A 144,179-nucleotide genomic window follows, 5' to 3' on the forward strand; every position below is an offset into this window, starting at 1 on the left:
ATGCGGGACTCGAACTCACAAACCGCGAGATCATGACCTGAGCCGAAGTCAGCCGCTCAACTGGCTGAGCCACCCAGGCACCCCATGAAGTTTTGGTGTTTTCTTATTCTTTGCTTTCAACCAAATTGAAGGAGAACCTAGCGGTCTGGTCATAGATGATAATGTGGTGATAGTTCACACAATGTCATTTTTGGCATTAAGAGTCCAAAGACATGACTGATACGGTTATAACAAAATCTCTTCTACATCTATTTAGTTATATGAAGAAGTTTCTTATCACATAAAAATGAAAAACTGGGATTTTATTCATGCAGAGCCCCATCACTCTGAGCAGTAAGTTATCCTCAAAAATTAAAGCCAATTGAAAAAAAAATCCACTCACTCATTAAGATAGTATTTCCAGTGAGATTTTACTTCAATGTGATTTTGATCAGTTGTATATTAGTATCATAATAAATCCACAAGACATTAACTTTTAGAAACTTCTGGTCATAGGAAAAAATTTAATTTCAAATACTTTTTTTCAGAGAAGCATGATAGGGTGATGAATAAAAGACTTTCAAGCATAAAGTATATTACATTAGGATTAAATTTTTCTGAGAGAAGTGAATTAGAATTAGGGCTTAAAGTAGAAAAAAGAATAATGTAAAACTTGTAAAAGAAGACTTTTTTAGTGGATGATGAGTATCAAATAGTATTTAGATTTATTGGATACATTTTAAAGATTGATGTGACTGTTAAAACACAACTATTTAAAATATTCTGGAAATTACAGCGTTAGCGACTATTTAACACAGTATAAAATATTTAGATGTTAACTTAAAAATGTGCAAAGAGGGGCACCGGGGTGGCTCAGTGCGTTAAGCATCTAACTCTTGACCTTGGCTCAGATCATGATCTCACAGTTGGTAAGTTCGAGCCCCACATCGGGCTCTGTGCTGATAGTGCAGAGTTGGCTTGGGATTCTGTCTCCCTCTCTCTCTGCCCTTCCCTTGCTTGTGCTGTCTCTCTCTCTCTCAAAAAAAAAAAAAAATGTGCAAAGAAAGTACATAACTTTATAAAATTCTTCTAGGAGTTTCTTGCTGGAGGAAGCAGAAAAACTTGGAAGACCAGTGCTAAGGAACTATTCTCTCAAGTTTTGCTGTGAGGGAGAACACAGAAATAGGATAGTAACTGAAAGGTAAACACAGGGTCGAGAGAGATGTTTTAAAGTATGAGATTAAGCATGTTTATATGCGGATGGGAGTGTAAGGGAGAAAAAATTCTCCTCTACTCCGTTAGCATCTCCAGCTAGGTCTAAGAATTAAACTGACATAAACAGATTAGTAGGAGGAAAAGGCATACAGGTTTTATTCTTACATGATCATGAGGACCTTCATAAGAGAATGAAGACTGGAAGAAGTGACAGGATCAGAAAGCTCTTACACCTTTTAGACAAAGAATACAAATGACAAAAGAGTTTGGGCTAGGGGCAGTAAACTGTAGCAAAGTGACTAGGAGATGTGTGGGCAGAGGGCCGGCAAAACTAGTGGAAGATAAGAGTCACTTTAGTAAATTTGTACAGATTCATGTCATCGTTGATCCCCAGTCTTTGGTGATAAGGTTGTTTTCTTCCCTCCCAGAAAGGGAGGGCACCTTTCTCATGGAAATTCTATGGCCTGTTTTTAAGTAGATAAAGGTAGGTCAGAGAGCCTTTCCTGCATCTGCTGTTTCTCAAGTGCCTTCAGCTCAAAGCAATATGCCACAGCAGCATAGTGTAGGATGATTGTTCTGAATTCCTTCAGGAATGATCTGGTAGATAGAGCTGATGTAGGAGAGGGGAGTGAAGTTCTTAGGAAGGTGAGAGACAAAGCCATCCAGGGCAGAAGCAGAGCGACTGGTCAACTTTGGTATAAGAGAAAAGGAGAAGGTAGCTGTGGGTGTAGGTAAATTATAGATAGGGTGGAAGGAGATGAAATAGTCTCTCTTTTTTTCAATAAAAAAAGGAATGAGATGGGGAATCAGCTGAGAGGGGGATGGGTTGTGGGAAGTGAGTGTTTAGGAAATGTTAAGAAGCAGAAGACAAACATATGTAAGCATAAGCTTATCTGAAATCCACATTTATAAACTAGAGAGACAACCAAATGTATTTGGTGGTCTGTGGAAAAAATTGTTTTTGCTTTACAGAAGGGAACTTCAGGGGCGCCTGGGTGGCGCAGTCGGTTAAGCGTCCGACTTCAGCCAGGTCACGATCTCGCGGTCCGTGAGTTCGAGCCCCGCGTCAGGCTCGGGCTGATGGCTCAGAGCCTGGAGCCTGTTTCCCATTCTGTGTCTCCCTCTCTCTCTGCCCCTCCCCCGTTCATGCTCTGTCTCTCTCTATCCCAAAAATAAATAAACGTTGAAAAAAAAAATTTTAAAAAAGAAGGGAACTTCAGTGATTCAAGGTGTTCTTACCTAGAGAGAAAACATTAAAATGAATTTTTTCCCTATTAACCAACCCTGTGTAAATATTATGATAGTTTTCATTTGTCTTCAATATTTTGAAATCCCCTTACAAATCTCAAAAAGTCATTAATGTTTGGGGCACGTGGGTGGCTCAGTTGGTTGAGTGACCCACTCTTGATTTCGCCTCAGGTCCTGATCCCAGGATTGTGGGATCGAGCCCCTCATCGGGCTCCATGCAGAGCAGGAAGCCTGCTTAAGATTCACTCTCTCAAGGCACCTGGGTGGCTCAGTTGGTTAAGTGTCCGACTTAGGCTCAGGTCATGCTCGCACTGTCCGTGAGTTCGAGCCCCGTGTTGTGCTGACAGCTCAGAGCCTGGAGCCTGCTTCAGATTCTGTGTCCCTCCTCTCTCCCTGCCCCTCCCCCCACTTGCACTCTGTCTCGTTCTCTCTCAAGAATAAATGTGCAGAGCCAAACCATAAGAGACTCTTAAAAAACTGAGAATAAACTGAGGGTTGATGGGGAGTGGGAGGGAGGGGAAAGTGGGTGATTGGCATTGAGGAGGGCATCTGTTGGGATGAGTACTGGGTGTTGTATGGAAACCAATTTGACAATAAATTTAATATTTAAAAAAAGAATCAATGTGCAAAAAAAAGATTAAAAAAAAAAAGATTCACTCTCTCCCTGGGAATGCAAACTGGTGCAGCCACTCTGGAAAATAGTATAGAGGTTCCTCAATATATATATATATATATATGCACACACACACACACACACACACACACACACACACACACACAATGGAATATTACTTGGTAATCAAAAAGAATGAAATCTTGCCATTTGCAACAACGTGGATGGAACTAGAGTGAAATAAGTCAGAGAAAGATAAATATGATATGATTTCACTCATATGTAGAATTTAAGAAACAAAACAGATGAACACAGGGGAAGGGAAGGAAAAATATGATAAAAGAGAGAGAGGCAAATTATCAGAGACTCTTAAATACAGAGAACAAATTGGGGGTTGCTGGAGGGGAGGTGAGTGGGTGAATGGGCTAAGTGGGTGATGGGCATTAAGGAGGGCACTTGTTGGGATGAGCACTGGGTGTTATATGTAAGTGAGGAATCAGTAAATTCTACTCCTGAAATCATTATTACACTATATGTTAACCAACTTGGATTTAGATAAAATTTAAAAATTAAAAATTAAATAAAAAAAACCGATTCTCTCCCTCTGCTCGTCTCCCCCTCTCTAAAATAAAAAATATATAAAATAAAATTTAAAAGAAGGAATTAAAAAATACAAACAGAAATGAAACAGGGTGCCTTGGTGGCTCAGTCAGTTAAGCGTCCAACTTCGGCTCATATCATGATCTCATGGTCCAGGAGTTTGAGCCCTGTGTCAGGCTCTGTGCTGACAGCTCAGAGCCTGGAGGCTGCTTCACATTCTGTGTCTCCCTCTCTCTCTCTGCCCTCCCCTGCTACTACTCTGTCTCCCTCTCATTCTCAAAAATAAACATTAAAAAAAATTTAATGATAAAATAAAAAATGAAAAACAAATACACTACAAATATTCCTACTATCTGAATCCTGAGTTTCAGATCCTAGATTTAGGTAGGAAATTAAAAAAAAAAAAAAGAACTTATCTAAATCTTTTTGTTCCTGAGTTTGAACTAGCCAAACCAGGAATTTGGATAGCAAAGAAATGATAAAAAAAATTTACTTGAGTTCCTTGTTCCTGAGTTTGGATAGCAAGGCTTGCCTTGAATATTTTTCTCCACACATATACACAATGATGTTAGAATCACTCATATCTATCAGAAATAATATGCATCATGCTCTACTTTTCTCTCTTCCTTACCCTCTAAATCCAGTCAATAAACTCCTGCAAGGTTGTATCTCCTAACTCAAATCTATTTTTCTCCATCATTCTCAATGTCTTAATGGTTTCCCTGCAAATCATGTTACTCTTCAGTCCATTCTTTACACTGTAACCAGACAAAATATTCTCAAAATTCTCATCATGGCTCTGTCCCATTTATCATCCTTCAGTGGCTCATCATTGCCCTTAGGATCATGGCTCTGTCTCCAGAGCTTCAACCCATGTCTTTTCCTGCTACTCCCACTCTATTCCAAGCACATTAAACTATTGCACTCATCTTTTCCAAAAAGAGCCGCCCTCCTCTTATCTCCAGGGCTTTGTTTATGCTGTCCCTCCTTCCTGGAACATTGTCACACCCCAGCTGTGTGAAGAGCTCCTACTTCAGCTCTCAGCCTAAAATGTTACCTTCTTTGGAGAGTCTTTTCCTGATCTCTCTTTCCACCATCCAAAGTATACATAAGAAGTTTCTTCTCTGAATTCCTATTGGACCCCATGCTCACCCTTGGATTGCAGTTTATTCTGTGATGCACCTTATCTATACCCCCTAAACTCAGTAGGAGCATGGTTACTATCACCAGCTCTTAGCACAGTGTCCAGCATGGAGGATATGCTTAATAAATGTTACTGAATAAATGAATAAACATTTTCAATAAAATTAGTATCACCTAGTCCATAAACTCAAATACAAATATATTCACAATGCTTTTATTTTTTGCAAACAATTGGTTAATTACTCATAAGTGCTTTTAGCAGAAAGCCCATTATGTCTCACTGTGGAAAAATCCCCCAAACATTGTCCAGATACCCCAAAGGATAACTTATTCAGTCAATAGTGGGCTCTGTTCTCTTCTTAATTGGAGTCTGATTATTGGCTAATGCCATAGTTTCTCATTAACTCATATCATAAATTTTGGAGACTGGTCCCACTCAATCCAAAAGACAATGCTTGCCCACTGCTTGAGGATGATGCTCTTGCTTGCCTATATCCCTGCTGGGAGGTAAAGCTCTTCCAGGGATGACAAGCTAAGCTTGCCAAGGATGTTCCATATTTGACCCCCAAGGACCCACTTGTAGCAATCAGCTACAGCAGATCACACACAGCCCTGGCAGTGGGGGGGGGGGGGCTGGGGAGGTATTGGGTCAGGATAATAACACCGTATCAAGGTTCCAGAACCCCATTTCTTCATTTCTCTCTGATGAGGACCAATTCCCCCCAAAAGAGGCACTGTTTTGTTTCATTTTGTTTTGTTTTGTTTATATCAAGACAGAGAAAGTCTTGCTATGTCTTTCTCCCAGAACATGCAGAATCCTTACCCTTCCAAGTAAGGCTTCTTTCTGCCAATCTCTATCCTAGACTGCGCTGTGAAAGAAAGGAAAAATACAAATTTGATCTTTAGCAGAGTACTTTTCTGGTGGGACACCCTGGTATGTCAAGAAGGAAGAGACTGGAATAGAAGGACACAGACCTGGTTGGAAGTTTGGAAATCTGAGTATATCCTAACTCTGCAACCAACTAATTGGTATGATGACTTTAGCCTCTCTAGGCCTCAATTTTACCATCTGAAAAAACAAGAGAATCTTTAAGACCCTTTCTAGCTCTTTAGAATTCTATAATTTCAGTATTTTTTAAAATCTATTTTGTTGAGATATAATTTATATATAATAAAATGCACCCATTTTAAGTATATGGTTGTATATGTTTTGATAATTTTATACTACAATCAAGTTATAAAACATTTCTATCAGGGCATCTGGGTGGCTCAGTCTGTTGAGCATTCAACTCCAGATTTTGGCTCAGGTCAAGATTTCATGGTTCCTGAGTTCGAGCCCCGCATTGGGCTCTGCGTAGACAGTGAGGAGCCTGCTTGGGATTCTCTCTCTCTCTCCCCCCCCTCTCTCTGCCCCTCCCCTGCTTGTGCTCTCTATCTCTCTCAATATAAATAAATAAACATTTAAATAAAATAAAATTAAATAAATAAATAAATAAATAAATAAATAAATAAATAAATAAACAAAACATTTCTATCATAGTTCCTTCATGCCCTTTTGTAGTTAATCTCCCTTCCCCTATCCTTAGCCCCAGGCAACCATTGATCTGTTGTCATTATGGTCTTGCCTATTCTAGAATTTCATGTAAATGAAATGATACAGTAAATGCTCTATTTTACTATTTTTTTAAAATTTATTTTTAAGTAATCTCTACATTCATTGTGGGACTCAAACTTACAACCCCAGCCAAGTGGCTGGCTCAGTTGGTGAAGCATGTGATTCTTGATCTTGGGATTGTAGGATCAAGCCCCATGTTGGGTGTAGAGATTACTTAAAAATGAAATCTTAAAAAAATAAAATGGGGCACCTGGTGGCTCAGTCGGTTAAGCATCCAACTTCGGCTTGGGTCGTGATCTCATGGGTCCTGAGTTCAAGCCCCATATTGAGCTGTCTGCTGTCGGCACAGAGCCTGCTTTGGATCCTCTGTCCCCCTCTCTTTCTGCCCTTCCCCTGCACTCTCTCTCTCTCAGAAATAAATAAATTAATGTTTATTAATTAAACATTAAATGTTTATTAATTAAACGCGGGGCTCAAACCCACAAACTGTGAGATCATGGCCTGAGCCGAAGTCAGATGCCCAACCGAATGAGCCACCCAGGTGCCCCCAAACAAATAAGTGTTTTTAAAAAATAAATAAAATAAAATAAAATTGTGGTAAAATATACAGAACAAAAAAAAATAGGGACTGCATCATAAAGTGTGTCATCCTTGCACAGGGGTCATGCTAATCTTCTCTATATAGTTCCAATTTTAATATAGGCACTGCCAAAGCAAGCACAATATGCAAAGACCTCTTGTGTATCTGAGGCTTTTGGGTTTTTTTTTTTTTTTTGCATGACATGTTTTTATTATTTACATCTATTATTGCATATTCGAGATATTTTAAATTGATTTTTAAAGCAAATTATGTTTCTAGACTGGATACATTTTTTAAAATATCTCCATTCATACATTAGAAAGTTAAATAGGGGCACCTGGATGGCTCAGTCAGGTAAGCGTCCAGCTTTGGCCCAGGTCATTGTCTAATGGTTTGTGAATTTGAGCCCCCCCATCAGACTCTCTGCTGTCAGCTCAGAGCCCACTCCCCCGCATGCATGTGCCTACTTTCTCACTTTCAAAAAGAAATAAACATTTTTTAAAAAGTTAAATAAACTTGAGTAATTTCTTGGTGTCTGTTGGTTAAAAAAAAATTTCTGTGTTATTACTTTCAGAATCAATTGATTTCATAAGAATGTAATGGTGATCCATATAAAGATGGTATTGGAGCAGGGCAGCAAGTAATGGCAGCCCAGGACAGCATTGGTAAGGGTGGCAGGGACAACCTGTTGGGGTCAGGAGACAGGCTCATACAGGGAATTGAACAAGTAAGTAAATATATTTCAGATAACAGCAGCCAGATTTCTCACTGACTGAGAAGGAAGATACAAAAACAAAAAAAGAGAAAGTTAGAATGAATCCAGTAGTATTGAACTGGATTTGGAATTATCAATATGAATTAATAGTTTACAATACAGGTGGATAGTGATACAGATAAATATAGAAGTAAAGGTATATACTTATACTTCCTAGCTCTGTCCACAGAGTGAGCCCAGAAGCAGAAACATCCTAATAGAAATGAGCACATCTAGAACCTGATGTTGGTTTCTAAATACTACTATCAAAAGGAACCAGTGTTCCTTGAATAAATAGCTGATTCCAGAGGGGAATAAGGAAAATAGAAGTTGAGCTTAGAACATCTTATGCTAGAAAATATGGGAGTCCTCAAAAAAACAAAACAAAACAAAACAAAACAAAACAAAACAAAACCAAATCCAAAACATGATGGGAACATGTCAAGAAGATATACGATATGGCTTGCAGGGGTTCTCACTGGCCAAATCTGAGATAATTATAATATTATAATAATACTTACACATTGTAACTTACTGAATTAAATAGAATTCATGATATAAGCAAATGAATAAAGTATGGAGAGAAGAGAGAGCTTTTTTTTTTATAGTAGAACAGAATTAGGAAAAAAACCCATTTGACAATTATCATGGTAATAATTAATTCAAGAGAGAATCATCAATGGATTCTAATACCAGTAGATAAAAATGAGATGAGGAATTAGATATTGGTATAGTTTCAAGGTATCTCCACGTGAAATATCTATTAACTTATAAAAGATGCAATGTAACTTCACAACAGAGAAAATTAGAAGACATTATCTTAAGTGATCAAATTTAATACCATCAACAATGTACAAACTGACACTGTGTGCCCCTCAATGGGATATGAGGATTCACTGAATGAATGAATCCAAATATGAAGGGCATTCTACAAAATGACTATGTCTTATAATCTTCAAAAATGTCAAAGGGATTCCTTCTCTGCAGAGGACAGACACTCTCCTTGCAGAAGTTGAGGTGGACCAGAGGGAGTGTTGAGGAGGAGTGGCAGGGTCAGTTTCAGTGCCAGCTTCAGGTAAGGACATAGGGTTGGTGGAGCATTGGGCTCTGGTTGCCCACTGAGAATCGCACCCACCTTCTCATGAAAAATAAAATTTATGTATTTATGTATGTATGTATGTATTTATGATTCAAGGATTCGTTAAGCCATACACGCAAAACATACCGCGAATTGCATTAGCAAAGATCAATGTAAAAAACACTCCACAATTCTGAAACTGTCAATTTAAAAAATTTTGTTCTAGTGGTTGAAAGGCCCACCCTTGTGTTCTTGCCCGTGGGTAAGTTGTATGGAACTTGGTTGGCAGGAGCGGGGGCTTACAGAACCTCACAGACCCAAAGGAACATGGCTAATTAGGCAGAGCAACAGGAAGCCTGTGTGTGTGTATGGGGGAGGCAGGTGGTGAGGCAAGGAGGAGGGTTAGCATTAGTCAAGGTACAGTACTGGTGATCTGGCAAGACAGTGGTGTTAAGAAAGTTCATAGTTTAGGAATATCTAAAATATTTCAAAAACTGTAAAGCTGCAACATATGATTTTTGCACCTAGTTACTAGAAAACTAAGGAAAGTGTTTATTAGCTTTGAATAATGTAACAAGCAAACAGAAATGCACTTTTACTACTCTACAAAAAAAAAAAAGTCTAATGCATTAACAGAAAGATTTTATAATACAAGGAGGCATATCGTTCATTAAGAAGGGGTTCTATAAGAAAGCACTAAGTTAGCAACTATGGGAACAACCAGTTCAAAGATGAGTTAAATACCTGGTTTCAGGAGGGATAGCACATCTAAGAAAAAAAGCTTAAAACACTTCGTGATGATACTGACCTTCCATCATTTACTGCATCTGACAGAAATTAACCTTTTAAGATTTTACCTGTGACACTTTTACTCAGTTTAATTATGACGTGCACAGTGCAGTGTAAATTAACATCCATATTTTGTAAGAATACTGCTTCGTCCTCTGATCATGTCCCGTGCCACATACGCCCACCCCGGTGTGCCCACGGCCACAGCAGACCCTTCATTGAAGGGACACGGGAGTCTGAGGGGGTTCCAAATCTCAGCAAAAGCGAATATACTAACTTAAAAAATTTGTTTTCACTACAAAATAAAAAGGATTGATCCAGAGAGCTGAGTCATTATTCTTATTCCATTAGGACACACAGTACAGTGTTAGGGGGCCGACATGGGCTGTGTTAGGTGGCAAATTTCGTGAAGGAGGCTGTGTGGCTCTCCTGTCAGAGACTAGCAGGTATCTGCATTTCCGAACTTGAGGCACTGCAGTCTCTTCGTAAAGACAAAGGTCTTAAACGGTTTCGTGCTGGGTGTTCTCAGCAAAACAATGCAACTTAGTTCACAAGATTTTGGCAACTCTTACTCTGAGCAAGAATAGGGGCTTTTGACAAATGAGGCTTTAAGAAAACTTGTCATTTTAGGGCTAAATTTTAAAGTTTTAAACTTTAAACAAAACCTAAAAATTACTGATTGGTTCAAAATGGTTTTATGGAAAAACTAACCTGTAACAAAAGTTTGGCATTGAGTGGGAAGTCTCCACCATCTTTGAGCAAAGCCTACAAAGGTTCTGAGGGAGACAGGACAGGAGAGGGGCCCCGACATCTATCCATAAGAGCAGGCATTTATCTCTTCCTCTTCTTGACAGGAGGTGGAGCAGAGAACCGCTGGAAAAGCTTCATCAAACGCTGTCTTTTTTTTTGTTTTTTTACATTTTGAGAGACAGAGTGAGACAAAGTGAGAGTGGGGGAGGGTCAGAGAGAGGGAGACACAGAATCTGAAGCAGGCTCTGAGCCATCAGCACAGAGCCCGATGCGGGGCTCAAACTCACGGACCGCGAGATCATGACCTGAGCCAAAGTCAGACGCTCAACCGACTGAGCCACCCAGGCGCCCCATTCAAACCTTGTCTTGAAGCCTAGTTGCATGAGAACCTAGCACTCCAGATATTTTACAGCATCAATCTCCTTAGCCATGGCCACACCCTGCGGGTAGGTGATGAGAATCAACTTCTTCAGTTTCTCAGTTGTGTCCTTGTTGTCCCTGAGGTCAAGTTTAGTTCCCACCAAGATGATGGCGGCGTTGGGACAGTGGTTTCACAGTTCAGGGTACCACTTTGCTCAAACGTTTTCAAATGATGCAGGATTTTACGAGAGAATACCAAATTAAGAATACATCTGTTTGCGGATAGGATAAGGGACGTCATCTGGCATAATCTTCTTGTCCAGCTGTATCCCATAAGCCCAGAGTCACCGGTTTTCCATCCACCATAACATTGGCAGAGTAGTTGTCAAAGACAGTGGGGATGGATATATTCTCCAGGAAATGCATTGGTTGTGTAACTGAGGGTAAGCACGTTTTACCTACAGCGCCGTCTCCCACCAGCACACACTTAATGGCCTGCATCTGGGCCGCTCGCTGGGACGCAGAAGGTGGGCAGGCACGGCTGCGGGCGGACAGGGAGCCGGGTGCTGGGGGGGGGGGGGGGGTGGAGGCTGCTGTCCACACCACCTGGCTCTCCGCCAACCGGAAGCCGGAGCCCAGCAGCTCCCCACCCAAAGCTGGGGAAGACTGTGGAAAGACAGGAAAATCAAAAAAGAATTTTTTTTAAATGTCAAGATCATGAAACCCAAAGACTCAGAAACCGTCCCAGATTGCAAAAACCTGGAGAGACATGACAACTAGGTGCAAGGCATGATCCCAGATCCTTTACAGGTAATATAAAGGACATAATTGGGACAGTTCACAAAACTTGAATGCGATCTGTGTGTGTGTGTGTGTGTGTGTGTGTGTGTGTATAGAGGAATTCTCTGTACTCTTGAAACTTTTCTGTAAGTTGGCAATTGTTTCAAAATAAAATATTTTTTTTAAAAGATAAAATCAATCGGTTTTAGAAATCTTTTTTTTTTAAGGTATTTACTAGCTTGGCCAGAATCCTTGGATATGTTAAGATGAATTTGCTTGCAAGTAAAAGAAAATCAACTCAACTGTCTGAAACAATAAAATGCATTTTCTCACAAATGTCCAGATAGTTTAGCCAAAGGATTAATTCACTAGCCCCAGGCTTTCATTAGGTTCTTGCCCACTTCCATTTACCAGTGCAGCAGCTTTGTCCTCTCTTGGTTCTCTTCACAATTGCAGTATGGTTTCAGCAGCTCCAAACAAAATGTTCTGACATTAAAATATCCAGTGGCTTCAAGGGAAAGAAGAGTGTATCTCTTATTCGGCCTATTTTTATTTTTTATATTTATTTGTTATTTTTAAAGTAAGCTCTATGCAGGGCTTGAACTCACAACCCTGAGATCAAGAATTCCATGCCTGGGGCGCCTGAGTGGCTCAGTTGGTTAAGTATCTGACTTCGGCTCAGGTCATGATCTCACAGTTTGTGGGTTCGAGCTCCACATCAGGCTCTGTGCTGACAGCTCAGAGCCTGGAGCCTGCTTGGGATTCTGTGTCTCATTCTCTCTCTGCCCCTCCCCTGCTTGTGCTCTGTCTCTCAAAAATAAATAAATGTAAAAGCAAAATTAAAAAAAATAAAGAATCCCATGTTGTACTGACTGAGCCAGCCAGATACCCCCATGCCTATTTTTAAACATCAGGGAAGATTTCCCAGAAGCCTTACAACAGACTTTCTCTCACCTCTCATTATCCATAACCACATGTGCATTTTTAAACCACTGCTAAAGGAGCTAAATCACCATTAGTAGTTTGGACTATTCAAAATTCATCTTATAGGGCTAGTGAAAGGCCAGCTTCCCTTAAAAACATTTGACTACTTAATATCTGAACAAAATTAGCAAAGACATTAGGGAATGGTTGCTGGGTAAGCAACCAAAATCATCTGCCATAATGCTCGTTAATTCAATTGAATAATATTTAAAGATTTCTTTAAAAATCTCTATTTTCAAGTGTACAGGAAAGTTTAAAGAGTATATATTATATATAGTGGGTTTATGGATTTATTTCATAACATTGAGGTATTTGATTTTTCTAGACCCAATTACAAACTCAAACTTCACTCAGTCCCTTCACCCCACTGATTCACATAAATCCCAGTGCTGGTGCCCCTGACACATAATCCATTTGTCTGGTCATTGACCTCCCCAACCTCACCATTCACTGAGATGTATGTATTCACACCTCCATCTTATCACCAACTATGTAGTCCAATAGAGACCAGAGTCTAGTATGAAGGGAATGGGAAAGAAGAGTGTTAAGATGAACAAAGGGATTATAGGGACAACCCCTGCCCCTTCCCCATGTATATTGACTCCCATATACATATAACGTCAGAAACTCAAAAACCCAATGTAGACATTATTAGATTGCATAAGTGTTGTTCACTGAAGAGCCAAATACTTTACTGTGATTGTACTTTTTTATCTCTGGATTTAGTGCATAACTGAAAGAAGATCCGCTTCGTGTCTCTCCTCTGTTGGGTCCCTTGTGTTTGAGGAACCACATCTTCCTTTTCCTTTATATTACATTCACAAACAACTTCTGGAGAAAGTATATGTGGGAGGTAAACTGAGTCACTGACTGACTCAAACTGACCACTCTGCTGCCACACTTGAAATTTCACTAGTTAGAGAATGCCACATTTAAAGCATTTTCTATTGTCTTCTTTGCATGGTTCCATTGTCCACAACCTTCCACTGTTGCTCTTGAGAATACAATGTCATTTCAATTCCCTATACTTTGAATATGCCCTGATTTTTTTTCTTTTGTAAAAGTATTTAGAATTTTTTCTTTATCGCTGGCAATGTGAATTTTAAAATGATATATCTTGTTTTTGTTTCTTTGGCATCACTTTTATTTTTTATTATAAAAAACACAAGAGGCGCACCTGGGTAGCTCAGTCGGTTAAGTGTCTGACTTCACCTCAGGTCGTGATGTCATGGTTCATGGGTTCGAGCCCCACATCGGGCTCTCTGATTTCAACGTGGAGCCTGCTTCGGATTCTCTGTCTCCCTCTTTCTGCCCTGCCCCTGCTCACTCTTGAGCTCTCTCACTCAAAACTAATGAAACATTAAAAAATAAATTAAAACACACGCGCAAAAGTTTTAAGAAATGATTAATATAAGACAATTCAGAACCATGATGAGTTATTAAACTCATTTTCTAGGGGCACCTGGGTGGCTCAATTGGTTAAGTATCTGACTCTTGATCTTGGCACAGCTCACGATCTCTCGGTGGGATTGAACCCTGCATCAGGCTCTGCGCTGACCGTGTGGAGCCTGCTTGGGATTCTCTCTCTCTCTCTCTCTCTCTCTCTGCCCTTTTCCTGCATGTGCACACACTTCCTTTCAAAATAAATAAATAAACTTAAAAAAAGTTTAAACTCATTTTCTATATACATATAACTAAAATTCCAAAAGCAGAATATCATTAAATGTGAAACACATGGTAGGACTGTCCATATATACATAGCACAGGCAGAAATCTGCCTGCAGTCATCTCTGAATCTTTCATGTTCATATCATTGATGCAAAAAAACCTGCAATTAAACTTCTACACCTCAGTTGTCTTAACATATATATATATATATATTATACACATATATATATACATATATATATATTTATATATAGTTTCAAGTTTTCATCTGAATTCCAGTTAGTTAACCTACAATGTAATTTTAGTTTCAGGTACAGAATCTAGTGATTCATCACTTATATACAACACCCAGTGCTCAACACAAGTGCCCTCCTTAATACCCATTGTCCATTTAACCAATCGCCACCCCCATCTACTTCCCCTCCAGTAACCCTTAGTTTGTTTTCTATCATTGAGTCTGTTTCCAGGTGTGCCTCTCTCTTTTTTTCCCCCATGTTCATTTGTTTTGTGTCTTAAATTCCACATATGAGTAAAATCATATGGTATTTGTCTTTCTTTGACTATTTGGCTTAGCATAATACTCTCCATCTGTGTCATTACAAATGACAAGATTTCATTCTTTTTAATGAATATTGAATATTGAATATTATTCAATATTCCACTGTGTGTATGTGTGTATGTATGGTATGTATGCATGTATATATACATACACCACATCTTCTTTATCCATTCATCAGTGGATGGACATTTCAGGTCTTTCCATAATTTGGTTATTGTTGATAATGCTGCTATAAACTTTTGGGTGCATGTATCCCTTTGAATCAGTATTTTTGTATCCTTTGGGTAGATACCTAGTAGTGCAATTGCTGGTAGTTCTATTTTTAACTTTTTGAGGAATCTCCATACTGTTTTCCAGAGTGGCAGCACTGGTTTGCATGCCCACCAACAGTGCAAGAGGGTTCCCCTTTTTCTACATCCTCACCAACATTTGTTGTTTCCTTTGTGGTTAATTTTAGCCATTCTGACAGGTGTGAGGTGATATCTTATTGTAGTTTTGATTTGTATTTCTCTGATAATGAGTGATGTTGAGCATCTTTTCATGTGTTAGCTATCTGTATGTCTTCTTTGGAAACATGTCTATTCATGTCTTGTGCCCATTTTTTAACTGGGTTATTTTTTAGGGGGAGGTGTTGAGTTTGATAAGTTCTTTCTATATTTTGGATACTAACCCTTTATCAAGATATGTCATTTGCAAATATCTTCTCCCATTCTGAAGGTTGCCTTTTAGTTTCATTGATTATTTCCTTCACTATGCAGGGGCTTTTTATCTTGATGAAATCCGAATAGCTTATTTCTGCTTTTGCTTCCCTTTGCTTCAGGAGACATATCTAGTAAGAAGTTGTTATGGCGGATGTCAGAGGTTACTGCCTGTGTTCTCCTCTAGGATTTTGATGGTTTCCTGTCTCATGTTTAGGTCTTTCATCCATTTTGAATTTATTTTTGTGTATTGTGTACGAAAGTGGCCCGGTTTCATTCTTTTGCATGTTGCTGTCCGGTTTTTCCAACACCATTTGTTGAAGAGACTGTATTTTTCCCATCGTATATTCTTTTCCGCGTTATTGAAAATTAGTTGACCATATAGTTGTGAGTCTAATTCTGGACTTTATATTCTGTTCCATTGATCTATGGAACAAAAATAGTCTGTTTTTGTGCCACTACCATACTGTCTTGATGACTACAGCTTTGTATTATAGCTTGAAATCTGGAATTGTGATGCCTCCAGCTTTGGTTTTCTTTTTTAAGATTGCTTTGGCTATTCAGGGTCTTTTCTGGTTCCATACAAATTTTAGGATTTTTTGTTTTAGCTCTGTGAAAAATGCTGGTGGTATTTTGATCGGGATTGCATTAAATGTGTAGATTGCTTAGACATTTTAACAACATTTGTTCCTCCAATCCATGAGCATTGAATGTTTTTCCATTTCTTTGTGTCATCTTCAATTTCTTTCATCAGTTATTTACAGTTTTCAGAATAGAGATCTTTCATCTCTTTGGTTAGATTTATTCCTAGATACCTTATGGTTTTTGGTGCAATTGTAAATGTGATCAATTCCTTGATTTCTCTTTCTACTGCTTCCTTATTAGTGCTAAGAAATGCAACAGATTTCTGTACATTGATTTTGCATCAACTTTACTGAATTTGTGTATCAGTCCTAGCAATTTTTGGGGGGAGACTTTTGGGTTTTCTATATAGAGTATCATGTCATCTGCAAATAGTGAAAACTTGACTTCTTCCTTGTCGATTCAGATGCTTTTTATTTCTTTTTGTTGTCTGGTTGCTGAGGCTAGGACTTCCAGTACTATGTTAAATAACAGTGGGACAGTGGACATCCCTGCCTTGTTACTGACTGTGGAGGGAAAACTCTCAGCTTTTCCCCATTGAGGATGGTATTAGCTGTGGGTTTTTCATATGTGGGCCTTTATGATGTTGAGGTATGTTCCTTCTATCCCTACTTTGTTGAGGGCTTTTATCAAGAATGAATGCTGTACTTTGTCAAATGCTTTTTCTGCATCTATTGAGAGGATCAAATGGGTTCTTATCCTTTCTTTTATTATTTTGGTGCATCGCATTGATTGATTTGCCAATATTGAACCATCCTTGCAACCAAGGAATAAATTCCACTTGATCATGGTGAATGATTCTGTCAAGGTACTTTTGACTTTGATTTGCTAGTATTTTGTTGAGAAGTTTTGTAGCCATGTTCATCAGGGATACTGGCCTGTAGTTCTCTTTTTTAGTGGAGACTTTGTTTGGTTTTGGAATCAGGATAATGCTGGCCTCGTAGAATTAGTTTGGAAGTTTTACTTCTATTTATGTTTTTGGAATAGTTTGAGAAGAATAGGTATTAACTCTTCTTCAAATGTTTGGTAGAATTCCCCTGGGAAACCATATGGCCCTGGACTTTTGCTTGTTGGGAGATTTTTGGTTACTGATTCAATTTCTTTGTTGGTTATTGGTCTGTTCAAGTTTTCTAGTTCCTCCTGTTTCAGTTTTAGTAGTTTATATGTTTCTAGGAATTTATCCATTTTTTCCAGATTGCCCAATTTATTGGCATATGATTTTTTTGTAATATTCTTATAATTGTCTGATATATATATATTTTAAGGAATATTAAAGATATGAACAAAATGTATTAAAGTCAGTTTCTGTTAAGGGCTTTCTGTGCTTTATTCTGAACAATTGTGCACAATATCTTGAGAAAAACTTGTACCCCATTTCTAGTTAAGATAGTAGAGAGTTTTCTAGTTCTTTCTTTAGTCAATTTTTTTCAATCATTTGAGAGCAAAGTACAAAAATAGCTCATGAACAAAATCACATTTTTATATTGTCATGTTCATTATAAAATGCCACTCAATTTTCCAATGCCTGTTAAATTCTTTCCTCATATTAACATCCCTCTTTTGAAATACCTAGTGTGGTTTCTGTTTCTCTGACATACAATCTTTTTATAGTCGCTAATTTTAAAAACACGTAAACTATAAAAAAGAAAAAAATAGAGCAAAGTGGTTGGACTTACTCAACCAGATATAAAGATCTTTATAAAGCACAGTAATAAGATAGTGTACTTTTAGCACAGGACTAGACAAAGACCAATGGAACAAAATAAGAATCCCAGAAAAACATATATACATAGAAACATGATTTATGTCAGGTAGCATTATAAATCAGTGGAAAAAGGATAAATGGGGCTGGAATCATTTTACATTTAAGTGGGGAAAAAAAAGAATCAGATCCCCACTTTATCTCACACACAAAGTCAATAACAGGTGAATTAATGTGAAAAAACAAACTTTAAAAGCTCTGAAAGCAAATATTGGTATAAATATCAGGATATGAAAAGATTTTTTAAATAAGACACAGAAACTACCAACCATTAAGGAAAAAACGGGCATATATGACTACATCAAAATTAACTTCCATGAACAAAGGCACCTTAAGCAAAGTGGAATGCCACAGTCTGAAAGAAAATACTCATAATGTATCAATCCATAAAGGATTGTATCCTTCAGAATATAAAGAAATCTTACAAAATCAATTTTAAAAAACTCAATAGAAAAATGGCCAAAGGATATAAATAGGCAATTTTCAGAACAGGAAACACAAATGGCCAATAAAAATGTGAATATATGCTTAACCTCAGTAATAATTAGAGGCATATAAATAAAAATAACAAGACAAGGGCGCTTGGGTGGCTCAGTCGGTTAAGCGTGCGACTTCAGCTCAGGTCATGATCTCACGGTCCTTGAGTTTGAGCCCCGCGTTGGGCTCTGTGCTGACGGCTCAGAGCCTGGAGCCTGTTTCGGATTCTGTGTCTCCCTCTCTCTCTGACCCTCCCCTGTTCATGCTCTGTCTCTGTGTCAAAAATAAATAAATGTAAAAAAAAAAATTAAAAAAAAACCAGCAAGACAATATTTCAGTCTCACTGGACTAGTAAATATTAGTCGATCAGTACTGTGGTAACCATTCACAAACATTCAGACCCTGAAGGAGAAATGGGAGCTCTTGAAAGTTAGATGTCGTCACATGACTTGTTTTGGCCAATTAAATATGAGCAGAAGTGATGTGTGTCACTTCTGGTCAGACACTTTTTTTGTGTGTGTGCTTATTTTTGAGAGAGAGAGAGAGAAGGATAGAACAGGGGAGGGCAGAAAGAGAAAGGGACAGAGGATAGGAAGCAGGCTCTGTGCTGACAGCAGAGAACCAGATGTGGGGCTTGAACACACGAACTGAGATCAAAGTCTTCGCTCAACTGAGCCACCCAGGCGCCCCAAGGGCAGAAACTTTAAAAACCAGAGTGCAACCCTTTTTTAGTTTTTCCCTGCCTCACAGAAGCTTGTGTCAGGTCGGAGCCCCTGTCAGCGCAGGGCCCTGAGTGACTCTGATGAACAGAACTTCAATGCTGACCCACACTGTACTTGCAGCATGAGCAAGAAATAAGACTGAGTGAGGCCATTGAGATTTTGTGGTTGTTGGTTATTGTGGCATGATTTAGTTATCCTGACTGATATAATCTTAATTCTTGGTGAGGAAACTGAACAACAAGGACTCTGATATCGTGCTGGTAGGAGTCTAAGCAGGCACAACAACTGTGGGGAAAAGTTTAGAAATGTTTGATCAAGCTGACAATATCTTCAACTCATGTGTATACATGGATAATGATCAAAAGTTTTAACTGCAGCATTATTTTGAGACAAAGACTGAAAACTACCTCAATGTCCATTGACAGGAAATGGATAAGTACACTTTGGTAGATTCATAGAATAGATTACTATAGAATAGCTAAAATAAATACAATACCTATCTCTCTCAAAATGTATGAGTCTCAAAAACATAATTTAGATTCTAAAAAATGATGTAAGGAGATGCACAGTATGATTTCATCATGTATAAAGGTTATATAGTATATTATGCTGTGGATGCATAATATATGTAGTAAAAGTACAACAATATGCATGGGCATAATAAACATTAAATTCAGGGAAGTGTTTACTTTGAGGTAAGTAAAAGTTAGAAGGATCATCTATAAAAGGGTGAAGGTATTTGGAATATTTCATTTCTTATAAAAATATATATCATGTTATTATGTAAAAATGCTGAACTGAGGGTACCTAGATGTTTGTTGTATTACCCTCTATGCTTTTCTGTCTACTTGAAATATTTAATAATAATTAAAAAGAGAATAAAGGCAGGCATAAATGAAAAAGAAAGAGCATCTATAATTCTACCTCCTCTGACCTATCCCTGAAATAAACTCTAGTAACGTATTGGTGTAAATCTGTCCGGTTGTCTCTGTCCAGCTGGAGAGGAGGAACAGGGTGGCAGGTCTTCAGACAACTACAGTGAGGACAGAGCACAGAGTTCAGCTGGGTAGGTAATCTGGACCTTAACTTACTCATTTAAAGGATGTTGTTTGTGGGGCACCTGGGTGACTCAGTCAGTTAAGTGTCCAACCCTTGATTTTGGCTCAGGTCATGATCTCAGGGTTTGTGAGATCAAGCCCCACAATGGGATCTATGCTGACAGCAGAGAGCCTGGTGCGGGGCTCAAATTTACAAACTGTGAGATCATGACCTGAGTTAAAGTCAGACACTCAACTGACTAAGCCACTCAGGCTATTTAAACATTTTTCCCTCTTAATTTTTCAGAACCATTATAGACGTCTAAATACCTAGAAGTATACTTCTTATGCTAGAACATTCCTTTGAGAATTGACAATTCTGGCATTGAAGAAGGGCATCGACTTTAAACTTTATCTGAAAAGTGGTATTCCTTGTTCTTTTTCTGTTTTGTTTTTTTCTCATTTGCATTCTAGGATTCCTTAGGTATTTTAGCTATAATTTCCCTTGTTAGTTATTTTTTCAATATTCTGTTTTCGTCTCCAAACAAGATGCACATGCACACTTGGTAAGGAGGCTAAGTTTCACGTGTGATTTAATTTAAGCTATGGTTTCCTTGCACTTTTAGTGCCACCTTGTGGCAGTGCTCTGGTGTCAGAATCTATACTTTCCTGATTTTTTTTTTTTTTTTTAATGCTCCTGAACACATTTCCATCTGAGGTTTACAGTGTTAGTCATTTAAAGATATGTCACAAAGCAGTGTGGTTCTCAATCCATCTGCATAAGAGTGTCACGTGGCGACTCTAGGCCCACTCTAGAACCACTGTCCAAAAGTCATCAGCCAAAGCTAGATGTCATTTAACAAATACTTCCACCACTTACTACTTACTGGGAAAGAAGTCTGCTTTCTTCTCTGAATATATGACTACTTATGGTTAGAAATGAATACACTTCAGAGATCCCCTCAAGTATTTGTTCCTGATGTAAAATAATTGATAGTTGCCTACATTTATGGTTCAAGCTTTCTCTTAATTTTAAAATTCTCATAATTTTAATGACCAATAGCTTCTGGTTGGCTTATTTTTTTTTTTAATTTGGGAAAATATATTACCCATAGATAAGCATAGAGTCTAAAACAACCAACAGCTGTACCCCCCATTCAAACTTAACAAATGTGGAGAGGCTGGGAAGATGGCAGATAGGAGGACCCTGAACTCAACTCATCCCTTGGATACAAGTAGATAGTACTCATATCAGTGTAAATAACCCAGAAAACAATCAAAAGACTGGCAGAACAGATTTCACAACTAAAGTCAGAGAAGAGGCCACATCAAGAGGGTAGGAAGGGAGGAGATGCGGTGGGGATCCAAATGAACCACAGGAGGGAGCTACAGGCATGAAGAAGGGGAAGAAACAGACCCTCACTCTGGGGAGCCTGCACAGGGAAGAAAAATCCCCAAAACATTTGGCTGTTCTTTTTTTAACTTTTTTTTTTAATGTTTATTTATTTTTGAGAGAGAGACACACACACAGAGTATAAGCAGGGGAGAGGTAGAGAGAGAGGGAGACACAGAATCTGAGTCAGGCTTCAGGCTCTGAGCTGTCAGCACAGAGCCCAGTGTGGGTCTCGAACTCATGAACCATGAGGTCATGACCTGGGCTGAAGTCAGCTGCTTAACCGATTGAGTCACCCAGGTGCCCCAATTTTTTTTTTAATGTTTTTTCTTGAGAGAGAGGGTGGAGGGAGAGATTGAGAGAGACAGATCATGAGCAAGGGAAGGGCAGAGTGAGAGAAGGACACAGAATTCGAAACAGGCTTCAGGCTCTGAGCTGTCTGAGCCCGATGCAGGGCTCAAACTCATGAACCGTGAGATCATGACCTGAGGCCAAGTCAGACGCTTAACCAACTGAGCTGCTCAGGTGCCCCCAAAACATTTGGCTTTTAAAACTAGAGGGAATGAATTTCTTGAGTTCTTACAATAAGTGAGTGGGACATAAGTCTGGAATTTTAAGTCAGCAGGCTTGGCTCTGAAAGAGCCCAGAGGAAGCTGAGTCCCCCTGCTTAAAGACACAGCACAACAAACAGCTCATGGAGATACAGCATAGAAGCAGCACTTTGAAAAACACACGGTGCATATGGGAGTTATTTACTAATATCAGAGTGTGTCCCAGAAGGATGGGTTCACTGAAGGACTTCTACAGAAACAAAGGAGCTCACAGGTACCATTTCCCTCCCCTGTCCCCCAGCATAAACACACAGTTACCTACAGGAACCAGCCCACTGACATTCACTAACTAACTTGCTTACACAAAGCCTCGCCCTCTCACTCATTTCTCAAGTCCAATGAATATCTTTATGATCAGTACTTCATTTATTTAAAAAAAAAATTATTTACTGAAGTAATCTCTACACACAATGTGGGGCTCAAACTCATGACTCTGAGATCAAGAGTTGCATACTCTATTTACTGAGCCAGTCAGGTGCCCTGGTGATCTTACTTTAGCTTCTCTGTCAGGCATATTATTTACATTCATTTTGCTTAGATCTCTTGCTATGGTTTTGTCTTGTTTCATTTAGGACATATTCCTATACCCCCTCATTTTGTCTAATTCTTTGTGTCTGTTTCTCTGTGTTAGGAAAGTCAGCTATATCTTTTGCTCTTGAAAGTAATGGCCTTATGAGGAAGAGGTCCTGTAGTGCCCTCCACGGCAGTTGGTGGTCACCTTGACTTGAGTTTAGTCAGACCAGGCATTTGCCAGAGATGTAGTAGTACCAAACTGCTTGGTACACCCCCTCTCTGGCTTCAGCAGATCTACCCTTTTCAGTCACCCCTCAATCCCTATACTGTGGGTCCCTCCCCCCAGAAGACTGGTGTAAACCATGTTTCCTGACCTGAGCACTTTGCACTTTACAGATCCCATGGAAGCCCCCCACACACCTTGTTAAAACTGCATACCATACATGCCCATGCATGCTTTGTGTGTCCACCCAGGCTGGTCCCTGCAAGGCAACAGGTCTCATTTCACATGTGGATCAGTGCATACCTTGTTAAAACTGCATGTTCCACCCCAGCTGGCCCACTCCCCTCTAACATGCTCTTTGTCAAGCCCATTCAAACCAGGGCCATAAGTCTGGCAGTGTGCAAACAGCTCTGACAGGGGCCAGTACCATCCCAAAGTTTCTCCTGCCCTGGGATGAGGGGAAGAAAACCACACAGACAAGTTATATGGTGGCCCCAACAGTGAGCTAGGGGCAGAAATTTCACCTTCCTTTAGAGACCTAAAGGAAACAGATCTAAGTAATATGCTTGATAGAGAATTTAAAATAATGATCATAAAGATACTCACTGGACTTGAGCAAAGAGTGGAGTGAGACCCTTAACAGAGAAATAAAAAAGGACCAACCAGAGATGAAGAACACAATAAAGGAAGTAAAAAATATACTAGATGGAATAAATAGCATGCTAGAGGAAGCAGAAGAACAAATTAGTGACTTGGAGGATGGAATAATGGAAGGTAATCAAGCTGAACAGAAAGAAAAAAAAATATGCAAAATGATAATAGACTTAAGGAACTTAGTGACTCCATCAAGCATTATAACATTCACATTATAAGGAAGAAAGAGAAAGGGGGCACAAAATTTATTTGAAGAAATAATAGCTGAAAACTTCCCTAATCTGGGGAAGGAAACATATCTAGATCCACAAGGCACAAAAGGCAAAATCAACCCAAGGAGGTCCACACCTAGACAAATAGTAATTAAAATGGCAAAAGTAGTGATCAAGAGAGATTTTTTAAACTTTTTTAAAGTGTTTATTTGAGAGAGAGAGAGAGAGAGAGAGAGAGAGAGAGAGAGACAGCGAGAGAGAGAGCTAGCAGGAAAAGGGACAGAGAGACAGGGAGAGAGAGAATCCCAAGCAGGCTCCTCACTGTCCTACAGAGCCTGATACAGGGCTTGAACTCACGAATTGTGAGATCATGACCTGGGCCAAAACCAAGAGTAAGATGCTTAACTGACTGAGCCACCTAGGCACCCCACCTTTTTTTTTTGAGAGAGAGAGAGAGAGAGACCAAGCAGAAGGGGCAGAGAGAGAGGGCCAGAGAGGATAAAGAGAATTTTTAAAGCAACAAGAAAAAATAAGATAGTTACATTCAAGAGAAACCCATAAGACTATCAGTGGATTTTTCAGCAGAAACTTTGCAGGCCAGTAAGAAGTACCATCCTGTATTCCAAGAGCTGAAAGGACAAAAAATCTGCAGCTATGAATATTCTATTAGCAAGGTTATCTTTCAGTATAGAAGGAGAGATAGAGTTTCCCAGACAGACAAAAGCTAAAGGAGTTCATGACCACTAAACAAGCACTGCAAGAAACATTAAAGGGAATTCTTGGAATGGAAAGATAAGACCATAAGTAAGAGTAAGAAAAGTAGGAAGCACAGAAGCAGTAAAAATATATATAAAAAATCAGTCAAGGAACTCACAAAATAAAAGAATGTAAATATGACACCATATGGGGTGGGAAGGAGTAAAGAATGGGTTCAAACTTAAGCGACCATCAACTTCATACAGACTGCTATATGCAGATGATGTTATACACAAACCTAACGGTAGCCATAAATCAAAAACCAGGCATAGATATGCAATAAGTAAAAAGAAAAGAATCCAAGTATATCACTAAAGAGAGCCAGAAAATTGTGAGAGAAGAAAGTAAGAGAATAAAAAAATCAGAGAAGAACTACAAAAACAACCACAAAACAAGTAACAAAATGGCAATAAATACATACCTATTAATAACGTTGAATGTAAATGGACTAAACATTCCAATCAAAATACACAGGGTGACAGAATGGATAAAAAACCAAAACCCATCTGTATGCTGCCTACAAGAGACTCATTTCAAACCTAAATATACATGCAGATTGAAAGTGAGGGGATGGAGAAACATTTATTGTGCAAATGGATGCATGCAAAAGTAGCAATACTTATATTGGACAAAACAGACTTTAAAACAGTTTGCAACAAGAGATAAAGAAGGATGCTATTTAATAATAAGAGGGACAATCCAACAAGAAGATATAACAATTGTAACTATTTATGCACTCAACATGGGAGTACCCAAATACATAAAAAAAGTTAATAACAAACGTAAGAACTGACAGTAATACAATATTAGTATAGGAATTTAACACCCTATTGATATCAATGAATAAGTCATTCAAACAGATAATCAACAAGGAATCAGTGGCTTTGAATGACACATGAACCAGATGGATTTACCAAGTATATTCAGAACAGTCTACCCTAAAACAGCAGATTCACATCTTTTTGAGTGCACATGGAACATCCTACAGAATAGACCACATGTGAGACCACAAAACACATCTCAACAAATTAAAAAATGATGAAAGTCATACCATGCATCATTTCCAACGACAATACCATGGAACCAGAAATCAACCGCAAGGAAAAATCTGGAAAAAGCACAAAAACATGGAGGTTGAATAACATGCTACTAAACAATGAATGGGTCAACCAAGAAATCAAAGAAGAATTTAAAAATTACATGTAGAGAAATAAAAATGAAAATACAATAGTCCAAATCATTTGGGATTTAGCAAAAGCTATTCTAAGAGGGAAGGTTATAGCAATACAGGCCTACATCAAGAAGCAAGAAAAATCTCAAGTAAATAACCTAAACTTTACACCCTACTTATACCCAAAGGAACTAGAAAAAGAAGAACAAACAAAACCCTAAACCAGCAGAAATAAGATTACAGCATAAATATTATAGTAGAAATAAGTGACATAGAAACTAAAAAACAGGGCGCCTCGGTGGCTCAGTCGGTTAAGCGTCCGACTTCAGCTCAGGTCACGATCTCGCGGTCCGTGAGTTCCAGCCCGACGCGGGGCTCTGGGATGATGGCTCAGAGCCTGGAGCTTCCTTCCGATTCTGTGTCTCCCTCTCTCTCTCTGCCCCTCCCCCGTTCATGCTCTGTCTCTGTCTCAAAAATAAATAAAAAACGTTAAAAAAAAAAAAAAGAAACTAAAAAACAATAGAACAGATCAATGAAACCAGGAGCTGGCTCTTTGAAAAGATCAACAAAATTGGTAAACCTCCAGCCAGGCTCATGAAGAGAAATAGATAGAGAGATGGCAGGGGCGGAGGAGTGGGAGAAAGGTTCAAACACAATCAGAGATGAACGGGGAAATTAAAACTGATACCTTTTAAATACAAAGGATTATAAGAGAATATTATAAAAAATTATATGCCAACATATTGGACAATATAGAAACATATAAACTACCAAAACTGAAACATGAAGAAATAAAATTTGAACAGACTGATTACCAACAATGAAATTAAATCAGGAGTGAAAAAACTCCCAACAAACTAAAGTCCAGGACCAAATGGCTTCACAAGTGAATTCTACCAAACGTTTAAAGAAGGGTTAATATCTATTCTTCTCAAACTATTCCAAAAAATAGAAGAGAAATGAAAACTTCCAAATTCATTCAGGAAGCCAGTATTACTCTGATATGAAAACCAGATAAAGGCACCACAAAGAAAGAGAACTATAGACCAATATCTCTGGTGAACATAGATGCAAAAATTCTCAAAAAATATTGGTGAACTGAATCCAACAATACATTAAAAAAATCATTCACCACAATCAAGTGAGATTTATACCCCGATGCAAGGGTGGTTCAATATTTGCAAATCAATCAACATGATACATCACAGGAATAAGAGAAAGGATAAAAACCATGTGATAATTTCAATAGATTCAGAAAAAGCATTTGACAAACTATAACATCTATTCATGATAACACCCTCAACAAAGTAGGTTTAGAGGGAACATAATAATAATAATAATAATAATAATAATAATAATAATTAAAGCCTTTTATGAAAAAACCATAGTTAACATCAGACTCAATGGGGAAAAACTGAAAGCTTTCCCCTAAGCTCAGGAACAAGACAAGCATGTTCACTCTCATCACTTTTATTCAACACAGTACTGGAAGTCCTAGAGATAGCAATCAGACAACAAAAAGAAATAAAAGCCATCCAAATTGGTAAGGAAGAAGTAAAACTTTACTATTTGCAGATGGCATGATACTATATGTAGAAAACCCTGAAGACTCCACCAAAAAACTACTAGAACTGATAAATGAATTTGGTAAGGTTGCAGGATACAAATCAACATACAGAAATCCATTGTATTTCTATGCACTAATAATGAAGCAGGAGAAAGTGGAATTAAGGAAACAATCTCATTTACAATTGCACCAAAAATAATAAAATACCTAGGAATAAGCTTAACCAAAGAGGTGAAAGACCCGTACTCTGAAAACTAAAATATTGATGAAAGAAGTTGAAGATAATACAAATGGAAAAACACTCTATGCTCATGGATTGGAAGAACAAATATTGTTAAAATGTCTATACTACCCAAAGCAATCTATAGATTTAATGCAATCCCTACCAAAGTATCAACAGCATTTTTAACAGAACTAGAACAAACAATCCTAAAATTTGTATGGAACCACAAAAGACCCCAAATAGTCAAAGCAGTCTTGAAAAAGAAAAACAAATCTGGAGGTATCACAATTCCAGACTTCAAGTTATACTACAGAGCTGTAGTAATCAAAACAGTATGGTATTGGCACAACAATAGACACATAGATGAATGGAAGAAAATAGAGAGTCCAGAAATAAACCCATAATTATATAGTCAATTAAACTTCAACAAAGGAGGCAAGAATATGCAATGGGAAAAAGACGGTCTCTTCAACAAATGATGTTGGGAAAACTGAACAGCTACATACAGGCAAAAGAATGAAACTGGACAACTTTCTTACATCATACACAAAAATTAAATCAAAATGGAGTAAGGACCTAAATGTGAGACCTGAAATCATAAAAATCCTACAGGAGAGCACAGGCAGTAATTTCTCTGACACAGGTTGTAACGTTTTTCTAGGCAAAAGAAACGAAAGCAAAAACAAACTATTGGGACTACATTAAAATAAGAAATCTCTGCATAAAAGGAAACAATCAAAAAAACACAAAACCTACTGAATGGGAGAAGATATTTGGAAATGACATAACCAATAAAGGCATAGTATCCAAAATATATAAAGAACTTATAAAACTCGACACCAAGGAAACCCAAATAATGGGCAGAAGACATGAATAGACATTTCCCCAAAGAAGACATACATATGGCCAACAGACACACGAAATGATGGTCAACATCACTCATCATCAGGGAAATGCAAATCAAAATCATAATGAGATATTACCTCACACCTGTCAGATTGGCTAAAACCAAAGCAGAAAAAACAACATGTGTTGGCAAGGAGATGCAGAAATAGGAACCCTCTTGTACTGCTGGTGGGAATGCAAACTGGTACAGCTACTGTGGGAGACAGTATAGAAATTCCACAAAAAATTAAAAATAGAACTACCCTAAAATTTAGTAATCACACTACTGGCTATTTACCCTAAAAATATAAAAACACTAATTTGAAAGGATATATACACACCTATGTTCATTGCAGCATTATTTATGATAGCCAAATTATGGAAACAGCCCAAGTGTCCATTGATAGATGAAGAGATAAGGTAGATGTGGTGTACATGCGCACGTGCGTGCACACACACACACACACACACACACACACACAAGAATATTATTCAGCCATAAAAAAGAATGAAATCTTGTCATTTGCAACAACATGGATGGATCTAGAAAGTACAATGCTAAGTGAAATAAATCAGTCAGAGAAAGACAAATATCAAATGATTTCACTCATATTTGGAATTTAAGAAACAAAACAAATGAACAAAGGAGAGAGAAGGACGCAAACCAAAAAACAGGCTTTAACTGTAGAGAACAAACAGATGGTTTAACATCTGACTGCTAAACTGTGGCAGTGCGGTGAGTATAACACAATTCGAAGAGAGAGTTCAGCAGGTTCATGGAGGAGGTGAGATCTGAGCAGGGACTTGAAGCAAGGGGAAAATTCCAGTGGGAAGCAAAACACAAGAAGAGCAATCCAGGGGAACAACACAAGGCAAAGCCAAAAATGGGAGCAAGCACAATATACTTATTTCTAAAAGACTTTCATGTATCTTTCAAGCACTTACTATATATCAGGCACTATTCTAAGTGCTTTACCTGTATGTATTACCTCAATGAACACAGCAATACTGTCATTACGAGCACCCTGTTCAGATCATTTGTTTCTGTTGCTCCTAGACAAGTTGCCATCTCTGGGTCTCAGTTTCTTCATCTGTAAGAAAAAGCAGAAAACATACTGTTCTGTACATAAATACATGCATGGGGGTAAACACAAGAAGAGACTAAATAAAAAATTATATGCCTATTAGGATAAGTTGGAGGATAAATGATAAGTGCTTTTTGTTTTTGTTTTAGAGAGAGAGAGAGAGAGTATGAGTCGGGATGGAGCAGAGGGAGGGAAGGTGAGAGAGAGAGAAAGAGAGAGAGAGAGAGAGAGAGAGAGAGAGAGAGAGAGAGAATGAGTCTTAAGCAGGTTCCATGCTCAGCGTGGAGCCTGAAACAGGGCTTGATCCCATGACCTTGGGATCATGACCTGAGCCAAGATCAAGAGTTAGATGCTGTACTGACTGAGCCCCTGTTTCTGTTTTTGTTTTTTGAGCAACTGCCAGACCGCTTTCCAAAGTGGCTACACCATTTTGAATTCTCACTGACAGTCTATGAGCATTCCAATTTCACCACATTCTTTGCAACATGTTACTTGGCTCCTTTTTGGTGATAGCCATTCTACTGGGTGTCAAGTGGTATCTCATTGTGGTTTTGATTTGCCTTTCCCTGATGACTAATGATATTGAGCATCCTTTTAAGTGCTATTGGCTATTTGTAGGTCTTCCTTGGAGAAATGTCTACTCAAACCACTTACCATTTTAAAAACTGGTTGATTTTCTAATGTTGACTTGTAAGTGTTCTTTAAATATTCTGGATATAAGTCCCTTATCAGACATGCGGTTTGTAAACATTTTCTCCCATTCTGTCGTCTCACTTTCTTGTGTCCAATGAATCACAAATGCTTTTAATTTTGATAAAGGGCAATTCATTTTTTCTTTTGTTGTTTGTGCTTTTAGTGTCATATCTAAGTATCCATTGCCAAATCCAAGGTTATGAAGATGTGCTTGTTTTATAGTTTTATAGTTTCAGTTGTTACATTTAGGTTTTTGATCCATTTGAATCAACTTTTTGTACATGGAAGGAAGTAAGGGTCCAACTTTATTCTTTTGCAGGAGGCTATCCAGTTGTCTCAGCACTATTTATAGAAAAGATTATTCTTTCCCAACTGAATGGTTTTAAAACGCTCTATTGTTGCAAATCAATTGTCCATAGACACATGTTGTTTATTTCTTGACTCTCAATTCAGTTCCATTGTTCTATGTATCTCTCCTTATGCTAGTACTACATGTCTTGATTACTGTACCTTTGTGTAAGATTTAAAATCAGAAAGTGTGGATCCTCTTTGTTCTTTTTAAAAATTGTTTTGGCTGTTCTGGGTCCCTTGAGTTTCCACATGAATTTTAGGATTCGCATGTCAATTTCTACAAAAAGTCAGCTGAGATCCTGATACAAATTGTGGTAAATCTGTAGATCAAGTTGATGTATTAACATCTTAATAGTATTAAGTCTTCTGATCCATGGGCATGGATAACTTTCCACTTATTTAGCTTTTTTTTTTTAAATTTCTTTCAATGATATTTCATAGTTTTCAGAGTATACTTTTCTTCAAAAAATTTTCACATTTCTTTTTGTGTTTTATAAACTTACTTTTATTTTGCTGGAAAGGGAATTGTTTTCTTAATTTCATTTTCAGATTTTTCATTGCTAGTGTATAGAAATTGATTTTTGTATATTGATTTTATGTCCTAAAATCTTGCTGAACTCAATTATATGCTCTATTGATTTTTTAGTGGATTTCTTAGGATTTTCTACATATAAGATCATTTTTTCTGTGAATAGATGGGGAGTTTTACTTCCAACTTAGATGCAATTAATTTCATTTTCTGGCATGGCAGATTGCAAACCACCAAAAAATTTAAAATATCAAGTAATAATGTCAGATATGTACAGAAATAAACTATGATGATGTGATGAGAGTGACCTCGGTAACTAGTTTAGATTGAGCACATGGGAAATGTCTCCTGTGAGGAAATGACATGTAACCTAACATCTGAATTATTAGGAAGAGCTTTCTACCTAGTGGGAACAGCTAACTGAAGAAACTGAAAGGTGAGAATGATCTTACTTTTTGGAGGAACAGGTAGGTTAATGTGAGGGGAATGCAGCAAGCAGGAGGGAAAAAGAGGTCAAGAGGCAACTAGGGGTTTGGTCATGTAAGACTTTGGAAACCCGAGCAGTGGAGGTTGCATTTTAATCTAGGTTGGATGGCGTGTTACTGGAGTGTTAAGCAGGGAGTAATGTGATCTAATTCACATTTCAAAATCACCATAGTTGCTTTGTAACAGGTTGGAGTGGAAGTCAGAGAATTACTTAGGGGGCTATTGTGACACTTCGTGTAAAAGAGGTTAATGACTTGGCGTGGGGATAATGGAGATGGAGAGAAGCAAATGGATGTAGGGTATGTTTGGGACCTGTTGACGAATTGGATGTGAAGAAGTGAAGGAAAGAGAGGAAGAGGAATAATTGCTGAGTAGCTGGTTTGCGCCCTTGGGTGGGTGGTAGTGCCATTTACTGAACTGGGATGATTGGGCTTGAACAAGCAGGGAGTTGGGGGGTTGGTGTTGGGGAGATACAGCACATGTTCTCTTCTACGTTCAATTGGAGATACCTCTTGGTATTCCAAATACGAAGCCAAGTAGGCAGTTCGATAAATATGACTGGAATGATAGGCAGTGAGCTGTTTTCAGCCTGAAGGAGCTGCCATGAGGCAGGAGGCACTCCAGGAATGTTTTAAGAAATCCAAGGTAAAATTGTTTTAAGAAAGTGTTGGAATTTGCTGATAGGCCCGGATTCCAATCCGGTTTGTGGGTTATTTCACTTCTCTGAACTTCCTTCCCCACCTATAAAGTGGGATAACATTTGATTTGGGGGGTTTGCTGTGAGGCTAATGGAGATATGACATATCAGAGAGCTAGCACCATCCTCAGTATATATATTCAACAAATAGCAACTACTCTTCTATACCACCTACAGTTTGGTAAGAATTGGCCTTGTCATAGACAAATAATAAGAGTCAAACTAGCTACATTTTCTCAAGGAAAAATGCATTTTGGAAAGACGGATGTTATAACACCATGCTGTAGTTCTCACTCTCTATTCTTCAGTAAACCTCTTTGAAAACAGCATAGGTCCCTACCAACATCAGGAAATAGTTTTCCTACATAGCTCTTCCTTCAAATGCTCTTTGTCTAAGTAACGCCAAGACCTTTAATATAATAAAGTAACACAAAATGCCATAACCACCACCAAAATATTAGGTGTCCCTTTTCTTTCTTGCACTAAATACACACACACACACACACACACACACACACACACACACACACACCCTTAGTAATTCAAATTATAGGAAGAAGGATATAAAACTCCCATCTTAAAGAATTTAAGGCTACTTTCCAAATATTAAAATAACAACGCAACAATAGTTAACATTTGTGGAGGGTTTACTATAAGTCAGAAAGTAGTGCTAATTTTTTTAGATAAAGCCATTTAATCCTCCAACAATCCCATATGGGTGGGATTAATACTATCCCATCACCTTCCCCAACAGATTAGCTTTAAATCAGAGGGGGAGAGCTAGCCTATTTGAACTGAACTGGCTAGGTCCCAGTACCTCTTAACTAGGCAGTACAAAAAGGTGAGATTCATAACAGTTGGCTCAATGAATAGCTGAAGGAGAGCTGAAGACTTAATTCCAGATATTAGATGTGAAACGTATTCTTTTTGTTTTTATATTAAATTTGCCCTTAGCAGATTAGCATAATAGGGCTTCAGCCTCAGCTTCCAAAGCAATTTAGCGTATCTCACAATATCTGGCTGAATGTTCTGAAAAGGGAGAATTACAAACATGGTGCAAGAGTGTGGAATAAGCACCCCTAACAGATAATCTTTCCTGAAATATTTTAGCCCCTAAATATTTTGCTGAATCTTTACCAGGATAAACTCACTCGAAACAATCTTAAAATTTATAAAATACACCTTGTAACAGAGCTAATTTTTCATGAAAAACTGTGCTATAGGAGCCCATCCAGACTTTTCCTGAGAAGATGGAATGATTCAGATCAAGGGACTTTTCAAACCATTTTTGTCATTAACATTTACTTCAATTAAAGGAATGTAAATTCAGAATTAATGTAAGATAAAACCTTTTCAAAGTATTTGGTAAAGAAATACTATTAACAGTTTGATTAAAATGTTTGTGGTACCTGTGCTATGTATTACAGATGTTTATAAAATAAAAAGCCTATTCTGAAGAAAATCAAATTCTGATAAATTCTGGTTTGTAAAAAATCAATCCACTGGTACAGTCCTCCCAGGGGAAAAGCAACTTGCCTTTTTATCATCAGATAAAAATCTAAAGAGCATACTTCTTTCAGTTGTGACCATCACAGCACTATATAACCTGTACAGGCCTAAATCCTTTTAATCAGAGAATACAGTAAAAGAAACAAGACTGTGGTATTGAACAGAGCTTATAGACCATGTACTATAAAACATTTTCTTTTGAAAATAAAAATTTTATAATCTATTTCAAAAACATCAAACAATTGAAAGATACATAAACTGGAACAAAATTTCCAAACATAAATTCAAAAACCTTGGAAAAGCCATACCTATAGCATCAAATAACATCTAGCTGCATTTACTAACTAAAATAGTCCCTAAAAATGATTTCTGTATGTGTTAACGGAGTTTAACACTTCAACATTTCAATGGAAACTGCCATTCTGTCACACATTATCAAAATCTGTTCTCTAAATAATTTGAAGAAATTCCAATTATAAGACAATGGAGACTACAAATAGAAACAGTGAATTTTATAAGTTTTTCAAATGCCTATATGTGATTTCCAAACACATAATTTTTTATGCTTATAGTTTGGAACAAATTTTCCCTGAGCACTCTTTCTGCTTGGTTAGAAAAATTAAAACATGATCTATATAATAGAATTTAGCTTGATTTCTACTGAATGCACAGCATTTTTCACCCATCAAATGTATTTGGGAATGTTTCCTTCTAGACACTGCTAAAGTAGTAAGTAATTGTAACTGTTTAATGGGGCTATTCGAATGGCTTTAGAAACATGGCTGGGTTTTAGAGCCCTGAGAACTGCACACTGGGTGTATTATACAACTAAAATGATTTACTATCCTAAAACTATCAAGTTATTTTAATAAATTCAGAATGGCACTGGCTTCACAGAGGAAAAGGAATAATCAGTAATTCCAGCTCAGATAACCAATAGATAAGCATTAAAAACTGAAAGAAAAACAAGTTGGATGAACATTGTGCTTTCCATGGATTAATGCTGAAAAAAATTAACCCTCTTGCCCAACACAGGGAATACATCACACCTTGAAACTTTATTTAATATAGGCTTGAGACCTGTCACTCCTTAATATTCATGCAAACTTAAAATTAGCATCCCTGGGAGTTTCATTACACAGATTGCAGTTCTCAATGCTATCCCAAGAGTTACAGCTCAAAAGGCATACTATAATCAGTGCACATGCACAGTACCATCACCAGCTGTGTTCCCTTAATTTATTAAGGTCTTAAAAAGTCTTAGCTACTTGAGAGTTGAGGCCTCCTCTCTTTCAAATAAATAAAGGATAACAAATATTAGAAGTCTTAACTATGCAAATCTGTAAATACTATTTTTCTACATAGCATCACATTAAAAGAAAGTCAGATTTAAGAAGTTTCATATTTACAATTAGGTTTCAAAAGACCTAACTATACATTTCCCTTAGCATTATGACTTATGTGGTTTGCAAGAATAATAAATAAAACATTTAGAAGTCATCGTTCTGAAGATCTTCAAGAAGTGAGCAATCTCAGATGTCCAGAGGTGTGTCTTCTTTTTAGTTGTAGTTAAGATGCTTTATGCAGGACGCCCTGGACCAAAACGGCTTTTAGACCTAGATTTTTTAAACAGAAAAGAAGGTCAGAGGTGCTTCTAAAACAGGAGGAAGTTGCTGCTGCTTTAGGTTATGTTTGCTTGACAGTATCAGAGTTAAATGAAACTTCATGTAGCCCCACAATCCATTTTTAAAAACCTTTGGAGTGAGACATATTTTGGAATTCAGATTTTTGTGGATGTGGGGGACAGAATATGGTACATATATTGTATATTATGGATTGGAGCAATGCCCTTTAACCAAACACATTAATACTTTTTCAGTGTAACAAATGAACATTTAAATTAAGTGTGATAAATAAAAACTATAAATAGCATCATAGTAGTTCAGCCAGGTTTGAGTTGCCACAAATGTACAAAAAAGTCTTTTGGTTTTCTGAGTTTTCTGGATTTCAGAATTGCTGATAAGGCATTTGGATCTGTAGTATTAATGATCCAATCTCAATAAGTGTTATAATTTAAAAGAAATTTTGTGATGTAAAATGACAGAGGACCCACAAGTTACTTTTTATTAAGAGAAATAAAATAAGGAACAGGAAAGACTTTAATGATTTATATAAAATAATAATATATAACCCATAAATAGTATAAAATTCTACTAATTCACAGTAGCAGTATAGTTTACATTCTTATCAGCAGGTGGCTCAGAACAGAAGTAATTCAGTAAACAGAAAACTTAAAAAAAAACCCAAAACTATACTTTCATTAAGTTTTGTGCTTATGAGCTTTTTAAGTCTTAACTTGATGTTAAATTCTGGTTCTGACTAATGTCTTGATGATCTAATCTTTGAAACAAAACAAACCAAACTCCAATTATGTGCCTCTATTGTTCATGTTATTTTCCCTATAAAAAGAAAATCACGTCAAAGCCAGTCGCATTCTGAATCTGTTTATGCTGCTTTACCTTGTGTTTTTTTCTGAGCTGCTTTGCCGGGCAGTGACTGGCACTGAGGCCTTAATTTGCGCTTCAAGTCTGGAATAAATACCTCCTGCAAACTGCAGAGTAAAGGGGCAAAATGAAGTTATTATTTTTATGGAATCAACAGAAGCTCTGCTTTATTAAAATGGCATTACTTTTTAGCTTAGAAGTAATTTTATTTTGATCTTTAAAATTCAGGCTCTTTGAATTATAATTTATGTGAATAATTTTACATATAGTAAAAATTCACCCTTTTTAGCGTACAGTTCTGAGTTCTGAAAATGCATACAGTAGTGTAACCATTGTTACAAGGGAGAAATACATTTCCATCACCTCAAGAAAATCCCCTTGTGCCTCTCATAAGTCAACCCACGATCAGTTCCCGGCAACTACTTATCTGTTTTATGTCCCTACAGTTTTGTATTTTTGAAAATATTACCTAAATTGAATCACACAGTCTGTGTAGCCTTTGAAATCTGGTTTCTTTCACTTAGCGTAATGTGTAGGAGATTCATTTATGTTACTGATGTATTAGTTCTTTCTTTTTTGTATGCACCACAGTTGGTTTATTCATTTACCAGGTGAAGGACATTTGGATTGTTTCTAATTTTTGGCAGTTCTGAATAAAGCCAGTATAAACATGTATGAACTGATCTCTATGGTGAGTAAATGTTTAACTTTATAAGAAACTGACACACTGTTTTCCAAAGTGACCATTCCTTTTTGCATCCCTACCAGCTATAAATGAGTTTCAGTTGCTCTCCATCCTGACCAGCACTTTTTTCCCCTTCATTGTAGATATTTTAGTTGTTATATAGCAGTTATCTCACTGAGGTTTTAATTTACATTTCCCTAATGACTAAAGATGCTGAATCTTTTTATGTGCTTATTTACCATCTGTATCCCTTCTTTCATGAAGGGTCTGGTTAATCTTTTGCCCATTTAGTTTTATTGGATTATTTGATTATTGAGTTTTGAAAGTTCTTTATATATTTTGGACACATCCTTTACCAGATAAGTGTTTTTACACATATTTTCTCATAGATTATGGCTTATCTTTTCATTTTCTTAGTAGTGTCTTTCAAAAAGACCATTGATATTCAAAAAGACCATTTTCTTAGTAGTGTCTTTCAAAAAGACCATTGACAAAGTCTGATTTGTCAATTTTTTCTTTCACAGATCATGCTTTTGGTGTCACAGCTAAGAAATATTTGCCTAACCAAGGTCACAATGATTTTAGAATTTTTGACACTGTATGTTAATGATATTGAAATTAAAATTAAAAAAGAAAGATTTTATAAGTTTTATAGGGAAGTAAATTTTTAAATAAAAGAATTAGGGCAAGAGTTTTTGTGAATACATAATACCAATACTAATGTTAATATACAGTGTTATGACTAATACATAGTTTTAGTAAGAACACAGGTATTTCCAGGCATCATTTTCAGCAAGATTACATCTTATTTTAGAAATAACATCTAAGCACTGCCTACAGAGTTGACTGAAATCAGCAACTTCCAAAAAGTCACCCTCTGGATAGTCAGCAATGCACAGCTAATCTACTCGTGGTGTGACATTACACTTTCAGCAATAACCTACCTTATTATGTGTGTTATAGAGGACTTATGGACCACGGGTGATACGAAGGTGGACAACGTTTATGTGAGTGAACTGGTACAGAATATAAAAATATATTAAAATATTTACATTAGTTTTTAGAAATTCTGCCTAAAACATCTTTCTATTACTCATGATGAAAATAAAGTAGGAAGGCATATCTATGCAAGCACAGTGCCCTAGCACATAATTCTTACTTCTTTTGCTTCCTTTGACTTGACACGGTCCAGATCACCCAATCTCATCTTTATTAGGTGCCCTGTAATTTCGGACATCCGCCGCTGATCTGGAGGTAAAATATAATAAACCTAACTTTTTATGGGGATGATTTATAACTTCTGTTTCTTAAAGAACACACACTTCAATTATCATGAATTTATGAAAATACCATTAGATACTATTTTACAGACATCTACACATATTTATCTTTGAAGAACTTTAGGCAGCAAGTGGCAAAATGGCTTATACATAGGTAATTGTGCTGCTTTTAAAAACAATTTGACAATAAATTTCATATATTAAAAAAATTAAAAAAATAAAAAATAAAAAAAGATTAAAAACAGACCTATTGGTTACATGTTATAATAAATAGTGAAGAACAAAAAAAAACCCACTTGTAAATGAACCTAAAATATGATGCGCAAGTAATGGGCAAAAGTCAGTCTGAGACCTCCAAACCACAGGTGCATAAAACAACACATTATCTGCTGGGGTTGTCTACTAATACAACTCTGGTTGATTCCTAAGGGAATGTGCAAATTCTGGGCTTTATTCCAGTTGGAACTTTTAACGCTATTCAGCATACTGCATAAAATGAAAGATTCCTGGGGCACCTGGGTGTCTCAGTCGGTTGAGAGTCCGACTTAGGCTCAGGTCATGATCTCACAGCTCGTGAGTTTGAGTTCCGTGTCAGGCTCTGTGCTGACAGCTCGGAGCCTGGAGCCTGCTTCAGATTCTGTGCCTCCCTCTCTCTCTGCCCCAACCCACTCGCATTCTGTCTCTGTCTCAAAAATAAATAAACATTAAAAAAAAAAATTAAAAAAAAAATGAAAGATTCCTATCACTGTTATTTATACCTAATCTGTACGTTACCTAAATATTAAAACTTACCATCTTCCCTTTGTGCATCCTGGTTGAATCTCAAGGATCTTGTGGCATCCCATTTATTCTTCTGCATACTCACGCTATTAGAAAATTTAAACAAAAATCAGCACTGATGCTTTAAGAGTGAATATCTGATGGATTAAGGAGCAATACTCACATGAAAGGAGACACATCTCTAGAAGTTGACTAAAAAAAAGTAGATAACATTAAGGTCCAATTAGAACATATTTACTGATTAGTGTTACAGTTTAAAATAAAAAGCAGCCTAATTTATTGAGTTCAAGACACCGTACCAAAAGCATCACAAGTATTATTTCATTTAAATCTTGCAACAACCACACGAGACAGCAGCCGTAATTATCTCTATAATAAAACAGGCTCAGAGAAGTTAAAGAACTTGTCCAAAGAGATATAGACCTAAATTTGAACCCAGCTTTATCTGTCTGACCTGGAAGCCCCAGCTTATGCAATCTTTTAGATTTCACCCATTTGTGTGCTTGCAGCACTTGGCACGCAGATGAACGTACAACCTGCCCAATATAATTGTGTGGAACTTGTCTCAACCCAGCCTTCCATACATTTTTGGAATCTATGATTTCTCTTTTAGTCAAATATGGTTATTATTGTCCTCTTAATCCTACCTGGCTTTCAAAGGCATGTGAAATAAGAATTATTTTAAAAGCTCATAAAATACAATTTATTTAAAAATTATAAAGTCTACTTATTTATCTCATTTCAAAGTTTTTTGAACAAGTACTACTGGTTCCAGATTCAAAAGTTACAAACAGCACATATAGTGAAAAGTCTCTGTCTCCCATTCACTTCCCTTTAGAGGCAACATTTTATGCATATATAAGGAAAGATATATAGATTCCTCTATCTATTCTATACTATGCATACTTTTTCTCACCTATCAATATATCTTAGAGATCTTTAATCTGTTTATGTGGAACTTCTTTGTTCGTTGCTATATCTCTAGCATTCCACTGTATGTTCTTAACTCTTCTTCAGATTTTTCTTGGCTATATTTGCCTGCTTATTTCTCAATATGAACTTTAGAACAGTAATAGATAATTTAGAGTTACCTTCTCTAACACCTTTTCTTTCTTCTGACCACAAGGTGAAGACATCTGCTTTTTTGGTTGTTTTGTGAACTTCTTTGGCTTTTCCTTTTTCCCTGACAAAAGAAAGTCAATGTTATGAGCATAAGTTTCACATACTTCTCCAATGCACTTATTACTTACTTCCAAACAATAAAACCATTTTGTAAAAAAGACATGTTTCTTAAAACTAACAAATTACCTCTAAATAAAATATAAATATATTGAGAAGTTGAATGTACTTTATAGGGGTTAGTTTTAATTACTTTTCTTCTTTCTACTTGGTGAAAACCTTAAGGAGAAAAAAAATCAGGGCAATAATTTCAAAATCCCAGTGAAATTAAATGTTGAAAATGTCGGGGGCTGGGGCGCCTGGGTGGCTCAGTCAGTTGAGCGTCCAACTTCGGCTCAGGTCATGATCTCGCAGTCTGTGAGTGTGAGTTCAAGCCCCGCGTCGGGCTCTGTGCTGACAGCTCAGAGCCTGGAGCCTGTTTCAGATTCTGTGTCTCCCTCTCTCTCTGCCTCTCCCCTGCTCATGCTCTGTCTCTCTGTCAAATAAACATTAAAAAATTAAAAAAAAAAAAAAAGAAAATGTTGGGGGAAACTATATGTATTTCTCTGAATCTAATTTGATAGTGGTTTTAACACCTAATTCCATATTTTTATATACCAAAACAACAACAACAACAACAACAACAACAACACCATAACCCAAAAAAACACAGTTTGGGAATGGGAGGAATGAAGAACTCACAAAAAGGCTTTAAAATGTCTTTGCTTGGGTGGGTGGGAAGGGGCTATTTGGGTAAAAATGGAGGTAGGACAGAAATGATTTTGGGAGGAAGCAGATTTGGGACAAATTGTATTCTGAACTAGTGCTTTGCTACAATCAATATTCTGAATTTATTCTGGCTGACAGTGTAGAGGACAAAGGAAAGGAAAAGAAAAGAAGGAGGGGAAAGATGCGTTTCTCTAAAATCAATGTTGGAAGGCAAGGCGAGTACATCAGATCACTGTTTCCCAAACATCAAAAAGACACGATAGGGTGAGATTAGAGTGTGACGACAAGTTCCTTCTAAAGAAAAGAATGGTAGAAACAGAGCGAAAATACTATAAACAACCAAATGTAGGTACTGGCAAATAATCAAAGGGAGGTAGAAAGTTGAGTGTTTACATTTAAAGGATGCATGAGGTGGGGAGGTAGGGGAGGGATTGAATGAAACAGGTGATCAGGTTAAAAGAGTACACTTATCATGATGATATGCTTATCACAATGAGCACTGAGTAATCTATAGAATTGTTGAATCGCTGTATTGTACACCTGAAACTAATAAAACACTCTATGTTAACTATATTGGAATTAAAATTAAAAACTTAAAAAAAAAGATGCATGAGGTAAGAATTGTGAGTTTATTTATGGCTTTCTGCCCGAGGACACTTTTCTCAATATCCCCAGCTAAGGTAGGAAAATTACAGCCTTATGAGCTCCAGGGAAAAGATGATACAATTGAAAGAAAGAGAAGCTGGAAATTTAAAGGTGAAATTTTAGAAGAAAGTCACAGAAGACTGGAGATCTAAAATGTGACTATAAACTCTGCCCAAATGATTGTTAAACTATGAAAGTGTACAGGAGACCCTAGGAGATCCAGCTAAGCAGGCAAGCAGAAAGACACTTGCAAGACAGAATTGCTCTTGAAGAGAAGTGAGACTTTCTTGTGCCTTTGACTTGACGATTTCCCAAACTTCATTGAGCTCAAGCTTCTGAAAGCAGGAGCCCTACTTAGGACTAGAAAACAACTAGCAATCGAGAGGGAACCCATAAAGCAAGGTGAAGCTAAGCAGGTAAGCCCCCAAATCTGAATATAAAGTCTGTCCAAAATCTTGCCTGAATACTAAACTACACAGGCTGGTATGACCCTGGGGGTCAGGCTAAAACAGTAGCTTAGCAGCCAAGAAAAACCCATGCAGAGACAGCATTTACTACATACCATGAGGCAGACAGATTTTGCAGTTTGGGTCAGGCAAGTTAACTGCCTACTAGAACAAAAAAACCCAACAATTCTAAGAACAAAAACATTTCAGAACTGCACAAAGATAACCTACCAAAAGTTACAAGATGAAGAAACTAAAAAATATGAACTACTCAGAAAAGAAACAGTAAACAGAAACTGATTCTGAGAGAACCTACATACTGGATTAAAGCAGACAATGTGATTTTGGGATGCCTGGGTGGCTCAGTTGATTAAGCATCCAACTTCGGCTCAGGTCATGATCTCACGGTTGGTGGGTTCCAGCACCGTTTTGGGCTCTGTGCTGATAGCTCGAAGCCTGGAAACTGCTTCAGATTCTGTGTCCTCCTCTCTCTTGCCCCTCCCCCACTCACTCTGTCTCACTTTCTCAAGAATAAACGTTAAAAAAAAAAGCAATGATTTCAAAGCAACTAGTATAAGTATGTTCAAAGGGAAAATGGTGTTACTGAATAAACACATAGGAAATCTCAACAAAGATATGGAAACTATAAAGAAGAACCACGTGGAAATTCTAGAACTAAAAGCACAATAATTGAAATATTTAGTAGATGGGCTCAAGAAAAAGACTGAAATGGTAGAAGAATATACCGGTGAAATGGAAGTTAAGCATTAGAAATAATCCAATCCAGGGGCGCCTGGGTGGCTCAGTCAGTTAAGCATCTGACGATTTCCACTCAGGACATGATCTCACAGTTTGCAGGTTTGAGCCACATGTCAGGCTCTATGCTGGCAGTGCAGAGCCTGCTTGAGATTTTCTCTCTCTCCATCCCTCTCTCTCTCCGCCCCTCCCGTGCTCTCTCTTTCTGAAAATAAATAAAACTAAAAAAAAAAAAAAAAAAGAAAGGAAAAGAAAAGAAATTATTCCATCCAAAAAATAAAGAGTGAAGACAAAGAAACAAAACTTCAGAAGCCTGTGGGGCAATATCAAAAGGTCCAACATACATGTACTGGAGTTCCGGAAGGTAAGTGAGAGAAAGGGACAGAAGAGACACTTAAAAGAATAATGATTGCAAGCTCCCCAAATTTTGTTTAAAACATTAATTTACAGATCCCAGAAGCTCAACAAATACCAAGTAAGATAACCACACCTAGGCATATCATAGTCAGGCTTCTGAAAGTAAAAAATAAAATCGTGAAAGAAGCAAGATAAAAAGGGCGCATTACATTCCAGGGGAATAATTATATCAATGGCTAACTTCTCATCAGAAATAATGGAGGCTAGAAGACACTGGAATGGGAGATACAAACCGTTAAAAGAAAAAAATAATTGTTAAATAAGAATTCTATATTGGAGAAACTGTACTTAGAAATCAAAGTGAGGGGCACCTGGATGGCTCAGTTGGTAGAAAGTGTGACTCTTGATCTCGGGGTTGTGGTTGGGGCCCCACGGTGGGTGTAGAAATTACTTAAGAATACAATCTTTAGGGGCGCCTGGGTGGCGCAGTCGGTTAAGCGTCCGACTTCAGCCAGGTCACGATCTCGCGGTCTGTGAGTTCGAGCCCCGCGTCAGGCTCTGGGCTGATGGCTCAGAGCCTGGAGCCTGTTTCCGATTCTGTGTCTCCCTCTCTCTCTGCCCCTCGCCTGTTCATGCTCTGTCTCTCTCTGTCCCAAAAATAAATAAACGTTGAAAAAAAAAAAAAGAATACAATCTTTAAAAAAAAGGGAAATAAAGAGATTTTCAGATAAGTAAAAATGAAAGAATTTATTGCTAGTATGCCTACACTATAGGAAATAATGAAAGTTCTTCAGAATGAAAGAAAACAACATTGCATGGCAATTACTCAGATATAAAAAAGTAGTAAAGATGTAAATATAAAAGACTAAATGTATATATATTTTATTTTGCCCCTCTACATTCTTTGAATGACATAGAACTGTTTAAAGCAAAAATTGTAACGCATAATATAATTCTGTATAATTTATAAAGATAAGTAACAATGGCACAAAGAAGGAAAAACTAAGGAAACTATCTTACTTTAGAGTTATATTTTACCTAAAGTGATTCTTATTAGCTTTAAGTAGACTGTGATAGGTTAAAGATGGTGTTGTAATCTTTAGAACAATAAAATGCAAAGAAATACAACTAAAAAGCCAGTAAAATAATTAGAATGATATACTAAATTTATTTTCTTAGCACAAAAAAAGCAAGAAAGGCGAAATAAGAGAAACAAAACATCTGAAATAATTAGAAAATGAATAGCAAAATGGCAGAACTAATGCAACCACATCATTAAACACATTAAATATAAATAGAATACATACTCCAATCAAAAGGCAAACTGTCAAACTGGATAAAAAAGCAGTTTTCAACAACATGCTATCTACAAGATATACACTTTAAGTCAGAAACACAAAGAGGTTAAAAATAAAAGGATAGCAAGAAGATATGCCATTCAAACAGTAAACAAATCTAGAGTGATAATATGAGTACCAAACAGACTTCAAGACAGTTTTACTACAGACAAAGAGGAATATATCATCATGATAAAAGAGTCAATACACTACATATGTACGCCTAATCATAAAGCTGTAATGTACACAAAATAAAAACTAGTAGACTTAAAAGGAAAAATACATATATTAACAATTATAGCTGGAGATTTCAACACCTTCTTTTACTAATCAGTGGAACAAGAAGTTAGAAATAAGCAGTCAGAAAAAGAGCACAACTATAGAAGCTTTGCAACTGATAACCAAAACAACTTAACATTTATAGACTACACCAACAACAGATTTCACATTCTTTTCATGCACAAGTGGAACATGTATCAATAAAATTTAAGGAATGAAACAACATAGAGTATGTTCTCTGACCATGATGGGATTAAGTTAGAAACCTGTAACTGAAAATACCCAGATAATCTGAAAATATTTGGAAATTAAACAACATACTACCAAATAACACATGTGTCAAACAAAAACAAAATCATAATGGGAATTAGAAAATATTCTGTACTGATTATAAATGGAAACAAGACATAACAAAGCCTGTGGGAAATAGTTAAAGTGGTGTTTAGAGCAAATCTTACAGCTTTAAATGCTTGTATTAGAAAAGAAGAAAAGTAAAAAAACCAGTAAGTTTCTACCTTAAGAAGTTAAAAAAGAAATAAAGGAAATTAAGTTCAAAATAATTACAAGGTGGCACAAAAACAGACACATAGACCAATGGAATAGAATAGAAACCCCAGAACTAGACCCACAAACGTATGGCCAACTCATCTTTGACAAAGCAGGAAAGAATATCCAATGGAAAAAAGACAGTCTCTTTAACAAATGGTGCTGGGAGAACTGGACAGCAACATGCAGAAGACTGAAACTAGACCACTTTCTCACACCATTCACAAAAATAAACTCAAAATGGATAAAGGACCTGAATGTGAGACAGGAAACCATCAAAACCCTAGAGGAGAAAGCAGGAAAAGACCTCTCTGACCTCAGCCGTAGCAATTTCTTACTTGACACATCTCCAAAGGCAAGGGAATTAAAAGCAAAAATGAACTACTGGGACCTTATGAAGATAAAAAGCTTCTGCACAGCAAAACTAAAAGGCAACCAACGGAATGGGAAAAGATATTTGCAAATGACATATCGGACAAAGGGCTAGTATCCAAAATCTATAAAGAGCTCACCAAACCCCACACCCGAAAAACAAATAACCCAGTGAAGAAATGGGCAGAAAACATGAACAGACACTTCTCTAAAGAAGACATCCAGATGGCCAACAGGCACATGAAAAGATGTTCAACGTCGCTCCTCATCAGGGAAATACAAATCAAAACCACACTTAGATATCACCTCACGCCAGTCAGAGTGGCCAAAATGAACAAATCAGGAGACTATAGATGCTGGAGAGGATGTGGAGAAATGGGAACCCTCTTGCACTTTTGGTGGGAATGCAAATTGGTGCAGCCACTCTGGAAAACAGTGTGGAGGTTCCTCAAAAAATTAAAAATAGACCTACCCTATGACCCAGCAATAGCACTGCTAGGAATTTACCCAAGGGATACAGGAGTGCTGATGCATAGGGGCACATGTACCCCAATGTTTATAGCAGCCCTCTCAACAATAGCCAAATTATGGAAAGAGCCTAAATGTCCATCAACTGATGAATGAATAAAGAAATTGTGGTTTATATACACAATGGAGGACTACGTGGCAATGAGAAAGAATGAAATATGGCCCTTTGTAGCAATGTGGATGAAACTGGAGAGTGTGATGCTAAGTGAAATAAGCCATACAGAGAAAGACAGATACCATATGTTTTCACTCTTATGTGGATCCTAAGAAACTTAACAGAAACCCATGGGGGAGGGGAAGGAAAAAAAAAAAAAAAGAGGTTAGAGTGGGAGACAGAGCCAAAGCATAAGAGACTTAAAAACTGAGAACAAACTGAGGGTTGATGGGGGGTGGGAGGGAGGGGAGGGTGGGTGATGGGTATTGAGGAGGGCACCTTTTGGGATGAGCACTGGGTGTTGTATGGAAACCAATTTGACAATAAACTTCATATACTGAAACAAAACAAAACAAAACAAAACAATTACAAGGAAGGAAATGCTAAATATAAGAGTGACAACCAATGAAATACAAAATTGACAAACCATAGAGAAAAATCAATAAAATCAAAAGGTGATTCCTTGAAAAGATCAGTAAAATAAACCTCTAGCTAAACTGTTCAAGAAAAAAGTGATAAAACACAAATTACCAATTATCAGGATTGAAAGAGGGACATCACTACAGATCTTTTAGACAGAAAAGGATAAGAAAATATTGTAAGCAACTTTATGCCAATAAATTTGACAACCTGGATAAAAATGGAGAAATTCCTTGAAAGACACAAGTTATCAGATTCAAGAAGAAATAGAAAACCTGAATAGCACTACACTGAAGGTAATAAATTCATAATTAATTAAAAACCTTCCCCAAAAGAAAACTGTAGGCCCAGATGACTCCACTGATGAATTTTATCATACATTTCAGGGACAAATCATACAAACAGTACACAAGTTCTTTCAGAAAAGTGAGGAGAACACTTTCCAACTCATTTTATAAGATTAGTATTATCCTAATAACCAAACTTAAAGACGATGTTACAGGAAACTAAAAACAAAAAACTAATATCACTCATAAACACAAACAATCCTTAACAAAATATTAGCAAGTCAAATACATTAATATATAAAAAGAAAAATACTTCATGACTAAGTGGAGTTTACCCTAGAAGATTGGCATAACACTTGAAAAACCGATTTCAGGGGCTCCTGGGTGGCGCAGTCGGTTGAGCATCCGACTTCAGCCAGGTCACGATCTCGCGGCCCGGGAGTTCGAGCCCCGCATCAGGCTCTGGGCTGATGGCTCAGAGCCTGGAGCCTGTTTCCGATTCTGTGTCTCCCTCTCTCTCTGCCCCTCCCCCGTTCATGCTCTGTCTCTCTCTGTCCCAAAAATAAATAAACGTTGAAAAAAAAAATTAAAAAAAAAAAACCGATTTCAATTTCTCATACTGATAATATGGAGAAAACCTGTATCATCATCTCAATAGATGGGGAAAAAACATTTAACAAAATTCAACACCCATTCACCATAATAATTCAACAACTTAGAAACAGAAAAGAACTTCCTCAACCTGAGAAAGGGCATTTATGAGAAACCAACCACTAACATTTTATACTTAATGGTTAAAGAATGAATGCTTTCCCCTTAAGATAGGGAGCAAGGTAAGGACATGTGTTCTTACCACTTCTAGTCAATATGAGGCCCTAATGAGTGCAAAAAAGCAAGACAAAGAAATAAAAAGCATACACACTGGAAAGGAATCTAATAAGCAAAGAAAAATTATGTGAAATTAGCAAGGGCACAAGAAACAAGGTCAACTGTAACAACTGAAAAGTTGGAAAAATTTAAAAAACCTACTTCCATTTATAACAGCATTTAAAAAAGCACTTAGGAATAAATTGAACAAAAGATGTTCAATATCTGCATACTAAAACTATAAAACATTGTTGAGAGACATTAGAGAACTAAATAAATGGAAAGATATTTTGTATTCATGGATTGGAAGACTTGCCATTGTAAAAAAAAAAAAAAAAAAAAGCAATTCTCTCCAAATTGATATATGATTCAACACAATCCTAATGAAAGTTCCAGCAGTTTTTTTGTAGAAGTAGTTACCTTTGTTGTAAAATGGACAGGAAATGCAAAGCACCTAGAAATACAAAAATAATCTAAAAATAAAAGAACAATTTTGAAGAACTCACATCACCAGATTTCAGGAATCACTAAAAGCTACAAAAATTAAGACCATGTGGTACTCATACACTAATGTAAATAAAGGATACATAAAAATCAATGGAAGAAAACAAAGAGTTTAAAAATAGATCCACATGTAAATGATCAGTTGATTTTTTAACAAAAGTGTCAAGGTAATCCAATGGGGAAAGAACATTCTTTTCAACAAATGGTTCTGGAAAAATTGGCTATGCCTATAGGAAAACAAAGGGAAGCTCGACCCTTAACTTATACGATACACAAAAATTAACCTGGAAGAGATCATAGAATTAAATACAAAAGCTAAAATCATACAATTTCTAGAAGAAAACAGCAGAAAATCTTTGTGACCTTGGGGTAAACAAAGATTTCTTAGTTATTAAAGTATGAAACATAAAAGGGACACAAAAACATTAGAGTTCATGAAATTAAAACCTTTTACTCTTCAAAAGACATCATTTTTTAAAAATTTATTTGAGAGACAGAGTGTGTGCACACGCGCAGGACAGGAATAGAAGAAAAGGGAGAGAGAGCGCCTGGGTGGCTCAGTTGGTTAAGTGTCTGACTTCAGCTCAGGTCCTGATCTCACAGTTCGTGGGTTCAAGCCCCATGTCGGGCTCTGTGCTGACAGCTCAGAGCATGGAGCCTGCTCTCTGCCCCTCCCCTACTTGTACTCTCTCTCAAAAATGAATAAACATGTTTTAAAAAATTAAAAAAAAAAAAAAAGAAAAGAACTGCTTGAAAATTCCCAAGCAGGCTCCATGCTGTTCTATTCCATGACTGTGAGATCATCCCATGATCTCACGTTGGGCTCCCAGAATCCTGAGATCAGGACTTAAGCCAATACCAACAGTTGGACACTTAACCAACTAAGTGCCCCAGGTGCCCCCAAAAGACATCATTAATAAAATTAAAAGGCAAGCCACAAACTAGGGGCAAATATTTGCAAAACATATGAACTTGTATCCTAAAATATATACGGAATGCTTGTAATTCAATAATGAGGCAAACAATCCAACTGAAAAACAGGTAAAAGATCATTTAAACAGATACTTCATGAAAAAGATATATAAATGGCCAGGGAGCACATGAGAAGATGCCCAGAATTATATACCTACACTAGAATGGCTAAAGTTAAAAAAAAAAAAGTAACAATAATACCAAATACTGGTAGAAACATATAGCAACGGAACTCATACATTGCTGGTAGAACGCAAAATGGTAGTCACTTTGCAAAACAGTCTGGCAGTTTCTTTCAAAGTTAAACGTTAACACTTACCATATGACCCAGCAATTCCACTCCTAGGTATCTACCCAAGAAAAATGAAAACATATGTCCACACGGTCTTGTATGCAAACGTTCACGGCAGCATTATTTGTTAATAGCCAAGAACGGAATCAACCCAAATGTCCATGAAATGGTGAATGGATACACAAATTATGATATACTCACACAATGGAATACTTCTGTGAAATAAAAAGAAACAAACTACTGATACACACAACAGTATGGACGAATCTCAAAAACATCATACTAAGTGAAAGAAGGTACACACACAAAACACTACTCAGGATGCCACTCACATGAGACCTTAGAGGAGTGTAAACGGGCAGGAGATAACTTTTTGGAGTGATGTTCTAGGTCTTGATTTTGGTGGTGATTACCCAATTGTATGCTAAAACTCAATATATACACTTAAAAATGGGTGAATTTTATTACATATAAATTCTACCTCAATCAACTGTAGGTAAAAAAGCCCACACAAAACACAGCAGCATTTTCTTCTTGACTAATTATAATTTAAAAGTAATTGATAAAGGACTAGTTTTTAATAAGAGGATTGAACACATAAAGAAAAATTACGTAAAAGTTGGAAAAAAGACAAAGGGAGGGTTGCATGTCCTTTTAGTGCCATATTGGAGGACTGTTTAAAAGACCTGTGTAAAATCAAAGCCACACTGAGATACCACCTCACACCTGTCAGAGTGGCTAAAATGAACAACTCAGGAAACTACAGATGCTGGTGAGGATGCGGAGAAACAGGAACCCTCTTGCACTGTTTGTGGGAATGCAAACTGGTGCAGCTGCTCTGGAAAACAGTGTGGAGGTTCCTCAAAAAATTAAAAATAGATCTACCCTATGTCTCAGCAATAGCACTACTAGGAATTTACCCAAGGGATACAGGAGTGCTGATGCATAGGGGCACATGTACCCCAATGTTTGCAGCGGCACTTTCAACAACAGCCAAATTATGGAAAGAGCCTAAATGTCCATCAACTGACAAATGAATAAAGAAGATGTGGTTTATATATACAATGGAATACTACTTGGCAATGAGAAAGAATGAAATCATGCCATTTGCAGCAACATGGATGGAACTGGAAGGTATTATGCTGAGTGAAATAAGTCAGTCAGAGGACAGATATCAATGTTTTCACTCATATGTGGATCTTGAGAAACTTAACAGAAGACCATAGAGGAAGGGAAGGGGAAAAAAACAGTTACAGAGAGGGAAGGAGGCAAACCACAAGAGACTCTTAAATACAGAGAAGAAACTGAGGGTGGAGGGGGTGGAGGGGGTGGAGGGGAGGGAAAATGGGTGACGGCCATTGAGGAGGTGATATACTCACACAATGGGTGATACACTCACACAATGGAATATTGTAATATTGCAATAGTGTAATATTGCACTTGTTGGGATGAGCACTGGGTGTTGTATGTAAGCTAATTTGACAATAATTATATTAAAAAAAAAAGGCCCATGTAAGAATTACTTAATTCTCAAAGAAAATGTCCTTGTGTCTTTCCTATTTACTGTTATTGAAGGCCCAGAGGACATGAAGTCTTAGGTTAACTTGCAGATTTTTGTGTCTAATAGAAATGCAAATGATTCTTTTTTAGAAGAAAAGATAACCTCAAAGGTTATCAGTTACTGCCTAGTAGAACATCAATCAGTTTTGCCGCTAACTTGCAATCCTTTTTAACATTCTTTTTCAAGTGTCTATAAATACCCAAGCCTTCAAATGTTCTCTGAACCAACTTCGGCTGTTTCTCTCACTAATGAGTTGAAAAATGTTGACACAAGTTCATTCTGTAGTTGTATAAAATCATGTTTTTAGTTTTTTAAAAATCATACTCTGGTGCTTCATTTGAGGTCACTTCAAAAAAATTTTTTTTGTTATTATGTTTATTTTTTGAGAGAGAAAGAGACAGACAGAGCGTGAATGGGGGAGGGGCAGAGAGGGAGACACAGATTCTGAAGCAGGCTCCAGGCTCTGAGCTGTCAGCACAAAGCCTGATGTGGGGCTCGAACAGTGTCACTTCAAATCATCTCTGGTACACTGATATAAGTCATACATTTTGAGAAACCCCTTAGGTTACACTTGAAATGAAAACTTGGAGGATTCTCAGTACACTGCACTTTTTAAATAACTTTGTGATTATTCTGTGTTAGTGCCAGGGTTAGAGAATCTTGATGAAGCCTCCTTTATTTATTTTTTTTCCATGTTGTAACCTACCATGTAGACTTACAAAGCTAATTCATCATCCCTTGCATTAGAGCCTTTAGAATGCAACCCCTTCATAAAAGTGAGACTTGATTTTATCTTAGAAATCAGTACTTTGTTTCTTGGATATTTCTTCTTCATCTCCAACTTCATCTTCAGTGACCTCAGATCCAGTGGTATATTCTTCTTCTTCCGAAAATAATGATTGTTGTTTCTGAATTAAAAAAAAACACACACACACACACACCCTTTTAAAAACATATTAATATATCTCTAATGGACGCTTTCAAATTTATCTAAATTTAATGAGTCAAACAAGAGGTAATAAAATGACCAATACCTAATACAACATTCAGGAAATGGCCATAAGAAGTTCTACATTTAGGAGAGGATCACATTACATTAAATATCTTTTATTTATTTCCTTCGCATATTCTAGTAGAGTGTTGGGCCCATAATAGGTCATCAGCATTTGTCAAACTATACCTCTATCACCTAACTGAATGCATGTTCCTTGATATTAGGATTACATTAAAAATATAATAATTGCTAGTATTAAAGTAGTCCCATAAGCAACCATATGTACACATTCCCTGGATAAACGTGGCCTTGGATTACTCAACCATATCTGCATCAGCTTCCTGCATCTACCCACCCTGCTTTCTGTCATCACTGATCCAAATTCCATTTCCATTCTTCTGAATATTGGTGGCACATGGCGGGGTGATGGCAAAGAGGTAAAAAAAAAAAAAAAATCAACCAACGTGTCAATCAAACCACCAAATACCTGGAATTTAATACATTTGTTGCTTTGTTCTATGGCCTAATGTGACTTAAAAGTGACTTCAAAAAAGCCATTAAAGAGACTTATGGAGTATATGTCTGTTTTAAACAATGGCATTTTTAGTAAGTACAAAATTACAGAAGCTGAAAAAGGTAACTGCATTGAACTAAAGTCTGTAAAATAAGATACTGGTAAGATTCTATTAAACTAAACTTTAGTTTTGGAAGAAAGAGATCTATGAAAGTATAGTTGCTTACTTACCAGTTGCAGAGTCCAGTTTTTCAGTGACAAAAACTATAAGACAAAGGAATGAGAGATTAATAAATTTGTATCTACCCAGATTGCAGCTCCTTATTTTCATGTGGATACTGTAAGAGTTGAAAAAAGCTGCAAGTATAGTTCCTTTCCAGGTTGAAACAACTTAAAGCTCAGGCTGAAAATGATGTTTTACAAGGTTTTTATAACGGCTGTCTAGAAAAAGATGTATATGTTTATAAAAAGAAAAGAAAGAAAAAGAAAATCGGGGCACCTGGGTTTGCTCAGTCTTAAGTGTTTGAGTTTTGATTTCGGCTTAGGTCATGATCTCACAGTTTGTGAGATCAAGCCCTGCATTGGGCTCTGTGCTGACAGCATGGAGCCTGCTTGGGATTCTCTCTTCCCCTCTCTTTCTGTTCACTCTCCCTCTACTCCCTCTCTCTGCTCATGCTCACTCACTCGCTCAAAATAAACAAACATTAAAAAAAAAGAAAGAAAGAAAAAGAAAGTCAACACTTCTGGGGCACCTGGGTGGCTCAGCTGGTTAAACATCCAACTTTAGCTGGGGTTGTGATATCTCACGGTTCGTGAGTTCAAGCCCTGCAATGGGCTCTCTACTGTCAGTGCAGAGCCCACTTTGGATACTCTGTCTCTCACTGTCTCTGCCCTGTCTCCGAACCCTTTCTTACTCACTCTCTCTCAAAATAAATAAGCATTAAAAACAAAACAAAAAAACAAAAAGGAAAATCAACACTTCCCAGTATCATTTCCAAAGGATAAGTAAACCACAGGCAGAGATAATATGATTTAATTTTTGAACTATTTCAATCACTTTTTAATGTTTACATTTTATTATAGATTCAAGAACCAAATTATATATGGATATTCAAAAAACCTCATTTGCTATATTGTACATAATTAAAGAATGATAATGATTGAATATTTGTAGCCATTTGGAGTTGACAATACATTTTACATAGAATATTTCACTTTGTCAAGTAAATGATACCTCAGCCAATACAAAGCGAGGAAGTTCATGGGCAAATAGAGATTCCCTGGTTGTCAGTAATAAGAATCAAAGGAATTAAAGCTATCTGGCCACCTGAAAAATATTTCAGTTTTGAAACCCTGCAAAAACTAAATGCATTCCTGATTTCAATTAAAAAAAAATTTCATACCAAAAACGTTTACAGAATTAGGAGGGGACAAAATATCCCATTCACACTATCTTCAATCCTCAAATCATTACTTGTTCATAATAAAACCTCTGAAGAACATGTTATATTTTTTTCCCCAAACTGAAGTTGATTAATTATTAGTTGAGGGCAAGGAACATGTCCTATTACCCTTACAGTCCTACTAACTCAGCATTTGTTATGATCAGATAGTCAGTAAATGTTTATTAATTGAAAATGTCAATTTCAGTTTAAACCCATCACATTTCTGTCAAAGATTAAATGTCACCAATTGTTCCTATCAAAAAAGAATAAGTGAAACAAGCTACTCACAGCATTGAGCTCCCCACTTTTGGGGCCCCATGGTGTATTTGGCTCCAATAAAACATCACAGTCTAGACCCTTTTCATCACAGGGACCAACCCCAGAATCACTTGAAAGAAAAAGAGATTTTAGGGAGAAAAGTTCAATTTCAGAAGAAGTTAAATGCAAATGATGTCTATTTTTATTGCAAATGTTTTATAAATGTTCTTTAGAAATATAGTTCTTGAATATAAGGCATGCCACTTCAACATTTCCATTTCTTAATTCCTCCAGTGATTTCCCCTAGCAGAAAGCACTCCATACAGGGGAGGCACTACTGCATTCCAAGCATCCTACTTGCCAGGTAGTCAAATGGGCTGCTAAGACTGGTACTTTTATGAGAATAGCCTTCAGGAAAGGGTCCCCCTACCCCCAACCTGACAGCTTACTGCAATTGCAAAATGATAGAAGTGACTTCAGAAATTATTAAATCAAGGAGTTCAAATTTATGCAAAGAAAACCTTAATCATTTTTTTTTCTGGTTGTATCAATCAAGGATTTAAAAAGGGCTTAAGTGACTTCGAAAAAGAAAAAAAAAACCCTCAAAAACTGAATTGCAGGTCCCAACCTTTCAATCACCAAAGACTCTTTTTATTAGTTTTTCTTTCCCTTGGACCTCCCATATTTTTTCTATCAAATAAACACCTGCTTGCTCTTACTGCAAGCTGACATATAATTTCAGTAAGCTTTCTGGAATAACGTAAGCTATGTGGGGACTGCCATTATTGGTTTGGGGAGGCACGAGGATTCTGAGATTGGAAGCACTGAATAAAGCGCTGCAGCGCGTCCCCCCACCCCCACCTCACCTAACTGTATCTTTAGAAAAAGGCACAACAATGACATCTTTGTGTTTGTGCAGATCGTCCAGTATTCTAGTGGTTGGACACGACAGCAAATCTCCGCCTTCACTTTGATCATGAAGAGCAACTATGTGGTCCTTCACTTTACAACCCTGTCATGTAAGAGATACTACATTAGAGAGGTTGGTTTGTAATAGAAATATTCCTTTAAAGATGATTGTATGTTTTTGTTTTTCTTTGCTCAGCCATATTGTCATATTAACCATTTTATAACTCTTTCTCAAGAAAAGAATAAGGCAATTGATTCCTGTATAATGCAGGGTTAGGGGTGCATAGTCAAAAATCCACGTAACTTTTGGCTCCCCAAAACTTAACTACTAAGACTACTGTTGACTGGAAACCTTACTGATAAACAGCTGATCAACACATATTGTGTGTTATATGTATTATATACTGTATTCTTAAAATAAGGCAAGCTAAGGAAAGAAAATCAAAAGGAAGAAAAAATATTTATGGTACTATACTGTACTTACCAAAAAAAAAAATCAACGTATAAGTGGATCCATGCTATTCACCCATGTTGTTCAAGGGTTAACTGTGCTCATACAGAAAAGAGCATGAAATATAAATGTACACCTTAACAAACAGTCAGGAATATTCATGTAACCAACATTCATTCACATTAAGAAACAGAATATTGCTGGGGTGCCTGGGTGGCTCAGTTGGTTGAGCATCTGACTCTTGATTTTGGCTCAAGTCATGATCTCACAGTTCCTGAGTTCAAGTCCCACATGGGAGCCTGCTAGGGATTCTCTCTCTCTCTCTCTCTCCCTCTCTCTCTCTCTCTCTCTCTCTCAAAATAAATAAACTTATATGTGTATACACACACACACACACACATATATTAAAAAAAACTAGAATATTACCAACACTTTTGGAATTCCTATGGGCTCATTCCTGACTGTAACTGCCTCCTTTCTCCCAAAAGATAATCTTTATCCTGACTTTTATGGTACTCACTTCCTTGTTTTTATCCTTTTACTACTAAAGGATGCATCCCGAAACTTAGCTATACTTTTACCTCACTTGTTTTATTTAACATTATGTCTTTATGAGTCAACCACATTATTGTATGTAACAATAACATTTGTTTTAACGTATACTATTCCATTGTATACAAATTCACAATTTGCATATCTATTCTACAGTTGATGGATGGGTTGTTTCCAGTTTGGAGCTATTACAAATAAAACTGTTATGAACAATCTTTTACATTTCCTGGTGTAAAAGTGCTCATGTGTACCAAATTATATTACTCTCAGAAGTATATGAGTGTTATTACTCTATATACTAACACTTGGTAAGGCATTTTAAATTTTTTTTTTTTCAACGTTTATTTATTTTGGGGACAGAGAGAGACAGAGCATGAACAGGCGAGGGGCAGAGAGAGAGGGAGACACAGAATCGGAAACAGGCTCCGGGCTCTGAGCCATCAGCCCAGAGCCCGACGCGGGGCTCGAACTCACGGACCGTGAGATCGCGACCTGGTTGAAGTCGGACGCTTAACCGACTGCGCCACCCAGGCGCCCCAAGGCATTTTAATCTTAGTCATTCTGGTGAGCATGTAGTAGTATCTCATTGTGGTTTTAATTTGCATTTCCTCAATTACAAATGAGGTTGAACTCCTTTTCGTGGTTACAAGACAGCTAAATGTCTTTTTTTCCCCAGCAAAATGCCTTCTTGTGTGACATTCCTATTATTGTTTTCTTATTGTGGGGTGCCTGGGTGGCTCAGTCGGTTAAGTGTCCGACTTCAGCTCAGGTCATGATCTCACAGCTTGTGAGTTTGAGCCTCATGTTGGGCTCTGTGCTGACAGCTCAGAGCCTAGAGTCTACTTCTGATTCTGTGTCTCCCTCTCTCTCTGCCCCTCCCCTGCTCACGCTCTGTCTCAAAAATAAATAAACATAAAAAGGTTAAAACACTTTTCTTATTGATTTGTATGAGCTAAAAACATCTTAATATGAACCTTTTATGGATATGTTGCTAATATCTGGTCCTACCTATGACTTTGTCTATTGAAGTTTATTTAATGTAGGTGATGTACTGGAATTTAAAAATCTCTTTCTTGGGACTCCTGGCTGGCTCATTCATTAGAGCATGCAACTCTTGATCTTGGATTTGTGAGTTTGCGCTCCATATTGGGGGGTAGAGTTTACTTAAAAAAACTAAATAATGGATGTGTGGGTGACTCAGTTGGTTGAGCATCCACCTCTTGATTTCAGCTCAGGTCATGATCCCAGGGTCATGGGATCGACCCCTGTCTTGGGCTCCATACACTGAGCATGGAGCCTGCTTAAGACTTTCTCTCTCTCTGCCCCTCTCCCCTGCTCACTCTAAAATAAAAAATAAGATTTTTTATGGTATTATCTTTTAATAGCTTTATTAGTTCTCCTTTCACATATAGATCTTTTTTTGTGAGTAGTTTGGGATAGATTCCATTTCCATTTTTTTCCCCAAATGGATATACCAATGTTCCAGAACCTCTTACTAAAAAGTCTACCCTTTGCCTACTGCTCTATACTGCCACCTCTGTCATAGTCAAGTATCCAAGTGGCTGTGAGTACTCTCTTCTACTGGTCTGTCTACTCTTTGCCAGTATCACCCTAATGGCTTTGTAATAAATCTTCATGTTGGGCAGAGCAAGCACTTCTACCTTTGGTTCTTTGAGAGTATCTTGGTTATCCTTGGCCCTCTTCATTTCCACAGACATTACAATCAGTTTAGCAAAGTTCCCAATAAAAATCTGTTAGTATTTTTATTGAGATTACATTGATCTAAATAGACCAGTTTGGGGAACATTTACATCTTTACAATACTGAGTTTTCCAATCTATGAATGTGGTATGACAATCCATTTTTTAGTTTCATTTTCTCTCATTAGTGTTTTATGTTTTCTGTATAGAGTTCTTGCACATATTCTATTAGATTTAATCCTAGGTACCTGATTTTTTGAGACTACTGTAAATGGTTTCTTTTTATAAATTTGATCTTCTAACATTGCTTGGTTTATAGAAATAAAATTGGTTTTTGTAAATGATGTTTAACAGATCAATCTTAAATTCCTATTAATTCTAATAATTTATCTGAAGATTCTTCAGGATTTTCTATGTTCACAATGTGATCTGCAAATTATGACAGTTCCTTTTTGATCCTTACACTTTTTTTTTTTCTTGCATTACTATACTGTCTAGGACCTCCAGTTCAATTTGAATAGAACTGTTGTAACAATGCGCACCCTTATCTTACTCCTAATTTCAAAGGAAAACTTTTCTACATTTCACTATTAAGTGTGACATTTGTTTTAAGTTGTGTATTATCTATTCTTTATTGGATTGTGTTATTTCCCTTTTATTTCTAAATTTGCTAAGATTTTTTTTTAAATCATTCCTCTCATTCCCTTTATATACATTAATTTGGAAGTTATACATTCTTTTATCCTTTTAGTGGTTATCCTAGAACTTATAACACGTATCCTTGACTTATCAAAGTCTAATTTGTTAATACCTCCTGTTTTTTTTAAATTTTTCTTTTAATGTTTATTATTTTTGAGAGACAAAGAGACAGAGCATGAGCAGAGGAGGGGCAGAGAGAGAGAGAGAGAGACAGAATCTGAAGCAGGCTCCAGGCTCTGAGCTGTCAGCACAGAGCCTGACACGGGGCTCGAACTCACAAGCTATGAGATCATGACCTGAGTCGAAGTCGGATGCTCAACTGACTAAGCCACCCAGGCACTCCATTAATACCTCTTCTCTTAAACAATGCAAGGCCTTTTAAACTGTCAGACCTCCACTTTAACATCCTTCTAATCTACAGGCTATTGTTGTGGGTTTTAAAATTATACATTAAAATCTAGAGTATGTGTCGATTATTTTAAATTTTCTATTTTACTTATATAATCCTATATTTATTACAAACATACACACACACACATAAAGTGTTACCATCAATGCTTAATATAGTCAATGTTCATTTAGATTTACCAATATACCAATTTTTTTCTTTGGTCTTCATTCCTACCTGTATCTTGAGAACATCATTAGTATCTCCTTTAAAGCAATTCGTTGGTTGAAAATTCCTTCAATTTTTCTTTGCCTAAAAATGTTTTTATTTTGTCTTCACTCTCGAAGGATATTTAAGGAAGGCACAGATTTCTAGAATGTTAACTATTTCTTTTGGTATACCAAAGACTGAAGGAACTATACTCTGGCTTCCACTGACACCATTTTGAGATGTGAACTGTCATTATTGATGTTTTGAAGGGATTCTACTTTTTCCATCTGGCTGCTTTTAAATGTTTTCTTTTGTTGTCTGCAGTTTCACTCTGATATGTGCAGGTTTGGATTTCCTACTATTTTTACTGGAAGTCACTGGAATTTTTTTTTTTTTTTTAATTCCAGTTAGTTAACACACAGTGTTATATTAGTTTTAAGTGTACAACATAGTGCTTCAACAATTCCATTAAAGGGAATCACCGGAATTCTTTTCATTTTTTAATTTATTTTACTTTTTAAAGAGAGAGAGCAGGGGAGAAGGGCAGAGGGAGAGAGAGAGAATCTTAAGCACACTCCATGCTCAATGTGAAGCCCAATGTGGGGTTCAATCCCACAACCCTGGGCCAAAATCAAGAGTCCAACACTCAACCAACTGAGCCACCCAGGCACCCCTGGAATTCTTGAATCTATAAATTAAAATCTTCCAATAATTCTGAAGTATCTCAGCCGTTATCTCTTCAAATTTTGCCTCTAATACATTCTCTTTTTATTTCTATTGGGAACCCCATTAAGAAATTAGTGCTTCTTACATAAAAAGATAAATAGTGTAGAATACTACTATATGAGGTACTTAGAGAATTCAAATTTGTAGAGACAAAAAACAGAATGGGAGTTGCCAGGCACTGAGGGGAGGGGGAATGGAGAATGTTGATTGGCTATAGAATGTCAGTTTTTGCAAGACGAAAGAGTTCTGGAGACTGGTTGTACAACAGTGTGAATATACTTAATACTACTGGGCCGTACACTTGAAAAACAGTTTAGATGGAAATTTTTATGTTTATTTTACCACAATTTAAAAAATGACATGCACTCTCTAGGTTTCTTACTTTTAGATTTCTCATCATTTTGTCTCTCTGTGCTTCATTCTGGATAGTTTCTTCTGACTTTTATCTTCCAGTTGTATCTAATCTCCTGTTAAATTTAAATTTGCCACTGAGCTTAAATTTGCCAATAACCCAAATTCCTTGGCAGTAAATCTAATCATACCCATCCGGCAAAACCCCAATTCTGGACGAACTCAACTACCCATTTTGTCCATGTTTGCACTCAACCAGCTTAGGGGTGCTAGAGAGAGTGACATAAAAGACATGTTGGGTTTCATTGTAAATTTATGATTACCAATCTCCCATGGGCTCTCAAACTGCTTACTAACCTACAACCTTTCTCTGGAAAATTCACTCTCATGTTTTCCAAAAAGACTACTTCAAACCTTCCCTTTTCCCTTATTATTAGCAGATGGCTTTACCCCCTACTAGATAGAGAACAGGAAAGGCATTAGATTGGAAAAATTTATCTAAATGACAAAAACACAATTTTACTAATATCTGCAACCATTCTACTCTACTGTTACAACAGAGGAACTGCCCTTCCTCCTGTCTAAATTGAGATTGCCACATGTGCTTATGATCCCACCCTACCCTGTGTCCTCATGGCCTTATACTTACCAACCTCTCTTCCTCAACTGGATCCTTCCCACTGCCTTTTAAAAAGGTGTCTCCTGGGGCACCTGGGTGGCTCAGTCAGTTAAGCGTCCGACTTCAGCTCAAGTCACGATCTCACAGTCTGTGAGTTCAAGCCCCGCATCGGGCTCTGGGCTGATGGCTCAGAGCCTGGAGCCTGCTTCAGATTCTGTGTCTCCCTCTCTCTCTCTGCCCCTCCCCCATTCATGCTCTGTCTCTCTCTCTCAGAAATAAACGTTTAAAAAAATAAATAAATAAAAATTAAAAAATAAAAAGGTCTCTCCTATCAAAACAAAATAAAGCAGAAACAATAAACAAATATCTATAACATAATACTGACTTACTTTCTACCTTTTTCAAATTTCCCAAAAGAGTTGCTATTCACATTGTGCACATTTGTTCTTCTTCCACTCACTCACTCTGCAACCCTTACCAATCTGGCTTTGGGATCTAGCACTTTGACAAAACAGATTGTCACACTTATGAATTCCAGGTTACCAAAGCCAAAGGACACATATCTTTCATCATTCTATCAGTATTTGGCAGTATTTGGCATCCTGGTCCACTTTTTCTTTCTTTAAATACTACTCCCTTGACTTTCACGACAACCTCCTTGGTTTTCCTCCTATTATTCCAGCTGCTCCTGATCACTTTCGTTTGCAGGCTCACACTTCTCTATCCAGCCATTAAACTCTGGGAGTTTCTCTGGGCTCTGCCTTAGGCTATCTGCTCTTCTTATGCTTATCCATACCTGCTGGTTTCAATTCTTACTTATTTGCAAAGAGACTTAAAATTATCACCTCCAGGTAGCCAATTCTCTGAGCCCTAAGACCCATGCATCTAACACTCTTTGTTAGACACCTCAATCTCAGACTGTCCAAAGCAGAACTCATGAGCTTCTCTCCAAACCAGATTCCCTTCTTGTTTCCTCGTCAGTAGACAGCACTACCACCACCCAGGAGCACAAGCAAGAAACTGAGTTATCCTCGACTCCTTCTTCCTCTGTGGTATAATCCACCAGGCCATTTCAGTTTTACTTCCTAAATACTGAATTCATCTCTACGACCCTAGGCCAAACTATCATCTCTCTCTAAGACTACCACGGTAACTTCCTCTTGTACCTGACTGCACTTACTATTCCCAAGCCACTCTCCATCCACACTGTAAGTGATTTTCAAAATACAAAATAAAGAAAAAACTGTAACATGGCCTACAAGGTCCTGGCCCTGCAGGGCCTATTTACACCCTGCCAACTTTTTCTCAAACTATATGTTTTCTACAAAAGGCAGTTTCTTTCAGTCTCTCTCATTCACTGTGTTCCTTTTGGCTTTGGTATTCAGATTAGAATGCTCTTTCTTTTCCTCTTTGCCTCATATACTCCTATCCATTCTTCAGATCTCAACTGAATGCCAACTCCTTGACTTGAATGCCCACATCAGACCAGCCTATTATAGATATTTACGGCCCTGTGTACTTCTTCAAACATTTCCTTGCATGCTTTTTTTTTTCCTTTTGATAGTACTGTATGAACTAAAAGCTCCACGAAAGCGGAAACAATCTAATTTTACAGAAATTAGATTATTCTCTGACTTGCACGGTGTGTGAAACAGCTTTGGTGCTTTATAAATAACTGCTGTATGGATGAGGAAGAGAAGGAGGAGGAAGAGCTTTAGATTCTTTCCCCCCCATTTATGAAATCTAATTATATAACCTTTTCAAAAGTGTTACGGATCAAGGACTCTAACCTACAGCAACACTCACATATTGTACCAAGATATATGTGCAAGGATGTTCATTACAACACTGTAATACCATCAATCTGGAAATAATCTAAATGTTGATTGACAGGAGGATGGTTAAATAAATTGTGATATATGCACGGCTTAGGATATTAAACTGCAGTAAAAGAAAATGAAAGATAACCTAAGTATACTGTTGATCTAAAAGGGTAGAATAGTATGAATAGTATGATCAGATTTCCAATACTAAAACATTGCATATAATTTGTGTCTGAAATGTATAAAATGTCTGAAAGGAAACTATTAACTGGTTACCTCTAAGACAAGATGCAGAACAAGGGAGTGGTGTAAAGAGGGTCTCCTACTTTTTACTATACTTATTTTTTGTATTCTTTAAAGTCTTTCCTACAGGAATGTATCACCTTTATAACTTTGTACTTTATACTACACTTTTGGGTCATGATCTCAGTTCATGGGTTCAAGCCCTGTATCAGGCTCTGGGCTGATAGCGCAGAGCCTGCTTGGGATTCTCTCTCCCTCTCTCCCTGCTCCTCCCACGCACTCTCTCCATCCCTCTCTCTCAAAATAAATAAATAAACTTAAAAATTAAAATAAATAAATAAATAGATAAAATCTAAAAAACCCCAAAATAACAAAAAACAAAATTTACCTTTGTTAGCTGAGTGGGATCAAACCGAAGAACCTTTTGGTTACAACAGGGATAAATACCAGTGCCAACAGTACTCAGTGAACTTGCTGCAGTTGGATAAACCACTGTTTCTGAGTGATACTGACAATGTGAAAATTCTATACAGAGAAAAGCCTGAAAAAAGAAATATATAAAAGCAATGATTACTCCCACAATGAAATTATACATCTCAAAAAATTTATACTTAAGACACATAATGTATATTCCATTTACATAATATGTACAGAAAAACAAATCTTTAGAGATACAAAGTAGATTAGATGTTGCCTAGGGTTGGAGATAGACTGGGAAATGGCAGCAAATGGACACAAGGGACCTTTTTGGAATGACGGAAATGTACTAAAATTGGATGGTGGTAATGGTTACACAACTCTGTAAATTTACTAAAAATCATTGAATTGTACATTTAAAATGAATTAATTTTATGGCAGGTAATTATACCTCAGTAAAGCTATTAAAAAGCAAGAATAAAAATACTTTATTCAAAATTCAGGTGCATTAAGTTGATCTCGATGTACATCTAATTTTATAAATGGCTAATCACATAAAAAGTTTTCCAAGGAAAAAAATGAAATAAAATTTGCCTCACTTGATTATTCCTAGACATATTTTTTAAGATAAATATTTAGCACCAATATTAGTGAAAACTATGGAACAATTCTGAATCACTGGTCAAAAACTGACCAAGGTTTAATTATAAAATTAATAGTTTTCAGATGTGTTTTAAGTTCGTAAAATAATTTAAAGAAAATCTAAAAATTAACAATTTTAAGCACTGATGTTGAACCTAAGAGCAGTAAAAGATAGTCTATGATAAGGGAGCACAGGGCAAGCTGACAACAAAGTACAGGCTAACAGCACACTCCCTCAAGGTGGGCCATGTATGATATCTCCTGGACACTTCCAAAAACAGGAAAGGAAAAAAAAAACAAAGCCTCCAAATGGTTAAACTAATAAGAGTCTCCATCAGTTCACAAGAAAAAGGCAATCTCCTCAACAGCCTAAAGTCCAGGAACTCCCCTACTGTCTTAATGTTAACGCTTTGCTAGAGGGAAAAACAACCTTAGCTTGACAATAGTTAGGTCTCCAGTAAGTCTTTAGCATATGAAAGTCTCTTTGGAAACTTCTCTTTGACTTTACCTATCCCAAGTCCATGGTATATAACCAGCCATTCTACACAACCCCAATGCAGCTCTTCCTGCCCATGGGTCCTGTCCCTGTGCTTTAATAAAGTCACCTTTTTTGCACCAAAGACATCTTCAAGAATTCTTTCTTGGCCATCAGCTCCAAGCCCCATGATCCCCACCATCACCCCAAAACTTCATCAGTCTATATTCAAAAGTCTTTGCTGTTAGTTCCCGTTATGATTTTCAAATGGTTTTTAATTTAAAAATATGGAGTCTGATTAAAGCTATAGGGTGCACATACACAAAATATTTTACATATGAACTATTTTATGGGTTTATAAACTCTCCGTAATATATATATATATTTTTAAGTGTTTATTTATTTATTTTGAGAGAGAGAATACCAAGCAGGCTCCATCACAGCCCACAGCCTGACGCAGGGCTTGATCTAAAGACCCTGAGATTGCGACCTGAGCCAAAATCAAGAGTCGGACACTTAACTGACTGAACCACCCAGGCACCCCTAATTGGATTTATTGAAGTGTAATATTCATATAGTAAAATTTATCCTTATACAGCAAACTTCATCCTTTTTATGAGGTGTGACAAATGCATTTAGTCACATAACTACCACCACAGTCAAAGCCTAAGCCACTTCCATCAGCCTAGAAACTCCCCTAGGCCCCTTTTGAGTTCCTTCTTCCACCCTAGCCTCACACAACACTAATCTGTTTACTGTTTCTATAGTTTTGGCTCTTCCGGAATGTCATGTAACTAGAATCATACTGTATTTAGCTTTTTGAGTCTGGCTTCTTTTACTTAGAAAATGGATTTGAAATTTATGCACACTGTTTTATGTGTCAGTTTATTCCTTTTTAGTGATGTATAAATGCATCACAGTATGTTTATCCACCCACCCATGAAGGACTTTATAGTGTCCTACTTTGGGTCCATTATGAAAAAAAAAGCCACCATAATAAACATTTCCATACAGGTTTTCATGTGAACATAGGTTTTTATTTCTCTTGGGTAATTACCTACAAGTAGGATTGCTGGATTGTGTGGCTAATGTAAGTTTAACATTTACCATGCCTAACAGTTTCCCAAAGTCCTTGAGTCATTTTGCATTCCTACCAGCTATGTATAAGAGTTCTAGTTGCTCCACACCCTCACCAGCACTATTTACTGTCAGGCTGGTGTATGTAGTAGTCTTCACTACAATGGAGTATCACTAATAATCAAAGGCTATCAGGCTTCTAAAACCTAACTTATTTAGCATTTAGAACACAGAAAATGTGAGGGATTTTTTTCACTTTTTTATAGCATATTGAAGAGTGAGTTATAATATTTAATATTTATTATGGGGCGCCTGGTTGGCTCAGTTGGTTAAGCATCCAACTCTTGATTTTGGCTCAGGTCATGATATTGAGGTTGATCCCTGTTCAGGATTCTCTCTTCCTCTTCCTCTGCCCCTCCCCCTTTTCTCATGCTGTCTCTTAAAAAAAATCCAATTAAAAAATTGTGGGGACTAGAGTTCACTGGGTGGAAACTTACACAGTTTGAAAAAACTCACTCTGATGGTTCTGATAAGCTGCTCTTCTTTCTATCTACCAAAAATCATTACTCAAGTGAGAGAGGAAAATTAGTGAGGAAAGGAGATATTAGGGATTTGTAAAAAATTTTATGTAGAACACTCTAGATTTATACCTAACACTAATTAGGAATGACTGTGACCTATTAAAATCTATTTATTTTATAAAATTATTTATTACAGGTACCTTCATATAGTAAGCTTCTTGTGGTTTTATTACAGACTTCATTTATTTTTAAAAAATGAACAAAATCTTTTAACCTTTTTGGGAACACAACTACAATAAGCTACAATAAAAAGAGCACATATCAATAGTACCATATCTACAAAGTGTTTCTGAATTTTTTAAGAAATTAATGGGCTAACAGAGAAAGTCTGGCTTAAAATAACTAAAGGTAGTAAGGATTTTGTTGGTTTTTTTTCCCACTGAAAAAACAGATTAGGTCACTTAAAACCTGTTGGTTTTCTAAAAATTAGGCAAGGTGTTGATTGTTTCAGCAATGAAAGTAAAAAGGAAGACAACGATACACAGTAAGAGAGATGAAACCAGATGGAAGGAATGTTTAATAGTGTTACCGTTTTTGCCACTAGTTTCTTTAAAAAGATGTCAGATATTGTCAAAACACATCCAAACATACTACTAGTTAAACATCCTGTATTAAAAGAGCCTACTATGCGGGGTGCCTGGTTGGCTCAGTCAGTAAAGTATGCAATGCCTGATCCTGGGGTTGTGAATTCAAGCCCCATGTTGGATGTAGAGATTACTTACAAACAAAATCTTTAAAAAAAAAAAAAAAAAAAGGGAGAGCCTGCTATGAATATTTACAGAACAAGATATTAAAAAGAAAAAAAAAAACAACAAAAAACCTCACCTGATAACATCTTGAACAAGTTAGCCAGTTGACTGTTCCCCACAAGCGCCAATATACATCTCTCCAAGATTTTAATTCTTCAAAAAGACTATTCAAATACTCATGAACATCCCAAGTCTTATCCCTGGGGAAAAGAGCCTCAATTATTATCTTATTTTACAAGCAAGTAATATAAACAATTTGTTTTCAGTACATGTTTTCAAATTTGTGGCTTATTTCCAGTAACATTCCCCAAATGTTGGTTGTGGGATGGACTATACTGACAGTAGATAAAATTTCATTTGGAGTTTGTTTATTCTCTTTTTCTGTGGACACAAGAAAAAGATATAAAAGATTGAACGCCAAATTATTTTGCTAAACTATACAAATTATTTTGCTAAGCTATGTTAAATGTAGTTTGAGCAGACTAACAGTTGAGACTTAGGCACATGTTGCTAAATAGAACCTTTATTCTAATTGTACATATTATAGAATAAGTTGTTATTAATTATTGGTGATTCTAAACATTTCATTAATATATTATTTATATTATTTTCAAAAGGAATTCTCCAATAATTCAATAATATAGTAATATATAATCAGGTCTTAGTAACATACATTTTTAAGTTATAAACTTAAAAAATAGCAAAGGCTTAAAACCCTATTGGCTATGTCCATATGTAACTCATGTTCCTATTTTTCCCAAATCCCTTAATCTTTTGAACTTTTGCTATTTTTGTCCTTAGTTCAACAAATAACAAGATGTCATGATGTTATTACAAATTACATAGGCACATCTGTTTTAATTAAAGACAACTGAAAAAATATCAACAGCTAACTTGCACGGAAATGCTTTAAATAAATCAAAAATGGATGTTGAAGTCAATATCAATTTTTTTCAAATAGTATTAATAGTTATTGCTGTCAGAATGAAAGTGCTTTCCAAAAGGTGAAATCAAGTCTTAAGACAAAGAAGTATAACATCCTAGGTGCTTACAATAACTAATGAAGATTTCCCTGATTATCATATGAAGACAAAAATGAAACATTTTAGGGGCGCCTGGGTGGCGCAGTCGGTTAAGCGTCCGACTTCAGCCAGGTCACGATCTCACGGTCCGTGAGTTCGAGCCCCGCGTTGGGCTCTGGGCTGATGGCTCGGAGCCTGGAGCCTGTTTCCGATTCTGTGTCTCCCTCTCTCTCTGCCCATCCCCCATTCATGCTCTGTGTCTCTCTGTCCAAAAATAAATAAAAAACGTTGAAAAAAAAATTAAAAAAAAAAAAAGAAACATTTTAAAGATGACTGTAAAGGGTGCCTGTCTGGCTCAGTTGGAGGTGCATGGAACTCTTCATCTCAGGGCCATGAGTTCAAGCCCTATGTTGGGTGTAGAAATTACTAAAAAAATAAACTTAAAAAAATAAAAATAAAATAAACATGACTATGCTATTAATACTAGGGTCACATGTGTTTATTTATATTTGTTTTAATGTTTAAAATATGCAATTTAACATTTATAGTGAACAAAATGCTATACATTTTTATCATAGAAGAAAAAAACAAACAAAATTAAAAGCATCCATAATATTATTACTTAAAGGTAACACCACAGTTTACACTTTGGCGAAATGTTTCTAGTTGTATGAACTTTCTTCCTCCCACTTAATTCACGACTAACAACTTGCTACGTAAGTACACATTCTTTTACAACATTATTCTCAAAGGTTGCACATTGAGATTGGATTAGATATGTTACATATAGATATACTACTACATGGATATATTTTAATTCACTTAATCATTTGGATGTTTCCCTTTTTTTCTATTTAAACAATATAGCGATAAATGTTCTTGTTGAGTGCTTTCACAAATCTAACATTACCTCTTTGGAGAAATTCCTAGCAGGAAGATATTTTTAGAAAATACATACATTTCAGAATTTTTGCTTTTCTGAGATATTATACCAATTTGCAACACTCTCCCCCCAACTGATAATGAGAACTAGTTTTGAACCTAAAGGGGAATAAGAAAAGACTATGTAACTAATGAAATACTGACAAAGTATGAAGAATAAATAGATTATGGAAAATTCAATTTTAAAGACAATTTCCTCATTCACCAAAATTTACCTGAAAGTAAATTTGGTTCTCTGTCAAAATCAATATAACATTTGTATAAATAAAATCTGTTAGGGAAATAATTTTTAATGACAGTGACCAGAATATCTTTCAAGATTAATGTGGAATAATTTTTACTATTTTAAAGTTTAAAAAATCATGAAATTTACTTAGTAAATAAAATAAAACTTTTGCAAAACTTTGTTTTGAAAGTAGCATCTTTTTTTAAATTTTTAAAAAATGTTTATGTATTTTTTTTTTTGTTGTTAACATTTACTCACTTTTTGAGAGACAGAGCATGAACAGGGGAGGGGCAGACAGAGAGGGAGACACAGAATCGGAAGCAGGCTCCAGGCTCTGAGCTGTCAGCACAGAGCCCGACATGGGGCTCCAACTCATGAACTGTGAGATCACGACCTGAGTTGAAGTCGGACACTGAACCGACTGAGCCACCCAGGCGCCCCAAATGTTTATGTATTTTTGATAGACAGAGACAGAGTGCAAGCAGGGGAGGGACAGAGAGACACAATTTGAAGCAGGATCCAGGCTCTGAGCTGTCAGCACACAGCCCAATGTGGGGTTCAAATTCACGAATCGTGAGATCATGACCTGAGCCAAAGTTGGATGCTTAACCAACTGAGCCACCAAGGCACCCCGAAAGTAGCATCTTTCTAAGTCAAAGTTGGATTACATTCAGAGAAAAATGTTATCCTATGCCTTATAATACTAGTTAATGTTTTTAGACAAACACTAGTAATTCACATTTAAAAGCTATATTTTATTGTTACTGCACCTTATGTGAATGTAGATAATATTTCCATGTTGATCCACATTGATTTTTCCAGGAATGCAAGGAATTCTTCTTTCTGTTTCTTTCGTTAAAAGTTTCTTACACAAACAGCATCTATAACACAAAGAACATACAAAAATATCCAAGGAGAAAAATTTTAAATATAGTAAAATTAAAGAATTTAGCTGCACTGTACAGAATATCAAGGAAAAACACATCACCATACCTGTATAATGTCGCTGCATTATTCCGAGAATCTGGGTTCAAGTACTCAGGATCAAAAAGTCTTTCAATCTTCTTACAAAAAAGTTTACTATTAACAACAAATGACGGACAAATTAATTTTCTATGTTTACATTATGAAAATTACTTGATAGTGATGAAAATAAATACTGATCTACCTGCATATGTAGAAAATAAAATTAATAAATCCTTAGAGAGCCACTCCGGGGATTTACGATATATTTATAGTGTTCTAAGTAAATAAACCTATTAATGAGAACTGCTTAATTAAGAATGTATTTTCAGGGGCGCCTGAATGGCTCAACTGGTTATATGTCTGACTTCAGCTTAGGTCATGATCTCACACTTCGTGGGTCTGAGTTCTGGGTTGGGCTCTGCGCTGACAGCTCTGTGTTTCCTCCCCTCTCTGTCCCTTCCCCACTTTTGCGCACACTCTCTCTCTCAAAAATAAATAAACATAAAAAAAAAAAGAATGTATTTTCACAAGAATATTTGGTAAAAATATTCAAGATTGAGGAACTTGAAAACTTAAGAATCCTGGGTCTACCAATAATAACTTGGCATATTTGAACGTTGTTTTCTCATCTATAAAATGGGGTTAATATGGGGTGCCTGGGTGGCTCAGGTTAAGTGTCCAACTTCAGCTCAGGTCATGATCTCGTGGTTCGTGAGTTCAAGCCCTGTATCAGCCTCTATGCTGATAGCTCAGAGCCTGGAGCCTGCTTTGGATTCTGCATCTCCCTCTCTCAGTTCCTCCCCCACTCACACTCTGTCTCTCTCTCTCAAAAATAAATAAAGATTAAAAAATAAAATAAAATAAAATGGGATTAATAATCCCAAATTCACAAGGTTTTATGAGCGTTAAATGAATAGTGTTTTTAAAGAGTGCCAGATATAACATTAAGCAATTGATATATATTAACAAAAACTTATTGATTATACATACTATAAGCAAACTTTAAGTCTTATGTCATTAATTCGAAGTGTATGTCCTGAGGCTAGGTCTGGATTTAGGATATTAATCCCATTTTTAAGTATTTAGCTCTCAGATAATTGCCCTCTGTCTCATCCCCCCTAAGGACTAAACTTTTGTATAATCCCCTGCATTAGCGATTTCCCCCTCTGGAATGAATCATTTTGATTAGCATATAAACATTATCTAGTATCTACCTTAAAAAAAAATGGTCTCCTGGGCCTACCTATCCCTAATGGCTAACTGCTAAAATTTTTAGTATTCATTTAGAGCAAAACATTGGGAAAAAAGTTTGTCTAAATCTAATTGGTCATATTTCTGTCCTCATTTTACTCTACATGGTAGCTGCATTCTACACATTTGATCACTTAATCACTTCCCTACTTCTTTTTTTTTAAGATTTTATTTTTAAATAATCTCTGTACCCAGTGTAGGGCTTGAACTCACAACCCTGAGATCAAGAGTTGCATGCTCTATTGACTGAGCCAGCCAGCGCCCCAATCACTTCCCCACTTTTGAAACTATCTTTCCTTTTATCTTCCCTTTGACTCACTGGCTCCTCCTTCTCAGGCCACTAAATGGCCACTCCTCTGTTGAACCTCTAAATATTGGATAGTCTTTATCAATATTCTCTTGCTAACAATTGGAAAATTAAATGAATAAATAGCATTTAAAATAGCACCAAAAAATTTTTACCTAGGAATTAAAAAAAAAAAAAGAAAGAAAAGTATCTCTACACTGAAAACTATAAAACATTGCTAAGATAAATGGAGGGTTATACCATGTTCATGGACTGAAAGAGCCAGTACAATTGAGATCTCAAATCTTTTCAAATATAATCAATGTTAACATCAAATTCCAGCAAGTGTGTGTGTGTGTGTGTGTGTGTGTGTGTGTGTGTGTGTGTCTATGAGAGAGAGACAGAAAGAGAAAATGAGCAGGCTGATTCCATATAAATTATGCAAAAATGGAAAGGACTTAACATGGCCAAAATGGCAATCTTGAAAAAAGGCTAAGCTGGAGAATTTAGATTACTACATAGCAAAAAATATTATAAAGCCACTGTAATTAAGGCAGTGGTCTACTGATACCAATACAGACAAAAAAATCAATGAGACTAGACAGCTACATGCAAAGTAATGAAATCGGATCACTTTCTCACACCATACACAAAAAAAACCCCTCAAAACAGATTAAAAACCTAAGCTAGAGACTTGACACCATAAAATTCATAGAAGAAAGCACAGTCAATTTCTTTGACATTGACTTTTCCAACTTTTTTCTAGATATGTCTCCTTAGGCAAGGAAAACAAAAGCAAAAATAAACTATCGTGACTACACCAAAATAAACTTTTGCATGGCAAAGGAGATCATCAACAAAACAAAAAGGCAACCTATTGAATGGGAGAAGATATTTGAAATGATACATCCAATAAGAGGTTAATATCCAAAATATATAAAAAACTTATACAACTCAACACCCCAAAAAACAATCCAATTAAAAAATGATTGGAAAAGTAAATAGACACACACACATAGACATACACATGGCCAACAGACATGAAAAGATGTCAACATCATTAATCATGAGGGGGAAATGTGAATCCAAACCAAAATGAGATATCATCTTACATGTGTCAGAATGGTTAGAATAAAAAGACAAGAAATAACAAGTGATGGCAAGGATGTGGAGAAAAAGGAACCCTTGTGCACTGTTGATGGGAATGTAACTTGGTGCAACCACTATGGAAAACAGAAGGGAGTTCCTCAAAAGACTGAAAACAGAACTACCATATGGTCCAGTAATTCCAATACTGGGTATTTACTTGAAGAAAAAAAAAAAACACACTAATTTGAAAACATATATGTACCTGTATATTTATTATAGCATTATTTACAAAAGCCAACATATGGAAGCAATCCAAGTGTGCATCGATATATGAATGGATAAAAAAGATATGGTATATGTGTATATACAGTGGAATATTACTTGGCCATAAAAAGGATGAGATCTTGCCATTTGTGACAACATGGATGGACCTAGAGGGTATAATGCTAAGTGAAATAAGTCAGAGAAAAATCCCATATGATTTCACTTATATGTGGAATCTAAAGAACAAATGAATAAATGAAAAAACAAAAAGCAGAATCATACCTATAAATGCAAAAAACAAACTGCTGGAGGGGAGGGAGGTAAGGGAATGGACAAAACGGGTGAAGGAGAGGGTGAAATACAGGCTTCCAGTTACAAAATGAGTAAGTCATAGGATTGTATTGGCATTGTAAGGTGACAGATGGTAGCTACATTCGTGGTAAGCACAGCTTAATGCATTAGAGTTTTTAAATCACTATGTTATAACCTGAAACTAATGTAACATTATGTGTCAACTGTATTTCAATTTAAAAAAAAAGAAGAGATCAACAGAACAAAATGGAGAGTTTGGAAACACATGTGCCACTGCAATTCAGTGGAGAAAGAATGGTCTTGCTAAGAAACCTCAGCCAGTTCCATGGTTTCAAATCTATCTACTCTTGTATTTCTTTTTTTTTATTTTTAATTTTTAAAATTTTTTTTTCAACGTTTTTTATTTATTTTTGGGACAGAGAGAGACAGAGCATGAACAGGGGAGGGGCAGAGAGAGAGGGAGATACAGAATCGGAAACAGGCTCCAGGCTCTGAGCCATCAGCCCAGAGCCCGACGCGGGGCTCGAACTCACGGACCGCGAAATCGTGACCTGGCTGAAGTCGGACGCTTAACCGACTGCACCACCCAGGCGCCCCTACTCTTGTATTTCTATTTTAAGCTCTGATCTCTGACCTAAGCTTCAAACTTATATATCCACCTACCTCTGCTATCTTGCCTGGATGTCCAAAAAGTGTATTAAATACATTAAGTAATCTCAATAAGATCCAAATCCACCTCTTGAACCCCTTACCCCAATCTCTCCTCTATTAATGGTATTACCATCTACTTAGTTGCTCAACCTTAAACCTCAACCTAGTAATTATCCTAGGATACACTCTTTTCCCACATTATTCCATTTGCAATCTGTCAATATTCCTAATAATACACTCTGCATCCATCTACTTCTTTCCAGCTCCACTGCTCCAACTCTAGTCCAAACTCTTTCATCTCTCACCAGATTATCACACTAGCCTCTCCTCATCAGTCTCCTTATTTCTCACATCCGTATAGTCTATTCTCCACAGAGCAACAGGATGGTCTCTTCAAAAACAGATCATGCCACTCCTCTGTTCCCATTCACATTTAGAATAAAGTATACTATCTTTGCTGTGACTCAAACAGCGCCTAAACTGCCGACCTTATCCCATACTACTCTTCCTCTTTATAATAAAGCCAGTTTTAATCATTTTGAACATAATTCACTAACACGATATGCTCATATGTACATTGTAAAAAATAAGTACTAATTTTTATCTAGAGTCATTGGCTCTGGATAAATTTTACTTCATTTAAAATAAAATAGAGGGTCAATTGGGTGGCTCAGTCAAGCAGCTGACTCCTGATTTTGGCTCAGGTCATGATCTCGCAGTTCATGGGACTGAGCCCCACGTTGGACTCCACGCTGACAGTGTAAAGCCTACTTGGGATTCTCTCTTTCCCCCTCTCTCTGCCCCTCCCCTGCTCATGCTCTCTCTCTTCTTCTCTCAAAATAAATGAATAAACTTTAAAAAAATAGAAATATTTCTAAATATATTCTAAAAATAGAGTATTTCACTAAAATGAAATAGAAATGTATTTCTTCTAACAGGAACATTAGGTTAAAAATTAAATTAAAAAAATTACCTCCTAAACTTATCTTTCTTGTCCTTTAAATCATCAACTTCATTATGTGTGAACAGGTCAGCTATACGTGTGAGAAGATTTGCATTAATACAGTTCATGTTGCATGGGGTAGCAACTATGGCATTCATATTCTTGTGGCAATACTGAATACATTGCTCAACCTGAAAAAAAGAATAGAAAATGAATGTTGAAAAGAGTAGCATGAAGGACAATGTCATTTCAATACCTTTCAAAGATAAAATTCATTAAAAGCTCAATCCATGGATTAGGCACTAACTGCATTCAGGTTAATCTATACTGGGCTAATCTACACTGTTCCAAAGTGAGCCAGCAGGCCATAGTTGTACAAACCCATACAAAGCTAGAAAAATAATCTTCAATTTTCCTGGCACACTTTAAACAATAATGCAATGAGCATCTTTCATGATTGTGGCAGGAATGTATCTTAGTCCACAAACTCAAGTATACAAGATATGTAATTTCCTAAAACTAGACTTAGTGGCAATTTTAAGCCTCTACTTTCTGAGTGGCAGAAATATAGTCACTTCAGGGTTTTCTCAGTTGTGTTGTGCTTGCTTTCTGACTTTCTTCCCCTTTCTCCAACCTGAGGTATATTTATTTACTTTTTGAGGTGGCTTTGGGGTTTGGGGAAAAGTAGCTCTGGCTAATCATGTATTCTTCCAAATATTTTGTTATGGGAAAAAAAAATATGCTTTAGGGCTTAGATTTCAAAACTCAAACATTAAGGATTCTTTCCATCTCTGCTTTTTTTCTATAACCCTTCCCTGGAACAATTAATACCAGCAACTATATAGGGAGCAACTAAAGAATAGAAAGAATACAGAGAACTAAGCAAAACCTTAAACACTCAAATAAACAAACTTCAGGGGCACCTGGGTGGCTCAGTTGGTTGAGCAACCGACTTTGGCTCAGGTCATGATCTCACGGTCTGTGAGTTAGAGCCCCGCGTTGGTCTCTGTGCTGACAGCTCGGAGTCTGGAGCCTGCTTCAGATTCTGTGTCTCCCTCTCTCTCTGCCCCTTCCCTGCTCATGCTCTGTCTCTGTCTCAGAAATGAATAAACATAAAAAAAATTTTTATTTTTATTTTTTTTATTTTTTTTTAATTTTTTTTTTCAACATTTATTTATTTTTGGGACAGAGAGAGACAGAGCATGAATGGGGGAGGGGCAGAGAGAGAGGGAGACACAGAATTTGAAACAGGCTCCAGGCTCCGAGCCATCAGCCCAGAGCCTGACGCGGGGCTCGAACTCACGGACCGCGACATCGTGACCTGGCTGAAGTCGGACGCTTAACCGACTGCGCCACCCAGGCGCCCCAAAAAAAAATTTTAAACAAACTTCACATCTGTTAATACAGCAAAGGAGTACTCTGCCCTAACACAAACATATATAAACATGTGAATGATTAAGAAATTGATTAAATAAAAAGAAACAAATACATTTAAAAAACTTTTTTTTAACATTTATTCATTTTTGAGAGTGAGAGAGACAGAGCATGAGTAGGGGAGGGGCAGAGAGAGAGGGAAACACAGAATCCGAAGCAGGCTCCAGGCTCCCGAGCTGTCAGCACAGGGCCTGACGTGGGGCTCGAACTCACGGACTATGAGATCATGACCTGAGTTGAAATTGGACGCTTAACCGACTGAGCCACCCAGGCGCCCCAAGAAACAAATATATTTAATGTTAGAGTCTGATACGTATTTGTATATACTGTGCTTTTCTGTTTTATCAACTACTCCTTAACAACAGACATTAGCATTGGGTTTATACATATACAATTATATTAGTATTTGGGTATTTGTTTTTAATTCACGGATTTGTAAATGAAAGACACAAATAACCAAACATGCTTAAAGAAATTACTTAAATAATGAACAAATATATTCAAATTAATTTTCATTTAATTTGGTTTTACAGCAAAATCCATCTTGGAGTAAAGCTAATTCTGCTTAGTTTCATCTAATACACCAGTAAGCTATTCCTTGAAGATAAATTGTTTGCTGTATAGACGTAATATACAAATGATACATGCTAGTTTAACCCCTTCCCAACAGAACAAGAGCAGTTTATTCTAATGGAATTGTAAGTAAGAAGAGTTAGGAATCCCTAGAAAAAGAAAGATGAGACAAAGCTTTCCTGACACAAGAGAAGTCATTTTAGGCCCCCAGATATTTTCTGTGATCTGTGCCCCACTTGCCCAAGCACCACTTCTTACAGAAGTGCCTTTAGGAGGTGTCAGAATTACAAAGAAATACAAAGACCTTAACAGTTAAGAATTTTAAGAGAATAAAGGGAACACAAAAACTAACAGTCTCCACCAGGCCTGGAAATAGCCTGACCAAAGTGGTGGTAAAAACTCTCATCGCTGTTTCCAAAGTAAGCAAGGCCCTGCACTCCTCACCCAAGATAACAAACCCAAGACCTCATCCAGTTTAAACCCATAGAACCTTGCCCTCTTCCAGTTACCTCTGTTTCATTATAAAATTGAAGTTTCCATCCTAGGTGGAGCACAAGCTTCATTAACATAGCACAGGATGCCTGTGCTACGTCATACCTTAACTTGGTATGACAGAGCTCCCCTTTATGAATGTTCATCCTAAACCCTAAATAAAAGAAAATGCTCACCCCTCCTTGGTGAGTCAAAGTTCTGGAAGTTATTCCCCATGATCTCCTTATTTGCTGCAAATAGTTTCCTTTGTGTGACAACTCTACCTGATGCAGGCTCTTAGCTTAACTCACCGCGAAGCAAATTCCTATTACTTCAGTTACAGAATCACACTCTTGAATTAACAACTACTTTAGTAAGATGTCTTAGAAATTTCTAGGCACTTGAAGGAAAAATCAAGTTGTATGTTAAATTAAGCATAGGTGAATAAAAGAACTTGGATCTTTTATTAATACTTACCAATGAATCCATTTTCAGAAACTCTGAAGAAATAAGAATTGAAATGACATTTCCTGGCTCTAAAAAAAAGAAAAAAATTTAATTCTCCTTTTGATTTGTACCTCAATCTCCTCAGGACAAGGTCCTTCTCACCTTAAAAGAGGATGTTACATTATAAGAGCAGTTTATTGTAACATTACTATGTCATATGGCTTAGATACACGAAAGAAAGAAAATGCAATGTTAAAATATGGGGTATAGAGAAAGCACATAGTAAATCTGCCCGGGAATTAGATTTATATCTAAGTAAAAAGACTCCAGCTAAAGATACGACACATGCAAACTTCTGCTTAACTAAATCAGAGAAAAAGATAATTAAAATTGAGACTCTAATTTATCACATAAAAAAAATCGTAGTGAGAAAATCTTTTAAATGATTAATGAAAGCACTTGTTATTAGTCAAGTTATTTCAAAGGCAGTACAATACCTGTCATGAACAATTATTTATTTAAAAGACTCTAAAAGGTAACATAAAATTTACTACTGCAGAAGCGCTAAAGTTACTTCCTAAAGGCAAACTGAGGCGAGGCATAACCAGAGAAAGGGGAATGCTGGTTGACACTACTATTTTGGTAAACCTAAGTCATCTCCTGTGAGGTATATTTAAGGAAAAAAAATTGTGATTTTTCCCATTATAGTTCTGAGATAATCCTTCCAAATAAAGGACTATGCAATGATTAAAATAAGCAATTCCAATCTTTGTTTAAACAATAATTCTAGGTTAAAGGCTCTCAAACAGAAAGAAATGGTGAAGGGGACTGGTGAAAAATTCCTCATGAAAAATTCCTCAGGGAAGAGTAATATAGCTCATTCCAGCTAAGACCACTTGTTTGCATTATTAGAGATTTAAGTAAGCATTCTGGTGGTTTTCCTGGTTAGAATAAAGATTGCTTTTATAAAAGTTTATGTTTGTAGCTACTGATATAAGGTCAAAGATTACAGAGTGACTAGTTTTGGTCCACTTCTTTTACCTTGACTATATGCATAAATATGCTGGATAAAACATTTTTTTTTCTCCCTGCATAATTTAATTTTATTTCACATATACATAACCATATCTGAGTGATCTGGAATCTCTGGACTCCAACTGGCTGAAAATGTTTATTTAGCAAGCTTGTAATTTTTATTTAAGAACCACCAAAATCTCTTTTCATTAATTTGATCCTTAAAATCTATTAATAATAAGTTTCTTCAGAAAATGTTTATACTATCCCTATAGATTTATTTACTAATAAGAATTTAAAAATATTTTGGGACTGCTACAAATAGCAAATTCTAAGGCACAGACTTTATTAAACTACAAGTGTGATTTCCTATACAATGCTATACCCGACTAAAGATTACTCATTATTCTTCCTTTCATCTAGAACACCAGTTCTCAAACTTTTACTTTTTTTAAGATTGTATTTTTAAGTAATCTCCACACCCAACATGGAGCTTGAACTCATAACCCTGAGACCAAGAGTTGCAAGCTCCAATGACTGAACCAGCCAGGCATCCCTGGTTCCCAAACTTTTGATCTTAAGACTCCTTTTTTGTTGAGATGGGTTAGAACTATCAGTATAAATTAAAACAGGAAAAATTTAAAATATTTAATTCCTTTTAAAAGAATAAACTCATTATATACTAACATATCTTTATGAAAAATAACTGTATTTTCCAAAATACAAATTAGCAAGAAGAGTAACACTGACATTTTTTACAAATTTCTTCGATATCCAACTTAATAGAAGATAGCTGGATTCTATATCTGTTTCTACATTCAGTTTGTGGATAGTCTTCTCTGATGTTCCATCAAAACTCAACAACTGATAGTTTCTTTTAAAGGTTAGGTGTTATGGAATCTGAAGTCATATCAATGAACTTTTCCTATTCTGTTATCTCAAAGTCAAATGATTTATCTTGCACTTTGAATGGATCTTTGCTTAACCCATGCATGGTTTTAATATCACGCACTGTCATTTGGAAAATATTGGTTCACTGAGTTATGCAGATCTTCTAAATGTTGAAACATTTCATTGTACAATATATATAAAGGACACCTGTGTGGCTCAGTCGGTTGAGAGTCTCACTCCTGATTTTGGCTCAGGTCATAATGTCAGAGTCATGACATTGAGCCCTGTGTTGGGCTCTGCACTGAACATGGAGCCTACTTAAGATTCTCATTCTCTCTCTCTCCCTCCCCCCACTACCACTTCCTCACACACACTCTCTAATATATATATGTATATATATCTCTCTCACATTTGTTAATATCACCACCAGTCTCATCAGAAAAGTCTTTTAAATATGGAGAAACTGTCAAGCATGTGGAAGCAGATACAAGTTTTCCATACTCTCTCACTTGAAACCTTGAATTTTATTATTGACAACAAATACTGTCAGTTGTTTCCCTTCAGTTGATCAGCTTAATTCATTTTCAAGAAAATATCTTGCCTAAGTCTGAATAACCATAATTTGCCTCTCAATCTTTCAAGTAAAAATGGTTTTCTCTTTTTCAAAAAGCAGCTGGTTTAGCTTGCAACTCAAACAACTGCACAAGTGCTTTTCCTCTAGACAACCATCACACTCTAGTGTGCAGAAGTGCACCTCCCATGCTATCACACAGAACATGGAAAAGATGCATGCTCAAGGGTCAAGGTTAATCAAATTACTCATCTTTACTGTTTCATCAAGGACATTCTTAAAGTGAGACTGAATTTATTCTTTTCTTTTTTATCTTTTTAACTATGAGCACATGTTATTCAAGAATATGATGACCACTAGTACAGTTTGGTGCCCCTGCCCAGATGTGTGCCCTCCATTACTTCTATACCATGTGAACAAATGGCAACAAAGAAGAAGACCGTAAGATATTAGTATTATTATGTATATTGTCTTCACTTGGTGAACCTTCTAAAAGATGTCCAGGACTCTGGGGCACCTGGGTGGCTCAGCTGGTTGAGTGTCTGACTCTTGATTTTGGTTCAGGTCATGATCTCACGGTTGTGAGATTGAGACCTACATTGGGCTCTGCGCTGCGCATGAAGCCTGCTTAGGATTCTCTCAATTTCTCTCTCTCCCCTCCTCTGCACCTCCCCCACTCATTCTCTATCTCTCTCTCTCTTTCTCAAAATAAAAAAAAACAACAAAATATCTCCAGGACTCCAGAGGTCCATGTACCATACAATGAGAACTGCTGATCTAGAGACCTGTCCACTTGCCATACATTCACTATAATCTACTAAAAATGATGAGGTATCAGTTTCCTAAAAGGTGATTACTAAATCTAGGCACAAATACTAATGTCCAAGTAATTTTCCACATTGCATGCTTGGTGTGAAGCAACTACCAGGTGACACATAAATTTCACTACAAAATAAGCAATAGATGGTCTTTTACCTAAAGTGGGCATCTCACAATCTTTATTCTCCTTAGTGTTCCTTTTAACATATCTTATCAACCAGTTGAAAATGTGAACGTCACAATGAACTGAAATGTCCACCTCTTCCCAGCGCTGGGCATCCATAGATAAATATTCAGCAAAGTACTTCATTTCTGCTATCAAAAGATCTCGTGGGCAAATAAAATCTTCTTTCAAGTTTTTTGCTTCATCACATACATGGATCACCATGTTTGGCCTTCATAAAAAATGTTACACAGAAATGAAATTATTAGAGTTTTAGAAGAGGAGCCAAGAATACTGACATTTATTGGAAGTACAAGAACAAGATGTTTTTGGAAGTTTTGACCATAAATAAATTTGAAAGGGTTTGACATTCAGAATTTTTCATAAAAGTATCTTGCTAACCTGATCTATATCTTAGATTTTGACTAAATTTAGTTAGGTTACTGACCTAACAGCTTAAGCTGTTAAGCGTATTAAGCCTAATAACTTAAGAACTTAGAAAAACAAAAATATTTTTATTACAGGACTCATAATTTACATGGTTTAAAGTTTAGTTTTCAAGTTATAAGTTAATAACAAAGTTTTTAAAATACCAATTCATACACACAAAAATTAAATAACACATTCTAATTCTTGTGAGGAACGTAAAACAGTACTTTTACATGGTTATGGGTATGAGGAGATAAATATTAAATATTAAAATTTTATTACTATTAATAAATAAGAAAAACATTTAAAATCATTCATTGAAGAATCAAAAAATTAGCATGGCTACTTAGTTATTTTTAACAGCAAGAAAGTTTATTTCTATGCATTCATCAAATATAAATTAGTAAATGTAGTTAAAAGAATTAAGACTACAATGTGTTTATTAACATATTTTAAAAATAATTTAAGAATAAGTTTAGATGATGCATCAGAAAGACTGCTTAAAAAATACATAGTCCTTGAATTTACTTTCCCTTGAAAATTAGATCACCTCAAAAAGAAATATCAGCATGATCCACAACTACTTTCATGTCATTACAAAAGAGAATAAATCAAAAGAGACACACTGTCCTACAATATGAATTTAATGTGTTTAATGGAACTTCATAACTTTCTAATACAAAAAAATCCTATTTGAAACAAAACTGGGCTCCCAGATAAAGGATTATTAACCAACACTATTGTCAAAGTCAAAGGAATTTAAATAACTCTTCACAAATTGTTCTTCCAAAGAAATTATGGTCAAAATATAAACAGGTGCTGGTAAGGTATGCTTGTATAATGAAGCATAATGTTTCTATGGATTTTAGATCCACAGTATGAAATACTAGACAATCCCAGCAAGAAAATTATCTGATAAATTTTGTGATACACAAACAAAACTATCAGTTAAAAATCTATGTGAGTAAATTAAAAATCCCTGAACTATACACTTCAAAAGGGTAAATTTTTGTTTATTGTAGTAAAATACACATAACATATAATCTGTCATATTAGCTCTTTTTAAGTGTACAGTCCAATGGCATTAAGTACATTCACACTGTCATGCAATCATCACCACCATCCATCTCCAGAACTATTTCAAAAGGGTAAATTTTATGGTATATGAATTATATATGAATAAAGCTGTTACAAAAAAGAAAAAAAAAACCTATCAGAGCTGAAAATACAGAAATGAACTCTCAGATATGATGAAAATGTTCTGTATCTTCATTTGTGTGATGGTTACATGGTGTATCCACTTGCCAAAACTCATCAAGGTGAATACTTAAAATATATGTTAATTTATTTTATGTAAAATATACAAAACAATCAAAACTTGCAATATACTGAAAGGTATATTCTAATTTTTAATGTTTCCATAATCAGAATTATATTCCAATGGTTCTAAAATACACATCTAGTTTCTTTACCAAAATTGGAGAATTAATGGCAGAGATTTTTCTTTGGGTTTTAAAATTTGCTTTTCAAAGTTTTATATTAGTAGAGGCTATTCTTAATATTTACAATATGAAAATGAATTTTTTATGTGGAAAACTGTAGTCCAATTTAATTATAACAGGAATAAGCCACGTTTTGCTATCAAGCAACTGTTATAGTTCAACACATGAACTGTTCTGATTCCAACAGTTTCAACAATTGTGTAATGTGAAATTCCTAAATTATGGTAACTGATGTATACAATCACCAATCGTATATTTTATAATTTAAAGTTGATATTCATATTAAATCTTATCTAGCAAAGAACCAGCCTCCTACCCTTCAGATTCTTCAGTCTTTTCTCCACCATTACGAGTAGTACAATTTTCACTTTCGGAAGAACAATTCCTTGTGGAAGCTATACTATGTCTTCCTTAAATACAGAAACAAACACATACAAAAACAAAGGGGGAGGTTAGCGTTTCTAGCTGAGAAAGGGTTTTTACTTACTGAATGGTTATACTGTAAATGCATGGTTTCCAAGGCTAAAGATGGCACTTTGTTAGGTGGCATTTCCCTTAATATTTCTAAAGGTATATGGAAAAAACAGTACAAAAATAGGATCACACATTGCTAATGTTACACTGAAGATTTAAAAAATGATATGGTGTGAATGGGCAGGGATCAAATGTTCAAAAGCCAACAATATAGTTCTCTCTTCCTGAAGCAAGTTTTTATATCGGTACTTTGCTGTTGCTGAGGTTCAAATTATTTACTACACTCAGGATTTCTAAAATCAGTAAATATTTCTAACATAATTGCAGAAAAGATCTTTTCTACACTGCCACTGTGGTATTCGAAGCTACTGTTGACTACAATAAAAGATAGCTGTAAAAAAAGATAACATGAGGAACAAGCAACATTTCCTCAGTAAAAAAAATTAAGTAGAAGGTATAGGTCAACAAATCTCTGAAATTATGACATAACTAGGCCAACAGACTGGAGTAGTAAATTTTGATATAGTAAATAGCTTTTTTTGGTAATAGAGTTTGACCTGTATGGTAATACTAAAACATTTTTCAAATATAGCAAAGATAATTTTCTAAAATTCAGGAAGATACAAATACTAATAGGTTTTTTCAGTAATGTTTATATTAGCCTCTAAGTAAATAAAGTTGATTGAAATGTGTATGTTGCAAAATTATCATAAGGATAAACACTATATTTTGTTTTCAAACCTTACCTGTTTTGGAAACTGCATCTTGACCAACTGGAGTTTCCTGAAATTCTCCCTGCATGTCAAGAAGTGACGATTTGATATATGTGGCTAAGGTTTCCACAGGACTCTCTCCAGCAGCCATTAGGGGATTATATTGGTTGTCAACAGGTGAGCTGCCACTGCTCCTCAGTTCATCAAACCTTTTTGCACACTGTAATGACATCAAGGAAGGAAATGTAGGTCTTTCGTAACTAAAAAATAAGATTATTTTCTTGCCTTCTATTTGACAATACTCTTCTATAATCATTTTTTACGAGTGAATACTAATCTGCTGGGTAATACCTAGAAAATTAGCACACATTTCAATACACAAAAGCTTCTGACTTTTTTTTTTTAAGAATTCAGGGTAGAACTTTTTTTTAATACACTTTAACCCAATGGCATAATATGTTTATGCTGTTATAGGAAAATGAAGAATGTCTTTATAAACCATATTTCCCTGTGGTCTGTTTTTATTATCAGTTGACAATTTTAATAATTTAGTTAAAAACTTGGTTATTATTTTTACATTAACTGAGTTCCCGCCAGGAATCAGACCAAATTTTAAACTTCAATGGAAAGCAAACCAAAAAGAATCTAATTAGTGACACTAGATTTTCTTTATTAAAATAATGAAGACTTTGTTCTTACCAACACTGAGGTTCACCTTGCACAAAATACAGTAGTAATACGTCATGGCCACATATTTGGGCATAGTTTGTTCTAGCACAGTGTTTTCCCCTTAACCCATCAGTTACTCAAGAAATCAACTTAGAAGGTCCAGATCAGCAATTGAAGAGGAAAAAAAAATAAAAAAAGAAGTAAAATATAATAGATTAGAAAATATCGGAAGTGCATTAAGCATACTAGGCTAAGTACTCCTTCGTGGAAATGTCATTTCTATGTGTGTCTTAGGTCACAGCATAAAATGCCTTCCTTAATGCGGATCTTGGTCAAACAACACTGCCATAGCATCCATTTTTAAATCTGCACCAACATCAACACGGATGACAAATTCCATAGCAGACCAAGTAATCTGGGAGGTGCAAAAGGAGAAAAATATATACAATGTATATGTCTATATATTAAATGAATAAAGCACTGGGCATGGCATCACTCATTTATTACACAAATATTATCAAATACCCACTAGATATTAAGCACTATTTTCAGTAAAGATTGTTTATACGGTTACTATTACATGAAACGCCTGTTCAAGGCTTAGTCTTTTGAAAAGTAAAATATTTTTTTAAAAAACACACTTAAAAAATATGTATGCATAGATGGACATATGCAATCAATATGCTATGTCTTTAAACAAAGTCTTAAATAAAAATAATTAATATGATATATGAAAAACCAAATATTTTTTTATATGAAGACTGAAAAAAGTTGTGATGAATGTCTGGACAAATAAAGGAAAACAAATAACATCATTAGAAAAATGTACAGATTCATATACATGTATAGGATAAAAAAGATAAATGGTTTTACTGAATTCATTTCTCCTACAAAATGAATTTAGTTTTTGTAACACAGAGAAGGTGATAGGTAGGCTTTTATTTTTTGTAAATTAAAAAAAAATTTTTTTTTTAACATTTATTTACTTTTGAGACAGACAGAGACAGAGCATGAACGGGGCAGGGTCAGAGAGAGAGAGAGGGAGACACAGAATCTGAAACAGGCTCCAGGCTCTGAGCTGTCAGCACAGAGCCTGACGCGGGGCTCGAACTCACGAGCCCTGAGATCATGACCTGAGCCAAAGTCAGACGCTTAACCGACTGAGCCACCCAGGCGCCCCATAGGTTTTTAAATAAAACACAAGTTCCTGGGGCACATGGCTGGCTCAGTCAGAGGAGGATGCAACTCTTGATCTCAGGGTTGTGAGTTCAAGCCCCACGTTGGGTGTAGAGATTACTTGAAAATAAAATCTTAAAAAAAAAAAAAACCACACAGGTTTTTTGGATATCCTTTAGGTAAAGTTCACAGCTATAATGTAGATTTATCTTATTTAATAAAGTTTACAGCAATTTCTAATACTTAATAAGAATATTATGAATTCTGAATATCTGAAATAAACACATGATTGCTTAAACAAAGAAGTAAACCATAAATAATTTAAGTTATATTGTTAAATATTCTTTGTGTTTAAGCAAAAAATTACATGATATCTATATACAAAAGAATGAGACTGAACCCCTTACCTAACCACACACAAAAATTAGCTCAAAATAGATCAAAGACTAAATATAATGCAAAGACTAAATATAAGCGCTAACACTATAAAACTCTTATGAGAAAATAACCTTGGACTAAGTGATGGTTTCTTAGCTATGACACTAAAAGCACAAGCAACAAAGAAATAGCAGAAAAACCAGACCTCCTCAAAATTTAAACTTTGTGTTTCAAAGGACACCATCAAGAAAATGAAAAGGCAACATAGACAATAGCAGAAAATATTTGCAAATCATATTATTTGACAACGGACTTGCATCTAGAATATATTAAGAACTCTTACTACTCAATAATAAAAAGATAAATAACCTAATTTAAAAAATGGGCAAAGGATCTAAATAGACATTCCTCAAAGAAAAAAAAAAATTAAAAAAAAAAAATTAAAAAAAAAAAAATAGACATTCCTCTAGAGAAGATCTATAAATGGCCCATAAGCACATGACAGGATACTGATCATCATTAGCCATCAGGAAAATGAAAATCAAAATCATAATAAAAGAAAAAAGAAAAAAACCGTAATGAATTATTACTTCATACCCATAAGGGGCTGTATTCAAAAAGACAGATAATAAAAGTGTTGACAAGGATATGAAGAAATTGGAACTGACATTACTGGTGGGAATGTAAAATGGTGCACTTTGGAAAAATTAGACGCATTATTTCATCTTTAAAAACATAAAAACTTTTTTTCTTTTTTTTTTTGAGAGAGAGTGTACAAGTGAGTGAGGGGCAGAGAGAGAGAGAGAGAGAGAGAAAAGCAGGGCTCACCAGCTCATGTTCCACCCAAGGTGGGGCTTGTGTTCACCCGAAGTGGGGCTCAAGCTCACCAGTAGCAAAAGGGGGCTCATGCTCACCCAAGTGGGGCATAAGCTCACCTGATGGGGGACTCAAACTCACAAACTGTTAGATCGTGACTTGAGCTGAAGTCAGATGCTTAACGACTGAGCCACCCAGGCACCTGATACATAAAAACTCTTAATTTATCCTTTCTCCACTTTCAAAATACCAACACGATCATTGTCAAAATGGAAAAAAAAAAAACACGATAATCCAGGAAATTAAATAACAGAATATTAAGGAAAGGTAAAAAATATTTTTTGTCTACCATATATTAAAAAAATATTGAAAATAAATGAACATAGAACTGTCAGTAGGATTAGATAGAGATCAACAGATTAGAATAGTAAATCCAGAGATTTGAAGGTGGAATTTCAAATCAGTAATAAAGAATGAAATATTCAATAAATGTGGAGGCAATTAACTATTCATTAGAAAAAAAACGTTAAAACTAAAATAAACTCCATGTGGAGTCAAGATTTAAAAGTAGAAAATAAAAGTAGTCAGGAAAATGTAGGTGACTACGTATTTATTATATGGCTTCAGGTGAGGATTTTCTTTTTTTTTTTCCTCTTTTATTTATTTTAAGAGATAGAGAAAGTGTATGTCCGTGAGCTGGGGAGAGAAAGAAAGAAAGAGAGAGAGAGAGAAAGAATCCCAAGCAGGCTCCATGCTGTCAGTGCCAGAGCCCAACAGGGGGCAACAATCCCATGAACCATGAGATCATGACTTGAGCTGAAACCAACAGTAGGATGCTTAACTGACTAATCCACCCAGATGCCCCCAAGAAGGATTTTCTAAACAGGACAAAAAAGGCAGATATTAAAGTAAAAGATTCACAGATTTTACATTAAACATTTTAAACTTGTAAACATTTGTATATGAGACTACCATTAATAACCTAATAGGCTGGTAACAAACAAAAAAAATAACTAGATCAAGGGTTAATATATTTAATACATAGAAAATCATTATTTAAAACTACTAACAAAACAAATTCACAAATAGAAAAAGGACATAGAATTAAATATAAAATGTTCAACCTCTTTAGGATTTAAAGTAAATTAAAACTGAAACAAGTTAACATTTATTAAAAACATATATAATTGATGGAGCACCTGGGTGGTTCAGTCAGTTGGGTGTCCAAATCTTGATTTCTGCTCAGGAAATCTTGTGGTTCGTGGGTCTGAGCCTCACCTTGGGCTCTGCACTGACAGCACAGAGCCTGCTTGGGATTCTCATTCTCCCTCTCTCTGCCCCTCCCCCACTTGCATATGAATGTGCTCTCTCTCAAAATAAATAAATAAACTTAAAAAAATATATATATATGTATTATATAAATGAGAATTTTGGGGGTGCCTGGGTGGCTCAGTCACTTAAGCATCCAACTTCAGCTCAGGTCATGATCTCATGGTTCGTGGGTTCAAGCCCTGTGTCTGGCTCTGTGCTGACAGCTCAGAGCCTAGAGCCTGCTTCAGATGCTGTGTCTACGTCTCTTTCTTTGCCCTTCCCTCACTTGTGCTCTCTCTCTCTCAAAAATAAATAAACAGGGGCGCCTGGGTGGCTTGGTCGGTTAAGCGTCCAACTTTAGCTCAGGTCATGATCTCACAGTCCATGAGTTCGAGCCCTGCGTCGGGCTCTGTGCTGACAGCTCAGAGCCTGGAGCCTGTTTCAGATTCTGTGTCTCCCTCTCTCTCTGCCCCTCCCCTGTTCATGCTCTGTCTCTGTCTCAAAAATAAATAAACATTAAAATAAATAAATAAATAAATAAATAAATACACATTTTTTTTAAAATGAGAATTTTGAGGGGCGCCTGAGTGGCTCAGTTGTTTAAGCATCCAACTTCGGCTTAGGTCATGATCTCATGTTTCATGAGTTTGAGCCCGGCGTCAGGCTCTGTGCTGACAGCTCTGAGCCTGGAGCCTGCTTCAGATTCTGTGTCTCCCTCTGTCTGCCCCTCCACTGCTTGCACTCTGTCCCTCGCTCTGTCTCAAAAATAAACATCTAAAAAATTTTTTTTTAAAATGGGAATTTTGAAAAGACATATACACATAAATAATATGTGACATAGAAAGTGCAGGGATCAAGTATTCAGCTATGTTGATTAGAATATAACACGGATGGCCCTTCTAGAGGGCAATATGTAACAAAAGCCTTAAGAAAAGAATAACATATTTCTAACTATGTTAGATAGCCTAGGGACTAAAGGGACAAAAGGGACTGGTTTAATAAATTATTATAGCTCATAGCTCAAATGCTGCAGAAGTCTATTAACTGATATATAAAGATGATTACGATATGCTGAATGAAAAAGCAAGCAGCCAAACAATACATTTGTTGTATATCCACCTGAAGAATTTTTCTGTATATAGAAAAGTATCTGGAAGGATATAATCAAGGTGTTAACAACTTACTTTAGATAGGGCCAGATTTATCATTCTGATTTTTCACTTATTTCCTTTGTGCCTGTGTGTGTTCTTTAAGGACGTGTTTTGTTTAGTAATAAAAAAGTTACTAAAAAATTAACACTACTGGGGCACCTGGGTGGCTCAGTTGGTTAAGTGGCTGACTTCGGCTCAGGTTATGATCTCACAGCTCGTGAGTTCGAGCCTCATGTCGGGCTCTGTGCTGAGAGCTCAGAGCCTAGAGCCTGCTTCTGATTCTGTGTCTCCCTCTCTCTCTGCCCCTCCCCTGCCTGCACGCTCTATCTCTCAAAAATAAATAAACATTAAACAAAAATTTAAAAACACATTAACACTACTTAGGTGTGCCTGGGTGGCTCAGTCAGTTGAGTGTCTGACTCTGGATTTCAGCTCAGGTCATTATCTCATGGTTTGTGGGTTTAAACCCTGCATGGGGCTCTGTGCTGGCAGCGGGGAGCCTGCTTCGGATTCTGTTTCCCTATCTCTCTACCCCTTCCTTGCCCTCTCTCTTTCTCTCTCTCAAAAATAAGCAAATATTAAAATAACACTACTTAAAAATAATCTGATTCACGTTTAGTTGTATTTTAGTTAAAATAATTCAACAATTCAGTGAATTTGAATACACAGTGAATATTAGGTGATATCACAGAGTTATTGTTAATTTTCTTGGGTTTGACCATGGTACCACGGTTATAAAATAATGTCATTTTTTTTTAATGTTTCTTTCAGAGGCAGAGAGCATAAGCGTAGAAGGGGCAGAGAGAGAGGGACAGAGAATTCCAAATAAGATCTATGCTGCTAGTGCAGAGCCCGAGGTGGGGCTGGATGCAATGAACCATGAGACATGATCCGAGCGGAAATCAAAAGTGGGATGCTGAGGGGCGCCTGGGTGGCGCAGTCGGTTAAGCGTCCGACTTCAGCCAGGTCACGATCTCGCGGTCCGTGAGTTCGAGCCCCGCGTCAGGCTCTGGGCTGATGGCTCAGAGCCTGGAGCCTGTTTCCAATTCTGAGTCTCCCTCTCTCTCTGACCCTCTCCCGTTCATGCTCTGTCTCTCTCTGTCCCAAAAATAAATAAACGTTGAAAAAAAAAAAAAACTTTAAAAATAAAAAAAAAAGTGGGATGCTGAACAGATTGAGCCACCCAGGTGTCCCATGTCTATTTTTAAGGAGATGTACACTGTAGTCTATGGGGTAAAGTGTCACAGTGCCTGAAGCTTACTATTAAATACCACAGGAAAAAAATTACATAAAGGGATCAAGCAATTAGGGCATATATATTAGAATAGAGGGGTGTAGTACTATTCTTTCAACTTTTCTATACGTTTGAAGATATTCACAATAAAAAGTTAGAACAGTAGTTGACTTCACAGGTTTGTCCCATTTTAAAAGTTAACATGTTTCAAAACTTAACCAGAAGGTTTGAAAAGTATAAATTAGGGAATGGTACTATGCACTAAAAAATAAATTCCTGGGTGCCTGGTGGCTCAGTTGATTGTCTGACTTCAGGTCAGGTCATGATCTCACAGTGCATGAGTTCAAGCCCCGCATCGGGCTCTCTGTTGTCAGCACAGAGCCCACTTCAGATCCTCTGTCCCCCTCTCCCTCTGCCCTTCCTCCACTGATTCTCTCTCTCAATCTCTCTTAGAATAAAGAAACGTAAAAAATAAATAAACTCCCTTATCATTTCACAAAGACCTATAACATAACTGAGGGCAAGTAATTTCTTGTGGGTACTGGTTTTCTCAGCTGCAAAAGAAGATGGTGGAACTTGGTTCATTCACTGATTCCACAAGTATTTACTGAGTGTATATGACAGAGCAGGGCAATGGTGAATACGCTTAAAATTTATTGGGGAAAATCACTAATGTCATTTCTACTTTTAGAAAACTCTGAGATGATTCACCTACTTTAGGATTCCTATTAACAGCAGAAATTCCGAGGTCAATGTTCTCAAACTAGGGTTCATGGATAAATTACTAGAAATCAAAGAGTTCTCTATAAGAATGTTAAAATTAGATTTTAAGTTTTGATTCTCAGCATAAAATAAAATCATCTAAATCATCAGGATAACAGAGTATTTCAGTGCCTATTTGCTTTTCTGTTTATAATTAAGTTGTACTAAGAAATACTTCAATTGTCTAAGGTAAATTTTTTTTAAGTTTATTTATTTATTTTGAGAGAGACAGAGAGAGAGTGTGAGTGGGGGAGGGGCAGCAGGAGAGGGAGAGAGAGAGAATCCCTGGCAGGCTCTGCAGTATCAGTGCAGAGCCCGATGTGGGGCTTGTACTCACGAACCATGAGAATCATCAAGTCAGATGCTTAACCAACTGAGCCACCCAGGCACCCCAACTAAGGTTAATTTTTAAAAGGATAAGATAGGGAAGGGACTTGATAGAGGAGGGAGGCAGTGGTGTCAGGGGAAGGCTAGTAATGTCATGGTGCAATGTAAGTCTTCATAGGAGGTTAAAGAGAGAAAAGTGGAGGAAGGATGAAGTCTTTGAAAGGTACAAGGCAATATAAGCTAAATGCAAAATATTTTGTGCCATGACAGATCACACAATATTTGCCTTGTAATCAGCAATTCAATTTCAGCAAAACACTATTACTTTACCACATTAGGTAACCATTATTATTTTTATTTTTTTAATTTTTTTAAAGGTTTCTTTACTTATTTTGAGAGAGAGAGAGAGAGAGAGAGAGAGAGAGACCACAAGCGTGAGAGGGGAAGGGGCAGAGGGAGGAGAATCCCAAGAAGGCTCAGCGCTGGATACAGGGCTTGAACCCACATACTGTGAGATCATGACCTGAGCTGAAGTCGGGAGTCTACAAACTGAGCCACCCAGGGGACCCCATTTTTTTTTATTTTTAGAGACAAAGAGCATGAGCAGGGGAGAGGGGCAGAGGGAGAGAGAGAAAATACCAAGCACGCTCCATGCTCAGGGTGGAGCCTGATGAGGGGTTGGATCCACAACCCTGGAATCACGACCTGAGCCAAAATCAAGCTGGATGCTCAACCAGCTGGGCCACCAAGGCACCCCTAGCTAACCATTTTAGTTTGAATTGTGTTGTTTTTAGTTCTCACTTGTGTCTATAATATGCAAATTTGGTTTATGGGTGTATAGGTGTGTTTACAACTCCCCTGCTCATGCTCTCTCAGAATAAAGAAAATAAACATTAAAAAAATACTTTAAGTCAACATTGGGAGTTCTCAAGGTTTTCCTTTAAAAAGATCTGTCCATCACTCAAATTTGAGAAGCATAGCATTAGGGATTTAATAACATATGACTTGATTTACAAAAATTTTATCTACCCATAATTTTCCTGTAACAGTTTTGTTACTTAAATTTATGTATTAGTGAACTTTCAGTTGTTACATAAACAATTGGTTGAATTTAAACATACCAGGTGGGTTAATGTACCAGGTGTTTGGGTAATGTACATAAATAATAATTTATGCAGTTTGTATCTAGTCAAATCATATCATATGCACATTCAGTATTCACACATATGTAAATTTCAAATGTAAAATTCAAATGTTTTTCTCTTAGTAGCCATTTCTTTCTTTTTTTAAATTTTTGTTTGTTTTTTTAATTTACACCCAAGTTAGCATATAGTACAACAATGATTTCAGGAGTAGCGTTTCTTCTTTTTTTAAGTTTACGTATTTATTTATGTATGTATTTATTTATTTAAAGGCTTTAATGTTTATTTATTTTGAGAGACAGAGCTTGTGCATGAGTGGGGGAGGAGCAGAGAGAGGAAAACACAGAATCAGAAGCAGGCTCCAGGCTCCGAGCTGTCTGCACAGAGCCTGACGCGGAGCTCGAACTAACGAACTGTGAGATCATGACCCAAGCTGAAGTCAGACACTTAACCGACTGAGCCATCCAGGCACCCCGAGTTTATTTATTTTTGAGAGTGAGAGAGAGTGAGCGAGCAAGCTGATGTGTGAGCAGGGGAGGGGCAGAAAGAGGGGGACAGAGGATATGAAGCAAGCTCTGCACTGTCAGTGCTGTGGAGCCCCATGAACCAGGCTCCAACTCACAAACCAGGCTCAAACTCACCAACCGTGAGATCATGACCTGAGCCAAAATCAAGAGTCAGATGCTTAACTGACTGTGCCCCACTAGCTGTTTCTTTAAATTGGTCACTTTTTCTGATTTTTCCAGGAGCTATCTAGAGGATGGTTATTTACCTCTTTGGGTGTTAACCCAGGTACAAGCCTTGCCACAGTTTCCCAGTTGATGGTCTGATGGATTCCAATTAATGGATACAGGATCATGTCCAACACCATTTGGTTGTTATTGTTCAAGAAATTGTTGTTCTCTGAATATCCACGACTCATCTTTTGGAACTAGAAATAAAGACAAATAGATTTATTTACATATGAAATCCAAGTGTTTTTAGGACATTATAAATCAGTTACAATTTATTCCTAAGAATTATATGCTACCTATAAAGGAAGAATAAAAGTGACCTAAAATACACATGGAATATACGGCTCAAATCTCTTCAAATATTATAGCATTTCAATATTATGGATTGGTGGATGGACAGATGGATAGATTATGTGATTAAAAAAGTATAATAAAATATTAATGGTAGTAGAAGTGGTGGGTGTACAGGTGTTCACTATAACATTCTTTTGACTTTGCTATATGTTTAAAATTTTTCATAATAAAACACTGGGGGAGAAAGTTGAATACAATATATCTTCCTTAAAAAAAATCCATAAGTGTGCCTTATTTGTACATTGATTGGCAATTCACAGATGGTGGAGTTTAACTGTAAAAAAAAAAAAACAAATAAAACACAAACACACAAACAAAAAAATAAAGCTCATTAAAAGAATTATAATTTCATTCTAGTCCTAAGCAATATTTCCTTTATTCTTTTGTGAGTGAATGTCCATCCTACAAACAATGAAGACTGAGTATATTTAAATTTTACTAATGTAATCAAATGAAATTTAAAAACAAGTTAATCTGACACGATAGGATAAGCATAATCATTGTTATTATGCTATGTGATTATTAGCTATAAATTGTGGGAAGATTATAGCAACAATTGTAACTAGTATTATTTCTAGAAATTTGAGTTTTTGGAGTGTTCTTTTCTTCAGGAAAAACATGACAATTGGCCTGATAAGGCTTAATCCTTACACACATCCAAACACACCCTGCCACTCAAATACAAAAAGCACCTACACGCACGTACGCAGTCACTCCTGCCCCGTGGAGGCTTCCCTTGCTTCTTCACCTGGCTCCCCACCCATCTGTCCTCCCATCGCATCCTCTAATTCAGTCCAGGAGCCCTTGAGTGACATGTCCAGTGACCAAGGGAGTCCAAGATCTTCAAGCAATAGAATCACCAAGAAAAAGGGCTCTAGAAAGCTTCCCAAATAAATGTAGTTCAATAAACATTTAGTGAGATTCAACTATGTGCCAAGCATTGTGGATACAAAAATAAATATGGCATGGTCCCTATCCTCAAGGAATTTATGGTCTGGTGAGGGATATTAGCAGACAAACAGGTAATTTTAATATCATTTGCTGAGAACCAAAGCACAGGGGAGCCATGGAGGAGCAGAGGAAGAACACACATATTAATTGTTATTTATTGAGTACAACTGGCCCTTGAACAGTACAGGTTTGAGTGTACTGATCCACTTACACTCAGACTTCCTTCAGTACAATACTGGAATATAAATGTATTTGCTCTTCCTTACGATTTTCTTTTTTTAAATATTTATTTTTGCAACAGAGAGAGACAGAGCGTGAGCACAGAGAGAGAGGGAGACACAGAATCAAGAGCAGGCTCCAGGCTCCAAGCTATCAGCACAGAGCCTGACGCAGGGCCTGAACTCACAAACTGCAAGATCATGACCTGAGCTGAAGTCACTTAACCAACTGAGCCACCCAAACGTCCCAGCTGACCTTATGATTTTCTTAATAACATTTTCTTCTCTTTAGTTTTCTTTATTGTGAGAATACAGTATATTATATACAAAATACGTGTTAATAGACTATGTTATCAGTAAGGTTTGTGGTCAACAGTATGCTATTAGTGCTTAAGTTGTGAGGGAGTTGAAAGTTAACATGAGTATTTTCGACTGAAGGTGGTCAACACTCCAACCCCTGCATTTTCAAGGGCTAACTGCAGTTTAATAATTGTAAAACACTTCTTTGAGCCCAGGTGAACATAGATTTTACAAAGCTTTATTGTTCTCCGCTTGTATGCCTAGCACATCGTCACTTTTCATACCACACAATTTGAAATGTATGTTAGAACATAGAGTATTTCATTATAATTTGTTTGGACCTCAGTAGAAAACAGTCTAATCCACAATTCAGGGCAAGGATTTGGGTGCTTTTTTTTTTCCTTCACTTTCAAAAATATTCATTTGAAAGTTCTAAAATATTTGTTGTGGCCTGCAAAGTGCTGGCACTTGTTAGCTAATTAAAAATACTGTCCATATCAAATACTTAAAATTTTTTGTATATATTTCACATGTAATATTCATTTATAATATACACGATATTCTCATAAATTCTCTTGGAATAGCTGTCATAGTGCACTACATTCTGGAAAGAAAAGTACAGACTTATCAAAAACTGGCAATAAGAAAAAACTTGAAGTTCAAATTACACTACTACTAAATCTAGTCCCATTCATGATAAATTATTTTTTTTTAATTTTTTTAACGTTTATTTATTTTTGAGACAGCGAGAGACAGAGCATGAACAGGGGAGGGTCAGAGAGAGGGAGACACAAAATATGAAGCAGGCTCCAGGCTCTGAGCTGTCAGCACAGAGCCCGACGCGGGGCTAGAATTCACGGACCGCAAGATCATGACCTGAGCCGAAGTCGGCCGCCTAACCGACTGAGCCACCCAGGCGCCCCAATAAATTATTTTTTTAATGTTAATTAATGCTTAAGGTCAAACGTGTTATTTACCAGAAATAAACATTCTATTTAATGCACTACACTTTTTAAGAACTCTTCGTGTCCTACTCCCACCACCCCATTCCCACAATCTTGGTTTATTTAAATGTTTTAATAAAACTAATCTAATTAATTAAGACCAAATGGAAGTCCACCACTGGCATCTGATTTTTTTTTTTTTCCGAATAGAAAAAGGCTTTTGTAGACAAAGCCTTTTTCCTTAGGTAGAGGAAAGACGCTAAACGAAGGGGCCGGTAGGGTAGGTAGGTCAAAGGCCTTTGACGTAACTGAGATCGGGAGAGAACAGAGTCATCCTGCTCCAGGGGAGAAGCCTTGTGTCCACGCTTCCTGACCACAAACGAGAACCGAGGCAGTTGGCTTTCACCGTGAACGAAAAAATCACATCTGCAACCCAGGATAAATAGATCAAAGCCGTGCAAACCTTGGGCGCAGACCTCACTGCGAGGAGCGTCCTCAGAGTTCCCCAGCCTTTGGTGTCCCCGCCTTTCCCGTAGGGGAAACTCCCCGGGCGTGGAGCGGGTTGGGGACTGACAAAGGCGCCGGGCAGGGGGGCAAGGCTGAGGGAAGATGCTGGCAGACACAGGGCGCGGCCCGGCGGACGGACACCGGGGTTCCCTCTGCTGGTGGTGCAGCAGGGACAGGCAGCAGGGACCTAGGGCTGGGAAGGCCGGCGGGCTGCAGGCTGGGCGTGGGGACGGACGTTCGGGGGCGCTTGGGCGAACGGGACCCCGGCCCCGCCGGGCGGAGGAGGAGGCCGCGGCGTGAAGCCGCTGACTGCCAACGGTACCGCCCCTTGCCGCACTTCCCGCCCCCCCTCCCCACCCCCGCGGGCACCCCAGGCCCCTCGACGTCTCGCTCACCTGCTCGGGGCCGTGGTGGCCCTCACTACGCCTTTGTCACCTGCAGCGGCCGGCACAGACTGTCCTCGCGCCATTAAGCTCCAGCTACCCGGCCCGCAAGCATGGCCACGGTACTCACACGCATCGCTCCTCCTGCTCGCAGGGTACCGCCGGCCCCCACGCCGTCCAACCAATCACAGGCCAGCGCTACAGCGGCGGAACCAATGAACAACTAGCTCCTGCAGGGCTGGGACGGGTGGCCAGAGAAGCGGCTGCAGCTAGCGGCCGCAGCCCAGTGCCTTTGCCTTTCCCTTCCCCCTCTCGCTTTCACTCCTGGGCTTGTCGCAGTGCAGCGTCTTCACCCCCTAGCGTCTTGTTTCTTAGCAACCAGATCCTCCCGACCGGATCTTAAGTGACCAACTCTTGACTCTAGAGGAAATAGGAACAAGGGAGATAAAAGAACTCGGATCAACCATGGATGAAATAGTTGGCGGTATAGGTCACTTTGGTATAGGTGCTTAGGTTAGGTAGAATGGTAAAGTTGTATCATTTAGAAGGACACAAGAAGTATCTTGGGTGAAGGGTTGTCATTATTATCAGGAGGAATCTCTTGAAAAACGTAAATAGCTCTGGGTTAGAAATTCAGTGTTCATTCACATTGATAGGTTCCACATGTGTTACTGTGGTAACTACTATTACTGGGAAACAAGTAAGATATAAAAGTCTCAGTCTTGTAGGGTAAATACTACTATGTGTCAATTACTTTTTTTAATTTTATTTTTTAAATTTCAATCCAAATTAGCATATAGTGCAACAATGATTTCAGGAGCAGATTCCTGAATGCCCCTTACCCATTTAGCCCACCCCCCCTCCCATAACCCCTCCAGTAACCCTGTTTGTTCTCCATATTTAAGAGTCTCTTAATGTTTTGTCCCCCTCCCTGTTTTTTATTATTTTTGCTTCCCTTCCCTTATGTTCATCTGTTCTGTGTCTTAAAGTCCTCATATGAGTGAAGTCATATGATATTTGTCTTTCTCTGACTAATTTCGCTTAGCATAATACCCTCTAGTTCCATCCACGTAGTTACAAATGACAAGATTTCATTCTTTTTGCTTGCTGAGTAATACTCCATTGTATATATATACCACCTCTTCTTTATCCATTCATCCATTGATGGACAGTTGGGGTCTTTCCATACCCTGGCTATTGTTGATACTGCTGCTATGAACATCGGGGTGCATGTGTCCCTGTAAAACAGCATTTCTGTATCCCTTGGATAAATATCTGGTAGTGCAATTGCTGGGTTGTGGGATAGTTCTATTTTTAATTTTTGAGGAACCTCCATACTGTTTTCCAGAGTGGCTGCATCAGCTTGCATTCCCACCAGCAATGCAAAAGAGATCCTCTTTCTCCTCATCCTCGCCAACATCTGTTGTTGCCTGAGCTGTTCCTGTTAGCCATTCTGACAGGTGGGAGGTGGTATCTCATTGTGGTTTTGATTGGTATTTCCCTGATGATGAGTGATGTTGAACATTTTTCATGTTTGGTTGGCTACCTGGATGTCTTCTTTGGAGAAGTGTCTATTCACGTCTTTTGCCCATTTCTTCACTGAATTATTTGTTTTTTTGGTGTTGAGTTTGATAAGTTCCTTATAGATTTTGGATACTAACCCTTTATCTGGTATGTCATTTGCAAATATCTTCTCCCATTCTGTCGGATGCCTTTTAGTTTTGTTGATTGTTTCCTTCGTTGTGCAGAAGCTTTTTATTTTGATGAGGTCCCAATAGTTCATGTTTCCTTTTGTTTCCCTTGCCTCTGAAGACGTGTTGAGTAAGAAGTTGTTGCGGCCAAGATCAAAGAGGTTTTTGCCTGCTTTCTCCTTGAGGATTTTGATGGCTTCCTGTCTTACATTTATGTCTTTCATCCATTTTGAGTTTATTTTTTGTGTATGGTGTAAGAAAGTGGTCCAGGTTCATTCTTCTGCATGTCGCTGTCCAGTTTTCCCAGCACCACTTGCTGAAGAGACTGTCTTTATTCCATTGGATATTCTTTCCTGCTTTGTCAAAGATTAGTTGGCCATATGTTTGTGGGTCCATTTCTGGGTTCTCTATTCTGTTCCATTGATCTGGGTGTCTGTTTTTGTGCCATCAATTACTTTTTTTAAAATTTATTTTGAGAGAGAGAGAGAGAGAGAGAGAGAGAATCCCAAGCAGGCTCTGCATTGTCAGGGAAGAGCCCATTATGGGGCTAGAACTCATGAACCAAATGGTGAGATCACAACCTGAGAGGAAATCAAGAGAGGAAATCAAGAGTCGGATGCTTAATGGTCTGAGCCACCCAGGTGCCCCCCCATGTCAATTACTTTTTTAATTTTTATTTTTTATAAATATGTTTTAATGTTTGGGGGGGCAGGAGGGCAGAAAGGGAGACAGAGGATCTAAAGCTGGCTCTGTGCTGACAGCAGAGAGCCCAATGTGGGGCTTGAACCCACTAACTGTGAGATCATGACCTGAGCCCAAGCCAGAGGCCTAACCAACGAAGCCACTCAGGTGCTTCCATGTCAATTACTTTTAATTTTCACTCGCAATGTGTCTAGTCTGAGGACTAAAACTAAATGTTAGAAAGGACAGAAAAAATAAAGCTCTATTCAAATGGGTAAATTACTATAATGAGATCTGATGATTGAGTGGCTGTCAGTTTTTTCTAATTGTATCAACTCTGACTTTTTGCTATTTTTACTATCAAATCTTTTACTATATTTATTCCACAGAGACACGGAAGTTAGGCAAGCTCTGTATTTAATTAGGTAAATACTTTTTTTAATGTTTATTTTTGAGAGAGAGAGAGAGAGAGAGACAGCGCGTCTGAGCGGGGAAGAGGCAGAGAGAGAGGGAGACACGGAATCCAAATCCGAAGCAGGCTCCAGTCTCTGAGTAGCCAGCACAGATCCTGACACGGGGCTCAAACTCAGGAACTGTGAGATCATGACCTGATCCGAAGTGGGACGCTTAACCGACTGAGCCACCCAGGTGCACCTAGTTAGGTAAATTCTTAAAGAGAAGCTGTTTGCTTCTCTTACTTGCCCTTGACTTTCTTTCTCCTAGTCCTGAACTCAGTTGTGATGGTGGTGAGCCAGTTTAAACCATGAGGATTAGAAAACCATGAGAGGGGCGCCTGGGTGGCTCAGTCAGTTGTGTCTGACTCTTGATTTCAGCTCAGGTCATGATCTCATGGTTTGTGGGTTTAGGCCCGCATCAGGCTCAGCACTGAGTGTGGAGCTTGCTTGGGATTTTCTCTCTCCCTCCCTGTCTCTCTGCCCCTCATGCAAGCGTGCTCTCTCTCTCTCAAAATAAATAAACTTTAAAAAGTAAATGTTACTTTAAAAATAAAAAAAGGACTCGAGATTTTTTAGAGCAGTAACATAGAAGGCACCTTGGCCTTGAATTTAATTACCTTGTGAAGAGAAGCTGCCTAACAGGCCCTAGACTGTTATATGAGAAAAAGTATTTATCTTTCTTTAGCTACTGTTGTTTTTTTGGTCTGTTACAGAAGCTTAGAGTAGTCCCTAAAAGGGAAAACTTGGTCCCTGAAAGGGGTGTGCTATAATTACAAAGATCTAAGCTATGTATGGCATTGGCAGGTAGAAGCATATTGCAGGCTGGAAGGCTGGTGACTCCGAGTGTATTGGGAAGTGTCACTTGTGTTAACTTGAAAGGTAGATTATCAAGCCTACAGCTCTGAGGAAAGGAGTTTAGAAAAGGTCAAAATCTAAGTTTATATTGGCTGACAATCTTTGCTTTTAGTAAGGTTCGATAAAAAGGAATGAAGTCAGTTAAGAATCAACCAGTTTGCAAGCGGAGATAGAATAGAGCTCTATTCCTGGACCCCATTCACAACATTTGCTCTTGCTGTAGATCCACATACTACTATACCATCTCTAAATGATCAATTCAGGAACTTAATGTTTGAAGCTTTCCTCATCACTCTCTAGTCTTTTCGAGAACAATATCCCTTTACAGAATGACAGAGCAAGAAAGAATCCTTGATAGATGGGCTTCTTCAATCTTTTTATTCCAAGGTTAGAGAAAGTTCAAGTGACTTGCCCAAGGTCAACTCATTCGGTTCAATGACCTTTGCCCAAGGAAGAATCTTTGGCATTGTTCCTTTCTAAGGCCTTTTATGCAGAACGGGTAATTGTATCTAAAACTTTCATCTACTTCCCCTTCCTCACCAAGTCTAACACTTTTATGTTCAGAAGCTCATCCCTCTATCAGTTTTAGTACAGACTAAGTTGCTTTAACAAAGACACCCTAAATACAGTGGCTTAAACACAATAAAAGTTTATTTCTCTCTCAAATTACAGTACAGGTGGGTGCTCCAGAACTGGTGTGGCTGCTTTGCCAATCTTGACACAAAACTTCCATCTCTGAGTCTGAAATGGCTGCAGAGAAAATGTGGAATAGTAGTGCAAAGCAGTTAAATTCTCCATGGGGGGTGAGGAGGAGACAACCTCTAAAATTGTAAGAAATACAGGATGAGCACATTATTTAGAAATAAGGTAAAAACAGAGTAGCAGAAAAGCTAAATGTGTTTGCTTCTGGGAACCTGGAGTGAGGTAGGGGACTACTTTATTTCCTTTTTTTTTTTAAATCACAATTTGATTTTCTAAAACCATGCGATTTTACTAGTTTCATAGTTAAAAATATAAGTGAATGGATAAAACATATATATGAAGGGAAAATAGTAACTTCCAACAAGTTATTTCTTCAACTAGGCAAATATTAAATATGAAAAATTAACCATAACAATCTGGAATAAAACTTCAAGGGATACTGACATTGGTGAAGGAATAGGGGCAGGGGACCAGTAGGGAGAAGTGTCTGGAGGAGAAAGCAGGGAGGATGATAGTGTGCCAACATTCTTGTGTGGTTGTAAGACTTCAATATTGATAACTTTAAACACTGGTAGAGAAACAAACATAATTAGGGGTTAAAAAGTAACCACAACAAGAATAAAAATAGAAATGTATAGGTTTCAAACCTGAAGAGACAACGCATCTGGCGGTTTCCAAGGATCTGTCTCTTGCTTCAACAGTGGCTGGATGGAATGGATGCAGGGACGCCCCTTCTACCAGCCTCCCGACCACCCTCCAACCCTTTTTCCAGTCACAACCTTTGGAGCCATCTTCTCAGCCATCCTTTGCCTCTGGGACTGGCCAACACCCTATTTTGAGCTTAGCTCTTTATTACTCATTAACTGTGAGCTCCCCGGATTCCTCAGAATTATTTCACCAAGGTGGAGGGGGCTGTCAACCTCCTGGTCAACATGCATCTGCAGGCCTCCTACACCTACCTCTCTGGTCTTCTATTTCAACTGTGACAGTGGGGCTCTGGAGGGCGTGGGCCACTTCCGAGTGTTGACTGAGAAGTGCGAGGGTGCGGAGTGTCCCCAGAAGATGCAAAGTCAACGAGGCAGCTGTACCCTCTTCCAGGACCAGGACCAGGTAGAAGCTGTTCCAGGAAGAGTGTAATGAAACCCTGGACACCAAGGAAGCCGCCCCGGTTCTGGAGAAGAACTTGAACCAGGCCCTTTTGGCTTTGCATGCCCTCGGTTCTGTGCACGCAGACCCCCATCTCTGTGACTTCCTGGAGGACCAAGTTGAGAAGGGGATCAAGAAGATGGGCAACCACCTGACTCACCCCTGCAGGCGGGATGGCCCCCAGGCTGGGCTGGGTGAGTATCTCTTCTAAAGGCTGGCCCTCAAGCGCGACTAGGAGCCTTTGAAGCCTGGCAGCCTTTAAAGGACCTCTCTGGCCTGCAACCCCCGGACCAGGGCTTGTGCCTGAGCCTCTCCCTGCAGCCACCAGGTAGCTTTTTAACCACCCTGGAGCCCTGTCCCAAGCCATGGACCAACAATAAAGCTTTTTGCAGCAAAAATTAAAAAGAAAAAACAACAAAACAAAAAACCTGAAGAAAAAAATGTGATCTATAAAAAAAGAAATTTTAAGTACAACACTTGTAGTAAGGTAGTGGAAATATGTGAAAAACTGATAAAACCATGAAAAGTTATCAAATGGAGATTTTAAACATAGGCCACTTAGAAAGAGCAAAGAGACAAAAAAAAAAAAAAAGCAAATGTAAAGACAAATTTAAAATCTAAGTTCAGGGGCACCTCGCTGGCTTAGTTGGTGGAGCATGTGACTCTTGATCTCTGGATTATAGGTTCAAGCCCCACCTTGGGTGCAGAGATTACTTAAAAATAAAAAATAAAATAAAAATACAAGTTCAATCTAATGTACTTTTCAGTCTAACATAATTCCCTAATCCACGTTTCCACATGGAAGTATTTCTCAAGAGTAACCCTCTGGTGCTTATTTTTTCCCACCTTCCCTTCCTCTCTTACTGCTTCTCAGGGAAGGAGTGTTAGCTGATTAGTGATTTTATAAGAAAAAATTATACACATGTAGTTTTCCAGCCCCTCTCCACTCTCACTGGATTGCTTACCTACAGTGAAGGTGATTTCTGGTGTTTTTCTGAACATTCTCTAAGTTTGGTAGTTTACTTTGTCTGAGACTGGATGGATAGTTGAATTCAGGTAAATATTAGCAAATCCTATGCATGCCCTCCAAACTAGCTTTAACATAGTTCGCAAACCAGCCCGACCTGCCTGTTCAAGATCTTCAATTAGCTGTTTACTCTCTTATTATTTTTTAGTAAGCTCTATGTCCAATGTGGGGCTTGAACTCAGGATCTTGAGATCAAGAGTTGCATGCTCTACCAACTGAGGCAGTCAGATGCCCCTGGTCTCTTATTCTTAAACATAAGCAAACAACCAAAATTCAGCAGAAACCTGAGGAAAAGATTTGTCATGAAAGACCAAAGATATACAACAGGGGGAAAAAGACCATGTAGGAAAATGGAAACCTCGAAACAGAACCACCAGTTCTCTTATGTGGAATGACTCAAGAGAAACATAATGTTGCTTTCTGTTACAGCTTATTAAAAAAAATTTTTTTTAATGCTTATTTATTTTTGAGAGAGAGAGAGTGCAAGCAAGGATGGGGCACAGAGAGAGGGAGACACAGACTCCAAAGCAGGCTCCAGGCTCTGAGCTGCCAGCCCAGACAGAGCCCGATGTGGGGCTCGAACTCACAAACAGTGAGATCATGACCTGAGCCGAAGTCAGGCATTCAACCAACTGAGCCACCCAGGCACCCCATGTTACAGCTTATTTTTAATGTGAGAGAGCCTGGGTAAGCCTGGCCCAGATTATTAGCTGTATGTGATTAGCTAAACCGCATGGTGATGAAGTCCTTGCCCTTTTCCTTCAAGTCCTGTTCCCTGGATCATTTGAGAACACACAAGTGATCTACTCCTGATTGAAGGATGGCCACAGGGAACTTAAAAGCAGAAAAGCCTAAGCACCCCACTCCCCTGGACTGTGTTACAGGCAGATATTCAGTTCTAGTAGTTGGTACTTTCCAAAATACACTAACTGTGGATAACCCTGGGTTTCCTAAAATTTGCTCAGGACCTTGCCCAATGATTTCTCCAGAAATGGTTCTTGTAAATTCTCAGAGAAACTGAAGCCAGACTATGATCCAGTGCGTCTTTTCAGCTTATCTTCTCCCGGGACACCTTATCAAACAGCAGCAATAGTACCTTCTGTATACAGCTAGATTTCTGCATGCTAGTACTTTTTTTTTTTTTTTAAGTAGGCTTCATGCCCAGCACAGAGCCCAATGTGGGGCTTGAATGCACGACCCTGAGATCAAGACCTGAGCTGAGATCAAGAGTCGGACACTTAACCCACTGAGCAACCCAGGTGCCCTGCTAATACCTCACTTTTATATTAATCATCTTACACACACACACACACACACACACACACACACACACATATATATGTATATGTGTATATGTATATATGTATACATACATATATAAATGTATTTTTTTTGGTAAAACAAATTATTTCATCGAAAAAAAATAGTACCCAGAAGGAATGCAAGAATGGTTTGATATCAGAAAATCAATATTATTCATCAATTACTATTACTAGAGGTGAAAAGTCAAAAGACAATCTAAACAAATTCAGATTTAAAACAGCAATAAAAGGGAACTTCTTTGGATAAAAGACTAGCATAAGTCTCACAGTAAACATCACATTTAATAGAGCAACTTTAGAATCTGAGGTAGAAAAAAATAAAAATGCCTGCTACCACAGCCACTGTCAAAAACAGATGGGCAATAAAGAGAATGCTAAGCACAAAGACTAAAAAGGAAGAGATAAGACTGTCATCATTTCATTTACATAGACAATCCAAGAGAATCAATATTAGAACTAATAAGCATTCTTCAAAGCTGCAAATACAAGATCAACATACCCAGTTCAGTACATTTCTCTGTACCAGAAATAATAGGACACCATTGTCAATGGCAACATAATTTATAAAATCCCTAGGAACAGCCAAAACAACAAACAAAAACCCAACAAGCACACATACACATAATGTCCTGAATAAATGGGGAAATTATGTTCATGAATGGGATGATTTAACCGTATGCCAATTTTTTCTAAATTAACCTCTATATTCAATGTAATTCCAACCAAAATCTCAGCAGCTTTTTTAAAAAAGGGAACTTGATAAACTGATACTATAACTTAAGCTGAATAAAAACTCACAAATGGCTAATGTAATTTTCACAAAGTAGGGCAAAATAGATTCACCTATCATATATTAGGACATATTACTAAGTAACGTTAAGTAAGACAGTGTTGTACTGGGAAAGAAAGGAACTGATATATATCAATAGAAGATAGCCTCAAAGTTTCATGTTTATAGGAACTTGGTATGTAATGAAATGGAGGAAAATGTGGATTATTTGGTAATGGTTAGAAAAATGGACTACCATCCTACCCTGCATGCCCAGCAGACATTCACAAGACCCAAAAGGATATAGCTCAGCACAAAGGTCACTTAGCTTGGCAGGATATACCATAGTAAATAGATCATGTAGAGAAGGGCATTCTCCTTAGGTAAGCCTCATGTGCCACAGGAACCACTATCTTGTAAAAATCCCTGATGGTAGGTTCCAAGTCTCTGCAATGAGCAACAAGCTCAGTTACAGTCTTCCCTTTCTCTGAGAATTCTCAAAGCCTGTGTTGTTTTTTTTTGTTTTTGGTACAACACAAAAATCTTGCTGGGTAAGTAGTTGGCATTCCATATTTATCTTAATAGATTTCCAAGGAAATTGTGCTAAGGAGAAGGTAAAACCAAAATAATTTCCCCATACATAGAGAGAAGGGATTTTGTTAACCCATTCCCTTTTATGACTAGCCGGAGAAAAAGTTGGATTCATACCACATGCTACATCCAAAGATAAATTCCAATTAAACTAAAGGCCTAAATGTAAATGGTGAAACTACAAAGCTGAGAAGAACAAGACCTAAAAAGCACAATTGGGAAAATTGAGGATTTCTATTCCATGAAGGACACCAAACACAAGAATTAACAAATGACAAGACCAAGTTATTTCCAATGTCTGAACCTGACAATAACACGTCTAGACTCTATAAAAAGTCTCTTGTACTATATAATCAGCAAGAAAGATAAAAACTTAATAGGAAAAAAAGGGCAAATTATAAGTACAATATAGTATTTTCCAAAGAACAGAAAACCAAAAAAGTATATGCCTACCCTCATTAGTAATCAGACAATGCAGATTAAGACAAAAACACAGTTTCACATATCAGCTTCACAAAAAATCAAATATATCAAGTGCTGCTGAAGAGGCAGATAAAATGTAATCCTCATGTTTTGCTGGTCCAAGTGTAAAATGGTGCAACCATTGCTGAAAACAATGCAGCATTACTTAACTGAAATTAAATATGCATATACCCCCAACCCGAGGCATTCTACTCTAGGACATATATCCCATACAGATGACAGGGCAGTTTCATAGGAAGACACGTACAAGTTTGTAGAAGGGGAAACAGCTGAGAGCTTAAGTATCTGTGGCTAGAGGAAAAGATCAGCTGTGGTATGTGAATGCAGTATAATAATATGCACCAGTCAGAAGCACGTCATATAAGGTAACATGAGTAGGTCATAAAACTTAATATTTTAAGAAAGTTAGAAGCAAAATAGATTCATACCACATTATCATTTATATAGAACACATAATAGTTTTAAAAAACATAGTTTTTTAAGGAAATATATACAAAATTTGGAAAATGGCTTGGAAGGATAAACATTTAGTAGGGAACAAGGAGTACGGAATAGCAGGTAGGAGAGGAAGAAAATAAAGGTGAAATAAAACAGAACAAAAGTGTAGCCTTTCTAGACCAATGATATTGGTGTCATTAATAAAGAGTATGATCAATGACTGACTCAATTCTGAACACCTGAGATCCTCAGAAACCAAAACACTCATTTTACATGAGCAGAAACATTAAGCCTTAAGTTAAACATTATTTCTTTAAATGTGAAAAACTATTCATGAAGCATAAGTATCCCAAAGGATTCATGCATTTGCTGAGTTTAAAAGAAACAGTTCATTCTTCCAAATAAGATAAGCTCAATAAAAAACTAATACGAAAGAACATGTCAAGGCAATGCTGAAAAAACAAAACTTCTTGTGTTGACTAAATATTCCAATGTGTTTTTCTAAGTTAGGCAGTTCTAGTATTCAGCAAAATAATTTTAAATTGCATTTTAGGCAAAGTTATAAGTACAAGCAAATTTTGATTTTTTTTAAATAATTTTTTTTAAGTTTATTTTTGAGACAGAGAGAGACAGAGCATGAACGGGGGAGGGGCAGAGAGAGAGGGAGACACAGAATCGGAAGCAGGCTCCAGGCTCTGAGCCATCAGCCCAGAGCCTGATGCGGGGCTCGAACTCACGGACCGCGAGATCGTGACCTGAGCTGAAGTCGGACGCTTAACCGACTGAGGCACCCAGGGGCCCCACAAATTTTGATTTTTAATTAAGTATATGTGATTCTGAAATTCTAGATGGATATAAATCCTTTGTGACATTTTTACAGAATGTAAAAAGTTTCAATATACACAGAAAAATTTACAAAAGATACACTTGCTGTAACATTGTACTTTTAATTTTGCTTTACATTTTTTAAAATGTTTATTTATTTTTGAGAGCGAGAGATAGAGTGTGAGCGGGGTAGGGGCAGAGAGAGAGAGAGAGAGAGAGAGAGAGAGAGAGAGAGAGAGAGAGAATATCCAAAGCAGGCTCCAGACTTTTAGTCAGCACAGAGCCCAACGTGGGACTCAAACCCACAAACTGGGAGATCATGACCTGAGCCAAAATTGGATGCTTAACTGACTGAGCCACCGAGGCGCCCCTGCTTTACATTTTTTAAGGAGTACTCTCACGTGAGACAGATGTAGCAGCTATGCTCCATGTTATTAGTGAGGAAACTGAAAAATACTGTGAGCTAAATCTTGCAGAAAGTTCATAGTGGTAACCAGACTAGCAAATAGATCTCCCAAAACCTAGATTTGTGGTCTTGTATTTATAACCTTTTAGGTTTTTATTTTTATATAAATGTAAATCTGATATTTTTCTTTACATCACAAGGAAATAGAACAAATTGGTTTGCAGTAGTTAATATATACAATGATATGAAGAAAAATAGAGACTTTTTATATTAATTTCAACCTGCAAAGAGCTAACAGTTTATCTTCAAAAAATGTCAACCAAGTTTAATATACTTTTATTTGTCCAGTAAAAGTAACTTCACAATCTATTCAAAATGAAATTTTAACTGAAGAACAATTTCTGTTCTTTTTTCCATCAAAGAAAGCAGAAGATAAAAGACAGCTATATTCAAGTAAACATATAATTATGACATAAAGATAGACTGAATCAAGTACCTACATAAAATGTTAAAACATGAAAATTTATAGTCCTCTTACCTTTTCCTTTCTAAACTGATAAAATACAAGCAGAAAATTTTTTTAAATGAAATCTGTTTTCTTACTGTAACTTGTGATTTATTGTTCTGTTTAATTGAAAATGTTTTGGTTTCAGTTAGTAATTTCTGTAAAGTAGTACTCCTTAAGTAAGTTTCTAAAAACAATAATAGATCTGTGAACATTACATTTAATCTCAACTAAAAAATTACACTAAAACTATCATGATAAAAAAGGCTACAAAATTTCTCTGCTTATTTTCCTAAATTCCTTTTACAAAATTCTAATCGAAAAGGAATTTTCAGAAACAAATAGTTACCAGATAACATATATTGCAATTTAGCATACTTAACCAAAAAACAAATACCCTAAGAAAAGTGAAATTGTAAATATCTTTTCCCATTCCGTTGGTTGCCTTTTAGTTTTGTTGGTTGTTTCCTTTGCTGTGCAGAAGCTTTTTATCTTCATAAGGTCCCAGTAATTCACTTTTGCTTTTAATTCCCTTGCCTTTGGGGATGTGTCGAGTAAGAGATTGCTACGGCTGAGGTCAGAGAGGTCTTTTCCTGCTTTCTCCTCTAAGGTTTTGATGGTTTCCTGTCTCACATTCAGGTCCTTTATCCATTTTGAGTTTATTTTTGTGAATGGTGTGAGAAAGTGGTCTAGTTTCAACCTTCTGCATGTTGCTGGAAACCAATTTGACAATAAATTTCATATATAAATAAAAAAAAAGATTTATAAAACAGAAAAAAAAAAGTGAAATTGTTTTTGTCATTCATTCTGTGCTATACTCTTCTCCCTAGGCACCTTTAATAGTCACAAATTCTATCCTTAATGCCTCAGCATTTCACCCCTACTTGACTTGACTTCTAGCAATCAATTTAGATGTTTCTTTAAAAAAATTTTTTTTAAATGTTTATTTTTGAGAGAGACAGAGAGAGCAGGGGTGGGGGGCAGAGAGAGAGGGGGATGGAGGATCTGAAGCAGGCTCTGCGCTGACAGCACAGAGACTGATGCAGGGCTTGAACTCATGAACTGTAAGATCATGACCTGAGCCAAAGCTGGACGCTTAACACACTGAGCAACCCAAGCACCCCCAATTTACATGTTTGAACACCAAATTTAATAATTTGCTTTATCAAAAATTGTTTCAAGGACAAAATCTCCATAAATTACTCTAACAAAACCAGAACCTCTAATTGTAGAACACAAATGGAAAATAATATGCAAGGAACTTTATCTCAACTTGAAGACTAAGTATCTCGGTGTTCGAAAAATAGGCTTAAGATAAATAAATTTTACTATCTTATTATTTTTTTCTGCACAGGGTCAATATTTGTATTTTAAATTATATGTTTAAATTATATGTTACTTATTATATTGTCATTTCAAAGGAGAGGCTCCCAAAAAGACTTTAGTAAAGTTCCATGCTATATATTTGTATATACGTATATATCTGGATCTTCTATGTTTTAGTGTGAACTGTTCTAGAATTATTTACAACATAAAGTCTGTAAGAAGATGAAAATACTAAATCAAAATCTTTATCAAATAGTCCCAGGCTTTCAGCAAGTATCTGTAAATGTATTTTTGTACACCTATATTCCTGAAAGTATTATTTTGTACTATGATCACAACGTTTAGGTTTTCCAGTTTTGTATGATTTTCCAATTTTATGGCTAAATATTCAGTGAAGTTTAACTGCATTTAAAGTCATTATTAAATATAAAACAAGTTGTATAGTATTATCATATGCTAAATGGCATTGCGTTTATAGTCTCAGTAGTAAAAACTAAACCCAACAGAATGTGTATCCAATGTGACACGTTTTCAATGTTTACAGAACAGCCTGAATATGGAATTTAAAAAGTAATTATACGAGGGAAAAGCAGAGAATCCATGAAAAGATATAAATCATTACCGCTGGAAATGATTATACTGTAATGTGTAAATTTGAAGGATTTGAGTCTTGGCTGGAGAAAAAGAAAGTAAATCCTTCATATATTCTGATTTATCCAGGATGAAAACTAGTCATATTGTAAAGGGATAAAACATTCCATGATCATCAGAAGAAATGGAAATAATCTGTAAGAAAGAGAATTTTCAGCTTTTTTTACTAGCAGGAAAAACTATAAGGGCTAAATATCACTCTAGAACCATGCTTCTAGTGACCTTTTCAAGACCTTTTCAAGATGAATTTTTAAAAATACAATAAAAGTTAAAAGTATTAATTGTTAGTAGATAAAAATATATTACTGCCTAAAGCAAACCCAAGACTGCATATAACACAGATCAGAAAATTTTTATTATTCAGTTTAAAGTTGTTAAAAAAAAATTAGCCTTTTGCCTGTTCTCATATTTGTGTGTTATCACTCGTTATCTGAGGATTCCAAATCAATTCCAAATCTCTAACTTTAAAAAGCATTAATGACCCCTACTGTAGCAAACAGTGTATTCTATAGTTCATCAAACTTACTCTTTCAATAAACACAGGATTTTATATAAGATGAAAATGACAGCAGTCTTCATAATCTTAAAATCTAGGTGAAACAAATACCCTCATGGTCTAAGAACTCGTAAAATGTAACCAGGTCACTAGACCAACATACTAGTGTACAACTTTAATAATTTCTAGCAGCAAAACACCTGGAATAGCCATTAACAAATGTGTTCATTGGATTGTAGATTAATTTCTTTGTAAGAAGTAATTTTTAAAAAGTATAGTTCAATTGCAGGCAAACATGAAAGATATCAAAGATCTTGTTTATCTCCACCTTTCCCAGTGGAATCAGGTGCAACTGGAACCTTATTAGTCTCAACAAAAACAGATTCAAAGGCAGCTTCCTGTTCATCCAAAGAATCAGCAGCCGTGGCTCCTTTAATTAGTGTTGTGTTGGTAAAAGATTGTTGCTGCTTGGAAATTTTACTGGATTCCATTGCTTTTCTACCTCTTCTTTTACCAAGAATTTTGACATAATTAGCAGGTATAAGTCCTGTTGTTTGACCATCAAGACTAGCCAGAAGCCAACCACGCACTTTGGGTTGCTGTTCTGATGGAAGAAAAGACAGCCTTGTAATTATAACACATTTTGGAGTCCAACAAAATATTAATAATAAAATATTAAGATCTGTTACACTTACACAATAAAATACATAAACAAATACATATATTCAAAATCAAATGAGTAGGCTTAACAGTTCTAGAGTCCCTTCTTACAATTTATACTTTTTATTTTATACTTACTATATTTTCAGCCTTGAAGAACATGAAGTTTATTATTAGTTGGTCCATTCATAGAGTAAGGAGATTCAATTCTCCTAAAAGCTAAAACTAACATCACTGTCTTTCATATTTTTTTTCAATATATGAAATTTATCGTCAAATTGGTTTCCATACAACACCCAGTGCTCATCCCAAAAGATGCCCTCTTCAATATCCATCACCCACCCTCCCCTCCCTCCCACCCCCCGTCAACCTTCTGTTTGTTCTCAGTTTTTAAGAGTCTCTTATGCTTTGGCTCTCTCCCATGTCTTTCATATTTTAAACTGAAATTTAAGAAATGAATTTCTCAGTCCTTCTCAATAGAAGTTACAGGGAAGTATAGAAAATACATACTTTTATACAAGCCAAATTTCTTTAAGTAACTTTTGGCCAAAATACAAAATTCATTCCATGTGATTGTGATGAATAATTCTGAAGATACTGAATGCTAACTTTAATCCAAGATAGGCAAAAATAAAGACCTCAGTTATCTCTAGGCACATGACAAAAAGGTAAGGCAGTACTCTAAGCTTAAAGTAGGAAAGATTTATTTAATATATTCAATTTTGTTTTTTGGTATTTTAAAGATTACTCATATCTTTAAAAAGCTGTTTAACTGTTAGGGTTTTAGGTCAACACTATAAGTTAGGCACAATATAACATTTTTATGTTTAATACTCTACAATAGAGAATAAATAAAACACTTAAAATCAACCATGTCTGTGACTGATTTTGTTCTAAATGCTCAAATGTATTTTGGGCAAAGGAAGAAAACAAAGAAGCAAAGCTAAAGTGTTAAGAGGTGTCATTAGTGGAAGAATAATATGAGATATAAAATTTTCCTGAAATACTATAATTGAAAGAAACCACACTTGATCTTCTTTATACTTTATTTAGATTAAAACTAATTATTTGTATGGGTCTAACAATAAATCTTAAAAAGAAATCACTCTTTTGTAATCCAAAATAGGAAAGTGCTATTTTCACTAGAAGAAAAATATGAATCTAATACTTAGAAGCCTAGGTTTTGTGTATGAGGGATGAGGCAGAGATTTAGCAAATTTGATCCAAAATTTTCAATTATTTATACAATAAATTATGTGAACATGGAAGATATTTTTTCCCTATGTAATGACTAGAACTAATTAAAGGCTCAAGTTTCCATTAATAGATCACACGGAAAACAGCCAAAGTGGTTACACGTACAGGTTCTGAAGTCAGACAAACCTAGGTTCATAGTCCAGCTCCATCACACCTTAGCTTTGTGATCCCATTTAGTTATTCTGAGTCTCAGTTTTCTCATAAGTAAAACAAGGTCAGGATGATAATAGTACCTACATCACAGCATTATTATAAGAGTTAAATGAAAGATATATAGTGCCTTATCCTATAAAGGATAGCTGTTACTATTGTCACTAGTATTTTTACCAACAAAATGTTACTCTTCCTAGCAAACCTGAATCCCCACAAACACACAGAAATCTTTTTTTTTTTTTGCAAATCCATAAAAATTCTGATCATCCTTACTGAGGAAAGCTAAGGGAAAAGGCCATTTTACCTGGAACCATTAAAAACTATTAGTGACCTGGTTCAAAAATAAACCTGTGATGTGTATAAATTCCTTGCTGAAGTTCTTTAATACTTCATGACAGTAATTCCTAAAATATTCATGTTGGGAGTTTCTGAAGTAAACTAGTCAAATAAAAAAGAAAGCAATACCAGTCCGAGCAATTAAAGACTGACAGGGATACTTATGTCACAGGAGAATTTCTTCGGGTTGTTAGATTTGTTACATGTAGTGTTAATCTCATGTTTTTGTGTGGGGATTAACAGAGTTTGGAATTCAAGTTTTGAGTTTATCTTTCCTTATCTCAGTGAAATACTATTGGAACAACCCTGTTGGGCATTTTTCTTCCACATCCCTGGATCTGGAAGGTCTAAACTGACACAAAAGAGAAATACTAGCAACTACTTCTGAGTTAACGAACAAGGACCAAGATCTTTTGTTGCAGTTTTTAATAGTACATTTACAAATTCAAAAAATTCATGGGTAATTCCAATTTATTCATGTTTTGTTACCTTTGAGAGCTAAGTTTAGCATATCACCAGCACGGAAAGAAATTTCTTCTTCGGACACAGCAGCAAAATCATATTCTGCTCTAGCAACTACATGGTCATCCTCACCACTTGCCCAGTTGGTGTTGTCTACAAACCAAATTAAGAATTAAAGTTAGGGTTAGTGTTAACTGGCTATGGTGTAAACTGTATAAATCTATTTGCCAAGAGAAAAGCACCACCCTCTGCCAAAGTAAATTCTATAATTAACACTATGCAAAATCCAAAAATATGCTCACTAGGATATATATTATGAACTTCCTCCTTTTTTCAAGGTCAAAATTACAATTACCTGTATATTGTCTTATCCATCCCTGCCAGTAAGTTTTAGAAAGATAAGGGAATTATGTCCTATGCATACCTGTAGCCTCTACAGCATCAAGTTCAGTACCCTGTAAACAGTAGTCAGGCAATGTGTACTCTTACATTAAACAAACAATAAACTAATCAGTAAGCCTGTTTTTGCTATATATTCATTTTCCAGTTTTCAAGTTCTTAACTGAAAATATAATTGGATCAAAATATTAAATACAAATGAACACAAAGAACGTTAATTTAACAAATCTATTCTTGAATTTCGAGATTGTTATGTGGTTTTTGAACCTATTCTATTACTCTTACCTGTGACTTCATCATTATGGGTAGACAGAAGTTTCCAGATGAGGTAAGGACCACCAAGGATAACAGCAAAGAACAAGAATATTGGCCAAGATTTGGCTGAATTAGCTGCTTTGTCCTCGGCACCAAGGCAAGCCACAGTTCCTTCACTTTCTGCCCACAGGTCCTCATTCTCAGAGCCTCTTCTTAAACCTATCATCCACTGTAACCGTCTGTAGAGATACCTTATAGTCCTAACTAATGCAAAAGCTGAAAAAACCTTTGTGAAATGTATTTTTAATCGGGAAAAGTGATTTGCTACATCCAATACAGCCCTGAAACTGTTATAGACAGCTGAAAAGGTAGCATCCATCATCATACTGACAGAGGCAAATGCATGCACAATACTTTCAATGGACTGAAATGCACCTCTGCTGCTTTCTTCAGCTTGCTGAACAAATCTGCTGGGTGGCAGATCATCTACACGGAGGCGGTTATAGCCCAACCCATTATATCCATAACTATAAGGGCTATAGCTTCCATAAAATGAATTTCCATAGGCACCATATCCTGAAGAAAATGAACTGTAAGCAGGTCTGAAAGTATTCACATTGCTGCTTCCTGTCTGCTGTGATGGCCTTGGAAGAATAGGTGGGGGCACTCTGGTAAGTGTTGGTTGTCCAGGTCTTGTCAATAAACTAGGACCCAAATCAGCAGATCTTAAAAAAAAAAAAAAAAAAGATTCAAAATAGTATCTTAAGCACATAATAAATTCAATTCAAAGTAACTATTAAACACCTCTTACATACCCAGTGTTAATGACAGATCTACTGAAGAGGTGGTAAGAATAAGGATTAGTCTCTAATACCTACATGCTTAGAATCTCAGTGTTAAAATGAACAAGATAAAAGAGCTGACTAAACTCTGCTATTTTGTTTACTTGCTAGCATTATTAGCAGTATCTTCAACCCATTTTCTCAGAGTTAGTTACAACTAGGTATTTGTCCATCCTTGCCCCTAAATGGCACTATCTTAATCACTATAGTTTTATAATAGGTCTTAGCAGTATTCAATAAAACACGTCCTCCTTCAATGTTCTTCATCTTCAAGAGTGTTTTAGCTTTTTTGACCCTTTGAATTTCCATATACATTTTAGAATCAGAGCTTTAAGTTCCACACCCTCTCCCTCAAAAAAACCCTATTGAGGGGTGCCTGGGTGGCTCAGTTAAATGGCTGATTCTTAGTTTCGGCTCAGTTCATGATCTCATGGTCTGTGAGTTCAAGCCACACTGACAGCGCAGAGCCTGCTTGGGATTCTCCCTCTTTCTCTGCCCCAAGTGCGTGTACTCTCTTTCTCTCTCTCTCTCTCAAAATAAATAAACATTTAAAAAAATACTTACAAAAAAACCCTATTGAGATTGTTTGGGATTACAATGAATCTGTAGGTTAATTTGAAATAAACCATATCTTTATAATATTTAGAGTTTCAACCCACATTTATTAGGTTTTTGTTTTGTTTTGAGAGAGACACAGAGAGAGCACAAGTGTGCAGGAGAGGGAGAGGGGAGAAAGAAATTCTCAAGCAGGCTCTATGGAGGCCCAGATGTAGGGCTGGATCTCACAACCTCAGCTGAAATCAAGAAATCAAGAGTCAGACACTAAACCAACTGAACCAATCAGGTGGCCCTATTAGATCTTTTAAAGATTTTTCTGAATAATCGTTTTTAAAAATAACTTTAAGTTTCCATACTGTTTTATAGTTTCCTTGTGTAGTTTTTGATGCTACTATAAACGGTGTCTTCTAAAATTTCACTTTGATACTATTATGTAGAAATAATGGATTTTTTTTTAATATGGTGCTTGTATCCAACAAACTTGTTTTTGATTCTTCTGGATTTTCAATTAAGGATTTGCAGTCATATTGTATGTGAATGATGGGTATATTTCCAATTCTTAGAGTTTTGATTATTAAGGAAGGTATTGCACCTAAGACATGTGTCCAATCTTGAATAGAAGTGATTAATAGGCATTCTTGTCTCATTTCTGATCTCAAAGGGAAATTTCTCAACATGTAACCATTATTATGTTTACTGTAGAGTTATTGTAAATTTAGTAACTTGTTTTCTATTTCTATTTGCTAAGAGTTTTTACTATGAACATTGAATTTATCAAATGATTTCTCAACATGTATCAAGATGATTATGATTTTAATTACAAATTCAATTTCTTTAGTATCATGCTACTTAAAATATGGTTTGTCGATCAGTGCTAATTTATGAGTCATATGCACTGACCTATAATGAGAAAAGTACAACAAATAAGACTGTTTAAGCAATCTGACATTGTTATATTTTTACTGTATTTTATAAAGGTATTAGGTATCAGCACAAATATTTTGAGAAGCATTGTTGTATAAGACTACTCCTTTTCTCTATTTAAAAACATTTTTTTTAATGTTTACTTTTGAAAGAGAGAGAGAGACTGGGAGACACAGAATCTGAAGCAGGCTCCAGACTCAGCGCTATCAGCACAGAGCTTGACATGGGGCTCGAACCCACAAACCATCAGATCATGACCTGAGCTGTCAGACGCTTAACTGACTGAGCCACCCAGGCACCCCTCATTTTCTCTATTTAAAAAAAAATTTTTTTTCAACGTTTATTTATTTTTGGGACAGAGAGAGACAGAGCATGAATGGGGGAGGGGCAGAGAGAGAGGGAGACACAGAATCGGAAACAGGCTCCAGGCTCTGAGCCATCAGCCCAGAGCCTGACGCGGGGCTCGAACTCCTGGACCGCAAGACGGTGACCTGGCTGAAGTCGGACGCTTAACCGACTGCGCCACCCAGGCGCCCCTCTATTTTTAAATTATACCTTGCTTAATCCTCTAAATCTCTTCCCATCCTTTCTGCATTTTCTGCCCTTTTGTCTCTTTGTGCAAAAATATGTTGGATATTTTCTTCCTAATTATCCTTTAGGTCCTGCTATTCAAAAGGGCCAATACATCACAAAATAAGTATCTTGTACCATAATGTGAATTAATGAACTCTTTTTAAAAAAATTTTTTTAAGCTTATTTATTTATTTTTAAGACAGTGTGTGTGAGTGGGGCAGGGGCAGATAGAGAGGGGGACAGAGGACCTGAAGCAGGCTCTGTACTGACAGCAGAGAGCCTGATGTGGGGCTCAAACTCACAAACTGTGAGATCATGATCTGAGCCAAAGGCAGATGCTTAACCAACTGAGCCACCCAGGTGCCTCTTTATCAATGAATTCTTAATGCCAACTGAACTAAATAGTGTGCTTAGTATTAATGTTGCTTTACATTCTGGCCAAAGTTTCATTATCTTTTTGTGGGCTGCTAATTTATAGTTTGAAAACAGCAGCCAGTCTTGGTAGCTACAGAACACACTTAGAACGTTGCTCTAAGTCACTATCTCTGTAGCAGTGTCTAAACTGTTGCTAAACCCAATGAGTTACTAAGTTTGGTTACTGCATTTTTGTTGTACATATTCCTTTTCCTTTTGATACTTTCCAATTATCTGCCAAAATTCCTTGTTTTCTTCTATTGCCTTCAACATATTAAACATTTTAAATTTATGTTAAAGTCTGTTCAGTAACTCCAATTTCTAGAGTCCCTTTGAAATCTGTTTTCTCATCTGTTGTTTCACTTAGTTTCAATTTATGTTATCTAATATCCTTCTGAGTCCTGCTACTTGATTTTGCTTATGCATGAGACATACATGAAGAATTGTGGCAAGAATTTGAGACTCTGGATGATGCTCTCTTCCTCTAGGTGTATTTCATTCTGGATACTATTTTCTGAACTATCCTCTAGTTTGCTTCAGGCAAACTAGCCTGTTAAAGCTATTATCAATCCATGATTGTCCCTAATCTAATTTCAGGGATTGAGATGATCTGAAGCTGGGTTCATGCTCCTGTAAGGGAGTGTCTGCTTCTTTTATACTCTCATATCTAGATAGATGTATCTTTTTAGGGTCATAACACAAGGTATGGGTAATTTATCAGCACTCTGTCTTGGAGGACTACTAGACTCTAACCATACTCCAAGAATCTGTCGAAGGTGCTCTTCAACTAGCTTCCCATCATCTAAACTGCTTCTTTTGGAATCAGCAGCAGCTTCTATGAGAATCTACTCTCACCTTTGTGGATTTCCATCTTTCTCTTTTTCCATCTTTTGGATCTGGGCTCCATAAATCTTTACCTTATTTATTCTATAATGCATTCAAGCAGATGTTTTTAAGCAGATGTTTTTATATTCTGCCTAGTTTTTCTATTTGTCCTTAATAGCGTTGTTTTTTTTCCCTTAAATTATTCTACTGTCATCAGAAGTCCTTCCCACAATTCTTTGTCCATCATCGTACAGTATCTTACATTTGTATACCTGTCTGCCTCTTCTACCAGGTGAGCTCCTCATAGGTGCAGGAGTTATCCTTGTTTCTCCATCACCTACTACAGTGCTTAGCATATAAAAGGTACTGATACAACCACTATGCTGAAGTCTCTTTTTAGTGAATATTTAAAACACATATATCACACAGATCATTAATACAGATTATTTTTTCTTTATATATCCTTCTTTTATAAGTTTTGATGAATATGTTAGTTTAAAAATTGTAAGGAATTAAATGTAAATACTTAATAAAAAAAAGAAAGTTTCTTCCAACTCTTCTCTGTTTTTTTTTTTTAATTTTTTTTCAACGTTTATTTATTTTTGGGACAGAGAGAGACAGAGCATGAACAGGGGAGGGGCAGAGAGAGAGGGAGACACAGAATCGGAAACAGGCTCCAGGCTCTGAGCCATCAGCCCAGAGCCCGACGCGGGGCTCGAACTCACGGACCGCGAGATCGTGACCTGGCTGAAGTCGGACGCTTAACCGACTGCGCCACCCAGGCGCCCCTCTTCTCTGGTTTTAATGCTATTTTTGGCATATACAAGTACATTCAGTGTCCACATTCCATCTGGCCTTCTGTTACAACCAGCAAAATTAGAAATCAACACACCTACAACTTATAACAAAAGATGTATATTCTGTGCTGAACGTGCCAAAAATCTCACCAACCCAACTTTTTATTTTGAAAAATTTCAAACAGAAAAAAAAGTTGAAAGTACAATGAATACCCTCATTCCTTCTATCTAGATTCAACAACTATTATTGTTTTGCCACATGAACTTTCTTTCTCTCACTGTCTAGTCTTTTAAAAATTCTTGAACCATTTGAAATTAACTTGCAGACTTGATACATTACTCCTAAATACCTCAACATGTTATTTCCTAAGAGCAAAGATATTTCAGACAAAACATAATGCCATTTTCACATCTCTAAAAATTAACAATTCCATATCATTATCCAATTAAAATTCAACACATATCCATTACCCTCAAGTGTCTTCAAACAGTTTTATTGAGATACCAGAGGTGTACAACTACCTACCTAAGTAATTCCAGAACATTTTTAGCATCCCAGTAAGAAATCCCACATTCATTAGCAGTCACTACCTATTTCCTGCTCTATTCCCTATCCTAGGCAATGACTAATCTAATTTCTGTTTCTATAGGTTTGTCTATTCTGGTGATTTCACATACAGTTAATTCTTGTTATTTGCGATAGTCATAGTCTATAAATTTGCTATGAACATCTAATTAACAGATAGAATCATTGTTCCTGGGGGAAACAATGCACTTCAGTATTATACTTAGAGGCCGTTTTAAAATAGCAAAATCACCAACAAAAATATGAAAAATGTGGCATCCATTTGGTTGTTAAAAGGACACCTGCTTTAAGCTTAAAGCTAAAACAAGAAGCAGGAGTGTTGCTTTGTTCAATCTCAGCTCATCTCGTCTGAGATGACTCAAATCTTTTGCTACCCTATCCATGTCTGTGAATGATCATGAAAGTGTCATGAGCATTGATTTGGGGGTTACAATAAATTTTAGTGAGGAGAATTAGGAAATTTGGCATCTGCAAATAATGAGAATCTACTGTACATGAATCATACAACATATAGTATTTTGTGACTGGCTACTTTTACTTAATGTAATGTTTTGAAGTTTCATCCATATTGTAGCATTTATCAGTGCTTTATTCCTGTTTCCTGCTGAGTTATATTTGTTTATGCATCAGTTGATAGATATAGTGTTGTTTCCACTTTTTGGCTTTTGTGACTAATGTTATCATAAACATTTATGTACAAATTTTTGTGTGGACATACGCTTTCATATCTCTTGGGTATATATACCTAGGCATGGAATTGGTGGATCATAGAGTAACTATGCTTAACCTTCTCTGGCACTGCCAGATTGTCTTCCAAAGCAACTGTACCATTTTATATTCCTATCAGTAGTGCATGAGGGTTCCAATTTCTCCACATCTTTGCCAATACTTGTTATTATCTTTTTCATTATAGCCAACCTAGTGGGTATGAAGTGGTATCTCATTGTGATTTTGTTTTGCATGTCCCTGACAGTTAATGATGTTGAGTATCTTTTCATGTGCTTATTTGCCAGTTTTATTATTATTTTTTTAATGTTTATTTCTGAGACAGAGATAGAGGATGAGTGGGGGAGGGGCAGAGAGAGAGGGAGACACAGAATCCGAAGCAGGCTCCAGGCTCCAAGCTGTCAGCACAGAGCCTGACGCAGGGCTCAAACTCACAAACCATGAGATCATGACCTGAGCCGAAGTCGGTCGCTCAACCGACTGAGCCACCCAGGTTGCCCCTTATTTGCCAGTTTTAAATCTTCTCTGGAGAAATGTGTATTTAGATATTTTGCCCATTTGAAAAATTACGGTACTTGCCTTTTTATCATTGAGTTTTAAGAGTCAAATGTCTTTTAGGTTGTTGTGGGTTTTTTTTAACAAAAATTCAATTAAGGTTCACACACTGAATTTGGTTGTTTGTCTCCTCATTTCTTCTAAATTAGAATCATTCCATTTTTTGGAATGCCCTGGACTTTTTGAAGAGTCCAGCCAGTTTTCTTATAGAATGTCTTACATTCTAAATCTGTTTTTTCCCAAAATGTTGTTTAAATATATCTCTATCCTCTACATTTCCAGTTAAATTAAACATTGCATCTAAAGGTTTAATTAGAATCATGTTAACATTTTTGGCAAGAATAATTCATGGGTTATGTTTACTTCATATTGTATCACATCACAAAAAGTAGAACCAAACTTTAAAAAGGGTCAGGTGACTAACAGTGTAGTTATTTCCTGGTTTTCATAAAGCAGCTCTGCTCTAAAGTAAGAGCAATAATAGATAAAACAAAAAGAATAGGCATATCTAGATTTACATAACAGAAACCAAACAGAAATGTAAAATGATTGGAAGGGTGATGCTACAGGCCTACTCAATTCTGGGTTTGAAATCAGGTAGTGACAACCAGGACTTAGCCTTCTAGGAAGTAACAAGAACTAACAGTGCTCCTTTCTAATGGAAATAATTCACTGCTTGAAGCTGTGGCCTGGGATGCATCACTTTGGCTTCTAAAAAGAGATTATGAAACTTGCTGACAGTAGTTTTAAGATTTTTAGAAAGTTACAGAACTAAGAAGGGTAGGACTCTGACTAGGCCTCAAGACCAGGAAATGAAACAACTACTGACTCAGTGACTTCATCTTTGATATCCTTAATCTAAGCCACCATTTTTACACCTGATTCTTACATGGGAGGGTGCATGCTGAAGGAGCAGGGAGAGCCAATAGAAAACCTACTAGACACAGAGAGATAAATGGAAGGGAAAGGAGAGGAAACAACTCAAAAATGCCTATTCAAAACAAACATATCAAAAATGCCGTACACAAGAAGAAATAAAAACACTAAGAAACCAAACTAACAAAAATCAACAATTAGAATGAAAATTCATTCAGGGAAAAATAAGTTTCATGTAACAGCTCAACAAGGATTGCAAATATGTTTAAAAAATTTTTTTTTAACATTTATTTTTGAGACAGAGAGAGACAGAGCATGAATGGGGGAAGGTCAGAGAGAGAGGGAGACACAGAATCCGAAACAGGCTCCAGGCTCTGAGCTGTCAGCACAGAGCCTGATGCGGGGCTTGAACTCACAGACCGCGAGATCATGACGTGAGCCAAAGTTGGACGTTTAACCGACTGAGCCACCCAGGCGCCCTGCAAATATGTTTAAAATAGACATCAGTGAAGCAATGACATCTGTGAAATAAAAATTGAAATGAACTAAAAACATGTAAATATGAAGAAAACTCCATTACAAAGCTCATTACATGATGCTCACAGCCACAGGGATTATCTTGCAACTATGAGGCAAAAAGAAAAAAGAAAATTAGTTGTAGACTAAGGAACACAGTGAAAATATAGACAGAACTTGGGGAATTCCACTTCAAGCAATGGCATTCTAGGTAATCAGACTAATCCTGCCACTAAAAAAAAAAAAGTAGAAAAGCTAAAAACATACAACATTACCTGTTTAAAACATGAAAGAACAAGGTACTGAAGAATTTAAAATAACTGAAACTATGAACTTAATGATTGGTTCAGTACCAGATTGGACATTTTGAAAGAAAAACATCAGTGAACTACAAGAGAATTCCGAAGAAAATACCCAGAATGAAGTATGAGTAACAAAAGAATATATACAGAAAGGAGTATAAGGTATGGGCTGTACAGTGAAATACAGAGCATATATGCTGTTGGAGTCAAAGGGGTGAAAAGATGATGGGCCGAAGGAATATTTGAAGAGATAATGGCTGAAACTTTTCTGAAATTAATGAAAGACATCAAATCAGATTCAAGTATCTCTATGAATCCCACCCAAAATAACACAAACGAAACCGTTTACCTTGAGGCCCAACAAAGTATAATCGCCGAAAACCAAAAACAAAGAGGAAAATCTTTAAAGCACTGGAGGAAAAAAAGAGATTCCTTTCAAAGAAGAAAGACTAATACAGAAATGGCCCAAACTCTCAGAAAGCTTACAGAAAAAAATTTAAAAAGGGAGCCAGGAAAAACATAGGTTCCTAATGACAATGTTGAGTTAGGAGATCTCTAGACTTTTTGTTAACAAAACAAGAAATGTCTTTATAGTCCAAAACTCAGTAAGTCACATATTATTACTTGTAGTGGAAACTATTCCTGATACAACGTTTAATAGGAGTCCCCTAGAAGAAGAGATGGGAAAGAATATTTCTTCAACAATAGAGATATAATTAGTGAAAAATTTCCTGAATTAAAAGAAAGATTGATGGCACAAAAACAGACCCATAGACCAATGGAATAGAATAGAAACCCCAGAACTAGACCCACAAACGTATGGCCAACTAAAAGGCAGGAAAGAATATCCAATGGAAAAAAGACAGTCTCTTTAACAAATGGTGCTGGGAGAACTGGACAGCAACATGCAGAAGGATGAAACTAGACCATTTTCTCACACCATTCACAAAAACAAACTCAAAATGGATAAAGGACCTGAATGTGAGACAGGAAACCATCAAAAACCCTAGAGGAAAAAGCAGGAAAAAACCTCTCTGACCTCAGCTGCAGTAATCTCTTACTTGACACATCCCCAAAGGCAAGGGAATTAAAAGCAAAAATGAACTACTGGGACCTCACGAAGATAAAAAGCTTCTGCACAGCAAAGGAAACAATCAACAAAACTAAAAGGCAACCTACAGAATGGGAAAAGGTATTTGCAAATGACATATTGGACAAAGGGCTAGTATCCAAAATCTATAAAGAGCTCACCAAACTCCACACCCGAAAAACAAATAACCCAGTGAAGAAATGGACAGAAAACATGAATAGATACTTCTCTAAAGAAGACATCCGGATGGCCAACAGGCACATGAAAAGATGCTCAATGTCGGTCCTCATCAGGGAAATACAAATCAAAACCACACTCAGATATCACCTCACGCCAGTCAGAGTGGCCAAAATGAACAAATCAGGAGACTATGATGCTGGAGAGGATGTGGAGAAACAGGAACCCTCTTGCACTGTTGGTGGGAATGCAAACTGGTGCAGCTGCTCTGGAAAACAATGTGGAGGTTCCTCAAAAAATTAAAAATAGACCTACTCTATGACCCAGCAGTATCACTGTTAGGAATTTACCCAAGGGATATAGGAGTACTGATGCATAGGGGCACTTGTACCCCAATGTTTACAGCAGCACTTTCAACAATAGCCAAATTATGGAAAGAGCCTAAATGTCCATCAACTGACGAATGGATAAAGAAATTGTGGTTTATATACACAATGGAATACTACATGGCAATGAGAAAGAATGAAATATGGCCTTTTGTAGCAACATGGATGAAAGTGGAGAGTGTTATGCTAAGTGAAATAAGTCATACAGACAAAGACAGATACCATATGTTTTCACTCTTATGTGGATCCTGAGAAACTTAACAGAAGTCCATGGGGGAGGGGAAGAAAAAAAAAAAGAGGTTAGAGAGGGAGAGAGCCAAAGCGTAAGAGACTCTTAAAAACTGAGAACTGAGGGTTGATGGGGGGAGGGAGGGTGGGTGATGGGTATTGAGGAGGGCACCTTTTGGGATGAGCACTGGGTGTTGTATGGAAACCAATTTGACAATAAACTTCATATATTGAAAAAAAAATAAAATAAAAAGAAAGAAAAGAAAAAAATAAAAAGATTGAATCCTTACGGTGAAGGATTATGAGTGAGCATGAACACTGTAGCTACTGAGCAGGAGGAAAAAATATACGTCTGTATATTCATACCTGAACAGAGCATAATAAAGTTGCAGAGGACCAAGGTATCAGGTAAAATCTTAAAGACTACTAAGGAAAAAATAATCTACCTATAAAGGAATAAAAATAAGACTCAAAAGAAAAATTTCTGTACCTATGCAACCTGGAAATAAAGCTAAAAAAGGATAGTGCAAAGAAAGAAAATTACAGGCTAATTTCACCTAGAAATATACATGCAAATATCTTAAAATATTAGAACACAATTCAGCATTGTATTTTACAAACAATCACAATTAAGCAGTTCATCCAGAAATTTAAGGATTGACTAAATTAGAAAGTTAATTGATGTAAATAAATCACATTTCAAATTTTAAAAAATACATACGATTATCTCAAATTCTTAGAAGTCATTCATAATATTTAATACTCCTTCATAATAAAAATTTGAGCAAGGAGATGGAAGTTCAAAAGGAGAACTATCAAAACCAAAAAGCAAATATCAAACTTAATAGTGAGACTTGAGAAGCATTCCAAAGAAAGTCAAGAGCAATACAAGATTGTTGGTTATCTATGCTGGCTTATTTGTAAATGACAGGACTGCAACATGGAACAAAGAGAATTTCAACCAAACCACCAGAACCAATTAAGTCTGAATTATGCTGGATATAAAAGATGGAAAAGTACTTCATGGAGACAGTCACAAAACACAACTGGAGGCAAAAAGTCCATATTTTCATAAAATATAAAGCTTCAATAAAAATCACAGTAAGTCTTTTTATAATGGCTAAATGTAACAAAGGCAATTATGAAGAACAGCAATGTGGAGAGGTAACTGACATACCGGATATCAAAACTTATTAAAAACTGTGGTGGTTAGAAAGACCAGTAGAATCCCAAACAGAACCACGCATTTAGGAAAACTGAATGTGATGACATTATAAACTAGCACAGAATATATAAATTAATGGTACTGGGACAGTTATCCACATGGAAAAAAAAAAACTAGATTACCTATTTCGCATTGATTTTGTACAACAAAGTCAGTTCTAGGTGGATTAAAAATATGAATGTGAAATGCAGAACATGTAAAAAAATATATACAGAGGGGGTGCCTGGGTGGCTAAATCAGTTAAGGGTCAGTCTCTTGATTTTGGCTCACATCATCATCTTGTTGTCTGTGAGATCCACGCCCCCACCTCCAGACACCCTCCCCCAGTGCTCTGTGTTGACAGTGTGGAGCCTGCGTGGGATTCTCTGGCTGTGTTTCTCTCCCTCTCAAAATGAATAAGCTTAAAAAAAAAAGAGAAAAAAAGAAAAAGAAAATAGAGAAAAATTTTCTTGATCTAAGACAGGAAGGGTTTCTTAGCCAAGACACAAAAAACACAAACAATAAAAAATGAAAATTTTGGCTATATTGAAATTAAAAAGTATCTGTACAACAAAAATGAACACAAATATAAAGCAAAAACACAAGCCACAGCCTGAAAGATATTAAAAACAAACAGAATTAGTATAGAATTAGAATAAAGGACTCTTAACAAGTTAAGAAGCAAACATATAGCCAATTAAAAAGTGAGCCAAAGTTATCAACAGAAAAATCTCAAATGTCTAATTAACTTTCAAAAAGACAATCTTATTACTAATCAGAGAAGTGCAAATTAAAGATGAAAATATCATTTCACATCCATTAGATTAGCAAATACAGAACTAAAAAATAACATCATCAAGTGTTTGAAAGAATGTAGAGAAACAGAATACCCTGCTAGTGAAAATGTAAAATCTGGTATAAAACCACTTTGGGAAGCAACTTGGCAACAGTTAGTACTTAAACATAAGCATACCCTCTACCAAGCAATTCTATTCCCAATAACATTATTAGAAAGCCTCTTGGAAATGTGGACAAGGAGAAAGGCACACGAATGGTCACTGCAGTTTTTAATATATAATACTTTAATACAACAGAATAGTCTGTTTTTATATAATAGAATATCCTATGGCAATTAAAATGGACTACAGCTATACGTATGAACAAGATAAATCTCAAAATCAATAATATTTAAGGGGAAAACATTTTGCAAAATGATACACACACATATGATTTGAAGTTTAAAAACATAGTGAATACTGTACACACACATATATATAACATATAAACCTAGGTACTAAAGTATCAAATAAAGTATGAAAACACAATTGGGTACATTAAACACCAAATAGGGACAGTAGTTACAGGAGGAAAGAAGAAAGAGAGGCTTAACCATTTCTGTAATTTTTATTTTTTAAAAAATATGAAAAAATGAGGCAAATCTGGAAAAATGTTAACATTTCTTAAAGCTAGGAGTGAATACACAAGTATTCATTATCTTACTCTCTACTGGTCTTTACGTGTTTAAAATTCACAATGAGAAAAAGTGGGAAAATGGTTAATTTTACATAAACAGAACTTTAACAGGATGTCAGGTATAAAATCTGTCTTCCAAATAGCTGTCCAAACTTTTTAAAAAAGTCAAATCGCTCATAAAAAAGGTAGCAGAAAGTGTCGCCTCATCTTAACAGTATAATTACGGCTCATTATTTGTTATGTATCTGTCATTATTAAATTAAGTTACTAATATGTTCAAGCATCGTGACGTTTAAATAAGGATTACAAGATTTTAGAACACAGTAGAAATACATTCCACTATACTGGGGATTTTTAGGTGTTAGGTAAACCTACTGTATGATAGGTGATGACATCCGAATGTCACCACTTAAATTTGGATGTCCAGATCCACCCAACACGAAACAGACAAGGCTGTGAAACTCTTCTCTCGTTCTATTTTAACTTTTTATCCATTTAACACTGATTAAAAACAAATACAAAACACACAGGGCTTAGAAAAATGACACACTATTTTGCACACAAAGGCCATCCATAGGCCTTGGATTTAGAACTCCGCTTAGAAGTTGCTTCTCCAAACCTTTATCCAAAACGTTGCTGAGTTATGCTAGAAAACAACTCAAAGTTGTATAGGCTTGGGTTCCAGTTGCGTAAAAGCGACCTTTTGGGCTTTCACCAACTTATCGAGAGGTTGTTAAAAGCTTTGGAGAGACTTTGTTCCCAGTCGAGCCGGGGCTGGGCAAGTGCCAGCCACTCTCATCTGCGGAAGACCGAAAAGTCTAACGCTTTAAAGGGGGGTCTAGCAGTTTTGTCACGGCGTCCCGCTAACAGCAAGGGGCTGGAAGCCGCCCCCTTTCTTCCAAGCACCGGGACCCACTGAGGCGCCCAGAGGCTCCCTGGACAGTGTCCCTACCAAGAGCCGTCAAGTCAGAAACAGCTGTTTGACATCGAAATTCCCCACACTGGCGCCCTGTCCCCACCTTGATACCCTCACCGTTGGGGTTTGGTTGAGGGGGGGGAGGGGACAACTCAGCCCAACAACGGCCTCAACCGTCTCCTGCCAAGTTCCCGCTCCAGCCCGCCAAACCCGCGGTCTGAAGAATCCCACACTTACTGGAAAGTGGGGCCGGGTCCTGGTCCTGGCCCGGCCCCCGGAATTCGGCGGGTCTCCCAGGGTTTCGGGGGAGGCGGCGGCTGGGAAGCCATCTCCTCCGCCTCCGCTCACTCCTGGTCCGCGCTGGGACGCTCCAGGCCTGGGTACACTAGTACCTCGCGCGCCAGGCGCAACGGGCAGAATACCGAGCCCTCCACCCCGCCCACCCCTGCAGTCAGGACGTCGCTTGTGGTGCTTTGCTGGCTGGGACTTGAGGATAGGAAGATGCGGCTAATCCACGGGGGTGGGGAACACTCTCTTTATTTGCTTAAGCAAGAATTTCCATTCTAAACCTGAGGCTAAGGGCTCATCGATATTTCTAACAGCGACTACAACTTCCTAGACGTCGGAGTCCACGGAGGCTTCTCTGGGACTAGTCTGGCTCTGGCGGGGTGTTGGGTCCCACCGACTCCTACCACAGAAGGGGTGGGGATGGGGTGAAGGGTTGGGGCGGTGCACCAGGCAATTTTTCTGGTTTCCCTACAAACGAGAAGGGGAGAGAGTTCATCCAGGCCCTGCGAGAGGACCTGGTACTTTCGTTCTAAAGCTCTCGTTTCCTCGGGGAACAGAATTGCTACACGCAGTAGGTGCGTTGTCTTTAGTCTTCCCCGTTCCCTCTGGGAGCCGGAAGGGGTTAAACCTTAGGCTCCGGCGTCGCGGGAGAAGGTGAGGCTGGAAGGTCCGAGGGGTGGGAGTGCGGCTTGGGCGCTGGAGAGGTTTAGATGGAGGGGGTCGTTTCCTTTCTGCTGGAGCGACCTTGTTAGCAAGGAGGGGTGAGTGGGAAGTTTCTTGGACCTGACTGAAGGGGGTAAGGGCTTGCTTGGCCGAAGGAGAGACTCGAGGTTAGATCTTGGATGAATTTCCGAGACTAGAGTACATTCTGCAGCTGAGTGTAACGGTAGCGCAATGAAGTTCTGAAAATCCACTTCTTCCCACCCCCATGAGACGAATGACACCCTTCTCTGTGGAAATGAGTATTAAAAGATCACGGGATGTGAGACTCAGTCTGGCCATTTTGGTGTTTTTTCACTCGCCCTTGCCCCTTCTCTGTTTGCAACGAATGGTTGCAGTTGTCGTCCAAGAGGTGAAAATAAAGTCCATCGTCCTCTCCAGGTATCATTGTTTTGTGGAGAAGGGACCCGAAACCCGTAGGGACGCTGACACGTGGGAGGAAGTTCTGTTGCAATGACTTGTTCCGATTCTGTCTGTAAAACAAGCGAAAAGAAAAAAAAAAAAAAAAAAAAAAAAAAATCTTAAAGGCAACCAACAATGAAAACCTTACAGTATAGGATACATTTCTCAGGGCTTGCTTTCAAAGATAATAAACCTTATATGAAACAACTTATTTCTGATGTCTTATGAAATCCTTTCAGTGCTGTACATCAAAATAAAACAACCAACCTTAAGGCATAACGCATTTCCTCCTTTTAATGTTAACATGCCAACTTGCTTGAGAAGTTGCTAGATTGTTGCTAAATGAAAATCATCTTGAGAGGGTTTGGAAGACTGCTCCATTAGTAACACATAAACGCCAAAGAGAGGGTTTTGTTTTCTCTTTTAAGACCTTCAAATTACGTGGGGCAGGAGGTTTCCTAATTCTGGAACAGGTTTGGGAACTTCTCAGAGCCAAAAGATTGTAATGTGTTATGTATTGACTTTGCATGCTACTTTTAAGTGTGCTTATTGGAGAAATAAACAGTCTTTGAGCCAAAGGAAAGAAAGCATCCCCCCCCTTTTTTTTTTCCAATTAAAAAGTTGTTTTTACTTTAGTGTACTTGACAGTGTTACATTAGTTTCAGGTGTAAAACATTGTGATTCAACTTCTCTATGTTGATATTCCGTGCTCACAAGTGTAGCTACCATCTGTCAGCCTACAACCTATTATAATATCATTGCCTTTTATTCCCGTGACTTATTTCATAGACTTATTCCATAACCGGAGGAAGCCTGTATTTCTCACTCCCCTTCCCTCTGGCAACCATCAATTTGTTCTTTTCTCATTTTGTTTTTGTTAAAAAAATTTTTTTTAATTTCACTTATAGGTGAAATCATATGGTATTTATCTTTCTTAGTTGGAGTTATTTCAGTTAGCATAATAAACTGTTAGGTCTGTCCATGTTGTTGCAAATGGAACGATCTTATCCTTAGAATGCATCCATTTGTTTTTAAGTTTATTTATTTTATTTTGAGAGAGAGAGAGAGAAAGAGAATCAATCCCAAGCAGGCTCCTCGTTGTCAGCAAGAAGCCCACGTGGGGTTTGATCCACAAACTGTGAGATCATGACCTGGGCAGAAATCAAGAGTTAGATTAACGGAATGAGCCACCCATGTGCCCCTAAGAAAGCATCCATTTTAATAAAAATATTTAACTTAAGTCCCCAGGGAAATCTTTGATACAAAGTGACCTTTTAAAGAACTTACTCAGCCACTTATTTATCAGGGAGGAGGGTTTGTTTCTCTTTCTGAGTTAAAGATTAATTCTGAATTAAATGAAATCTTTGGCCTTAACTAATGGAAAGGAGACAAAAAGAATGAGACAGAAATAGTTTCTCTGGGAAGGGAGTGCAATCAGGGACATACTTTAAATGCTGATAATCAGCCCCTCAGTGAATGCCACCCCTTGTCACTATCAAACTAGCAGATTAAATGGACTGGCGGAAGGAATTCATATCACTTATATGATGATGACCACACAGAGCTTCTCTATGTACAAAGTGTTCTCCAAATACTCTGTGTCATTTCATGAAAATGGCCTCGAGCCCAAATGTACTTAGGCAACCCTAAATCAGAGCTTCAGTCTCAGTGTCTCAAAGTTCTCACTGGTGTATCCAGGCATGTCTGAGTTTCTTCTCTTTCTGCCTACCAGCTCCCATATTGTATTCACCTGAGTTAGAACTCAGCCAGAGGGCGTCTGTTTTTTGTAGTCCTGGCTGCTGAACTGATTTTTATGGTGAAGGGTTCTGTATAAGATACACTCTACCTGCCTTCCTCACTCTTTATGTGAAGGGTATGCTGTTAAGTGTCCATGAACATTTAAAAACTTGCAAGTAAGAGTGGGTTCTAAAGGGTTGGAAAACAAGCTAATTCTAAGAATCACATCTTCAGAGTAAGGAGTTGGTAAGAGCTTTACCTTCCCACAAATTTTAAGCAAGTTCATTTGGATTATAAAACTGCACAAATTAAAAAGTGCCACTGTTTTTTTTTTAATGTTTTATTTATTTATTTATTTATTTTTTTCAACGTTTATTTATTTTTGGGACAGAGAGAGACAGAGCATGAACGGGGAAGGGGCAGAGAGAGAGGGAGACACAGAATCGGAAACAGGCTCCAGGCTCTGAGCCATCAGCCCAGAGCCTGACGTGGGGCTCGAACTCCCGGACCGCGAGATCGTGACCTGGCTGAAGTCGGACGCTTAACCGACTGCGCCACCCAGGCGCCCCTGTTTTATTTATTTTTGAGACACACACACACACACACACACACACACACACACACACACAAACACAGAGTGTGAGTGGGGGAGGGGCAGAGAGAGAGAGAGGGAGACACAGAAATGGAAACAGGCTCCAGGCTCTTAGCTGTCAGCACAGAACCCGATTTGGGGCTCAAACCAACGAAGTGTGAGATCATGACTGGAGCCTAAGTTGGATGCTTAACTGACTGAGCCACCCAGGCGCCTCTCAAAAAATGCTACTGTTTTTTATCTGCATGACCATAGTTATACCATCCCACAATACTGCCATGCAATTATTGTTTTATAAAATATTGCCAGTTCCTCATTTTAAAGTAATATGAGGTGGTACAATAATCAGAATATCTATATTTGAGAAACAGAATGATTATGTAATTTAATTTTAGTAATTTAATTTTATTTGGCAATAAGATTTTATATTGGATTTTACCCCATTCTCTTGTATTTGTTTCTAAGGGAGTTTATTCAAATTGCAAAAAGTAGCAACTTGTGTTAGATAATAGTTACTCTAAATTATTTTGCGTGTAATTTGTGGGGTTTTTTTTTTTTTTGGTGGGGGGAGGTTTTACTTGTGCATCAGAGGAGCAGGTTTTTCTCATTTTCCTAATGGTTATCATTTAGTTATTTCATCAAACTATAATTGGTATTTTTAGATCTACTGGTCAATTTGTTTGTTTTTTTTTAATTTTTTTTCAACATTTATTTATTTTTGGGACAGAGAGAGACAGAGCATGAATGGGGGAGGGGCAGAGAGAGAGGGAGACACAGAATCGGAAACAAGCTCCAGGCTCTGAGCCATCAGCCCAGAGCCCGACGCGGGGCTCGAACTCACGGACCGCGAGATCGTGACCTGGCTGAAGTCGGGCGCTTAACCGACTGCGCCACCCAGGCGCCCCAGGTCAATTTGTTTTAAATACTTGACTGCTTAGCTATCAGTAAGGCTAGTAAAATCTTATATAGACTGCTCTGATTATTTTTTCCTAGCAAACTCATTTTTAATTTGTAATAGGGAAAATTTATTGAATTTACTACTCTGTGTTCCCAAACAGCCCTGAATGGTATAAAATAACAAAATTTCACTCTGCATTCTTTGTTTGAATTACCCTCCTCAGAGACAACTGTTCTTGATTATTTTTATTTCTTTTGATTGATTTAGTTAAATTGACGTACTTTATCAATAATTCAGAATGCTAAGCTAAATTCCTTGACAATTAGAAACTTTTACCTGATCCATCTAATAAATGTCTTTCAAGTTTATGTTTAAATATGCATAAAATGAGAGGGATATTGTTGAAGAGTATGAAATAGTGTTTTCAAATTAAAGCTAGTTTTTATCCCTAAAGGTGACATATTTGTCTGTGAAAGTAAAACACGAAAGATATTCATTACTTTTTCTTTCTTTCTAGTTATAATTATTTAATATGTTTCCACTGACGGAGGAAAATAAGCATGTGGCCCAGTTGTTGCTCAGTACTGGTACCTGTCCAAGATGTATCTTCAGATTCTGTGGTGTGGATTTTCATGCACCTTACAAACGTCCCTACAAGGTACTTTCATTTTGTTTCTAAAGAAAGTTTCTCTATTCTAAAATGAATACCTGTACATTTGGGGGAAAGTATCCATAGCTCTTAATTAAATTAAAAAAAAAACTATAATAAAATAATTCCTGATAATGGTAATTATGGAATTTCCACTAGACCATAAAAGTGTAAGTTCCTTCTTAAGTGATTATATCTGACACTTAATGTAGTGGGATCTTTGTGAAGCACATCCCTGGTGTATGTAATGTTTGTATATACTTCTCCCAAAGAGTAGACAGATATCAAAAAATAGTACTTCTAACCAGATGTTAGTAATATATGTGACAGGAGAATGACAGTCCTGAGATCTTCTATTAAGTGGAAGATCTATTAAGTGTGGATTTGGCTGCATTTTTTTCTTTTTCTGTTTTCTGTATTACCATTTGTACTTACAAATAGGTATTTGTAACCCTCTAGAAGTAAATGCTTACCATCATCATTTTTTACTATTAATAACAACAAAAATAATATACAGGGATCTTTGACATTTATGATAACATAGAGAGGTTTGACTAGCAATACTTTCACATAAAATATGTAACATATTTTGTGAAATATACTTGATTCTACTAGTGATGGTCTTTTTAGAGACAATAATTATATATATGTGAATATATACCTATATTAACAGTAATATGCACACGCACACTCTGTTTCTTGCAATTGACAATTTTTTTTACATGTTTATTTACTTTTGAGGGAGAGTGGGGGGTGGGGGATAAGGGAGGGGAGACAGAAGATCTGAAGCAGGCTGTATGCTGACAGCACAGAGCCTGATACAGGGCTCGAACTCACAAACTGGAGATCATGCCCTGAGCTGAAGTCAGACACTTAACCAACTGAACTGCCCAGGCACCCCATTTTACAGTTTTTAAAAATTGTTCAGGAGTTAGAAATATAAGTCATTTCCCTTATGTATTAGTTGTTTGTATTATTTTGGAAATAATAATTATGTCCAGTGTTCATATAACATTATTATATGTCAAGCTCTCATTTAATCCTAATAATAACCTATCAGGTAGGTACATACTATGATTGTCTCTATTTTCAGATGAAGAAACTGAGGCACAGAGAGGTAAACAACCTGCCCAATTTACACAGCTATTAAGTGAGCAAGCTAGGATATGAACTATCTGTCTGAATCCAAAGCCTAGAATTTGGAGCTAGAAGACATGGATTTGAATCCCAGTTCCAGCTTCAGTTTTCTCCTCTCTAAATGGGATTGATGATAACATCCACTTCACAGGATTTTAAGGGACAGTATCTAATAAAGTATGTGAAAACACTTTGAAAATGGTACATATGCTATGATGATTAATATATATGTGTATATTCGTTTATACACACTGTGACTATACAGTAATAAGACTGGTTTTGTATAACCCTCCTTACACATTTTTTCAGACACATTATTTTATCATTCTATGCATTTGTCGTAAGATTTAAAAAATATATCTTATAAAGACACTTAGTCTTACCAACTTTTATTTGTATCATTTTATGTAAATATGAAAATATTTGAAGACTTTTTTTGTAATATACTTAGGTTTTGATCTGTTCTAGTCATATTACTATTATGTACACATACACATGTACTATGTTATACTGACATAGAATTTAGGTAATAAACATTTGTGTAGGTCACAATATACCTATATGTGTGTGTATATATGAATATTTCTGTTAAAGATGAAATAGGGGAGCTAATGTCTTAATAAAATAAATTAGATTTGTTTGAGTGTAAGATTTTTTATTCTTTAGAGCCAGTAAATTGTAACCTGAGTGAATTTCAAAAGTATATTTATTCAACAACTGAATAATAAAATCTGTCTAATTTAGGCAAAACAGAAAAAAAGTCCTCTGAGATTTTAGATGAATGGAATGCCTGAAATATGAGAACAGTTTCAAAGAAATGCAACTTTTAACATTCTACTACAAAGGGTGACAGAAATTAGGCAAACCAGAGTGTAGTAGAAGGCTTCTTTCAATTAATGCATACATGGTTTTTGTAATTATGGTGCCTAATTTCAGCATTGCCAGCATCTGTTTACCTTTGTTTAGTAATTCGTCTTGAAATTATTTTTACTTAATATATGTATAATCTCTATTTTTTCAGAATTCATATTAAATGAATATTGTACAAATGAGGTTTTAGTGCTCGTGAGATTATTAAATAACCTAGCAATAATAGAATTCAGTTTGTATTTCTATTTGTTAATAATTAGAAGCAAAGCTTTTTTAAAATCTAAAATTAGTGGGGCGCCTGGGTGGCGCAGTCGGTTAAGCATCCGACTTCAACCAGGTCACGATCTCACGGTCCGTGAGTTCGAGCCCCGCGTCGGACTCTGGGCTGATGGCTCAGAGCCTGGAGCCTGTTTCCGATTCTGTGTCTCCCTCTCTCCCTGCCCCTCGCCCGTTCATGCTCTGTCTCTCTCTGTCCCAAAAATAAATAAACGTTGAAAAAAAAATTTTTTAAATCTAAAATTAGCAAGTGAATGATCCTCATGACATAACTACAAACTAAATTACAGGCATACTTCAGAGATATAGAGATTTGGTTCCAGATTACCCAACTAAAGCAAATATCACAATGAAGTGAGTCAAATTAATTTTTTGGTTTCCCAGTGCATATGAAACTCATGTTTTCACTATACTGTAGTCTTTTAAGTGTGTAATAGCATTATGTCTAAAATGTACATAATTAAAAAATAATTTATTGCTAAAAAATGCTAACCATCAGCTGAGCTTCCAGAGAGTCATAATCCCTGGTCACAGATCACTATAAAAAATATAATAATGGAAAGGTTTGAAATATTGTGAGAATTACTAAAATGTGACACAGAGACACAAAGTAGCAAATGTTGGAAAAATGGTGCTGATAGACTTGCTTGATGCAAGGTTGCCACAAAACTTCAATTTGTAAACACACAGTATCTGCAGAGCAGAATAAACTGAAACACAGTAAAACGGGTTACACCTGTGATAAATTTGTTAATGGAACCTTTCTGCGTCAGATTTAGGACTTTAGCTTCACTGATATATGAAACTCTTTTGGAAAAATATTCACACATATATTGGAGGAGTTACAGATAATTCTCTTTTAAATTCCCCAGAAAGCCAATGCAGGATAGTAAGGTTAATTGATTTCTCCAAAATTGATATAAATCAACATTGTATAAGTCTGTGATATATAGTAATTTCACTCCTGTTTTCATCCTAACCTTAAGGGCATTGTCAAAAGGTTATTACTTTTTCCAAATTAACTTTCCAGGAGTTGCTCAATGAACTACAGAAATTTTTGGAAACTGAAAAAGAGGAATTAATTTCGGATGTTCCAAACCCACCTCCCAAGAAAATTCGACTACAAGAACTAGAAGATGGGATTGATGGGATTGATAATCTGAGTCAAAATGGAGAGGGGAGGGTCTCCATTTTGGAAGATGGTAGCATTACTTCTAAGAACTCAAATTTAAATGTATGCAATGTATGTCTAGGAATTCTTCAAGAATTCTGTGAAAAAGAGTTCATTAAAAAGGTAAATAATCTGTTTTTTTATTATATGTGCAATTATGTAGAAATTTTCAGTCGTAAGGCCTAGAATTCTTGAATCTAAAGGAGCAATACCATTCACTTCAACTTGTTTAACACCAATGGATCATTAAAACATTTTTACATTTTTTTGAAAAAACAAGCCAACTCTTTTCAAATTACGTTATTAACAAGATATCTGAAAATTAATGAAATATGTGTCCTTGTGTTTGTCATGAGTGCTACTCAACTGAAGAAAACATAGCAGTTTCCTTCTGCTGTTTAACATAGTTAGGAGTTAGAGAAAAGCTCTTAGTCATACCTATTAGTGTCTTGAAATGACAAGTGTTACCGTCTTGTGGAAGGTACATGATTGAATGTGGGATGGCCTTTTGTTTCTTAGCTGTCAGGAGTGCCAAGTTTGGCTTTATTTTGCTTAAAAATATTTTTTAAATTAGGAGGTGATCTAATAGAAAACTATTTTGACGTTCCACAGATTGTTCTGCAAGTGAATCCTGGCTGTTTTGAACCTTGTGATATCAGTTGTTCAGGTTATAGTTAGCAAATATTTGATTTCAGGATGTTTATGAGAATTCCCAAAGGTGAAAGTTTAGAAGTGTAGTGTAATCTCCTAGACCAAAATCCACGTTATGAAGATTAGTGTAAAACTTGCAGCAATTCCTGAGAATTTATAGAATACTGTTTTATGTAATAAAAAAATGCTTTTATGTAATACTTTTTTAGGTGTGCCAAAAAGTTGAGGCCTCTGGTTTTGAATTTACCAACTTGGTATTTTCAGTCTCCTTCCCACCACAGCTATCTGTAAGAGAGGTAAGGTCATTTAAATGCATGAAACTATATGTGAAATGCATGCTAGAAATTTCTCAAAAAATGGAGATGTAAAAATATGCCTTACCATATTTTCTACTTGTTGTGTACTTATTGAATATTTTGATGATTGAAAGCATGGCATTATTATAGCTGCTTAATAATGTTGAATGAATGGATGAAAAAAAGGAATTATTGATTAAGTTAGTTTATCATAGGACTGTCTCTCTTTTATTTATTTTTTTAGTTTTTAATATTTATTGTGTCAGCAGGGCTGAGAATATCACATGGTTTCAGTCTTCTGTGGGAAGTTATATAATAAAAGCCTAGCGCCTTTGAACATGAAAAACATCCCAAAGGCCAGGAGTCCTCTAAAGGAATTGAAAGGTAGAGATTTCAGAGAATTTCTCTCATTTTCAATATGTAAAGTGACTAGTTTAAGTCACTTTTTGAAGACTTAGTGAAGCGAACAGTGTTCCTTGTGCCATTAAAAGGACTGTCTTTTTTTGTTTTTAAAGGTCCTCATTCTGTAGCAGATATTCATTGAGCTTTAGATCTGTGTGAAGCATGTTGATCAGAGAAAGAGATTTGACCAGGACTTCAGAAATGTTTTGGGGCAGTTGTATACATTTTATAATGGTCTTGGGATGGGATCATTTCAGTTATGATGAACCTTCTTATTTTCTGGAGTCCATGAAAAAAGGGAGAGAAATGGCCTCATGTTTATTTTAACTTTTTTCCTTTAAGTGAAGAAAATAATAGTAGTCATTACTGTAACATTCTTGTGTGTCAAAACTGACATGAAAACATAAAACTATCTTTGTTAATACTGTTAAATGAATTATAGGGAGAATGACCCCTGTAATCTCAAATTATAACAATGAGTTCTAAACAAAGTCATTTATGGGTGTAAGGTGTCTTTTCCCTAAGAATCTAAAAGTGTCAGCAGAACATTATATCTTATACCATCACTCTCCTTGGTTGAGCAAAGTATGTTGTAGCAAATTCTATGTTTATTAGCCTCCAAAAGGCCGAAGATTAACTTATGACTTGTTGAAGCTGGTTGAATGACAAAGAGCTGGGAGGTGAAAAAGAGTAGAGTGTTTTTAAATAGTATCTCTGTCGATGACAAGATGGCTGAACTAATAGAATAAAGGGGATGATGATGAGGTACAGAGGTTTATAAACACATAAAATCATTTTTTAGTGAATCATCAAAGCGTTTTTCACGGATAGGTCATTTTCTGAATCCAGTTTTGGTAGCAAGAAACCAACTTCTGAAAGCTAAGTAACATAAAAAGTTGCAGTGTTTGAGTAATAAAAATAGAAATATGAAGCATATTTTCTAAGTGCGGTTATATATCTTACCACCAAGTTCTTCATCTCAAAGTTTATATTTTGACATTAAAATTTGTATTTTCCATTTTTATCACTTAAGTGATCATTTTAACATATCCATTTAATAGTTATTGAATACTTATGAAGTATTTATATTCCATATTAGAAACAGAATATTTCTAATTCTGCTTAAACTTTATTTATTTTTTAAGAAATATTTATTCATTTTTGAGAGAGAGAGCGAGCGAGTGAGCATGAGCAGGGGAGGGGCAGAGAGCGAGGGAGACAGAGGATCCAAAGCAGGCTCTGCCCTGACAGAAGCGAGCCTGATGTGGGGCTCGAACTTATGAATTGTAAGGTCATGACCTGAACCAAAGTCAGATGCTCAACCGACTGAGGCACCCAAGAACCCTTCTATTTACTTTTTATAACTGATTTTAACCACAAAACTATTTAGCAGAAATATGTGAGCATTCCAGTTATTGCAGAATTAATACATTTCCACAGAATAGTGTGTTCAGTGACTCATTGTTTTCCTTTATTTTTTTTTATTATTTTTTTTAATGTTTGTTTATTTCTGAGACAGAGAGAGAGAGAGCATGAGTGAGGGAGGGGCAGAGAGAGAGGGAGACACAGAATCCGAAGCAGGCTTCAGGCTCTGAGCTGTCAGCACAGAGCCTGATGTGGGGCTCGAACTCACAAACCATCAGATCATGACCTGAGCCGAAGTCGGTCTCTCAACTGACTGAGCCACCCAGGCGCGCCTCGTTGTATTCCTTTATACTGAGTAATACATTTTTACCCATTCTTTTCTTAAGAATATTAATTATTCAAAAAGTATGCAGTCCTACATGCTGTATACTATGCAGGTTTCTTCAGCAAATTGTGTTTATGGTTCATTTTGTAATTTTCTTTCATTATTACATGTTGTCACTTTCTTGCATTGCTGTCTTTTATTACTTCTTTGGAGTTAAGATATGATATGTAGGCCAGAGTGGATATAAATTGCTATTCAAACTAGTTAACATATGTGTTACATATCCCAATTTAAACAAATTACACATTTTTGGGGTATTCTTGCATTTTGAATATAAATTCTTGACTTCTCTAGTGACATGTTTCTTCTACATTGTAGTTTTTCAACTTAGAGCTTGTAAAACTTAGAACTTATTTTTCTGTGTGTAAGATAAACATTAATATGTGTGGAATTGATTGATGCTAGTTATCTCATAATTCAGAGTGGAATACACAACTGAGTGAATTTGAATGATTCAGTGTTTTCCACTTCTAAAGACAAAAATTATGATCACAGATACATTGATTTGAAAACAAATAACTTTTTATCGACATGGTAATATTGTCTGTCTCCTTACTAAAGAACTAAGGGAAAGGATGAGCTCAAGTAAAGGTGTTTTTTTTTTTAATCAAAGTATTAAATTTATATTAGTTCTTCCATATTTGGCCCTATCAATCCCTTCTGGCTACAGCTATAGTTTTTATTTATCATTATAAATGCACTAATTTAAAAGCTTAGGAAGAAAAGCTTGCAGTTGATATAATCATCATCTTGCACTGAGTTTGGGAGAATATGGAGGGAGAGGTAGAATACATCTGTGTGTGTTTTCCTAGGAACTGTCTTATCTGGTTGGGACAGTTTTAGACTGAATAGTGCCGAAGAGGAGGAAAACAAGCAAATTAACTGGTAAAACCCTGTTAGACATCAAGTAACACATGGTAAGCAGAATAAATGGAAGCAGTATTCAGGGACTCACAAAAGACAAATCTTGAACCTAGCTGGATATAATACTTAGAGGCTCCAAAGTCTTTATAACAGTACACAAAATTCGAATGATAAGGTTGAGATTATAAGGGATAGTATATCATGTATATCATTTATAAGTATATCATTACCATAATGATGACTTTGTGGATTTGGGCTCACCACTTCAATGTAACAAAGGAAGGATGAGTTTTTTTTATGAGAATCAGATTTGTTAAGAGGAGAGAGATGATGGTGTGATATGGCAAGAAATTATATACCTGCATTGAGATCAGAGATCCTGTGAGTGGAAGAATGCTGAACACCATCCAGAGGAGAATAAAAGGACAGAGATGGGATAGATACAGGCGTGGAAGTGTGTTGTATGGCCAAAGAAGAGGTGATGAGTTGCAAACATAAGAGAGTCATAAAGGTTAGTGTTTACAGTAGTATCAGGGACTCCCAGTGTCTAGGCACTTGATGCAAATCACATTTGGTTAAAAGCACATTGATGGCTTTTGAATTGGAACAGTGTCTTCTCCAAAGTAGTGGTTCTCCAAGTCTAATGTGCATAGGACTCATTTGGAGAGTTTCCCAGGCCCCATCCTTAGAGATTGTGATGAGTAGGTCAGTTGGACCCATGAATTTGTGTTTCTAATAAGCTCATGGGTGGTGTTGGTGTTGCTGGTGTTGCTACAAAGGACCACACCATGAGAACCACTGTCCTAAAGGATAATGGCAGAAATAATCTACTCTGGTAATAAACTGAGAACTTTTAAAAATTTATATTCTTTTTTTTTAAATTAAAGTTTATTTATTTTTGACAGAGAGAGAGAGAGAGAGAGAGAGAGAGAGAGAGAGAGACAGAGCATGAGTGGGGGAGGGGCAGAGAGAGGGAGACACAGAATCCAAAGCAGGCTCCAGGCTCCGAGCTGTCAGCACAGAGCCCGATGTGGGGCTCGAACTCACAGACTGCGAGATCATGATCTGGGCTGAAGTCGGATGCTCAACTGACTGAGCCACCGAGGCGCCCCTAAAATTTATATTCTTGATAGGAAGAGAGAAACGAGCATAATGAGAATATATTCTACACTTTTTTTTTTTTTAATCCTACACTTTTGATAGGTAGATGTCAAACAGTCCAAAGAAAAGGGAGTCAGAGAAAAATGGCAGAGGAATCTGGGCTGGAAGATAAAAGGATTCGGAGGTTCAGAGAAAGTGCAATTCAGACTTTAATTAAAACCAAATTATCCCAACCAATAAAAGAAAGTTTAAGGATAAAAATGCATCTCAACGAAGAAGAAATTGGGGGATCTCTTTCTCTCTGTATTTATATAAACATTTGTATTTATACATTTATATGTATTTATTTTATCTTTTATTGTAGAAAATTACAAAAGTAGCAAGGCTAGCCTAATGAGCCCTTAAGTATATATCATCCAACTCCAGTTGTAATTTTTTTGCCATACTGAAGTCAGTTTCCAAAAAAAGAGAAGGGAAAGGTAGAGTCAGAGTAATGCAGATATAAGGAGGAGGCTTAGGTCTGTGATAGCAACTGGAAAATAAAATCTCTAATGAGTAGAAGCTTGCAAGAATTGCTAAGGAAGACTTGGGGTACTTTAAGTTATGATTATAGGAAGAAAGAGATGAAAAAGGGGATATGTCTGCTATTTGGAACTGATGGTATATTGCTGATGGATGATACAGAGAAAGTGGAACTTCTGAAAATCTTATTTTGCTTCTGTCCTTCCTATGGAGGAAAATGATGTCCAACCTAAATGGGTAGAATGATCATTGCCTGGTGAGGGAAAGTGAGAGCTCCACATGGTGAAGCTG

At 36.8% G+C, this 144,179-nt stretch overlaps 3 protein-coding genes, 1 non-coding gene and 2 pseudogenes across 10 annotated transcripts in view; 2 read left to right on the forward strand and 4 right to left on the reverse strand.

The window, feature by feature from the left end:
* The window catches only part of LOC121016222 (ras-related C3 botulinum toxin substrate 1-like), an 11,622-nt pseudogene extending 394 nt beyond the window's left edge, over positions 1-11,228 (reverse strand).
* On the reverse strand, positions 7,028-7,132 carry LOC121016502 (U6 spliceosomal RNA). The gene has a single exon (XR_005784317.1). It is a non-coding gene; the product is annotated as a U6 spliceosomal RNA (small nuclear RNA).
* A 22,156-nt stretch (positions 11,229-33,384) lies between the features above and the next one.
* SANBR (SANT and BTB domain regulator of CSR) lies at positions 33,385-97,845 on the reverse strand. 6 transcript variants are annotated; one of them, XM_040453640.1, is made up of 21 exons: positions 97,716-97,845; positions 94,085-94,243; positions 84,380-84,566; positions 83,476-83,569; positions 81,222-81,460; positions 77,801-77,859; positions 74,876-75,036; positions 70,077-70,163; positions 69,854-69,964; positions 66,970-67,093; positions 63,341-63,493; positions 55,148-55,293; positions 54,312-54,411; positions 52,810-52,842; positions 51,879-51,978; positions 39,952-40,043; positions 39,024-39,052; positions 38,873-38,946; positions 37,960-38,048; positions 36,131-36,222; positions 33,385-35,227 (listed from the first exon to the last, which is right to left on the reverse strand). In XM_040453640.1, exons 2-21 carry the CDS (start codon positions 94,232-94,234, stop codon positions 35,191-35,193), a joined length of 2,157 nt encoding a protein of 718 aa, XP_040309574.1. In that variant the 5' UTR covers positions 94,235-94,243; positions 97,716-97,845; the 3' UTR covers positions 33,385-35,190. The 6 variants fall into 6 exon arrangements, 5 of the variants coding, with proteins under 5 accessions (XP_040309574.1, XP_040309578.1, XP_040309577.1 ...); XM_040453641.1 differs by lacking the exon at positions 33,385-35,227 and adding an exon at positions 37,745-37,816; XM_040453644.1 differs by lacking the exons at positions 83,476-83,569; positions 94,085-94,243; positions 97,716-97,845 and adding an exon at positions 83,647-83,723 and having other exon boundaries at positions 84,380-84,488.
* Positions 97,846-98,168: 323 nt separating this feature from the next.
* On the forward strand, positions 98,169-103,810 carry LOC121016223 (ferritin light chain-like; annotated as a pseudogene).
* A 7,384-nt stretch (positions 103,811-111,194) lies between these two features.
* Positions 111,195-129,955, reverse strand: PEX13 (peroxisomal biogenesis factor 13). Its single transcript, XM_040453649.1, has 4 exons — positions 129,800-129,955; positions 115,625-116,319; positions 114,968-115,093; positions 111,195-112,676 (listed from the first exon to the last, which is right to left on the reverse strand). Exons 1-4 carry the CDS (start codon positions 129,889-129,891, stop codon positions 112,378-112,380), a joined length of 1,212 nt encoding a protein of 403 aa, XP_040309583.1. The 5' UTR covers positions 129,892-129,955; the 3' UTR covers positions 111,195-112,377.
* Positions 129,956-130,298: 343 nt separating this feature from the next.
* The window catches only part of PUS10 (pseudouridine synthase 10), a 79,169-nt gene continuing 65,288 nt past the window's right edge, over positions 130,299-144,179 (forward strand). The window contains exons 1-4 of one of the 2 annotated variants that reach the window (XM_040453648.1): positions 130,299-130,425; positions 134,717-134,857; positions 138,162-138,425; positions 139,163-139,249. In XM_040453648.1, coding sequence (XP_040309582.1) covers positions 134,732-134,857; positions 138,162-138,425; positions 139,163-139,249 — 477 coding nt within the window. In that variant the 5' untranslated portion in view covers positions 130,299-130,425; positions 134,717-134,731. The other variant, XM_040453647.1, reaches the window with a different exon arrangement.

Source organism: Herpailurus yagouaroundi, unplaced genomic scaffold, assembly GCF_014898765.1.
Source record: "Herpailurus yagouaroundi ecotype Mexico unplaced genomic scaffold, PumYag 210, whole genome shotgun sequence".
Classification (NCBI taxonomy): Eukaryota; Metazoa; Chordata; class Mammalia; order Carnivora; family Felidae; genus Herpailurus; species Herpailurus yagouaroundi.

Bases quoted from the DNA above. Each gene is read 5' to 3' on its own strand.
- SANBR (XM_040453640.1), bottom strand. From the start codon at position 94,234: ATGAGTCGTGGATATTCAGAGAACAACAATTTCTTGAACAATAACAAC. The intron at 51,979-52,809 runs GTAAGTAAGCAA...TTTTTAATTCAG, and splicing joins AAAACTGGACTCTGCAACTG to AAACAACAATCATTATTTTC. The intron at 36,223-37,959 runs GTAAGAATTATG...TTTACTCTGCAG, and splicing joins AGTCAAAGGAAGCAAAAGAA to TTTGCAGGAGGTATTTATTC.
- PEX13 (XM_040453649.1), bottom strand. From the start codon at position 129,891: ATGGCTTCCCAGCCGCCGCCTCCCCCGAAACCCTGGGAGACCCGCCGA. The intron at 116,320-129,799 runs GTAAGTGTGGGA...TTTTTTTTTAAG, and splicing joins GGACCCGGCCCCACTTTCCA to ATCTGCTGATTTGGGTCCTA. The intron at 112,677-114,967 runs GTAACAAAACAT...TTCTTCCATCAG, and splicing joins GCTAAACTTAGCTCTCAAAG to AACAGCAACCCAAAGTGCGT.